Here is a 144,179-nt window from a genome sequence, read left to right on the forward strand (position 1 = left end):
ACCTCACAATGATCCTACCCTTTTCACTATTGTTACTTTTGCTGGGGAATAAGGAGCCCTTCTCAGTTTAATGGTGGGTTTTAATTTGGGAGTGGAGGTGCCCACAGGCACTTGATATTCTTATCTTCTTAGCCTTTGATATAGATCTGGATCTTGTAGATATTCGAAGGCACTGGGCTCCTTGAAATCTTCAAAAGGGGATTTGGTACCATTTTAGTACAGATAAGAGGGTTTCTAGATAGGTATTTAACATAATCATTACCAAGTGAGAAAGACTCCACCTTTTATACTCCAGACCTTGCTTCAGGTCTCACCCCAAGCTGCAGTTATTAACCACCCTGTGCCTCATGAAGGGATACAGCACACCTCGGGTTCTCTCTCCAAAGTCATTAGTTTCTTGAAATACAATAATTTGCTTTAAATTCGGATGCATATCAACTCAGTATGATTCCTCAGCAAGTAAAACATTGTTAACAAAGGGTTTCATGCTTTTAATTATACTTTCTGTGGAACAATAGCTTTCCTCAAGGAATATAGTTCTGAAGCGGATATAACTGTGTTTTTAACATAAAACTGGAAGCTTTAAATATTAATAAAATGGAGCCATTTTCCTTTGATTTGTGGAATGCAGTGATCCTTGACACTCCCATTAATGTGCGATCACTAATTCCAGTTTAAAGGGGACTGCATCATGGTAGCTAGAAAAATATTTGCAGATCAAAGCAGTCAGTTCTTTGCAACATGAACAATCAGGGCCCAGCTCATGCCCTGGGCTCTACTGCAAGGTGCAGAAACCATAAAAAATACAACATATAAATAAGTATTTACAGTGAAAACAGGTTCTCTTATCAGATTTCTTCTTCCTCCATATGAAGACAATGGGGAAGAGGTTTGTATTAACAATTCATCAGTTAATAGATGCTCAGCTCTCTAGTGCTGTGCCAGGATAATGCAATGCAAGTGTAATGCGATGCGCATGCTAATCTTAAAAGAATTACATCTAGTGCAGAACAAGCCTGGTATCTGGTAAATTACAGCCCCATTCATTGAGTATCTTCCTTATCTCAGACACGTGGCAGGCACCTGACTAACTTAACAGTAATTCTTAGGTACAAATCTTGGCTCTTTCTTGTAAGTAGTTATTACCTTTTAATTAAATCACCTCTTTTTCCTGGGATCAATTTTTCCTTATGTTAAAATAATGAAATATAATATATGAAATGTCATCTAGTTCTGATGAGTCTATAATTTAACACAATTTCAAAAATAGTTTAGAAGTTCCAAAAACATTGGGGATGATTAGAATGTTCCAGAAAGCTTTCACAGCACAGGACAACTTCAAGTTTGTGTTGAAGGTTGAATCTAAGCTATTTTTAAAGATAACGTAAAAGAGAAAGAGCATTATCTCCCAGCTTTATTGGGGTATGGTTGAGAAATAAAAAAATACTTTATAGAATTAGGTTCAACTAAGCTTTAAATTTGTCAGAGGAGAATTTGAAGGATTTTCCATTTAGGAAGTGCACAGGGAATTTAAAAGGGCTTTGGAGGTTCATAAATTCCCTCCCTAGATTGTAGTCTCCTGAGGGTGGCTTATTATCCTTTGGCACAGCATCTAGCTTATAGAAGGTACTAGAAATATTTGTGGAAGAAAAGAGGAGAAAGAATACTGACTGGGGAAGTGAGTTTGTTATCCCACAAATACATGAAGTAAAAGGATGACTACAATCTAGGCAGAGTTTATATTTTATAAAATAATAGCAAATGGTTTGCCCATAAGTATGATAGAACAAAGCTCAGGCATCTCTGTATTGTAATGTAGTCAGTCCTAACAGCTTCTTCCAGATCAGATGTAAGATTACCTGCACAATGTCACCAACACTGCCTGTGCCCGCTTTGCTAACTCCGCTTCAAAACCACCTCCTGTGCAGACCCCTGCCTGTGACACCTTTTTGGTTTGAAACCAAGAATTCCCTTTAAATCAGAACTGTCCTGTGTTTCTGCTTTGATTGGATAGCTCTGATCTCAGCTTCCCCCTCAGTGCTCACAAGAACCACAAATGCTCAGTCAATTGGCCCCACAGCCCACAGTGGAGCCTGGATGTGCTCATCTTCCTGGCCCAGGCCCCAGTGCCAGCATCATGTAACAAGTCCTGCTGTGTGGGTATACACGGGCCCATGTGGTCAAAAGTCACCATTCCTTGGACCGTGTCTATACCCTTCACTGAGAACCTTCTGCTCAGGATGTCTTGGGCATCTTACTAATTCAGAGCCACAAATATAGTTTGTTTCTTCTACTCTCACATTTACTCAAAATACAACAATCTTTCCTAGTTTCATCAATCACAATGATCTCTGCATTTTGTAAATCCATGTATTACCTATATTTAGGGACATACAGCTGCATCTCTAAGTCTTTAGTGCGCTCCTAGTATATTTATAATGTGCTGGGAACAGATGACTCTGGGTTTGTTTCCTCAGAGAACTTGGAACAAAGCCACAGGAAATGCACCTGGAAAGTGCTTGCTGACTATGGACAAACACAGTGCACTCAGTTAATGTAATAAAAACTTGCCTGATAAATCCCAAGTAGCAAAGACCTTTAGTTTTACCTAGATGAGGCAGAATAAATGGAAGTGCCAAGAAAATAAATCAAAGTATAATTAATATAATTGCAAATTATCATTATAAAATTAATTTCCATGTTTTTCATTAACTATATAATAAGAATACAGAAATCCAAGTCCAAAGTAAAAAATAGAAATTAAAATTTAAACTTTCTATATTTCATATGAGCGTATGAGAATTTTTTCCTAAAACTTTAAAGGAAATTTAGAACTTTAGAGAAGACTAAAATTAAAACTATAGAGAAGACTAAAAACAATAACTAAAAAATATTTCAAAAAAAAAAATCAGCCCCTAGGCTAGGAGTAATATCTTCCACAAAATTAGAAAAAGATAACATATCAACTACAGAAAATAAGTCCACATTTCTTTGCCCCTGCCCTCTTTCAGCCAATGAAATTTAACTCCTTTTTTCAACCCTGGTCCCCAAAACTTATAGAACCTCATTTCCTATCTTACTAGAAGAGATACATTTGAGCTTATCGCCTGCTTCCTTGCTATGCAATGTGCAAATACACCTGATGTCTCACCTCAAACACGTGAAGTAATCATCTGATTTAGCACATCAAGTAGGGACCCCCACTACTTGGTAATAAAATGAGGTCATATACGACAAAAACAATAAACCAGAGAAAAGTGCGTGTGTTATGACAAGTCTTATAGTTGAGATCCTTACATAGAAAAAAAATTGGTTTATTTACTTCCTTAAGATATATGAAATATGATCATGATATGGAAGCAGATTTTTTTTGTCTCAGGGAATTTGAAGAAAGGATGTTTAAACAGTGTTATAAAATTCAGACAAACTAAGACAAAACTTATTGACAAGAGTTATTTCATAATTGATTTGGCTATCTGGAGCAGTCTTAAAATCTTTCTCCCTACAAAGCATCTTCAAAAGATTGACAATTTTACCTTTGCTATTTAGCATAACATCCATCTTGGGGTCTAAGGTCCAGGTATTTTATCATTGCATTGCATTTTACTCACCTTATCTCTGCTCAAATAACAAAGCTCCTTAAACTTTTCATTTTAGAAAGTTTTTGAGTTTTAACAGTTTCTCCTGAGGAGTCCTTATTCCCAGTACAGTCAGAAAGCACATGTGGGGCCTCCCTGGTGGCACAAGGGATTAAGATGCAATCTATGAAGCTATCCGCAGCTGTTGCAGCACCAGTTCGATCCCCGGCCAGGAAGCTACCCACATGGCGCAAGAGACCTCTCCTGACTCGCTCACTGCCTCCCTCAGCAGTGTATTTCAGTAAATCTGCCTATTCTGCTCCCCACTATGTCTCTGTTGAATCCTCTCACTTCCCCCACCCACACCCCTCTGGCCTGTACCCCAGTTCTTGCATGCATAAATAAATAAATCTTAAAAAAAAAAAAAGCACATGTGACTTAGTGAGACAGACTGAAGGCTAGTCAAGGACCCATTCTTAGGCCGAGTGCGCTTCCTTTGAATGGCATGTAACTCCAAGTGTTATGATTCAGATAAGGAGAAAGGGAAAGCTGGTAGGTTTTCCGCAAGGGAAGCACTGTTCATTCCACAGACATAGATTGAACCTGGCACCCTAAATAAACCCTGAATTATATGATGCCACCTTAATTCTTATCTAGGAAAAAAAAAGTTGAACTTGGAGATTACAGGAAGAATCACAGCTTTGCTGAAGGGCCTGGTGTAATCAAGCAGTCACTTAACTCTCTATGCTACCTTTTGTGTATGAAAGTCTCATCTCATTCACAGTGAAGATGAGATGCCTGTTTTGGCCATCAGAGAAATGAGCAGCATAAAATATAAACTTTCAGAAAGCGATAATCCCTCTGGTATTATGTATTATGTTTAAGTAAATATTTTTTTTTTCAACAAAAGAGATCATGTTTTGGCCACGGCATTGGAACAGTCCAGAAAAGGGAAAACTAATTTCACATTTCCCTCCTTGGGGAAATAGCAACTACACCCTCTCTACAGGCACCACACCTCCACTACTAGGGCAAAACAGCCATGATCTCAAGCTCAAAACAAAGGTGTTTTGATGTCAAAGATGAATTGTTCAGAAAATAATTTAAGTACCGGATGTGAGGGCGATCTGGCTGCGACATCTGTCACCCCATTGATCGCCAGGGTTGATTCGGCTGATCTGGCTGGCTAGGCGGGTGTCCCCTTCCTCCCTCACCGCTCCATGTGCGTCCCTCCCGAAGCTGCGCGCTCGGTCGAAGAGGACGGCCTTCCCCGAATAGAGACTGACCGGTCTTCAGTCGAGGGTATACGAGTAGCTGCGCTCCTCTGCTAGAACCTCCAAACAAGCTCTCAAGAAAATAATTTAAGTACCAAGTAAGGGATAAAGTTTGGAGGTCCCAAATTACAACTTAACTGTAGTATCAGCAGTCTCATTTATATAGGGCAATTCGTAACACAATAGATGTCAACTCCCTGCAAGCATTATGAAACAGTTGCCTGAAATTTGTTGCTGGAATTTCGTTCACACTGAACAAGTCTCTACAAGCCCTCTCCCCTCAAAAAGACAAATCCAAATCCATGCAAAGATATTTTGTCATTCTAAAATGATGTCGTATACGTATAAACAGTATTTGTTTCTTCCCATTGAATATTTTCACTGACATTCACTCTGATGAAGCTAAGTAGTTAGAGGAGTAAGATCTTTTTATTGCTTTATTATTTACCTTTTGGTCTGAGGTTGATGTGAACTGTGAATAGGTGTACCTTTAAACATGGGCAGCTTACTATGGCTTAAGAAGAAGTGCCTGCTTTGCCTCCTGCTGATCTCTCTATCTTCTGTCTCCTCCTCCCTTACTATGCAGCAACCACCCTAATATCCTCCCTGAGAACAATCACACCAAGGCTTTTCTCCCTGAGGTGCTTTGTACTTCCTGTTCTCTCTCTGAGATGCTCAGATCTTGTCTCCTCCAAGAGCGCACCTAACACAGTGTCAACAACAGTTCCTCCATCACACGTCCCTACTGATTTTCTGTTAGCACATATCCCAGTCCATATGCTCACTTTCCTGATTGTTGATTAATTATCACTCTCCCTATTCTAATATTGGCTCCACAAGCACATACACCTTTCAAGTGTTCTCACCAGTCTGCCCTCATGCTTGGAACAATCCTTGACAAAAGACAAAACAATACCTAAATACTGTTAAGCTCCATAAAGTCCATTTTTACCCCAACAGCCAATTGAGGCCCACATGAGGCCCAGGTCCACAGAGGGACCAGCTGCACAGCTCGTCTTTCTCTTCTTTGACACTTTGTCCTTCCCACATAGCAACAACATGTGGAAAAAGTTTACAACACAACTCCCAAACATGAAGACTTAAGACACCTCAAAATTGCTTAATAAGCACCCAGGCTTTCAAACTTTCTAATTTAGAGGCTGTTCATCAAAGAAAGAAACATAAAATAAAATGTTTTGCCCTTCAGTTGTGCCATCATGAACTTGAATTTGTGGGAATAAGCCTTTTCATTTCCTTCCATTCCTTCCTCAGAAGTTTAAAATAATGTCAGTAATGTATCCTTTCATGAAAACCCAAGGCACTTTATCAGCATAGGTAAGTACAAACATTTCAGAGACAAGGGAAACTCTTTCCATTCTATCAGGTGACAAAAGTAAATAGAAAGCTATTTGAATTGCCAAAGTAGTTCAAATCAAATACAGTCAGTTCTCATTATTTGTGAGTTTTGTTTTTGCAAATTTACCTACTCACTTAAATTTACTTTTAACCACGAAATCAATGCTTGCTTCACTTGACAGTCATTCACTAATGCGCAGAACAGTTGCCAGTTACTCACTTTCTCAGCTGAGGTCTAGCAAGACAACACTACCTGCCAGAGTCACCTCTCAACAGTAAGTAAATGCCCTTTGCATTTATTCTGTGCCAAATTTTTTGCATTGTTGTCTTTCTGTTGCTAATTATGTTACTTAAAATGGTGGTCTCAAGCATAATGCTGAAGGTCTAAGTGCCAGAAGGTTTGAATGTGTTTTGCAGAGAAAATGCATGTTAGATAAACTTGTCAGGCATGAGTACTAGTGCTGTTGATCGTGAGTCCAATGTTAGTGAATCAGCATTATACATTAACACAGAAAACAAGGTTATGTATTGAAAGTTGATGAAAATGTCAGACTCCAAGGTTCACAAGAACCTAACTGTTTTCCCCAGGAGAAGTGATTCAATATTTACTAATTCAGTACTCACAGCAAGTTTACAGGGGATAACTACTATGAATAATGAGAATGAGCTATAGATACTTTCAGGAAGAAGTATTAAACTCTTCCAAAGAGTTATATGAGACTAGCAATCCCACAACTACCTCTATACTCAGAATGCATATCATAAATAGATACTTGGCTTAAATTTGGCTTTAGAGAGGACTCATAGCTAGTTTTTAAGACAAACTGAGGATGAAACTATATATTAGTTAATAAAACCATGCATATCTATCTAAATTAATTTACCATTATTGCATATGAATTGTAGTTGTTAGTTTTAATATACTATTTGTGAACACATATGGATTGCTACACTAAATTATCTTCAAATTGGAGTCACAATCATAACCCACTACTTAAACTTTGATACAGGTTAAGAAATGTACAAAGCTAGAAGTCCATTTAAGGGATATTAGTGCTTGACGCAAGCCAAGAAACATGACAAAATCCTTTATTTATCCCTCTGGGCTCAGTTAATGTTCAAAATCTGACATCCTCTTTTATTGACCTGAGACCCAGTGACACAAATGCACAATTTGTAAGAACAGCACTGTTCAGAAAGCAAGTGTCTTGCCTAACTTTACATTCCTTTGCCTATTATAGAGACTTGATTTTGTTTAGTTCATTTTCTGGTAAATCTCCTTGTTTTTAACTCCCTAAGGGATCGTTTACTCAAAAAGAGAATTTAACAGCATTTCAAATCAATGATGAAGAAAATGAATTTTTTAATATATTTTGGATATACTGGATAACCTTACAAAGAAAAATGTAAAACTGGATCCCCTACTTCAGTATTTATACCAAATAAATCCAGATGAATCAAGGATTTACTTGGGTTTCTTTTAGTTGAGATAATTTTGGTATGTAAGACTGTATAGGAGCATAAAGACTCATTCTGAATCCTGAATCAAAAAAATGTGATGGATATTAGGGGAAAGAACAGGAAAAATTCTCAAATCTTCAAGATCTTTCCAACAGAATGGAAATGGGCAGTGTCTCCCTTATTTATCCTGAGGAAGGCACTTGTAAGGAAGATGACAATGGGCCAGCTAACCAGCATAAGACGCAGAGAGCTGAGCCACAGGCAAGACCACACAGCCTTGAACCATGTTTAATGTCACCTGTTCATAGGCATTATCTACCATCATTTTTATTTTCTGAAGTATATTAATGGTGAACTGGTAAATGGAAAGTGTCAGATATCCACATGTAAAGTTAACCAGAATCTACATTTTTTTAAACTTAGGAATAACATCCACTGTTTACTGTTTATGCATTGAGTTTGGGGAAGCAGATTTGTGAATGAGACAAAAATTACAGTCCCATTTTAAAATTCCTGCAATTGAGCATATCCACCAGTTTTCTGAAACTGATTTAAAAAATCCTACTCTCTGGTATTTAGCTTGAATGCTTGCATTAAAGAAGCTTATTAATTTGAAAATTACATAGAGTTATGTTAGCCCTCCTTAACTACATTTTCTTCCATCCTTCTGAATGCATGGAGCTAAGTATAAGTGACTAATATGCTCGCAGGGGAATTGAAATCACTGATATTTGCAACATTAATCACTATTATCATTTAAATCTGGCAATTACCTTATGAGGTAGGTATTATAATGACCCCCATTTACAGAGGAAGAAACAAGATTAGTGAGTTGAACTGATTCAGACAAAGTCACATGACTAGTAAATGCTGGAGCCATAATTTTAGACTCTGTTATTGTACTATAGCAGCTCCAAAGCCAACAGACTGGGAAAAGCTCTGGTCAGAGGGCAGCAGACTGGTTTTCTCAAGGAGAGTTCCTCCACAAACTATAGCAGCTTAGAACAACTCACTTAAGCAACTCTCATAAACTAACATATGCATTTATTTTCACATTTAAACTCTCACTTGTACTAGCAGGCGTGATGAGGTAACAGCTTCTTCCTCCAAACAGTATGAAACACGTTTTGTGTCATAAAATGACTTGAGACAATACAACGCTTTGTCTAACTGTGCACTCTATAGAATGCAAATGTTACAGTTAACCTTATTAAATTTTATTTATTTAAATTAAAAACAGTCAAGAGAACACAGGTTTGGAAATCAAGCGAGCAGGGATAAAAGAGCTCCAAATTGTTTGGCATCCTAAATGTAAGGCAAGATAAAGGGAAAAATGTAGTAGCACTTGAATTTCAGCATATCAGCTTTCAAGAATCATTCACTAAACGTATCTTTAAGTGGCTGATGTGATTTACTTTGTTGGTCTCTTCTTAGTCACCAAATAGCATGTGTCCTGGTCTATAAATGGTAGAAAGAAATTTCAAGAAACCAGAAGTGCATTTTTCTTTGTGTTCTGCCTCTTTCGTAGCAAGTACTTGTCAAGAGTCTCTAAGATCCTAATACAGGAAATAATAAAAGGCAACTAATTTGTATTCACATAAATGTGTCCACCACAATATAGTGTTGTGTGCCTACTGTGTATCTCCAAAACAATCCTATCATGTACGATTCCTTTTATAAAGGTGGGGAGTGAAATTTAAATACAACAAACAATTTTTCCAATTTAACACGTCTACTAGTAGGACTAGAATTTGGTTCTAACTTCAGACTCTTAACCAATTCTATTTTGTCTCCCAACATATCAGGGCTACAAACTGCCAAGAATCAGTTTTGTTTGTTTTTATTAATTTTCATAGACCAAGACTAGTTTATCATTGAAATGACAACCCTTGATTTTTCTGTGTTCTGGGATATAAAGATAAGGATTTATGGTAATTCCCATCAAAGAACTAAAACTATAAAGCTCCTAGTAAAAACTGGGGGGAAAAGCTATATATTGTGAAATTACTTGGGAATTATAAATCTCAATGTTTTGACTCCATACATAAAGTAAAAACAAGACTAAAGATTTTCAATAACTCACAAACATAAACTAAAACAAGAATAAGAAATCAAAACATAAAATGATACGTATCTTTCAAGAAAAGCAAAACACATATCTTTCTTACAACCCCTAGAAATTTACACTTTCAGAACATTCTTTACCAATGGCATGCAATGTGGAAAGATGCTTTTTTGCTTAAAGCTTTAGGAAGTCCCCTATTCTAGATTGTAGGAGTTTATTTTCATAACAGCTGGACCACTGAAAACAGACAAGTTCCTTAAATACCTGTAATTGAAAATAAGTAACATATAAAGCCCTTGAGGAATATTTTTAAAATGTTCCAAATTAACATCACTGAAATGTATATGAAAATATTTTCAAACATATTAACCAAACTAATTACCATGAACCTTATAATCTTTATTCTTCAGATTAAAAGTACTCATTGAGCTTTGCACTTCAAATAGTCTCTTAATAATTTTGAACAATAAATGACAAAAAACTATATATTGCTTAAGACTTATCATGAATTTTGCTAGTCTTCAAAAACAGGCTTATTTCAAATATATCTCAGGTTGTCTAAATATTATATGTGTGTGTGTGTGCATGTGTTAAAGAAATAGACTAGACTATACTACCATGGAATAACATAAACTAAAAGAAAATTTTGTCTGTGTTCTACTGGTGAACCCCATCAGTATTTATCAAGCTATGACATCATGGACCCAAGCAGCAAAGTTTACTATAAATTGCATGCCCCTGGTGAAATTCAAAGTCTAGTAATATAATCCACATTATACATTGTCATCTATAATGTTTTCTAAAACTTTTCAGTCAATATTACCTAGGTTGAATTTTCTTTACCAACCCAGAATGATAAAATCATGACCTTGTTAGTTTTGCCTAAGATGCAAAATTCTCTTTTTTTCTTCTTATCTCCTGGAAGCAATTAGTAGTTCACATTGACAAAAGTAATACAAAAATCCACTGTTATAGCCAATGCTTCCGTAGAATTGTCATAGATGTGCAAACTAAACAAACACCAACTCAAAAAGATCAGACAAAAAGTAAAAGAACAGAATCAGAAAAAAGAAAAAGAAAAAATTATCCCTATTCCAAACGCCTCCTGTCGAGTATAGAACACCAATTATAAGGCCTGTCAGAGTTTTCCCTGCTTCCCCTGGACCCCTTCCCACAGTTCAAAACATCTGGCAATTCCACTATGCAATAAAGGGATATAAATATCCTTTTGGCCCAAAAATATTTATTTCAAAACACCCATTCTATTCTTCTATTCATGCATAAGAAATAAAAATATGCAGTCAAATGCTGACATAGTGTTACTGCAATGGACTGAACACTAATGCTAGAGAAATTGTAAAATAAATGACAACTCTGAAACAGCATAGTAGTGCAAACCTGGATATCAGCTGGAAAAGGTTTATGGATGTAGAAAACCCTCTCTTATGTTAAATTATGAAACCTGAGTTTGAATTAAATGTATGTTGAAGTTAGAAATGATTGACTGAGGCCATAATCTATTATAGGAATGAAGAATGGGGTAATACTTCACTATATCATAATAATAAGCATAGATTATACTCCACTTATATAAACACATTTCTATCTTTCCATCAGTATGATTGAATATATAGAAAGATTAGATGAAAAATCTTTGCATTTAAGGGGTGGTTCAATGAGATTTTATCCAATGGAAGGTTTCAGAGGACTGTAAAACAAGTGAATACCATAGTATTTTAGTATGAAATTAATTTTACATGAAGGGTAAATAAGCTTTATAGAAATATGTCCTCTTCAAAGCATTTTAGATAAACTAAATTGTAGACATTTTTAATTCAATCCAATTTGTGTGCATAATTTAAGTGCTGAAAAATCAGGAAACAATGTAGGTATTAACATAATATGCCCATAAATAAACTCTATTAAAAAGATAAAGAACATTCTGAGAACAATCCCAAGAATAAACCCATGAAGGGGGTATATATCATTTGCTTGGGAAATGCTAACAGATATGAAAATAAATATGATCTAAGATACATAGTTTATTCATAAATTACCTTCCAATAATGGACTTCAGGTCACCCAAACCTTTATTTTCTGGTGAGGACACTTAAAAATGGTATGACTAAATTTTAAGTCTTTAACCTTAAGGAACAAACTAGTAACACATATTTTGAACGACTGTGTTAACAGTAAGTTAACTAATATATAAAAAGCAGTACACTTTAACAATTTACTTTTGTTTTACTTTTGCTGAAGTTAATTATCAATAGACTGAAAATAGGAGAAATATAAAATTATTGGAAAAGAAATCATACAGATAAGACTACCAGTGTAAAAGACAAAAAAAGCATGCATACAAAAAAAATCACACACACACACACACACACATTAGTACAAATATTATAATAATTGGTCCACAAGAAGAAAATACGTTTATAAATTCCTCATTCACAGATATCCCTAAGGAAAATATTTTTTTTTTTTATGATTTGGTATTTTAAAAATTTTTTTCACTAAAAGAATTAACACACAGTTATTGTATGTAATATACTGGGTGGGAGAAGGGGCGACTAAGATAAATCTCTGGCCATTCTAAGGATATGCTTAGTCACATTTTGTTACTAAAATCCAAAACTAAAATGGAAGCTGAGCACACCCATAACTGTCAGGGCCCTTATAATGGAATCTTGTTTCCTAACCACTTGCAATATGGTTTTTGCATTATCCTCACAGTCAGTTGGCATTTATAAATCTTCTTTAAAATGTGTCTTGTACATGGCCTCCCCTGGTGGCGCAGGCGGTTGAGCGCCATGCTGTGAAGCTGTCTGCAGCCTCTGCAGTGCTGGTTCCATACCGGCCAGCCAGGGAGATACCCACATGGCGCAGCAGACCTCTCCTGTTTCGCCCGCTGCTCCCCTCAGCAGTGTATTTCGTCAGTCTGCCTGTTCTGTTCCCAGCTCTGTCTCTGGTGAATCCTCTCACCCTCTTGCACATTTGGCCTGTATTCCAGTTGTTGTATAAATAAATCTTTTTAAAAAATGTGTCTTGTACATACCATTATCAAATCATTTTAATATAGTTCAGGGTAGCACTAGGGATAAAGATAATCATGTTGAACATATCTAATTTTTAGATGAAAATGAAAACATATCACACCACTAATTTAGATATGAGACACATATGTGTGTTTTGAAATCCAAACAGACAGCAAAATCAACAATCTGACTATGAAAAGTATCTTTCAATGACAAGAAGTCTGCTATAAAAGTAAATGCTTTCAATAGATTAAAAATCATTAAGTGCCTCAACATACTGGGGCCAGAACTAAACTTTTATAATTTAAAATGATAAAAATGTTAAAATAGCCTAAACTGAATAGTACTCTCCTAATCAACACCACTCTAAGAACTACATTCTTTTTTTTTCAAATTATCAAAATCTGCTTTGAAAAACATTTTGCTGTTTGGAAATTTTTAAATCATGATGATTTTGAAAAAGATTTCTTTAAAGATTTATTTATTTATACAAGCACTGGGTACAGTCAGAAGCACGGGAGGGTGAGAGAATTCACCAGAGCCAGAGCAGGGAGCAGAACAGGCGGAAGGACCGAAGAACACTGCTGAGGGGAGCAGCAGGCAGCAGGAGAGGTCTGCGATTCATGTGGGACCCTCGCCCTGGGGCCGGGGATTGAACCGGCGCTGCAGAGGCTGCGGGCAGCTTCGCAACCCAGCGCTCAAGTGCTGCACCACGGGGGAGGCCCTGATTTTGAAATTTTAACTTTGAATTCAACAACTAATTTTCCTATTGAATATTTAAGTCATGTAAGAGATTGGTCAATTTGTTATTGCTATCATGAGAGAAAACCTCAAAATTTTGACAGAAAATTGCCATAATAAGATTAATATTTTAATAGTATATGGGGAAGCTTCAATGGAATCCAGCTTAAAAAAGGAAAGAAATATAATTTATATTAACAACCTAATTAATGTCTACAGCTATTAATAATATAAGATTTTAGTTCTGTGTAATGTATCTTCCACTCTCTTAAAAGAAAAGATAATTCTCTATTTCAATTTAGATTTTATCTCCTGTAATAGCATTTGTTCCTCAGATTATTGACTTATTTTAAAAGCACAGAGGAGGAAGGAGAAAGGAAATGGCATCTTTGAAAACTCAATTATACCACAAAACATGCCAGAATAATTAAGAAATAACTGATCTATTCAAGTCTTTTTAAAAAAAATTTCCAACTCTAGGAAGTTTGTAAAGTGTTGTTGGAAGAGATAATGAGAGATCTGAGATTTGGCGTGAATCAGCATTCTACTGCTGTGATGTCACCATGAAATGACCCTACCACTTTAAAGCCTGGGGAATGAAAGGAAAATACCCTACACCTATTGAGTCAGCCGAATGAAGCTTGCGAAATCCCCAAAATGAAGAGTATGAGGCAAAATTCCTATTAATATGAAGCTTCTACACTTTCAAAGTGTAATTTTTATTTAAATACTTAATTTCTCTAGCCCTAAAATGGAGTATTTCAGCCAAAGTCATGCTGTGAGTTGTTTAGTACAATAAACCATTTTCTTAAGATTCTCTTGTGTAAGATGAAAGATAGAAGTTTAATTAGAAATAATTTCAATGACAATTTAGTTATTTTTATATATAAAGAGCCTTTTCCTCCTTTGTAACCTTTGGCTGAGTGTAACTGAATAAATACACCACAAGGTTGTAGGGATTGTGTTCTAGTACTTGCATTCATGATTTTCTTTATGCCACAAATACTTATCATCAATTAATAGCATCCAAGTTGATAAGGGTTTTATGAAATATTTGCATATATTAAAGTTGGTAACTCCAGATTTTAGTAATTACTTCAAAGAAAGGCAAAACATGATTATCCATCTATAATTATTTAAAATCTATAATTATAAATGTAAATATATATACACACATATACATGTACTGAGAGCTGCATTAATGCAAAGTGTAAGGAAGGTTTAGCAAACATCAAGTAATTTGATGAACACAGATCTACAGTCTCAATAATTCATGACAAAAATTCAATAGGAAATCTGGAGAATCAAGTTAAAAAATGAAAAAAATGTAATTTTAGAATTTCTCTTTTCAAGAGCATTTATAAGCAATCTTTATGGTTCAAATTTACCAGGATACTTAAGATAATCTATTTTTAAAAAATCAAATGCGCTTTTCTTAAAAGACATTGGGAATCACTTTTCAAACACTGCATTTTGAGAGAATTTTTAAAAAGGTGACAATAATGTATTTTTTCAATTTCTCTAAATAAATTTGTTTACCATGTTTCAAAAGGTATTCAGTGTGCGCAACAGTTTTACATAGAACAATATTTTCTCCAACATCTCCATCTGCTGGCTTAGAGAAAAAGTAGATTTTTATCTGCTGTCTCTTTAAATTTAATTTTTATAATTTTATGGAATTGAAATATAAACTATTTTTAAATAGAATAATAACTATTTTTCAAAGTCATTCATGAAAAAGAAATTGGAAGATTATGAAGAATAAATTTAATATTTAATATTTTATAGTCCAAACCTTATAGGATCAAATACCCTTGTTTATATCCTTTTTCAGACAGGCTTTTTAAAAAAAAAAGTTTTAGTAATGAACAAATTAAAGTATATTAAGTTTTTAGAATGTAAAGTATTTAGTATTGACTAAAAATCTGTCATTGATTTTGTTAACCTCTATACAAACCTATATATATATATATATATATATATGTCAATGATGAGTTTTATTATTTTGACAATAATTTTGAGTAATTGCAATAAATTGTTTTTGCATAAGAATCCTGGAATACCTTCAAATCAACATGCTGAAGTCCATGGACAAGACCACAAGGATCAGAGCACACTGAAGGCATCAAAGCCCATAAGGTTTTGAAAACTATTGGGAAGGGCATGGAGGAGGCAGGTTAGGATAAAAGTAGTTGCTATGAGAAAAGCATTCATTTATTCTCTGACAACTAGAAGGCACTTAAATGAAGGAGGAAGGAAAAGAGAGGTGTAGGGAGAGAGGGCTGGTTCAAGAAAGGAAGGAAGAAATTCTTGAAGCCCATTACTGGTTTCAACTGTTGAACGCATCAGAGGCTAGCCTTTTTAATTTTTCTGGCGTATGCTTTGTGCCTTCTCATAATGAAGGCTTATAGCTATATATCTTTAGGGGGAACAAAAAACCCCTTAGTGCTATATCTAAGAAAGGGAAAAGCGGAAAAGAAAGGGTGGAGAAAAAAGAGGAACGCAGAGAAAGAAAGGAATTGGAAGTCTGTCTTTTATTTCCTCAGGTACCCATGGAAACAAATGGGAACAAATAGGTACTTTCATTACCCCACTGTGGCTGTGAAAGAGGAGGATGTGGGAGTTCTGCTAAGCACAGTCCTTTTTTACCTGGTACAGAATATAATGACTTCATTTCATTTGCATAACCTTAACCCTTTCAGTGGATCTCCTTGGAGCCTTAAATCAATGTCAGTGGCAGCATTTCAAATTAAATTCCATCTTAGGGGAGGTGGGAGTTAAATTAGTAAACTAATATCTTTTCTATCAAAATTACATCGTTAAGATATATAATTCAACTTTTTTAATATACAAATTTAACCCTTTGGGATTTTTTTAATGGCTTAAGTATGAGGGAGAGCAGCGCAGTTTATGAAGTCTGATGATACATATTTTAATAAGGGAGGTAAGGAGTAGAAGTCTTTAAATTTCTGGAAGAAAGGAAAGGAAGTTGTTTGGGTTGAGCTATCAACATAATTGATACAGCTGCTTCCACTTCATATCGGAAAGAACACTGGACTCCCCTGATGGAAAAATCAGAAAACAAAGACTAAGCATTGGAGGAAACCTTGAGCAGGATTTAAATGATCAAGGCTCAACTTGAAGAATTTGGTCTTAGAAATTTCCATTCATTTTTTGACTGTTGACTTTGTGATAACAGTTTACATAAGCAACTCTCTCTCTGAAAAGAGTTAAACTAATTTTACATTTTCTGTTGTCCTTGGCAAAAAAAAAAAAAAAGAGGGGGGGGCTGTGTCATTTACAATGCCTAGATTGTGAAATTCCTACAGAAATGAAGAAACTAAACCACAAAAATAAGTGACTGGTCCTGTCAAGGAGTCAACATGGACTCCAGAAAATTCTATCCAATAAGTCTCTCTAGTTCTCACTAGTTCTCTTGAGCAGTCAGTAAGATGACTTAGAAATTGGAGTAGCAAATGATTATGAACTGCCAATGCTGGCAATGAGAAAGTATATTTAGTTCTTAGGCATAATTTGTCTTAGTGCCCTAGAATAATAATTCAAGAAGAGAAATTTTGGTATTTGGAGACATGTAAATTTTTATCTCCGCTTCATGTTCTGAGAAAAACAAACAAAAAAAAAATCTGCAAAGTGAAGATTTGACTTTCCCATTTTCTTAGAATGGTGGTCAAACAAATTCAATGACGGATTTTTAAAAATGAAATCTTATTACACAGATGGAGCTATATATGTGCTTATATTTACATGCATTCTATTATTACATAGAGCCATGTGTGTTTCACACATACATAAATTTTCTCCCTGGATATCTTATTTCAATAAAACTTATACTAAAAATAGATCTATTAAAATATTGAGACTAAGAACCTAAACTAGTCACCAAATCTAAATTAACCATAATCTTTGATTTCTAGAAAACCCCAACATAGTCACTCAACATTTGTTGGAATCAAGGGATATACATACTGCTCAGTGGATATATCTGTTATTTTTTTCAGTCACACCCTCTTATTATTTTTGCCAATGACTGAACATCTCAATTAGTGACCATTTTCAAAATACAGTTGTCAATTACTTTTACCTTATTTGAAAAATCTGCATACTTACAATAATGATAGTCTTGCCTCAGGTTCAGTTTTAGAGCATTTTCACATTATACAATTATACACAATTAGACACTTAGCTCAGTTATATGTCAAACTCAAATAAAATAAAACACCCAGAAACTTGATACAGATCCAATGATGAATCTAAATCTGATAAGTAAATAGGTCAAGGATAGGAGCCTTCAAAAATTAAACGACAGCAATTTATTTGTATGTATGTATTCATTCAAAGTTTCAGACATTCTTAAATGCTTTGAGTAGATTTTGTAAAGCTGCAAATCCACTTTCAGAATTCTCTCTCTCTCTCTTTCTCTCTCTCCCTCTCCTCTTGCCTCCTCACCCCTGCCGCCTCGTTTTCATTCGCACGTATTAACATTTGAAGAACACACAGACCATTGAAAACTTAAGTAGGTTCTTTATAAACAATTGGGTTCTACATATCTGATATGACCTAATAATGCGCCTGTTCTATCCATCAAAGAAAAATAACTTCATTTCTTCATTCATCTGACAAGAGTTACAAAATGAATCGATGACACTCCTGCTGTTATAAGCAAGCTAGATCATCGAATATATGATTAAAGCTTAATATGGCAAGTGGGATGGCAATCAGTTGTTTGTCTAATGTGGAAGGCTGCGGTTGGGCTTTTTCCGTGGTAATTTTCCAATAGTTCTTTTACAGAGTAGCCAAAGTAGGAGGTGAGCCATCTGCAAATCTCCCCCAACAGCCAAATTGTTCACTATGAAATAAAAAGTGAGATCCATCAAGGCAGGAAAGAATCACCCCAAGCCAGTCGGCAGGAAATGATGGCAGCTGCTGGGGCGAGGGCAGGAAGGTCCAGTGGCTGCTGCTGCTGCACTGCCCACGCCGGCGCGGGGGTGGGAGCGCCTGGGCAGGGGCCTGGCAGCCTTTCCGTGGATGAACCTTTGAGATAGTTCCTTGGATTCTCTTACTTTGTTTAAAACCCTTGCTTGAGTTACCTCGTCTGCCTGGCAACACTGCGCAGAATGATGGGGCTAATATAAATCAATGCAAAGACTAAAATGGCTGATCAGTGACTTCTTCAGATTTTTAAACCCGGGTCCATCCAACCGTTTTCAGGTCTGTTCTTCTCCCACCTTTGCTGAAGCCCTGCGACCTGAGAACACAGCGCGCGGGACCCGCGAGCTGCCCACGGCGCCCAGGGCACAACCATAGCTTTCAACTTAGGCTGGAGCCCCACTGAGCTGCAATAAATTGACAGCGCTCCCCCTTGCAACCCCAGCCTGCGCGCGGGCGCTGGGCCTGCGTCACCCCAGCTCCGAGCCGCGCTGCGCCCCTCGGGTGGGCGTTATGTAACAGGCCCGACCCAACTCCACAATAATTTTAACAACTTGTTAAACAACAACCGTCGAGGTTGAGGATATAGGGGTGGCGGGGTGCATTACAAATGAGCTCGATCTAGGGTTGCGGATCTAAATCAGGGGCCACGAGCAAAGGCTGCAGCTGCTTGGGGCAGACCGCTGGACTCCGGCAGTCCCCGGTGGGATCTGTCCAAAAGGCAGACAGCGCGCTCTAGGGAACGGCGTGTTCTGTGTGGGCAGGATGCTGTCAGGCGCGCAAGGTAGGGGGAGGAAGCAAGGAGAAGCTCTCTGCAAGCTCTAAATTGAATTGCCAACCCCCTGGACCTAAGGCAGCTACCCCCTAGCTTCAACTCCTACCCCCACCTCCCTAGTGTGCACACTCTTCAATGCCTTTCGCTCCCTCTTAAGCTTCCCACAACCAGCGGGGTCCCTGAGAGAGCAACCACTTTCTTCCTACGCCGTCACACGCACGCGCGTGTGCAGTCACTCACACCCACACACTGCCACACAGAAACACAGCACAGAAATACAGCACCCCGCACTCACACTCCCTGACTTTCCGCGTGCGGCACCGGAAAGGCATGAATATTTATTACTTACAAGCATTGGTGACTGCGAAGCTGTTTGCTACCTCCAAATTGTCGATGTGGGGTGTGAGTCTGAACTCCGAAGTGGAAAACTGAACCATCCCTACCCGAAATGCACTGTATTCCTGATCGGCGCCCCTGGGAAATAGCCCCCCTGCAAAGAACAAACATCAAGCAGGAGAACAGTGTCAGTGCCTGGCAGGGAAGGAAGGGTAGCCCGCTAGCTATCGCACATCCCAGGAGCCTTTTATTCACGCTAATAGGCTGAATAAACCATCAACAGATTCGGACAGCGGGGGTCGAACGTCCAAACGGTAGCCAAGGGGTCAAGGCACAGATGTGAGTCTGAGGGCAAAGTAGGTGGTCAGAAACGTTAAGCTTTCCTCCTAACACAAGCTTTACATTCGGATCCCTAGAGCATCTGAGCAAATGGGAAGAAAATGTTAAGGCAGAATTAATAAAATCTGGGGGTCAGCTAGAAGAAGACCTTCCTTCTATTGTATCAAAGGTAGAGTCCTTTTCTTTTGCTTTATCCTAAGAAATACAAGTATATTCTAGACAGTTTAAATCTGGAATGCAGTCAATGTATGACATAAGTCTACATGACAAGAATTAATTTGTCCACTGTGAACAAAGATTACCACCAAATTATGCACAATTCAAAAGCAGAGCACAAAGGGTACCTACCTATCTGTATGCTGTTAGAAGAGACACCAAAAATCAGTCCCCATAAAACAGGAGAAAGGAGGGCAGATATATGCATAATCTTTTGCATTTCCAAGAAAAGTAGAGCATCCACAAAATACCCTTTTTGGTTTTCCTTTTCCTCCTCTTCCTTCTTTGGCCGCTTTTCTCGGCAAATTAGATCCTCTGCATTTTGAGAAAGCAATTTAGCACCACGCTGCTAAAAACCTCAAGTGGAGGCAGAAGACTTCCTATTTCCCAGGTCCTGCTGGTGGCTGCTGATGCCTCGCGACCAGTCCCTTCTGAAGTCCGGAGCACAGGCTGGATGCAGTTTCAGCGGAGCTGCCGCTGTGGTCCCCGTGTCTTGGAATATTCAGCACCCTCCCATGCATTCACACACACTCACCCTCTCTCGCGCTTTCCTCTCCCTCTCTCCCCCTCACTCACACGGGCGCGCGCGCACACACACACATACACACACACAGAACACACACACGCAAGTCCCAGAGCGCGGCAGGCAGTCCTAGGCGCGCGTGCGCGACTCGCGGCAGGCGCGCGCGTCCACCCCTCCCCCACTCCGCACCCCGCACCCCGCACCCCGCACCCCGCACCGCCCTGACAGCGTCGCGTGCGCGGAGGCGCCGAGAAAGAACAGCTCGGAGCTCGGCAGCAGCTCTCCGGTGGGGAGACCTCGGGTCTCGCGAGCTGTCTCGACCCCCCAACCCTTCTGCCTTTCAGCACCGAGGACAGCGCCCCGCTCCCCGGCCGGCGCTACCTTTGTGCGGCTTTGCTGCAGCGGCCGCGATGCTCCAGCCTGAATGTACCAAATGCAGCAAAGTCGATTTCCGGCTGCTGTGCAGAAGCCGAATTGCTAATTGTTGGTGGCGGCGAGGCGTTCTCTTGCCAGGCCTTGCTGTTTGGCGTTAAAAGTAATTTTGGTTTTTAATGTCGGTAGCTGTGAAGAGCCACCCAACAGGATAGAAACGCTGGCATCCGGCTCCTCCGAACCAGTCAAGAAACAAGCATAATGTCCATCAAAGCATGCTCCAAAATTGGGAACTTTATCTAAATGTGAGGTGGCCAGGATCGAGGGGAAAACCAAAATTCTGTCTTTCATAGCTAAGGCTGTAGAGAGGATCAGGATTGAATCTTTGAAATACTTTAGTTGGAAATCTTTTTACAGTGTGTTGCATTGGACTGTGAGGTGAGCCTGCTGAGCCAGACACATGCAGATCTCTCTGGCAGGCTTCACTAAAGACTCCTTCGGAGAGACAGATTCACTTGGCTCCTTCGAAGCCGGTGCCCCTCCCCCCACATCCACCCCACCCCCACCCCTAGTGAGAAGTCCCGGAGAAAGAAATTAGAAAATGAAAAAAGCCTCGTCTAGAAAGGGCAATGAGTTGCAAAATCTTTCCCAGAAATTCACTGCCCTTAAGAAAATAAGCTAACACCTCATCACACTTAACGCAAGAGATCAAGACTATAGGGAAAGAAAAAAAGTGAGGTTGAGGATTAAAAGTTTGTGGAGAGGATGAAAGTCTGGACTTCCCTGTGAAATGCATGCATTTTACCCTACTTGCCAAACCTATACGTTGGAAATACCCTGGCAATTCCCTCTGTTGCCCCAGAAATCCCTCACTAAGTTTTATGAGTTTTGTGTTTAGACAACAAAAAGTAATAAGATTGTGTTCAAGCTGCTGTTTCCAGAGGACAGGAGATTGGAGCTGGCAATATTGAAGGAATGACCTGTTAATCTTTCAGAATGCTATGGCACGTAGTCTAGCTTGCTGTTTTGCTGTGCAATGGTTACATTAATGCTATCCCCACAGCCTTCATTTTGACTGAGTTATCTCACACTTGTCCTTATCACTCTGGACCTCATTCCAACCATTTTAAAAGTGAGAAAGGTATAAAATTAGAAAGAGCAAAGTGACTTTTCTATCACTCTCAAATCTTGTACTTTTTCCAAGTTTTCAGCTTTCCCTGGTTTTGCTTTTCAATATGTGTTCCTAAATCAGGAAATAAAAATACCCATAAGCTATTACTAACCTTATTTGCTACAGGTAAAAGTTGCTCCTAATTTTATCACCAATACTTTATTTTAGTCTTTTAATGAACTTTCCACATTATATATAAAAGTAGATCCTGTGAATCAGGTTTTTAAAATTAAATAAGAATAAAAATGAGAGAGTGATAAATAAGTATCTGTACAAATGTTGCAAAGTAAAGAATATTAAATCAATGTATTTGATCACTATTTATGATCTAAGGCACAAAGACAATTTTAAATTGCTCCTTATTTGAAATTTTAAATTGTACATGTACCCGAATGGTAACAGTTAAGAGAAAAAACTTCTTTTCTTTAATTTTCTTTGCTTTCTATTCCATTTTTCCTATCAAAAAAGAAAAACTTCAATGTCATACAAAATGGCTTGGAGTGGAAGAAGAAAGCAAAGAGAGAGAGGAAAAAAAAGAGATACGTTTAAATATGAAGAAACCATGGTTTTAAAATGTGGGTCAATGTAAATTGAATTTTTTTTCAAAGAACATTCAAAAAACTGTTTCTCTTTATATTTCAAAGTCAAGGGGAAAGATGAACTCAAAATGGACTGAATTACGTTTTATAGAAACAAATGATAGAAAATAAGAATTTGCTGATTCATGGAGCATGTTTGTAGTAAATGTGTAAGATCTCTGGGCAAATATTATTGCCTAATAACCAACTGTAATTCATATATAAACTGGAAATCAAAAATTTTGTAGGCATCACGTGTAATTCAACAGTTATTCCATTAATGTGTGTTTCATAAGGTTATATATGTACTTTTCACCATATAACTGCATACATTTCCTGCAATATTAGCATCATTGTATTAAAATTATCATTCATGGAGCTTTTCCAAATTCATATTAATATGTGCCTCAGATTACCTTAGATCACATACTATTTTTTTAGCATTGAACACTGGCTACATATATGTAGTAAATTTTAATTAAATTAAATGCAAGTGAAAATATTGGATTTTACTTTTTGTACTTAAAAATTTCTTGGTTTGAGAATTTATCTCAAATTGATCAGCAGTCAATGTTGAAATTTTCAAAACTACTAGGATTATGTTGAAATAAAATAGTGTGTTGAAAGAGATTTTGTAATTTTCTGCCCTCTGCTGTTCAACATTGGTAATTATCTAGAACTTAAGTATTGTTTCTAAAGTGAGGCTAAGATACAGCAAAAATGGAAGAAAAGCAAATACTAGCCACTCTATCATTTGGGTTTCTATTTTGTGTTGTTGTTTGTTACTGCTGTTTTATTTATATTTAAGTATAATTTTCAAGATTGACAAGAATATATGTAACATATAGAATATATGTAAAATTTCAATTCTGTCTTACTCCATCTTTGTTTCAATGTAGAAATAACTTCCTTTTTATTAAAGATTTTTTTTAAGATTTATTTATTTATTTATACAAGCACTGGGTATGGTCAGTAGCGCGGGAGGGTGAGAGAATTCACCAGAGCCAGAGCGGGGAACAGAACAGGCAGACCAATGAAATACACTGCTGAGGGGAGCAGTGGGCATAGCAGGAGAGCTCTGCACGTCATGTGGGACCCTCACCCAGCAGCCGGGGATCGAACCAGCGCTGCAGAGGCTGCGGGCAGCTTCGCAGCCCAGTGCTCAACCGCTGCACCACCAGAAATAACTTCCTTGGAAATATGCTTCAAATTGCTCAAGGAGTTCATATATATAGCAAACCCACTCTGCACAGTTTTAATTTGTATTTCATAGTGCAAATTATTCCTGTAGTGTGGTGGTTATCACATTATAAAAAGCTTTGCATAAATGAAAAGTGTGTGTTGGATGAGGGCATTGGGGGTGAAAAATTTCAAATGACTATCAGAATAAACTTTAGATGATTTCATCATCAAACTTGAATTGCAAATGTCAGTGCCATATTTCCTAGTGATGGAGTCTAACCACAGCAGAGATCATTGCCTCTTTTCCTTTTGATCCTTGGGAACTGTGAAAATAATGGCTATCTGACAGAACTGGGTGCAACGCAACATTAGAAAGAAAGGGAAATCCAAGCAAAGATAGCAACTTTCCTGCAGAAAAAAACTCAGATTCCAAACCTTGTTGGCTGAGCTGAAGCAAATTAACAACTAGAAAACATGAAGTAATTAAAGTATTTAGTAACTCAACACTGAGTAACACCCTTGCCAACATTGTCAATTCTTGCTCGTTTTTTTGAAAATAGCTATTCTAATAGGGGTGAAGTATTATCTCATTGCAGTTTTGATTTGCATTTCCCTGACTGTTGGTGATGCTGAGTATTTCATGTACCCACTGAGGATCTTGCTTCTGTGTTTGCTATAGTTTTGAGTCTTATGGACATAAGTCTTCTCTGCTTTCAGAGCTAGATATTTTGGACTTTGTATTTTAGGTGAGAATCTGAAAAATTAGGAAATTAAATGTAAGTTCCAAACCCTTTTATGCCTCAGGGAGAAGCTAGTAGTTAGGATTTCCCCTCCCAAAAGCATGGCGCTGTGCTAAGAGTGTCTCAGCATTTCCTACCCCTATTGATGTGGAAATTTATTTCCTGATTTGTTCTATGTGTGGGAGACAGGAAACAGTTTTTTTTTTTTAATTTCTTTGAAAGGTATCTGTCCCACATATAGCTGTACATTCAATGCGTCCGTGGGAGAAAGAGTTCAGCAGCTTCTTATATTGCTATCTTGGTTGACTCCCAAAAACACTTCATTTAGATGCAACAATAGCAGTAAAGATTTAGGTGTATGCTCCAGGAATCACAAACAGTAAGGTGTTTCTAGAATGAGTAATCTGAATCAGAGTCTTTTAAAAGTAAATTTCACTCACTCAATGAGTGACAGCAGAAATAAGAGAATAAAGCATTCAACCGGTCTCCACTTGTGTTTTTAATATAATGCAAGGGGGGAGGGGTGGTAAAAGAGCGACAAAAAGAAATAAATATCCCAAAACATAGCCACAACACTTTCCAAATCTGCAGATGTTTATAGACTTCAATAGGTAATCACAGCTACTTTTTTTCAAACAACCTCTTCCTTATCCATATTCCTTTTGTCATCACCTCGGCCAGACAATTATTTACTTGTTGTATGTGACCCAAACCCTCATTTCCACAGGATTTGCATCCTTGATATTCTCCTCTTTTAAAGTTTCTATAACTTTCTATTGACCCATTACTAGTCTAGAGAATAACAGGAGGCGGAGTAGTGAGTAGTGAAGCTGATTACTGGTGATGCTGAGGATTTCATGTACCCACTGAGAATCTTGCCTCTGTGTTTGCTATAGGTTTGAGTCTTATGGACATAAGTCTTCTCTGCTTTCAGAGCTAGATATTTTGGACTTTGTCTTTTAGGTGAGAATCTGAAAAATTCCGTTACATAGTACCTTTCCCCTCCTCCAGGCCAATATTTATAATTTTTATTTTATAATGACATGCTGCTGTGCATATACAATTTTATGGTTCAATGGACCAGATAATGCCATTTCTTCAGGATGGGACTATCAGGTGATGGGCAGATCACAGTGCCATGTGATAACTCTGGAAGGAAGCTTAGCATATACCAAAGCCCAGTAGCAAGTGAAACGTTACTTTTAAAATGGAGAAGAGTTGCCAGGAATGGAAAGCTAGTTCTTATTTCAAACTCTATACATCTGGGCTGAGAGTTCTTTAGAGGATCTTGCCATGGTCTCTATGTCAGCATCTTCGTCACCCCTCAATACCTTTAATACCATGGGGTCTACAGGGTCTCGAGACTCACATGTAACTTGGCATTGCAGTCAGAAATTGTCATTACAGTTTATTTCTCTGGATTCAACTGGCAGCCTAATAGATTAATGCTAATTAATGTGTCAGAGCAGCATGTCCACACGTGATACATACATTATCTCTAAAATCCATAGGATCGCTTTTTTTTTTTTTTGTGGTAGGTGGCAAAATATACAGCTGGACTCAAATCACTGGATGCTTAAAATTTCACTTATTAGGCAGACCTTGTAATTTTAAGGGTTTATGTTCCACATTTACCAAGAGACCTAAGAAGTTTTCTACTTCTTTCTTCCTCAAAAGCTTCCATTATCAGGAAACTGTCTATAAAATACACCAGTTTAGTTTTCTTCTACAGAAGTCATCCAGACCAGCCCCATACCTCACTTGAGAATATGATGATATATAATTTACTTACCTAGAGAAAATGAGAGATGTTGGTGTGAGCAACAATTGTCTTCATCTTGGGGGGCAAATATGTGATCCACTGATATTAGAAATAATTTTTGCCTCTTAAGAGATGATCCCCTTGCAGACTTGAAAGGTTACCTTCTATTTTCACAGGAATTCCAAGAAATTTGAACTTTCTAGCTGTTAGCCTTGTCCAAGTCTGTAGAAATGTCTTTATTCTGTGCTTAAGACTTCCACTCCTTTTTTACTGGAACCATTATATTAGAGATTGCTGTAGAGTGTTTAATTGGCATTGGAAAATCTGTTTATTTAAAAGTAGAACTTATGTTTCCCTAAATCATAAATTTGCTGCTACTACAGGAGAGGTAGGACTCATTCAAAATTTCAAGAATATTTTCTGATCTCTATGCATATTCTAAATTGTATGCTCACAGGTTTGAATTTCTCATATTCCCTGTGTTTCTTCTCTGGGGTCAGAGAAAAGATAGTTCTAACATCACTACACAGACTTATGGTCAAAGTAAGAAAGACTTCCATCTCAAAGCCTCTGTCAGTTTTGAGCAGCAAAAGGGTGGATCTTGGCTTGGTTAATGTTTTATCAATTAGAGTAGTTTTGTAAGTCCTTGGATATGCAAAAGTTGATCCACAGGAAAGTAAAGGCAGAGAGAGCTTAATTATAGTTAGGTTTTAAAAGGGGAGAGAGCTGAATTTCCCAAAGACACCCAATATAAGTGTTCTAAACAGAAAAATAAAGAAATCTAGTACCAACCAGGACCCTACAAAGTAAGTGGTCAGCAATTTCTGGACATGATACTTATTTAACTATGTAGATCCATATATTATAAGTTGTATTTCTAGATGCAGCCTTCTCCTTTGCCCTAACTTTCAGTGAAATCTTGCTGTGGGAGTAAGTTTCATTGTTATATTACATTACAAGGATTTAGGATATTTAAAGGAATATATATATAACTGTTATACATTTTATATTTGTTTTATGAAGTGAGAAAAACATATATAACAATTGGATACCAATGACTAAAGAAAAATAGAATCAATTATAATATAATGGTAATATTTTTAAGTCATTATATCTGAATGAGGCAAGAAGGAACAAAAGTTTTCCTTTCTAGACTGATCACAAAAATCTGCAAAGAGCTGATGAGACTCAACAACAACAAAGAAAATAATCCAGTCAAAAAATGGGCAGAAGAGCTTAAAAGAAACTTCTCTGAAGAGGAAATGCAAATGGCCAACAGGCATATGAAAAAATGTTCAACATCACTTGTCATCAGGGAAATGCAAATCAAAACTACCATGAGATACCATCTTACACCAGTGAGAATGGCACATATTAAAAAAACTAGCAACAACAAATGTTGGCGAGGGTGTGGAGAAAAAGGAACTCTTCTGCACTGTTGGTGGGAGTGCAAACTGGTCCAACCACTGTGGAAAGCTGTGTGGAGATTTCTGGACCTACTAAACATAGAGCTTCCATATGATCCAGCAATTCCACTCCTAGGTATTTACCCAAAGGACACAGAAACATCAATTCCAAAGAGCACCTGCACCCCTATGTTTATAGCAGCACTGTTTACAATAGCTAAGCTTTGGAAACAACCCAAATGCCCAAAAATAGATGACTGGATCAAGAAGATGTGGTACATATATACCATGGAATATTACTCAGCATTCAAAAAAGATAAACACATGCAATTTGCTGCAACATGGATGGCGCTGGAAGGGATCATGCTCAGCGAAATAAGCCAAAAAGAAAAAGAAAAATACCGGATGGTCTCACTCATAGCAGGAATCTAGAAAACTTAAATAAGGGACCAGGAAAATGAATAACTATAAGAAAGTGAAAATCAAAATCAACAAAAAACTATGAACCAGAGAGACTTTTAGGGGGGCGGGGGCGGGAGGGGAGGGATTGGGGTCAGAATGGGGGGCTGCAATTGTATGGGGAATATAACAATAAAATTTATAAAAAAAAAAAAAAGTTTTCCTTTCTAAAATGAGTAAATTGGTTGCTAAGTCCATGAAGTTTTATACAAATAATAACAACAAAAAATACTGATTTTGACTGCTTTAAAATTGAGGTTGTTTTATTGACACATAGAACTATCTTTCCAGAGTTATTGCAGAATTTGGTTGATGCAGTCACTGATTTTTCTTTCACCTACATTTAAAGTTGAGGTGGGGGCCTCCCCGGTGGCGCAGCGGTTGAGCGCTGGGTTGAGAAGCTGCCTGCAGCCTCTGCAGTGCCGGTTCGATCCCTGGCTGCTCCCCGGCCACCGGAGGAGGGTCCCATATGGAGTGCAGACCTCTCCTGCCGCCTGCTGCTCCCCTCAGCAGTGTACTTTGATCCTTCTGCCTGTTCTGCTTCCTGCTCTGGCTCTGGTGAATTCTCTCACCTTCCTGCGCCTCTGACTGTACCCAGTGCTTGTATAAATATATAAATCTTAAAAAAAAAAAATAGCTACACCCATTATAAAAAAATAAAATAAAATAAAGTTGAGATGGATTCTTAAGGTTAAAGCAATTGCTGTATTCTCCCGCTGGAAAGAAAGCACTTTTTGAGTGCAGCATTCCAGCAATAAGTCCTAAAGTTTATATGAACTGGCTAACTTGGGTCAAATGGCCAATTGCACATGTCCAGGGAGAAGAAAGACAGAGTTTGGATCTGAGTCCTACCACGAAGGAGCTAACTGAATGTGTGGATACTGTAAATAATTGGGAGGAAGGAAGCAGGGAGACAAGCACATCCACTAGAGTAGATATATATGGGGGGAAATAAGACTAATTCTAATAAGGGAGAAATTCTATGACTTTATGCCCAAAAACATGTTTTCTCTAATCTTAAACTGACTTGATCGTTAGATATAATTAGCTATGAGTATCACGTCCTACTCATTTCAAAGATTGTCCATTGAACATTGTATAAACTCTGGGAACACTACAAACTCATTTGGAAAAACATGTTTTGCTACTGCATATGCAACTTACGAGAAGTACATGGCCGTGAGAGTAGTTTGAGGCCTAAATAACCCTTAACTGTACTGAACACTCCCTCTCTTGTCAGCAGTTTTATAACATCATAAATATTTTTGTGTCTGATACTGCTAATGAGTTCCATAAAGGAATTTTAGCCCCAAAACAACCTTGTTCAGCATTCTCCTTTTGGCAACAGTAATTAGGTATTTTTTTTATATAACTGCACTAAAATATATCACGGTTGGGTAGCTATTTTAAAATAAAAAAAATTTTATTATCACAACAAAAAAGACAAGATTTTTGTTTTCTCCTGTTGTGGTTTTTGTGTGAGGGCTTGCTTTTTCTACCTCAGTATTACTGACCTACTAGAAAAGACAGATTTTTACCATTCTATATCATATATGGGTGACTATATTAAAGTTTCAACCAAAAAATGTTTTTCACATGGTGATATTAAAGCAAAGATTCTGGTTAGAGTACACTGTATTTCACCCAGGAATCAAAGCTACTATTGAAATATGAAAAAAAAAAAACTACAATAAATCTCACCAACCACCTAAAGTTTTGAAAAGTTCATTATAAATTTATACCATTTTACAATTCATTAATTTTAGAAAAATACTTCTGTCAGGTTATACACAAAAACCTAATTCAGAGGTGCCATTAACATTCCTTTCCACTGGAATGTATTTCAGAGTGTATCTTAGTGACAAGAAGTCCTGGTACCATTAGTGGCAAGATAATTTATAGTGATAAATAATTTATGGCTTTTTCTTCCTCTTATAGAAGAATCCTAAAGAATGAAAACTATTTTCTTTCTTGCACTCGCCCCTTTTGAAATGTCCTGTTGGGCTCTGAATTGTACAGACAGAAGGATTCATTTGCCTGGGGGTCAGATATAATGGGTTTTGGATTAAATTGTCAAAATGAAGCGTGTGGGTCTGAGTCAGTAGAAAATTAATACTGAAAAATGTCTGTGGGATGAAGGATAGCGCTGCTATACTTTGGTTTTCATTATTTTTCATGAGAGTTTTGGGGGTTGTGTTGGTCTTCATATGATGTGGGGAAATTTGGAAGAACTGAGAGCTGCAGAAGTCAAACTGGGTGGCTTGTGATGTGAAGAGTTGGAGAACCCTAAGAACTATGCATGATCTTGACGTTTGAGCACAGGATTCTGTACTCCATCTTGCATGAAAGAAGAGCTTTCCATGCTTGAATAATTACAGGGCTCAGAATATGATTTGATGCACTGCAGACTGCAGTCCTTTCTTCTATTTTGTAGGCATTACTTCATTTTCCCCTTTGTCCTGTTACCCTGGGAAATGAAGGGTCCCTCCAGCTATGACAAAGTTGTGTTTCTCACCACCCTGGTGAAGTGAGGGCATTTAGTCGTATTCATCTAATTTACCACAACATGGATACTGAGAATCTTCCTTATGTTTTCCTTATAATTGTAAGGGAAAAATCATATCCTCAACTTGTTATTATACCTTTGGTCAATGCTCAATCCAACTGGCACCAATTATCCAAATTACTTTCAGTTGCCATATTTCCAAATGTTCAGAAGCCTTCCTTCTTCAAATTTCAAATTGGGGACAGAAAACAAATTACTACACTAAAATGCTTTCATAAACATTAAAATTCCTTTTATTATAGAACCAAAATAAAATGATAGTAGGATTTATTATGTTAGTATGGAAAGAATCACAGAATGCAATGTTTGTGAACCACCTTCTAAAGAAATCTCAGATCTTTTAGAGGAAAATATATCAAAAATTAAGGATGGTCACAAGAAACTGGCAAAATATCTGAAAGGAAATCCACAAATCACATTTTTGAAGCCATTTAGTGAATTCTTTGATAAATATTAAGTGACCAGGAACCCAATATATGGGAATAAAGAAATGAGTTAAAAATGAAGTCAAGTTTCTGGACTAAGCTGTCTGAGTACATGCTGAAGCTTCCCTGCCTGGGGTTCAATGTGCAGTCACTCCATGGGAGTCACGTAGGACTCTGTGGGGGGTGAGACAGTGCTATTAAAGCCCCAAGTTGAACCTGGGAGTGAATCAAGATTCCAAGGAAACCAACGCAGGGATGAATCTACACTGGAAATTATGGCTGGATAGATTATTCAGTGCCCTGATTGCCTTATCTACATTCATGACTAGGGTAGATATCATATGTGAGTAAGATGCAAGAATGATCATCACAAGGGAGAAAAATTGTCTGCCTTTGACCCAATTAAAATTGGCAACAGGAAACAGGAACTTCAGAGTTGCCTGATTTCTACTCGATAGTAAATATCAAGCAAGATAAAATCCATAGGGTAACAAGTTACCAAGGCTCTGATCAAGAAACTGGATGAAATGAGAGTTTTGAGGTAACCCGGGGATCTATTACTTGTGATTGGCATCTGCAGTACTGGGCAGTCTTGTGGGACAGCCCTTAACTCATGGGATCTGATGCTTAGAGTATCTTACAGGCAGATACTGTAAGAACTGAGTTGAATTGCTTGCTGGTTTGTAAAGTCACCCACAAGCCCCCATAACACATGTTGGAACTGGGCCCAGGAACTCAACTCAATTTATGAAACTGGTATAATATTGATGCACTAATAGTATATGAAGAGCAAAAGAAAATTATATTACTGATGAATCTCATTTATAAATATAGATATAGCAATTTTACCTAATTCTTAAAAGACTATATTACATATAAAAGAATGTGCTAAAATCAACACAAAAGAAAACATTTATCCCAGGAAACAGATATCATTTCAAGTTAGAAAAGCTAACACAATAACAACATAGCAAGTTTATTGGAGAAAAACAATATAATCACTTCAATAGTTGCAAATTGTTAACAATGTATAGTCATCATTTTAACTTGGAAAAAATTGGAAATGTTAATTCTGACCATATCACTTGAATGGAAATGGGAATTAAGTTCTCTAGTACAGACTTTGGAGGGAATGTAAATTGAAACAATTACTATAGAAAAAAAAATTTTTTTTAATTAGTATTTTATTTCCTCAGAGGTTCTACCTCTATTTAAATACTAACCAGAATTATTCTCACATAACTTTTAGGATATACACACAAAAATATTTCTTTCAGTATTGTCTGAAATAATGAAAAATTTGCAACAACCTAATATTCTTAAATAAAATATGATTAATACAGACAATGGAATAATCTCAGTGTCTGTGTGAGCAGCACTCAAAGAAACCTAAGTCTGTAAGCCATGCATATAGTTTGATATAATTTATGAAAATTTAAAACATATATTATAAAATAATTAAAATATTTTTGAAAAATAAAATTATAAACCAACTGATAATCATGGTTATCTCCAGGTATAACTGCAGAGGATCAAGGTACAGAATTGGAGGAAATGATTATTTCTAGTTTATATCTAAATTTCTATTTTTTTAAATAAGAAAAAGCATTCATATATTCATAATGAACAACTGATAAAAAACAAAATTCAAATCAAATATGCCAGAAAGTTAATTGAATTCTCAGTGTTAGGATATAGCTAATTATCATATTTTCTTAATATTTTTTCCACTCCCACTCATATCTGTCTCTCACAATCTCTTTGTCTCACTTTCACACACATACATTTAAATGCATAATATAGGACGATAATTCAGTCTTCAAAAGGAAAGAGTTTTTCATGGTGCATGTTGAGAATATTTTTCTTCCCCAAATTTGTATGTTGAAACCATAAACCCAACATGATAGTATTTGGAAGTGGAGTCTGTGTGACATAATGTTCATAATTCTTTATGAATGGGATTAATGCTTTTATAAAGAGAGGTCAGAGAACTAACTAGCTCTCCTTTAGCCACACGAAGGTATTTAAAGAAGATGGCCTTTTGCAGATTAGGAAGAGTGCACCCACCAAGAACCCAACCATGCTGGCACCCTGATCTCTGACCACTAGCTTCTAGAATTGTGAATAAATGTTGACCCAGTCTCTGGTCATTTGCTATAGCAGTTGGAACAAAGACACATAGATAATCTGGGAGCATTATCAGGGAGCAAAGAAAATGCTAATTCAAATCTCATGTCCAATACATAGTGAGAAAAAAATAAATAGGGGCCACTAAGGGTGGATTCTCATGTGAGAGGGAGAAGGAGTAGACAAGAGAAGTCAGGATTTGGACGATGATCAAGGATGAAGGTTCTTGAACAGATACCGAGACAGGCTCTCCTGACAAGACAGGGCATTCTGCAAGTGTCAGACTCCCTGGAAATATTCAACCTAGTGAGAATTCAACCTAGTGAGGAGGGAGGCAACTGGGTGTTTCCTTCCATATCCATTTGGCCTGTAGAAAGTAGTAGTTCTTGACATACAGAATGATGGGTTGGGGGGGGTGAGGTAGTTCATTTTATGAGGTGGGGCAGAATGAATCTGGGGTAGACACAAAAATGAGTGTTTTTCAATGACTAAGCATACAATTAAGTAAATGGAACAATCTGTTGATACTAATTTTTCTCTGTGGGCCATCTGGTTCATATCAATTAGCACATACTTATTTTATTTGATCTTTAAATAGGCATTCTTTCAAAGAGCTCCTAATGTAACCTTAATGTGAAACTGTTCCATACATAAATAAGTACTCTGTAGGATTTCCAAAATGGCAAAAATATAGTATGTCCTAGTTGCAAATTAAATACCAATTAATATACTATATATATGTGTGTGTGTGCATCTTACATGTATAAGTGTGGATGAAGATGTATGTGTATATGAATATATGTATGTGTATATATATTCAACTACATCTAAACACACAAATATTCATATATATATGTGTATACATATTTGTATTAGTTTTATTATCTTGCCAGCATTATATTTGTGGTATGTCAAGAATTAAAAAAAAAAGTTTCTTTAATAAGTGAGTAAATACAAGGGCTATCCTATATGATACATAGCCTTTTAAAGAGACTTAAATATTTTATTGCTTATTGGTTGACCTCATATATTTTTAATATGAGTTCAGAATGCAACACATTGCTATTTATACAGAATTAGATTAATTGGTACTTTGATTAATTAGGAATAAATATGTTCAGTAGCTGGGTTACCAATATTCAAAGAATTAGAATACAATAAAACACATAGCACTCCAATTCTACTAAACATAATTTAACATTCTATGTTTCAGAAAGAATTTCAAAATCATGAAATTTTCCAAGATAATTATTATAAGCATTAATTATCTTTTAATAGTACCATAATACATGAGTTATAAGAGATTGACGTCAATTTGCATAGCATGTTTAATATATCCAGAGAATTCTTCTCTTTATTCTTAAAAAACTCTGTATTCTCAGTTATTCATTCTTTTTATAGGATAAATGCAGACTATAACACTGTAAATCTGTGGAGTCCGAATTTTGGCATTATATTGTATTACCCATGACCTAATTTTAAAATAATGGACCTTCTAATAAATATTCCAAAGATTTATTTGCTCATTCCAATAATATTTTAATATGCAATTTATTGCATATTTGCAATTTCTTGCTTTATTCCCATCTTCATTTTATATTCTAAATTTATCTCTATGATTAGGGATGCTAAGATATCTGAAAAACAGAAATAATAGGCATCTATTATCAAAATAACTATCCCATTTTTAGCCTAACACCTATTATTTTAGTAAAATAATTTTGAAAAACTGAAACATTACTAGAAGTAGCTTTAGAGCAAGAAATAGTAGAGCAGTAGCAATAGGAAGAGGTAAAATGAGATAATAACCAAAATTTATTTCACCCTTGCTCTGTATCAGGAACTTTACATATAACAACACATTAAATCCTCATAACAATGTTAGGAGGCTGCCATAACCCACATTTTATAAATGAGAAAACTGAGGCTCAGTGATGCAAATTTAATTTGCCAAGATTCACACTAATAAGTGGGATGCTTGTCTAGACTGTTGCCCAGTTCTTGCTTACAACCACTTGGAAAGACACTTGCATTGGAATAAGTAATTCTTAACATTATTTTTATTCTCTTTAACAATAAGACAACTGAGAAAAAGATTATTTAACAAGGTTTGCAGGTTTATAAATGACAAACCCAGAGCCATCACCAGCTACTATTCCTTCATATCCCATTCTTTCCACAACCTTCTCCTGCATCCCTACATCTGATACCTCCCTATATCTGGTTTAGTTGAGACTCTAAAATTATTTTAATACAATGCATAGTCCACATATATTCATTAGGAAATTTCACATTTTATTTGTGTCTAAATTCTTTTAGAAATCTGCAAGTTTCAAAGATGCTGTTGGACTGATTAGAAACTAGTGATTTTTGAATGAAAGGCCTTTTGAGTACACAACTTGAATGAACCAGAAGAGTGCAGCTGTGTTTAGAAAGAGGCTTTATAATAGTCCCAGGCAGAATTTATTAGGTATTCCCTCTTAATGATTTCCATATAGTATTCTCTCAGTTAATATGTTAAAGATATCTCTGTTGTTGACAAACCTGAGCATTCTTAGATTTATAAAAAATGCTTGTTTGTTAATAAAGCCAACATATCTGACTCTGCCATTGTGTGCCAATCAGATCCTAAGAAGTTTCCTTAAAGCTTACAGCATGAGGTTGTAGTCCTCAGAGAAGCAAACGGGTGTTTACTGTATTAAATGCCTTTCTCCTCCTGCTACATATCCCAATCTAATAAACACTTAAAAGAACATCCCATGGGAACATACTATAAACTGAGCTGAGCTTTTCAAAAGCTAAAATCGTTTGCCTCTTCATCTTGTTTACCATTTCACAAAATGGGGTTTCTGTTATGTGTCATCCGTGGCATAGGGAGAGGCAATGTTAATTGGCTAATAAAATTCCTATTTGATGAGGTAATTGGTGAAGGACCTGTGGAGGGACTGCTTGCTATTCCCGCTTGCCCTTGGAGGCTTCTGCCTCTTTTTTGGTCCCCAAACAGTGAATTGATATTAATTGAACTGCAATTGCCTGAGGCTGCACATTGGGATTTACTGAAAATTGTTTCAAGTTCAAGGATTAAGATCAGATGGGAGTTTTTGTTAAAAAACAAACATTAGGGAAAGTGCATTACATCATCAGTTAAGAAAAATTTGCTTTATTGCTCATTATTTCCTCAGCACTGTTAACTAGGAAATAAATTCAAATAGCACTTTAACATTTTTATTGCAATGTTCTGCACTTTACAATTCACTATTTTTCTTTTAGTTAATGTTTAGCTTCAAAATTCTACGATCTCTAGTAAAATGGGCTTTAGTTAGCTGTATTAATTTATTTATTTTGAAGACATCTGTTCTTTTAGACAAATGATTGATTTTGTTATTTCTTCTTAAGCTTTTTAATAATATGTGTGATTTGTATATTTAGCATATCTTTCCTTCTCACACTATTGATAATCATTTAAGAGTGGAACCCATGTTTTATTAATCTTTACAGTTTTTGGCTAACACAAGACCATTAACATGTTAAGTATCCAACAAGTGTGTACTGAATTACAATTTTTTTATTAGTATTCTACTCTGAGAGGTTAGAAAGAACTGTTTTGGGTATGATATATGGGATTAGAGAAATTTAAAAATACTTGTGGGAGTTAACATGCTCTTATTATTTGGAGTACAGAAATTCTAACTAGAACAAAACTCAGGAATTTTCCCTTTTTTCTTGCTGATTAAGAACAAAATAAAATTTATATGCATGAGTGCACGCATCTAAGACACATATATATTGTGTAATTGTACGCATATGGTATATACGTAGAGAGAATAAAAATGTATTAAAATATGAAATATGAAGTGTATCCATGTATGTATATGTATACAAAAAGTATCACCAAACTTGAGTGTGACATTCATCCTATGCATTAATTTTAATCAATAGGAAAGTCTATAAAGTATTTTTACTCCATTTGTGTGTGATGCTTTCAAGGAACTTGACCCTAACCTCTTTAAAGTTTGACTAGCTTCATTTCAAACAAGAGGGGGTTGTTAGTAAATGCTAAATTATTGATATATTTGTAAACACAGCAGTTATTTGAAAATATAATTAGAATAAATTGTGGTTCTATAACGAGATTAGAATAGTCTATCATGAAAACCTTGATTAAAGGTTATAAAAATAATTCTGAACTATTCCTCATCTTAGACTTACTTGGTACCTAAGATTTTTTCACGCAACTATTGATGTAAATAAAAATTTTCAGTAATACAGATGATGAGAAATTGAATTGTTTTTAGAGCAGCTTAATGCAAACATTGCATATCTAATGGAAAAAATTTTAACCCATGTAATTCAGTAGAGATAAAACCAGTGACTAAAACACATTTAATATTGAATTAGAACATACTAGTTAAAAATGTGTATTTGAAGGTACAACCTCTAAGGCTGGTCCACTTAAAACAAGTGAGACATGAAATTAATCACTTACCTAAAAGGAAAGGGACATGGCTGAATTTAGTGCTCCAATCAGTGCTAAATGTGATAAATAAAGTTCAAAATCAATTTGGTTGGTGTGTAGGACATGAGCAGAGGTGATAGTGTAACTCCTGCAAAGATAAGTTAAAGATAAATGTTAAAGTGAAAGAAAATTTTATGTAAGTAAAGGATTTTTTTTTACTTAGTTCATTGGACAATATAAGGTACTAATAATCTTTAAACAGAATGCCATGGGCACAGCTTTATTTTGAAAGAAACTAATGTCATGATAATTAAATGAAAAATGTGAGACTGGACAGATATGAACCACCTACCACTCCAATGAACCACCCCAATGAAGTTATATATACTATTTATTATATATGTATCATTTATAAATATACGTGTTTATGATTTATATTATTATACATATATACATATATACGTTTATACATGGTGTTAGTGGGAAAATTGACAAATTAGAATAAGGCCTCTAAATTATATTTTATCAATGCTAACTCCTTATATGGGTACTTTGTCCTACTAGGGTTTTTTTTTTTCTTGTTGTTTGTTTTTTGTGGGACCCTCGCTGGCGGGCGGGGAACAAACCGGCGCTGCAGAGGCTGCGGGCAACCTCGCAACCCAGTGTTCAACCGCTGCGCCAACAGGGGAGGCCCCGTTCTACTAGGGTTTTGGATGCCTTTGTTTGGAAATCTTGGATGAATGGTACACAGAAAATTTTTGTAATATTCTTGCAACTTTTTTAAAAGTCTGGATCAAATTAAAAAAAAAATAAGTTAGTGTCACAAAATAGGTTAAGCGAGAACTAGCTTGTCGACATGAAAATCTGTATTAGCAGCTTTTTAAGAGAAAACCTACTAGGTTTTAAAATTCAATTTTGCAACTCCTTTTCTGGTACTTTCCTCTTGGAAATATACACATATGTTCACAGAGATACTTATTGCAATGCTATTTTGTATTAGAAAATAAAAATAACTAAAATTTCTGTTTTAACACACCTAACTGAAGGTAGTGTCAGCAGATATAGAAAGGAAGGGGTAAGTGTAAAAAAGCAGACTCTATTGGACTTAGGACATTAAAGGATACAGAATTTTAGAAAGGAAGATTTAATATGAGTGACTAGAATAATGACTTTAGCAGAAATAGAAAATAAGAGAACCTATTGATTTGTGAGAAGATAGTTTTTATTTTGGAGACACTGAATTTGAGATACTGATATTTAGGTAGATATATTGCAAGTCCCCTAGCAATACATAATATTTAAGTACACAGATCAAAACTACCATGGAGTTATGTGACTAAATCTTTGAGATAACAATTTTAAAGCAACTGTTAATGAACACTGATTGTAGTTTTTTGTTATGATTATCTGATGTTCCATTTGTTGCTATATACATCTATATACTTAACCCTGCAATAGCTATTTATATATATTTGGGTATTAAAATTGAAGAGGCTACAATATTATAGAAGTAACTCATTCACATTATTGTCAACAGATAAATTCCTATATGATGAAACCTGTCTTCCACTTGGTACATTTCACACTTAAACCTCTGTATCTAAATCAAAATTCTCAAGGTGAATGAAATTTACAAGAATAAAGAAACAGATTATAAACAAATAAAATTACTATAAATAAAAAAATTAAATGATTTAAGTCCTGTTCAAAACATCTTAGTCCTACTCTATTCCATTAAAATCTCCTGGCTTGGGGTCCTACCAGGATGTTGAAGTTCATGAATATCATTTTAAGGCCATTCAGATGGCTAAGCTTTTTTAACTAGAGGGTGCAGAAGGACATGGAGGATCAGATCACATCTCGTTTGTTTAAATTTAGTAATGTGTGAAAATATTTTAACAAGCTTCAAAAATAGCATTGGATTATACATGGCCACTTGCATAAATAATATTTAAATACATTGATTATTTAACTTGACCATACAAATTCTCAGTTGCAATAAAACTCTGTATGAACAGAAATATACTTATTCGGTCTTGTGTTTATAAAATGTGAATTATTGATAGGTCTAATTTCCGCTATGGCTGAAATAAAAAGGTACATTGGCTGTGATATTATTAGGAAAATGGCATCTAATACACCAGTAAGTGCCTATTTTCTGGTTGGAACAAAATCAAAATATGTAAATGTACGTAGTCTAGACTTTTAGTAAAATACATGTAAATATGAGGCCTAACATTAAAAAAAGGTATTTTTTACTTAGTCTCAGAATGTTTTGTAACAAATTCAAGAAATATTGAAATGAGAAAAAAAATTTAAATTTACCTAAAAACAGGTAAACATAAGAAAACAAGGAACTGAGAATCCTTTAATGATTACAGATTTTTTTTCCAACTCATTGCTTATAGTAATAGTGTACTTTCCTCTGGGTTTCTTGAAAAAATGATAGAAATCACATCTATTCTTTTTTCAATTTTAAATATTTATGATTCTTTTTAAGGCACAATGATGTTGTATACTCTTAAAACAAAATCAAATTATATTTAAGCTTTAAGTGAATTAAATAGAATTTCTTTTATTAGAAATATTTAGTTAATATATCTATTCTTTATTTTTTCATCTGAATCTAGATTCCAGAATGAACTTATGTAAATCCGGTTTCCCTTTGTTTCAAAAATGCTTACTATGTTTTATTACCTGGCATCCTCGCTACTGGGGCACACTTCAAAATAAGCTGATTTTACAAATTTGTAATTTTTTGAACTTTATTTCTCCATAGAGTCCACAGATTTATAACTGATATATTTCTACTTACAAAGATTAAATAATATGTAATATAATTTTGCTTAATCTGTGATAATACCATCTAAAATCATACAAGAATATGATGGCTTTCTCTGAAAATTACCAGGAAGGAAATTTGAAATACTACATACATTAGAATGGTGATCAAAACAGGTTTCAGCGTGCACATAATCACCAGAGTTATCCAAAGTATTTACAATTTACACTAACTGAAGAGAACGGATTGGGTTTATATTATGCATATATTATCTGTCATTTAACCCTAAAGCAACATGTTGGCTATACATATATACATCATTATTAGAGCACAGGGTCATGCTGCCATTCAAAATTAAGGTGCCACAATTTTATTACAATAGAACAGCATTCAAGATGCAATAGAATGCTATGAAAGTGCAAAAATTTTTCACAGATTGCATTTATGAATGAGTTTGGTCACAATGAAATGGGATTTTATTTTATACAAATGGAAAAGATTTATCATAAATATATAGACCAGTATATAACATTGAAGAACAAGAAGCAAAAGGGAAACAAGGCTCTTGCATAAAGATCAATTCGCTTTGCTGCAGTTGGAATAACGGGTTTGGCAGGGGGTGGCTTCTTGTTGTTCTTTGCCTGGGATTTCCCAAGTCCATTGTTGACTTCAATAGGTTTTCCATAGCAATCATAATTTGATAATTCAAAATCTCTTGGTAAACTTCCAACAATGCTGAAGTCATTAGATCTCAGATCAGACTTAGAAGTACAAACCTTTTTGCATCTGGTCTCACCAACCTGAGAATAAAAATTAAAGGCAGAGTGTATTTAGAATTTTTGTTTTTATCTGAGATTTAATTTGATCAGTTGACTATTACCAATGATAATTAAACCTTTAGTTTGCCTGGACATTTAGACTCTAAAATGTTGCTTATATTCATGAAAAAAACTTTTAATAGGTTATTCTATGTTAAGGCATCAAAGTGAAAACCTACACTTTAGTGCTCCCGGGCTTGCTAGTTCTCAGTTCAAAGCCCAATAAATATAAGTTCAATATTTAACCATGGAACAGACCATATTACTACAATATATGGAGTAAGGAAATCTTCTGGTATTTCTAACCTTCAACTGACGCTATATCCTATTTTCAAATAGGATGATTTGTAAATGACTGAGGGATCTGTCACTCCAAAGAAACAGACTTTCTCTAAACCACACTCACCTATAAGAACTAAAAGATGGCTATAAAAATGTTGGCTAAAGTTGAATTAACCAGCACACACAGAGAATCCAAAAAAAATGTGTACATTCAGCCAGATCATATGCTACAGATATTACTCAGTTGATAATTACTGAAATACTCTTAGAAAGAATAGAAGTATAGGCTAATCCTAATGGCTTAAGATAGCACTTGATGTTATGTATGGTCAAAGAAGGGTGAATTCTTTACTCTGCTGTGTAATTTTCCACTGTGATTCAACTTTGGAATCGTCACTACTGACATAGTTATTAAGTTTTTTGATGAAATAGAACACCCTATCAATGTATGCTGTTAGCATACTATAGTTACTCTAGTTTTTGCTTAATTAATATAATACATTGACTAGTTATGCAGATTTCATTTACATTTAGTAGATTTTTGGCTGGGAGCAAACTATGCTTAATATAACAAAATATTCTCCAGAAGCAGGATACTATCATTTATTTGAACAAAGACTTAAGCATCTTTCCTGAAGAACCAAACAGCTGTGTTCAAAGGCGGATAGCAAAGATAACCAAGATACAGTGAGTGGGGGGAAAAAAGTTAAAATGTACTTGTGGTTTTTTTTAGCTGATATTCTTTGTTGACTTTATTATAAAATTGATCTCACATAGATATTTGCACTTCTTACCAATTAGGTAAGAAGTTTTTAAAAAGATGTTTATGCAAATAAAATTATACAAAATGCACCAAAATATGTTGACAGTAGGAATGAAGAGTGAGGAGTAAGAAGTTCACCCTTCTGAATATTTCACACTCTTAAAAAAAAGATGTGACTTAACAATATATTAGCCTATATAGAGAATGTTTGTTATAATAGAGCATAATGGAAACATAATTGTATCCTGGTTCAGTGGGACATTGTTTTAGCTGATGGAGACCAATCTGAAGAAAGAGATTCTCCATCTCCATTTTCAAAAATGTACCGTTATAATTTATCAATTGGGAGAGCTCATTTGAATTAAAAAGAATGATTATATCTTGATGAGGTGACTATTGATAGAGTCTGCATAGGTCTAGGGTCTAGTCCACATCAATTCATACTCTTTGTCTAGGAAAATGTCTGGAAAAATTAAAACCAGGGACTCATCAAAATAATGAGAGCAAGAACAAAGGTAGTAACTAAAAATAAATTATCTTGGGAAATCATTCGTATATATGAATCATTCGTGTACATCTAAAATTTATTTCCAGTCCTTCCACTTAGATTTCCCAATTTGAAATTTTAAAAAGCCATTTGCAGCAATCAGTCTGTCTCCAAGCTCCACCACCACACACAAAAATACTTGCACATTCGCATTCACACACCTTCCCTATGAGTGTTCCAGACAGATCACATTTAAAGTTCTATTTTTCCAGTGCTGTTTGAGGAATGTGTAAGTCTCAACATCTATCAGTGAACTTTTGCAAAAAAGTAAAGCACTGCCTTGACTGGAACAAAAATTAAGAAAGATCCTACACGTTAAATCTCTGCATTATCCTCAGACTTATAGTACAATCTTCTAAATCTGGACTCTGGGTATTCTAGTGACTCTTTCTCCTTTAAGAATCATCCACTCCAAATATTTAAAATATACAAATTGTGCTTTGGAATTCACTTTGCTGAACAAAGAAATACTCTGACTTCTTTTTTTTTTTTTTAGAAGTACTCTGACTTCTACAATAAACTTAGGAAGTATGATTTCTTACTTATATATGCATTTATAACACATCATATTTTATGTATGACTAGGTATGGCTTTAGTATCTGTAAATAGCTGAATAACTGAATAAGTAGCCAAAGTTACATGATATTATAAATCTAAATCACACACAAATACTTCAAAATTCCTAATCTATTTTATTTATATTTTCTTAAATTCTGCCAGAAATATTGATAATTTTAGAAATTTATCCACACAGTGTATTCAAAATTAGACTGTTATATTTATTTCTATAAATTATTTAAATATATCAACATGTGAGTAAAAGAATACTTTTTCTATGTTAAAGTAATAACATGAAAGGTCACTAATAGTAAAATCTTCAATTCGGTTATACTAAACTTTTAATCATTTAAAATTACAACCTCTTCCAGAGATGTATTTGAAGATCCTTATATTTTAAATGATTAGAGAAGTGTGTGTATGTGTGTGTTGGTTGAAAGAACCTCTATGAAAGAAGTAATTTTTAATGATGTGACACAAATGAAAGAGAGATAAGATTAGATTGGTTGGTTCCAACTTCTCCCATTCATCAGAGATTTTATACAAACATAACTTCTCTTTTAATACTCCTTGCACATAATTATCATATCTGTGCATTAAAGTAGAAAAGAGTTTATAATATAAATACTATTTTAAACAATCATAATATCACAAGAAGAGGGATTAAAATTGCTTATAAATAAAACACATACTTAACACATTCTTAAAGTGATTGTGGTTATACTAATCTCTAATTTATAATTTTTTTAAATATTCCTCATATAAATGTGTCTCATTTTCTTTCATCATAAAAACTTGTCACTTCTGAAAATTACTGGGAGCAAAAATGAGGTAGTATGATAATGAAATTGTCAAAATTAAAAATGATGCATATAAAAACTTCCTAATGCTTCTATTTTTGACTCTAAATTTTTTTGTGATTTTTTTTTTTTTGCTTGAGTCTGCACATATTTAAAACAAAATCAACTCATATAATATTTCCTGATTTAAAAAGCTAGGTGTGATTTCATGGTGAACATAATTTCTTCTATAGATGATAAAGATAACTGCAGATGATAAAAATATGCACAGAAGCAAAAAAAATCTGTATATTTCACCAAATTTAAAGCAATTTCTATTTTTGAAAACATATTTCCATAAATAAGCAACCTCATTTATGGACCAACAACACATTTTATTTTTTAATGTATTCAAATCGGCAGGCATGAATACTATTTGCATTTCATTCCCACACCTTTGTTGTTTACAGTGCACGGTGCATATAAGGATGATAGATGGACAGGCAGCAGTCAGGGAAAAAACAAGGTAAATCAAGCAGCTCTCTCCTGACATGGTAGAAAGAATAGGGGAAATCATTTTGTTGGAAATGTCATTCTTACCTGCAAAGTACTAATGTGAACAGGAGTCCCTGTGCCGTTTACAGTATTCTTTTTAGCTGCATTGCCACCTTTGCCATCTGCTTGCTCAGCCTTAGCAATTCTGGCCTTTTCTGCTTCAACTCGTTTTGGATTATTCAGCATCACCTGGACAACAGCATACTCCACCAGCGAAGCAAACCCAAACAGAAGACAAGCAATAAGCCAGACATCCAGGGCCTTCACATAAGACACTTTGGGAAGTTCAGCAGCAAGGGTTGTGCACTCCGAGGCCAAGCTGAGTACAGAGAAGATACCTGCAGAAACAGAAATTATAATTAAAGTTTTGTATCCCCCCCTTTTTTCCCCTATGGAAATGTTCTACCACCATTACCCTTGGCCTAAATCCCTTCCCAGTTCCTTCCAATTTTAACAGTGTGATGTCATAGAAAGGGGAGGTTCCAGGTTCCCTGCCTCACCCAAAAAAGGGTGGAACTGAAGAGAGATGAAAAACTGAAGCAGCAGGAAGAGACAGAAGAAGTTCTGGAGGAGACACACGAAGCAGAGAGACATGAGAAGAAGATGTGCTTGCTTCTAGGCCTTGTTTTTGTACCAGTGACTTGACGTCATGGAAGGAAACACTTGAAAGAGACAGAGACATGTGTAAGAGACTCCATGGGGGGACTGATGAGCAGCCTTTATCTTGATTTTGCTCTTTTCTTTTCAGACTTGCCTGGCCCCTTCTGCTCCTGTGCTGTGGGTTCCCACCAGAAGGTGCCTTAGGCTTTTGGCAGCCTTTCTGGTTTCAGTGGCCCTGCTATGGCCAACCCAGTCTGGCTGAGCACTTACCCTGTAGGGGATGGGTAACTTTGGGTGCTTAATTGGAAACTATTTTGAACTATATACTTTATTTTCTCTCTATTGCACTCTAATTGTATTAAAGTTCTTTTCCATTGAAGGTCTCATGCACTAATGTAAGTTTTGTTTTTAGACACATTTTAGAACGTGCAGGTTTGGGGGTCTGAGGTACCCCTCACCCTGATCTGTAACACATTTGTCCATGATCAATTCATTAGGTCCCCTGAAAGCCCCAAGAGTAGAACAAAATATTGTATGCATACTTTTTATGTCAGGATTCTTGATTGTGGTTGGGGATGATTGCAAATATTTAGCTTTAAAAAAAATAACCAACATAAGCATCATCTCTCTCTCAGCACTGGTTTTTTGCTCCATATTAGTGATGGGTTGTCAGCATGGATGAGATGACAATAGCATGATGGGCAGTGTCTGGTTCATTTCTGCATCTCCCCTCTTCTGACAAACACCCTCCACCCTCATTCCTTACTCAATAAACATTTGACACCATACACACACACACACACACACATACACCAACCCCCCCCCCAAAACTAGGGTGTAATAACACGATGTGGATATTTGGATTTGGTTTAGCTACTAGAGATGCCTAAAACTATTCTATAATCTCTCTAAGGAAGCCATAAAGGTTTCTGATTAGACAAGTTTATTTCAATTTTAGCTTTACTTTATAAAGATTGCAGCTACAGAGCTTAATTTTACACCAATAAAACAACTACATCAGAATAAAAATATACATAACTTTCTGATAAGGCTGAAAATTTTTAAAATCTAATATAAAAGACAAAGTAGAAAATGTTTCTTCTTATTTCAGGGGAAATATTATTCCAACCTTTAAAGGAAAGAATAAAATTCTGCATTAAGTAATATTAACTATATAACTAGTTATATATCAGTTTAAGTGAAATAACTGTAAAATCCCAACGGACAATGTCATAATTTATCTCTTCCCCTTTCCACTTGTCACACTCCCATTTTCCTTCCTTTGTCTCTTACTCCCTTTCTTCATATTACAGAAGAGTGGTGGGCAGTAAGACCTATTGGCACAGATCACCCACAATGAACTAGCTCAGAAAGAAGCTCACAGGGTGACAAGGCAGTTTCACTTCAAATCAAGGAGGAAACTGTTTTGCCTCAGCTCTGCCAGTCTGTTTCACTTCTGGGGCCAAGTGCATGTTTTCAACTTAGATTTCACCACCTCTGAGAATTAATGTTATGCTAGCCTAATGATTAAATATGTACTTGGCTTTCTTTTCCCTTCCCTTGAAAGGAAATATTGTCAGATTATAGAAGGTCTTGGAGGTCCAGTGGATTTTTTTAATTTATTTGATAGATAATATTAAGAAACTTTAAATTGGTAGAAGAGAAACTATATTCTTTTTTTTTTTTTTTTTTTTTTTTATAAATTTTATTGTTATATTCCCCATACAATTGCAGCCCCCCATACTGACCCCAATCCCTCCCCTCCCGCCCCCGCCCCCCTAAAAGTGTCTCTGGTTCATAGTTTTTTGTTGATTTTGATTTTCACTTTCTTATAGTTATTCATTTTCCTGGTCCCTTATTTAAGTTTTCTAGATTCCTGCTATGAGTGAGACCATCCGGTATTTTTCTTTTTCTTTTTGGCTTATTTCGCTGAGCATGATCCCTTCCAGCGCCATCCATGTTGCAGCAAATTGCATGTGTTTATCTTTTTTGAATGCTGAGTAATATTCCATGGTATATATGTACCACATCTTCTTGATCCAGTCATCTATTTTTGGGCATTTGGGTTGTTTCCAAAGCTTAGCTATTGTAAACAGTGCTGCTATAAACATAGGGGTGCAGGTGCTCTTTGGAATTGATGTTTCTGTGTCCTTTGGGTAAATACCTAGGAGTGGAATTGCTGGGTCATATGGAAGCTCTATGTTTAGTAGGTCCAGAAATCTCCACACAGCTTTCCACAGTGGTTGGACCAGTTTGCACTCCCACCAACAGTGCAGAAGAGTTCCTTTTTCTCCACACCCTCGCCAACATTTGTTGTTGCTAGTTTTTTTAATATGTGCCATTCTCACTGGTGTAAGATGGTATCTCATGGTAGTTTTGATTTGCATTTCCCTGATGACAAGTGATGTTGAACATTTTTTCATATGCCTGTTGGCCATTTGCATTTCCTCTTCAGAGAGGTTTCTTTTAAGCTCTTCTGCCCATTTTTTGACTGGATTATTTTCTTTGTTGTTGTTGAGACTCATCAGCTCTTTGCAGATTTTTGTGATCAGTCCTTTATCATTAGTGTTGGGTGCAAAAATGTTCTCCCAGTTGGTGGGGTTTCTCTTTGTTTTTGTTATTGTCTCTTTTGCTGTGCAAAAGCTCTTTAATTTGATATAGTCCCAGCTGTTTATCTTTGCCTTCACTATCACAGCTTTGGGTGATGTGTCTGTAAAGATGTCTTTGATGTGCAAATCACGTAGTGTTTCGCCTATATTTCCTTCTATATATTTTATGGTTTCAGGTCTTACGTCTAGTTCTTTAATCCATTTTGAGTTGATTTTTGTGTATGGTGTGAGGTGGTGGTCAAGCTTCATTCTTTTGCATGTAGCGACCCAGTTTTCCCAGCACCATTTATTGAACAAACTTTCTTTGCTCCAATGCATAGTCTTTGCTCCTTTGTCAAAGATTAGTTGACCATAAACCTGTGGGTTTATTTCTGGATTTTCTATTCGATTCCATTGGTCTGTATGTCTGTTCTTGTTCCAATACCATGCGGTTTTGATGATTATGGCTTTGTAGTATAGTTTGAAGTCTGGGAGTCTGATGCCTCCATTCCCTTCTTTTTTTTTCAGGAGAGCTTTGGCTATTCGGGGTTTTTTGTGATTCCATATGAATTTCATCAATAATTGTTCTATTTCTTTGAAGAATGACATTGAAATTTTGATTGGAATAGCATTGAATCTGTATATTGCTTTTGGAAGGATGGCCATTTTAATAATGTTTATTCTTCCAATCCATGAGCAGGGGATGTCTCTCCATTTCTTTGTGTCTTCTTCTATTTCTTTTAACAGTGTTTTATAGTTTTCTTTGTATAGGTCCTTTACCTCTTTTGTTAGATTTATTCCCAAATATCTGATTTTTTTTGGAGAAACTATATTCTTAAAAGAATCTTTAAGTAGTGCCTCCCTGGTGTCACAAGGGGTTAAGCACCGCACTATGAAGCAATCCGCAGCCTCTGCAGCACGAGTTCAATCCCTGTCCCGCAGGGAGCAACCCACATGGCGCAGCAGACCTCTCCTGTCTTGCCCGCTGCTCCCCTCAGCAGTGTATTTCAGTCAGTCTGCTTGTTCTGATCCCCACTCTGTCTCTGGTGAATCCTCTCACCCCTGGCAACTCTGGCCTGTACCCCAGCTCTTGTATGCATAAATAAATAAATCTTTAAAAAAAAAAAAAAGAATCTTTAAGTAACATCACTCTGGTAGGGATATACAAAACAGACTGAGAAAGGGAAAAAATAGTAGTTGCATAAACAAAGTATATAGAAATGAAGAATAGGATCCATGCAAAAGGATTTTGGAGAAAACATTTAAAAGACTTGGTTACCAACTGAAGGAAGAAGGAAAAGATTGAGACAAAGTTCTTAACAGACTAACTCAAAAAATATCCATTAAAAATGGGAAGAGAGGATTGCAGAATAGATGATGATTTTGGAATGAAAATACTGAGGAAGGCTAAAGGTCAAAAAAACAGAACCAATATGGGCCTCCCTGGTGGCGCAGCAGTTGAGCGCTGGGTTGTGAAGCTGCCCGCAGCCTCTGCAGCGCCGGTTCAATCCCCGGCTGCTCCCCGGCCACCGGAGGAGGGTCCCACATGGCGTGCAGACCTCTCCTGCCGCCCGCTGCTCCCCTCAGCAGTGTACCTCGGTCTTTCTGCCTGCTCTGCTCCCCGCTCTGGCTCTGGTGAATTCTCTCACCCTCCCGCGCTTCTGACTGTACCCAGTGCTTGTATAAATAAATCTTTAAAAAAACAAAAAACAGAACCGATAACCAGGACATAGCATAGCACACTTGAGAACTATTTGAAAAGGAAAGATTAGCCAATATTCAGACAGAGATCATGTTGAAAAGGCAGAAGACTTCATGAAGCCAAAATGCTCTGGTGTCTGAGAAAAGGAGCAGAGCAAGGGGGAGGGATAGGACATTAGTACATCTGGGGAGGGAAAGGAGAGATAATTATAATTCTACTCATTAGGTTAGAAACAATGGTGCTCAGTTCTATTAATATTTTCATTATTTCAAAGAAACAGAGATAAGTTAAGGAAGAAGATAATATGAACATGACTACATACATACTATTAAGTCAGGAAATCATTTTCAAACAGAAGATATCAATTTGTTTATTTTATCCTAAAATAAGAAGACAATTATATTTCTGGACAAATATTATCTCATATTTCCATAAAAGCATCATCTTAATATAGATTTCAAGTGGAATTAGTTCATTGTTAAATAATGTGTTGTAAAATTGTCTGAACTTTTATTATTCAGCTCATTAATATGCAGTGAGAATTTTATAGTGATACGTTTTATAACAGCCACTACATGTCATAGTCTGTTACATCTTCACCTAGCAGACATTTCAGAAATGTTCCACACCCAGCTCCTGCTCTGCCTGTCTTTTCAAACCTTTACGTGAAGCTTTTCCATCTCAGTTAATGGCAATTTCTTCTTTCTGGTTGTTCAGCCAAAAATACTTGGAAATCAGCCTTGATTCTACTTTCTTAAATCCTGCATATAACACATCTATACATCTTTTTTTTATCTGTGCCCTATCCATTCTCCATTTTTGAGAATCACTACTACTATCTCCTGGCCCACACTATGATTCCTTCATCTGGCTAGTTCAAGCATCTGGGTAATCCAAATGCATTCCTTGCTTCCAGCCTGACCTCCTTGCAGTTTTATTCTAAAAACAAGTAGCTAAAGACAACCTGTTAAAATGTAAATCAAATCATTCCCAAAATGCCCCAGGGGCATTGCCTTTCACTCTGAATAAAGGTCAGAATCTTCAAAATGGTTTAAGAGGAGTTTCAAGACCCACCCTCCCATCATTATATTTCTGATCTTATCTTTTAATCCTTTCTCATTCTGATCCAGCCATGAAGCTTTCCTGTTGCTTCTAAAATGCTCAAAGTTTGTTCCTACCTCCCAAATACTTCAAATATGCTACTGCCTTGGTATTGCTGCCCTTGATGATCACTACCCAGCCCACTCTCTCCTAGGTACCCAGAAAGATTCATTCCTTTACCCCCTGTAATTCCTTATCCAACATCACTTCTCCTTGGCACTATTTTTTTTTTAAAGATTTTATTTTATTTATGCTGACAAGAACTGGGGTACAGGCGGGAGGGGGTGAGTGTGTGTGTGTGAGAGGATTCACCAGAAACAGAGTAGGGAGCAGAACAGACAGATCTACTGAAATACACTGCTGAGGGGAGCAGCGGTTGAGACGGGAGAGGTCTGCTGCGCCATGTGGGTCACCTCCCTGGCCGGGGAATCAAGCTTGTGCTACAATGGCTGCAGATTGCTTCATAGTGCTGCATCTTAACTCCTGCGCCATCAGGGAGGCCCCAGCACTATTCTTGACTGTCAGGCTGCCGCTCCTGAGCTCATGTATTTCTGTATCTAGTGTTATACAGTATATATTAAATTTGCTAGGAGTATGAGAATATAAACTCATTGAGGCTAAAAGATTTTCTTTTATATTAAATCTATTTTATGAATTAGTTATTACTTTGTTACCTATGGACTTCGTTGTCTATATTCCCTTCTTTCTGAACAATACTTTGTGCATAGTACACAATAAACATTGTTGAATGAATCAAAATGCATAAAAATGCTTCATAATCTATAAAGTAACACATAACTGGGCATAGGATTAAATTCTGAGTGTAAATATGGATTTGACATTCATTTTTTTCCCCTGTTCTCCAAGTGTTCCATTGAATATTCTTTCATCCCAGTTGACATTTCAACAGAATGTGGGCCTGTTGTCCAAGTTGTCAGAACTAGTAATCACAGAGCTGGAATTCAAGCCCAGAATTGACTCTAGAGATTACTTTCAACCATCAAGCACTTCTGCTCCCTACAACAGGTCTACAGGATGCTAAGTGACAGCTCAGGGACCTCAGAAGTCCTAGGTGGACAGGAATTTGCAGAGAAAAATCTTTCAAGGATATGTCAGGAATTGGGATGTCTCCAAAGTACCCCTGGAAGCCTGGCATTTCAATTCTTATCACTGCATGAAAGCTAGATATTTCTACTAAACAAACAAAAGACTACTTGGGGAAAACACATGGGATTTTTAAAAAATCTAAGTATTAAATCTAGTTTGGTGAGGGGTTTATTTTTAGTACATTATACTACACAATTAGCATCCTTTAAAGGAATCTATCAGTCGAGACAAATAACACTAATGGTAATTCTCACATTTCTGATTATAAGGATACATATAGTCTTTGTGGTTTTTATCAGAGGTAAACCATCAGATTTATTATTCAGATAAAATTGTCATCTTCACTGCTTCTTTCCTGGTTTCCTACTCTTTAAAATCTGCATTTCATTTAATCCCTCCAATATGTCAGGAAGGAGATTTGAACAAGGCCTTCCCAATGAAAGAAAACACTGCTGTAACCAATCACTCACAAAGAGGTCAGATATATCACAGCCTTACCTACTATATAAGTTCCAGGTGATATTCAGAACACGCAAGTGCACACACACATAGGTACACACACACATACCACAGAGTAATGAAAGATTTTAGAACACTCCAATCAAAATTTGTTGACACAAAGTTCTTACTTTGAAAATATTTTATCCACAAAGAAAAGTTCTTTCTTTTTATTTCTAAATCTATTTATTTATTTATTTTCTCACATATTTGTTAATTTTGGGACAGTATTTGATTTCTCCCCTCAGGTGTAGCCCCTTAATTCTCCCACCACCATAGCACCCGTGGCCCATCACCACAGTCCCTTATCTCCCTCCCCTGTTTTGACCTCTCCTCTTGGATGCCACAATTTCATGGTCATTTTGCAAGTTTTGTCGTTTTTCCTGGACTTGTTTGCCTTCTCTGCGTTCCACATGTAAGTGAAACCATCCAATATTTACCCTCTGAAAGGAAATCTATTGTAGCACTATTACAATATTCAAGTATGAAAACAGCCTTAATGTCCCAAAACAGATGAATGGATCAAGAATATGTGTCACATGTACACAATGGAATACTACACAGCGATCAAAATAAAAAAATTCAGGCCATTTGCAACAACATGAATGGAGCTGGAAGGGATTACGCTAAACAAGAAAAGTTCTTGATTATTTTCCTGCGCATTTCCCTTTGTGAGTCTGGCTAACAGTGTTTCAATGTCACAGAGAATTAAAAATAAAATCTTGGAGAACCTGGCCTACAAGTCCTTACTTCTAGCTGCTACTGCTGATACAGCACACAATAACTGATGTTTAGGAAAATGATGTTGTCATTTTTAACAAGATAAATTATATTACACATTCCCTGCTTAATAGTATTAGATAGTATATAGTATTTTCAAGAAAGATTTCTACCAAAATAGTTATTTAAGTTTGGCATTACTGGTGATTTTAGACTCTAGTTCTCTGAGAAAAATCACTTGTTAATAATTATTTCATAACAAAACAGGACAGGTTAACATTTAAAAGGCAGGAAAAGAAATGTTCAGTTTAATTATAAGGTGCATAAATTATAAAGTACATAAATCTTGAGATAATCTAGTTCAAAACTTCAAGTTTTGAAGTAAATCTAAAAATAAGAGAAAGGTTGTCATCAATTTCAAAACTCATTATTTCTAAATAGTTGATTGAATATTAGTAAATAACAGGTATAGAAAGCAGCACATCCCTGGCATCAGAAAGAGAGAGGCAAGGAACAGATTACCTAGGGGCACTCTGGCGGCGCTAGCATCCGGGTTGATCCAGAAGGACAGCCAGGAGAGAACCACAATCAGCAGGGTGGGGGCATAGACGCCCATCATGTAAAACCCCACCTGTCTCCTCAGGGTGAAGATCACCTCCACGCATGTATAGTAGCCTTTCAGAAACAGACACATTAAAGGTGTGAAGTTCTTCCCCACATACAACTGCAGAAATCAATAATGCATCTCCTGTAAAGTATGTCACTTCTATCTGAAGCAATTTCACAAAGTAAACTCCCTGCAAAAAAGTTTTTCTTCAAATATCTATAATTGATGGTCTCTAAGAGGATGACATTATGGGACCTGCTTCATCTGACCTTTCACAACTTCATTATGACATTGAGAAATAGATCCCACATGCTGCTCCACTATGTCAGTGTCTCAGCTTTTAAGTCTTTGTTCAGAGAATTTGCAATGGACTTCAACTTTTCATTACCCACGGGTACTCTCAGAGCGAGTGATCTGAAGGAGTCATACAGAGAGCAATAAATCAAAGCAGAACAAGTATAAAAAGAAACATTCTATACTATGCATTGTCAGGAAAGTTTTCAGCCACACCTACTATTTCTTGCCTAGAAAGGACAGAAATTTACAAAAGCTCAGATGGATATTTAAACCTTACGCGGTAAAACAGTATTGGAAGTAAATATTAACAAGGATAAGAAATAAGTGTTTTAATCTAGGTGGATAAGATTGCAAACTGCCAATAGCTGACATTCCTCTCCGTTCTCTCCTACCCTCCACTCCTGGCCCTGAAATGTACTCTACTTCAGGGACAGACCCTTCATTTTCACAAGCTGAGACACTTGCAAAAATTGCCTTCCAACAAAATCCTAGAGCCGCCATGACATCAACTACTTTTCCAAATTAATCTACAAATTATGGGCAGTCTATAACAGGCTTTATTAATGTGAAAAATAAATTAAGTGACACAAATACTTTCCTATCACGGGAACAGAAGAGATATTTCTAGATATTTGAGATGATACTTTGTTAGCAATTTAAATACATTTCTTTAATGCTTAAAGCGCATAACTTAGATACAAATATAATTTATCCAATAAAAGTAAGGTTATAAAGCTATGCATCAGTGCTAAAAAGTTCAAATATTGATAACTTCAATTGTGTTCAGCTTAAACTGTACCGAATTACTTGAAAATGTTGAAATAAATGAATAAATGGTAAATAAGTAAAACAATCCTGGAAAAAAGGGTAAAAAGTGTTTTTATAATTTTTAGTTTAAAAGTAGCATTTATTTTCCCTCATTGGAAACACTATATGTATTGTTGATACTAGAATAACCTTCATATTTACTCATTATTAGTATTTCGGGCAGTGTTTGAACAAAATAGGGCTTCAACGAACACTGAATAAAAGAATGGCTATTCTCAATCTTTCTCAAATAAATTAGAAATCTGTTCTTTCTTCCAATGTGAATGATTATCATTATTACCTGAGTGAGTACAAAGATAGTGCTAATACACAAGAAAAACAAATAGTATATTTGATCTGACAAGTAAATTCTAATTATGCTAAATTTTCTATATAATATATACAAATGCAGTGTCTTCATAAAGTTTTCATTTCATTAAAACTAGGCAATTTATTTAAATCATGCATAGGATTTAAAACAACGCAAAAAATAAAACAATGAAAAATGTCCTTCCCTCTTCTCTTGCTCACCACTTACCTTAATTTCCTACTTCAACAAACAAGAACTTTGTGTTTCTAATAATTACATGCAAAAATTCCAATATATAATATTTCATGAATCTAATTTGCTGCAATTAAGGGGCTTACCATATTTCTTAAAATTAGTTCTGAAGTTGCTTGCTTTGCCATAGCATCACTAAGTTAATTTGACATTCACTTAGTGCATGTAAAATGGAGAACAATTTATATGTGGTTAGCATGTTTTTTCAGATTATAAATTATCACAAATATTATAGTGATTTATTATAAAGTTGCTCACTTTAAAGGGAATTCTTGTAGTCCATTACACCATGTGACAGCCTAAAAACCTTGAGTCTTATATTTTGAAGCCTTTTACCGCCATGTCCCTATATGCAGACCCCACTAGGGGAGTGTCACAAGACTTGGATGCATGCAGCAGTAAAATACATGCTTGGATATTATAGTGATTTACTCCATAAACTCTTACGAGTAACATTTCTTGATCTTTTCCTGGTACTGTTACATTTATGAGAAGCAGGTGGGCAGCTAATTGATATAAATGTTCATTGGCAAATTCAATTTAGCTTTCTATTCCCTGTGAAGTTTTTTTTAATTTATTTATTTATGCATACAAGAACTGGGGTACAGGCCAGCGGTGTAGGGGGTGAGAGGATTCGCCAGAGACAGAGTGGGGAACAGAACAGGCAGACTGAAATACACTGCTGAGGGGAGCAGCAGGCAAGGCGAGAGGTCTGCTGTGCCATGTGCGTTGCTCCGTGGCAGGGGATGGAACTCGTGCTACAATGGCTGCTGACAACTTCATAGATTGCGTCTTAACCCTTTGTGCCACCAGGGAGGACCCTATTTCCTGTGAAGCTTTATCTTAGTTTTATCTTCTTATTCACTCAGGTTTACAATTTAAGTATTTTTGTATACCTGCTTTCCCATATATTTTGCCCAGCTATAGCCCATTAGTTTATATGCACTATGCTCTCTATCTTCTACTATTTTACATTGTTAAGCATTTACTTTATTTTGAATATTTCAGATATATTTTAAAATGTCCAATAATGAAAACATGTTTTGCTTGTATTCATTTGTTGATTCTTCTGAATGCTGAAAAGCATGTTTGCTAAACATAGTAAGTATTAATAATTGTTAGCCAGTTTTTTGGTTGTTATTTTCTGAAATCTTCACTGAATACTTGGGTGGTCATAGTATTTAGAACTCTTAGTTGTTCCTTTGAAAAAATATTGGTAATTCTTTTAGTAGTGTATCTGCTTACTATCTCTCTTATACTAATATACTATGTGCTTTGTAATAGAAGAGACCATTTATATGCATGCTATATAATCTTCCAATTAATTTGAAGGTCAACAACAGATGCTTAAATTATTTCTCCAAGTTGCATAGTATTGCATTTACTGTAACATTATAAATATGAAATTATTCACTCTGCCCTTTATTTCAATATCAATAGGACTGTTTTAAATTATATTTGACCTCAATGATGTCATGATGACACCATTTTAGTTCAAACATCTAATCTCTCTAAATACTGTACCATTACACTATACATTCTTATTCAGCATCTGCTTTAACTAAATGAATTCCTGAATCTTTGTTATGCTTTACTTCCTGACACAGGATTACAGTTTTGTGATAATTCATAAGCTGACCTGATGATTAGTGTTAGTGTAATGATGAAAATTTAATCATCTTTTTGCTTACATTGCTAAGTGAAATAACACTGTGTTGATTCTAAAGCCCTCAAAAACCCAGAGCTACCAGTGGAGGTGCAAAGGTTGACTATTAACCATATTATTAAAGTATTGAGCAGTGAGTACTGACTGTATTTTCATTTCTGCAAAATACTTGATGTAATTTGACTAATGAAACCAATTATGTGCATTTATAATGGTCGGTTCTATAACTTAGGTCAAAAATATTATACAAGGAATATTTGCTGATGACCATTTTTTCTCATATTCATTTCTTCCTACACAGCATAAAGCTTAACACTTTTTAATATTGAGGATATGGGTCAACCACATCTAAAAACTATCCAAAAAGCAACACACAAGTATATACAGATTATACTGTCTCTATTCTCATTGGTTCCAAGTGGAATTTTGCTGGAAGTAGAATTTCTTGACAATATTCAAGAAAACCACTGCTTGGCAAAGTTCGTGTTACCAAAAGACAAAAGTGAAAATTTTATTTTACCCAGAGTTACACAGAGAAAAGCAAAACTATCTAGTAATTTAAAAAAATTACAAGAACGTTGGCAAATGTAAACTTATGAAATATTTACATACATGAATGTAAAGATAAAAAAATGCTTACTAGTTTTGTTGCAGTCTGCATTTAGCATATATTAATATTAAAATGAAACTTTAAAATAGGACAGTTTTGTTTATTTTAAAGAATATTACTTACCAGTGCCTTTATAGTATTTTGTACAGTTACCATATTCAATATCCTCCTTTTTAATATCAAACTGAGGCAAGGCAATTTTTTCTAACTGAACAGGATCCCCTGACTGCCAGATAAATCTTAAATCATCAGTTGTGTAACCAACTACAAACAAAATAAACAAATAAAAATGTTAGTTTGAAATATAATTACTAATGCCTTTAAAATTTTAATAACCCAAATATATAATGTAGAAAGTATAAGGAAATAGGGTCTCCTTATATGAATTGTTAAAAACATAAAGAGGTAAAATCTATGGCCACTAATGAAATTAGTAAAACAAAAATTACAGATCATTGGCTTCCAGAAAGAACAAGTTAAAATAGTCAGCATACTGCAAGTAGTTAAAATCGTATGGTGTCATGTACAGTAGTTCATTCTGCTATATCAGAATTCTGAACTGTCATCATTGAGAAAATAATAGTTTTCTAATGTGTGCATTTACACTCATGCAATACACTATCTGAAAATTATTAAGGAAATTCATGAACCAAAAGTCATTTAATTGAAGAAATAACTATAAATTTCTCTAAAGGAACTTCATAACTAATAAAAATCCCTCAAATGGACATCATTGCAAAATCCTGAAACACCCATGTTGGGCTTCAGTAAAATGGCTACAATTCCAGAATTCTATGGGGTTGTAAGCATGGAGTAGTCTATCATGGAACTCTAAAGTGCACGTATATTTTAAAGCAGTACTGAAGTGTATTTGGTAGTAGAATTAAATGTAAATGCATGGTTGGGATTACTCCCACATGTCTACAATATATACACAACATGTATACTTATAAGCTTACTGCCACAAAATTTCATGTTGTAATTAAAAGCAATAAATATCATTCACATTTAGGATCCAGTTTTAGTAAATTAAAATTAAAAAAGCAAATAACTACTACGTAACTTTAAACTGTAACATTTCACAGACATATGTAAGACATTTGAAAGGTTTATTATTCTTTACTCTGCAGAAGTAAGTCACAGTATATAGGTATGTAGGTTAATGATTCCTTATCTCAGTGACAATATTTCAGGTTTTATTTCCAACTTTTATTTTTTAAATATAAATATGGTAGTAAATTAAGTAACATGTTTTATAATCATTTCTAGTGTATATCTAGACTGAAAAATTATGATTATAGAAATATAGAAATGTTATTATATGAAAAATACATTTTATACATCATTAGATAATGAATGCACAGTAGGATTTAGAGACCATTTTTCAATGTCTTTGAAATTTTCTGCTATGAAAATGTAGTTTTAACATCAGAAAAGTTTTATAAGTTAGGACATTTCTCTTATTCCTTGCCTGTATTATAAATTCAAATGTGGTTGACAAGTGGAATAACTTAGACATATACACCTACATGAATTGAACTGAAATTAGGAACTAGTACAAAAAAAGGATTCATCTATACTACAAATTAATATAACAGAAGAACTATAATTTACCTAAATCATATATTCTAATGGTTACTTTTAATCAAATAGCTAATGTTAAAAATGTTATCTAAGATATTAGACAAATGTATGCCTGTATATTTGAAGCATTTTTATTCACTTAAGTCACTTAGGGGCACATTTACATACAGCTCTCCAGTTGCATCTTGCAACGTTGTGTGTCCATTGGAAACAAGGTCAAGTCCAAAGGGCATGAAAGAGTAATAGATAACCTGAAAGTAGAGACAAGAGTCTTAGAAATCACTGAATACATTTATCTGTGTTCTACAGATTTTGAAAGGAAAATATAAATGTACAAATGTTGAAGCAAAGAGTACCTCATGCTGACAAGGACATCTCCATCCCGAAAAATAAACAGAAGAATATTTTCCTGGGTTACATCATGAAAATTGGCACTTTTTTCATTTGCAAAAAATAAGTCAGGTTTCCATAGACACTTGTACATTGTAGGATCCACGGTCAATGCATCTGAGCCCCGAAAATCACTAGGAAGTTTCAGTCTGGGATCATTCCATTTCTGTCTCAGGAAGATGTTAACCCTGTAGTCCTGGAAAAGATGTGTGTAGAGGTATGATTTTTGTCATTTTTAAGAATATATTCAGCACTAGAATAAAGAGGGTTTCAATGATCATCAGCAGATATTTTTGTTCTTCTAATATCAACCAGGACCACAGCAGATCAGTCTCTAAGTTAGAGCTCCATCAACAGTAATGCACGCATACACAAGATCCTTGTGGTTATCCATTTACTTTCTAAGGCTATTTCTACTTTACCAATAATTGCCTTATATTTATAGAAACACCAATTGTAACAGTTGGTCAGGTACTGTTATCAAAAAGCCTGAGAACTGGTAAAATATTACCATTACTCTTCCCAGAAAAGTAGAATACAATTTAGTTTGAAAAGATTAAGAGATAAAATAGGTAAGAAGCAAAGGAGAAATATTTCTATTTGTCCCTTACTAAGTAGCAAACTACAAAAATAATATATAGTTACATATATATGTGTGTATGTATAACACACATATTTTTAAAATAATATCTATTCTTAAAATGGAAAAAGAAAAGTTATCCAAGTTATCCTTGGCTATTCATATCTGTGAATGATTATGAGTTTGCGATAATTCAATTTTAGAGCGAACTGAATGAGTCAATCCAATGAGATTTGGACTATGCAAAACAGATAAAAGTAGATGAAAATTTATAAATGCTATGTTTAACTATAGTTCATTTTATTTTATTTTTTTAAGGATTTACTCATTTATTTATACAAGCACTGGGTACAGTCAGAAGCGCGGGAGGGTGAGAGAATTCACCAGAGCCAGAGCGGGGAACAGAACAGGCAGACAGACGAAGTACACTGCTGAGGGGAGCAGCGGGCGGCAGGAGAGGTCTGGGCGCCATGTGGGACCCTCACCCGGTGGCCAGGGATCGAACCGGCGCTGCAGAGGCTGTGGGCAGCTTCGCAACCCAGCGCTCAACCGCTGCACCGCTGGGGAGGCTCTATAGTTCATTTTAAACTACAGTAAAAAATGTCTGAAATATGCCCTTTAGCAAATTTTGCATTTTACCTATTTCTAAAAATTATTTTAAACTTTGTAAAAATTAAATTATATCAAAACAGATTTTAAGAAATACATGAAGTTGAGGACATATTTAATATCTTAATACATTATGTATTTGCCAGTGAAATGAGGTTCTCAATTGGGATTTTATTACATTCAGTCAAACTCAGCATTGAGCTCAGGTCTTTTGATTTTCATTTTCTATAGTGAATTCAGAAGATGCACAAAAGTGCTCAGATTATATTGGTATTCAACATCTTTATTTTCAATAATTAAAAATTCACAAAACACTGTAGCCTTTCACAAGATCAAACTGAATTAGACCACAAACTTCAAATTAAAATCCAAATAAATAAAAAGAAAGACCTTTAGTAAAGGTGTTTACTAAAGACCTTTCTCATTTTTAATATAAATGTACTATAATATAACATAAATGCACATGCTATATAGATGTATAAAATTAAAATAATGCTTAAGGAATAAGCACTGACACTAGAAAAACTTGGGGGGATTTATTTTCTCTATCATGTGATTTTGTTTGTATATACAGACTCTTCATAGTAATTGGAGAAAGGAAAGGCATATAGTAACAATATGCATTTACTGAAGTATGGATGGTGCATTAAGATGAAATCTATCTACATCTTACAGCTTCCCTAAATTTGATGTTTATTAAAAACTTCAACATATAATAGAACTGATTCTTTAAAATCATATACAGATGGTTTTAGCATGTAAAAGTGAAAAAAATTAAAGGTTATATAAGTTGACCTTGAACATATTCTGGACCAGTGGAAAAAGCAGATAACATTTTTTACATCAAATGAACATGATTCAAAGAGAGAGTAAAAGGAATACTATAACCCCAGAAAAATGAAGGGCTGAATTACACGGTTACATGAACTTTTTCAACATATATGTCTATCTTAAAATTAACAACCAGATCAATAAAGTGATTATTTCATATCTGACTGTGATTATGACAATTTTGACACGTCCAAATAAAAGGCCATCTTCTTCAAATGATGAGGCCCCAGCCAATTGTGTGCCAAAACATTGCTTCTTTGCAAAAGTTTTCATCTATTCCATTCAATCATGCATGACCCTCTGTTTATGAAGGAATTCACCTTAAGATCAATCACTTTCAAATAAAACATTATGCTACCTTACTTAAAGCACAGAGTTGAGATCCACGTGACATTACTTGGAGCACAGGACCCAATTTCAAATTATTGTCTAAAAGTCTTCCTTGAAATGATCTGCCCAAATCATCAGTATTTTAAAATTATATACACTAAAAACTATTCCATTCCCTTCTGTCTATACTGTGTATTATCATAGTAAATCATCAAAAACTACATCTTTAAACTGCTTCTTTTAAAATACACATTCATAATATTATGATAAAATACTGTGTGCTTACCTTGTCATCAAAAATCAATGTGAAAAATAACCAGGTAAGATTGCCAATCTATCTTTATAAGCTTGTTATTAAAACCTTGGCTCCTTCTTTTGGGAATGACCATTACATTGAAATACGCAAGATGAATTCTTTATGTATTTAATTTTTTTCATTTACTTACACATATATTACCACAATATTATTATATAGCTCTTTACTATGTTCTAGATCTATTTAATCTAAGTATGTTACAAAAATACATCTATTCCTCAAAGTTTATTCTATGAAAATGCTCTTTCTATGATTTAATATGCTCTTTATTACTGGATAGTAACATTTAAGTGCCCCATCATGCTTTCTATCTGGCAGGTAGGAATGAATCTTGGTATGACTATCATTGCATGGCTGTTGTACATTTAGTCCCACTTCAATTATTTCTTTATATTTTTTGTTATGTTAGTAAAAATCATACAAATTTTGGAGATCAGACTAAAAGGTTATTATTTTCCCTTTAAATATCATGCTAAAACATTCTCTAACAAGTCCACCTAAGGAATGTATAATTGCCTACAAAAATATAACTTTGCCTGAGTTGCCATTTTCTATTAATTCTCAAGCTCTATAAAATTGGGTAATTTAGAAAAGACTAATAAATTACAAATTATTTTCTTATCTGGTAGAGATGCAAATGATTCCTGTCAGGTAGAAAGATATTCCCAAAGATTATGCCTTCACAGCCTTGTGGAACACTGACAAGTTTGTATTTAATTTAGCAATCTAATTCCAGCATTCTTTCTTTCACTTCAGTTTCCTGAATTCTCCATTGAATCAGCTTTACTATCTGGCTGGCTGCAATAATGAGTAAAATAAATCACTGACATGTCCTCACTCTATGCATGTTTTTAACTTTTCAAAAATTGTACTTTGTCCTAAAGCATTAAACAGGATTGCCATATGATCTCACAGTTTCACTGCTAGGAATGGACCCCAAAGAATCAAAAAAAAAGAAACTACTACAGATATTTGCAGACCCATATTCACAGCAGCATAATTCACAATAGCCAAAAGATGGAAACAATCCATGTGTCCATCAACAGAAGAAAGAATAACCAGATGTGGTATTTTCAAGTACACGATGTGGAATATTAGTCAGCTATGAAAAAGAATGAAATTCTGATATATGTTATAATATAAATGAATCTTGGAAACATTACATAAAATAATCAAGGCTGAGGAAGAATTTGTTCAATTACTACTTGGAATAAGAAAATGCAAGCAAAAAATAACCCTGGGGAAGATAAGTATCTAAACAGCTGGATTACATAAAGTGCCCAACATATTTATATTAAATACAGAACTGAAGAAATGTTTTTTGGGACACATTGACAGTTAGGACATTTGCCTAGCATTATTCATTGAATTAACTTAGATTTTTTTTTTAAATAAGTTGATAAAAATGACAAATTACAGGAAGAAAAAAATAAAACATGGACATTTCCCATCCTATCTATTGCTTAATACAATACTCTCATGATGCTTAATTACCAATAATTCTGAATAAAATACCTAGAAGGAAAGAAGATAAAGAGGAAAATATTCATGATAAATTATTCTTCATTTTAAGGTAGATACAAAAAAGTGACTTCAGCAAAGAGACAAAGATAGCATATTTTAACTACTAAAAACAGATTTTCCTTCAAATCTTTGTCTTAGTATTTCATTATGAAAGAGTTTCAAAGATGTTTCTCTATTAGTTATGTAGCTACTTATTATGATGATTCAAGTCAAGTCACAGCAAGCCTCTATATCTTTTAAGAATGTTTTAAAACTTTACAATTTAAATTAATAGTTTGAATTCAACAGTCATTATCAGATAAAAGCTCATTAGTAAGTATGCTTTGTTTAATGTTTTATGAGCATTTCTAAGTAATTGCTAGTTATTGGCATTTCAAATGCTCTATATTAAGATAGCTATCTTTGAAACCTATTTATTTTCATTTTCAATTATTCAATCACAATAATTATAGCTCTATCGTTTATTTTGCAATGAACAAATTCCCATCAGAAACAGACTTCTTTTATCAGTGGGAAATTACTTAATTGTTTTTAAAGAACATGGTGACAAATTCTATTCATTGTTCATTCCAAATAGCACACTATTAGTCATTATCTGGAAAATGAATGTTCGCCAAAATTTTCAGTACCAATTAACATCCAAATTAAACTATTTCTTCAAGGCAATAAAACATTTCACAACAATACATTAAAACTGGTTAAGTTTCATTAATGATATTTTAATATTAAAAACTGTTTATTTATATTTGACATTGTTGTTAGGATAGTTCTTCTAGTGACTTGTCATTTGTACCTCATTCCCAATATGCAAAATGTAACTCATTTGATAAAAAAGAATAGCATTGAAGGTAATAAGGGAGATCAGCTCTCATAGCATCTGGCAGCAGTGTAATTAAAGTTCTGTCAACAGAGCTATTATAAGTCTGTTTTAAAAGGATTTGAAATCAGCATTAGTGAAGTTAGAAGTTTCATGTAAGAACTGCTAGTTAATAACATGCCAATAAAAATTCTTAGTTTGCATTTTAGCTATTTTTCTCAGTTAGTCTTTTTTTCTAAGTTTTTAGTTAAATATTGTTTAATAACACCTTATTAAAGCTTTTCTAAGCCTATGCCAATATTCCATTTTTATTAGGGTGCCTGCTAGGGGGTGCAGTGGTACTACATTAATCTATAAAATCCCTAAGATTAGCAGTCTGCTGGACTGGACATATAGAAAGTGCCCAATACACTTCTATTAAATATAACAGTGAAGAAATGACTCCTGGGACATTTGATAGGGTTAGGATATTTGCTTAGCATTATTCATGCCATTAACTTAAATTTATCCTAATCAATTGATTAAAAATGACAAATTATGAGAAGTAGAAAATAAAACCTGGACATTTCTCATCCTATCCATTGCTTAATACAATACTCTATGATGCTTCATCACCAATGCTTCTGAATAAAATAATCTAGAAGGAAAAAGGTAAAGAGAAAAGTATTCATGCTAAATGATTCATTTTAAGATAGATTCAAAAAAGTGATTTTAACAAAGCAGAGATATAGATAGTATATACTAAAAGCAGCTTCTTTTTTAAATAATGTCCTTATTATGCTTAAATTTGGTGAGAATTTTTAGCTATCACTAAATAAAAAACAACTAATTATTCTGGTATTTCCAAATACATACAAGGGTATACATAGAATCAGACAATCTTCCAGTAGAATTTGGGAAAAAGCTATATGTAATCAGATAATCCTTCAATAGATTATAAACACATACATCATTTCCTATTGCTGTTGCCACAAAATTACCAAAAACTCAGTGGCTTAACAGACCATCAATTATTATCTCACAGTTTTGAAATTGAGAACATCAAAATTGGTTTCACTGGGCTGAAGACCTGGTCTGCAGGCTTCCTCCTTCTGGGGGCTCTGAGGAGCTGTGGAAACCACGAGCATTCCTTGGCTGGTGGCTTCTTCCTTCCATCATCCAACTTCATTGCAATGCTGCCAACTCTATCCTCTTCCCTCCCTTTCAAAGGACCCTTGTGATGATCTAGGGCCCAGGATAAACATCCCCATCTCTAGATCCTTAATTCCATAACACACATGGTCTCTTTTACTTTATGAAACAATAGAATTACAGGCTTCAGATATTAGGGCACGGATATCTTTGGGGGATCATAATTTATCCTACCACAGGGCACAAACCCTAAAGATGAATAATATGAGGGCAAAAAATGAATATAAAACCATTTTAAGGTTTGTTTAAGATGTAAAACACTAGAGCATGTATGTCTAGTGTTACTTGTTCTATAATAAATTAAATCATGTTCTGAAGTATACAACAAAAGCAACAAATACAAAGATAGGAAAGTAAAATAAGGTTTAAGGGAAGGATTTAAATCTATGAAGGGAGATATACAAAATTGTTTTTAAAACAACAAAGGTTAGCAATTGTTAAGAACTAGGACTAAACACCTTGAGCTGACCCCAAATGTGTTATTTTTTTCTCGACAGGAACAATTTTGTTGCTGAGTTGAAGACTATTATTAAACAAGAAATCAAAAATGCAGAAAGGCAAAGAATGTCAGGCAGGATCATGAATTGTAGTGCAATAATATTTCAATAAATTACAAAGCATGCCTAAACCAAGGAAAGTAAATGGATTGTATTAACAGGCTTTTATTTCTCTAAAGGAACTCTTAGGTGTTCTGATGAGGCAAAGGGCCTCTGCTCAGATTATTACAGTAAACCATGATATCAAATGTTTCCATCACAAATGCAATAGTTCACATTTTCAATTAAGAAAATCCCAGTGCTCTAAGTTGAAGGTAAGTCCGGAATGGAAAAAACAACAAGTATTATAAGCATAACTGTATAGCAGATGCTGTCTAGACTCTAACAAACCACTCTTCTTATTGGTTTGCATGTCTCATTTTAGTTGTAAAAAGCAGCAGCATCTAAACTGATAAAATTAGAAGTGACTGCTCTAGCAACTTCAAATTAGGATGATTCAATTTACTTGATAATTTTGGTGATGCTACTATTAATGTCAGTAAATACCACTTATAGTATTAAAATGATACCCTCCCAAAAATGTAAGGAAGCAGAAAGCAAATGAACACACAGATTTGAGAAATAGGAATTAGAAAGCTATAAAATGAGACCATAAAACAAGCTGAAGGAACATATAACTGTGGAGGTGTGGAAGGGCTTAAGGAATATTTATATGGCTGTAATTTTTCCTCTACCACATAATTATGGTTTGCAAATAAATGTGAGATTACTTTTAGGTTAGTCAGAAATATTTAGCATCTGAATTAAAAATCAGACATGAATAAGCAGGAAAGAATGTTTTTCAAATAGAGTTGGTTAAAACTCCCTAAGAACAACAATGTTAAAATCTATCACCTTGATTGCGCCTTTGTTTGATAATCAACTTTATACACTCAAGAGTGGGTTGCCCTCTCTCCGCAGAAGTTGCCCTACATCTGTCTGCCACCTGACTTGCAGCTATTTATAGTACATCCTCCCCCAAGCTCTGTGTTCTGCCTTGTGCTTTCTGGAATAAGTAACTGCCGGTAGAGGAAGAAAGGTTTGACTGAGGAGTAAAGTACAAGACAGTATTGAAGCTTCTCCAATTTTAGGACTTCTTTTTTTCAGCTGGTCTTTGTCAGAGAAAGTTTCTAGGGGATTATCAGTAAATAAAACACTGCTGTACAAAGGAGCTACTAATAAACATATAAATGTTTTGGATTCTTTAGGGTGAGATTCTACTGTGAAATGTTATATTAATTTGTATATGCATGGTAATCAGTCACCATCAGTCAGAGCTGTTATGCCAGGAGATATACTGTTGCTTTATTTTTGTAATTTTTCACTCTTTTAGATAACACCTCAAATATACCATAAGCCCAAGTTTGAGTGATGCCACAACATACTGTCCATGGCTATGTTTCTATGAACATGTATTCCAGCTTCTAGACAATTCTAATACTCTCTGCTTTGCCAGCTCCCCACTTCTAGTTTTATTTTTTAAGAAACAACCTCTCTGGCTATTATCAAAAAGAGAAGAGATAACAAATGTTGGCAAGGATGTGGAAAAAAGTGAAGCCTTGCCAGCTATTGTTGGGAATGTAAATTGGTGTAACTGCTATGAAAAACAGTATGAGAAAGTTTTCTGAGGAAATTAAAATAGAATGGCCATATGATCCAGCAATCTTACTTTTGGGTATTTATCTCCAAGGGATACCTATACTCCATGTTCACTGAAAAATTATTTACAGTAGCTAAGGAAAAGAAAGAACCAAAGTGTCTGTCAATGAATGAAGGGTTTGGGAAATCAACGGATTTCTATTTAGCCTTAAAAAAAAAAGACAATCTTGTCATCTGCAACAACGTGGATGAAACTGAAGGGCATTTTAATGCATAAAATAAACCAGATAGAAAAAGACAAATACTTCATGGTATCATTTATATGTGAATTCTTAAAAAAAAACAAAACAATACGTGGAAACTGAGTAGAAAAATAGCTGTCAGGGACTTGGGAAGTAGGGTAAATTAAAAAAGGTTGGTAAAAGGGTACAAACTTTCAGTTATAATAAATTTTGTGGATCTAATTTATAAAATGGTGGCTATGCTGCTAACAGTATATTGTATAATTGAAACTTGTTAAGAGAGTAGTACTTAAATGTTCTCAAAAATAAAACAAGTAAAGAAGGTAAAGAAGCGAGATGATGGTGGAAGTGGCAGTTAATTTTACTAGGAGGATTTTTTTCACAATATGTATGTACATCAAATTATCATATACACTTTAAATATCTTATAATTTTATTTCTCAATTATACCTCAGTAAAACTGAAAAAATTAAAGTACATCTATGCCAGGTGATTGGAAGAAATGAAAAAAGAAATAGCCCCTATTAATGTGACTCCCATCCACAATTGTATATTCTTCTAATTTCTCTCCTGAGTTATCACTATCATTTCTGAACAGTGTTTGTAACAGGTATTTAAGCAGTTTTGTCTAGATCATTGATTTTCTTTAGATGAGTTCTTAAAGTTATCTATAAATCTTAATAGCTTGTGCCTTTCCTAACTATTAAGCAATAAGGTATTAGGGCATGTGTTTTTGAAAAAAAAAAAAAAAAACTAAACCAATCTATAAAATATGACAAACTCAATTGACACATCTATAAAACTTTTTATAGGGATTATGAAAGAAACATTGCTGAAAGCAAAAATAATAATAAGGATTAAGAAGAATATTTAAGTCTATTTGATGAGTTTGGTTCTGATTCTGAATATTTAGGTTGTGTTTGCACAACACAAAGTGAAAGACAGATTGGTTTTTATCCAGCTTAATTTAATAAAATAAATAGCAAATATAAATAATTTGGTTTCCCTGGATAAAGTCTCTAAAATTTTCAAAATTACTACTTGACTTTAACTCACTTTGTCAGATAAATAGCAGATTTCAGTCTCTTAATCAATATTAACTAATGTAAGAAATTATATGTTCACTATTTGTTGAGTGCATATTCTGTATTTCATAGAAAATGAAGTAGAATACATTATTCCTGAAGTAAGAAAATTACAGTACATCAGAAAACTAAAGGAATCTCACAAAAATAGCTGAATTTCAGTAAAGTTACAAGATTTAAAAAACTAATGAAGGAGATGAAAGACCTGGATTGAAAAGAGGGTATAAAGTGAGTCAGCCTAGTTATAAAAGGCTCTGAACAGAACACAAGAGATTAAGATCAGAAATAAATAGTAGGGCAGAGAACCCAGGATGAGAACTGGTTGATTCTGTTCCCAGAAATACTTTGGGCTAGCTACTGTGATGAATCTGTGCAGGAGAACCATAGGAGATATGTTAGAAAATATGAAATATTTTACTATGATTCTCAAACATTCTACAAGAGTTCTCCCTTTTCTAACACCTCTTTCTCCCGGGTATCTTCAAATAGATAGAATCAATACTGATGGGACCTAAAAAAGTGTAGGTAATCGGTATTTGGAAGACACCCAATACTCTCTGGAGAACAGATACATTAATGATACCTACCCAGCTATGACACATTGCAGCTTTATGCAAATAAGAAAAAAAATATCCTTGCTTAGCTGCCCCAAAAGAGAAGATGTTTCCAACAGGTTGTAACATCTTGACAGTGTAGTTTTAGGATTAGTTACAGTGGTATCATGAAAGATAAAACAGGGTACAGAGATGAGAATAGGGACCAAATAAATCTCCCTTAATGTTTCTCTTACTTTGGCAAATTGAAATGATTTCTTGATTAGATGAACCCCATTCTCAATGTTTTCTGCACTTGTCTGTTAATTGATACATGGAGGTATATACCTTATTTCAGAGCTGTGGTCACCAAGGATGTGAGCCAGGGTCACTGGAAGTGTATTTTGAACTTGATTCCCAAATCCTCTTTTTAATAATTCTCTAAACATGTATATATCTACACACTGTCTACGAAACTCAATTATTCAGGGGTTAAATACATGCTTCTATAAACAATAAACAGATGGTAACATTTTCATCACAATTGATCTAAAAATCGGTGTCATCAACTTAACACACTTTACAACTGCCTTTATAACAGACTATCTTGCTACAGGAATAAATAAATATGTAAATCATTTTTTCTCTAGTCTGAGATAGTCTCTAAAAAGTTATATTGTGCTCTTTGTATTACAAAGTATATCAAAAGAATTGAAAAATCTGGGACCTTCTTTCTCCCATAGGAAGTATTACTTTAGCATGTGTTTTTTTTTTTTTTAAAGAGCACATTTTCTAATCAACTAATATTCTAAAACACCAAAAAGAAAGAAGTCTTTATTGAATATATTTTGAGGAGCTAACAGGCAACACCATCACTCAGGAAATCCCCACTGAAACTCTGTACATGTATTTATCCCTGATATGCAGTTCATCCTGGGGAGCAGCCATGGCCTATACCGCTTGCTTTTCTGTTAAAGATAAGAGCCTGCCTGTCACCCCCTCCTACTCTTCATTAGTCTTTTTCCTCATTATATAATCTTTTCAAGGAACTCCCCTGCTGTCTTTATGAAAATCAATTTTCTTCTTTGCTTTCTTACAATTCTCTATCCCTAAGATCACAAAATCAGCACAATGGAGAAAAAAAAAAAGATTCTTGTCAAAAAATGGAAAAAAAACCTGTGAACACTTTAATGTTTTTGAATTCCATACATATCACCATATTAGAGAAAAAAAAATTGTTCCAGAATATAAATTGCATTAGTCCTTTTTCCAAGTGATATCCCACTAGTTGCTGAGAATGATTTTATTAATTCTTCCAAGTTTTTAAGTTTTAATGAAGTATTATTAGAATTTAATTTGATTTGCTAAATTACATAGATATTGAAATCACTGATTTCGTGAAATCTTGAAATTTGTATATTTTCTACTAGGAGAAAACATGCACTTTTTTCCTCAAAGTTTTTCCTTACTTTTTAATTATAATGTTAATTTTACTAACCTCTAGTTAATATTTTGATAATTAAAAATATTAATTGTAATCTTACCATTGTTGTCTCTTGAATGGATCCAAAACTGTTGATAAAAATGTTGACTACTACATCAACAGGAATGCCTATGAATAAAACATTAAAGATATATTTAGTAGTTGTAAAAAACTTGGTCAGACTTTTCATATTTTTATGACTTATGCATTTGAATTTTATGTTTTTTCCAATCCACATGGGATGTAAAATTATAAAAGTGTGGTCTCAATATAACAGGTTCACAAGTGATATTAACTTACTTTTCTAAATAGGGATCATAATGCAAATAAAAATGAGTTAAAATATATATAAATATATAAATATTATTTATTCAAAAATAATTATGTCTTAAATTTAGATAATCTGAGAAAACCCTTGTCTAAAAATTTTAAATTAAATTGATATTTTTATCTTAACAAAATAAAAATTTTTCTTAAAACATAGTAAAATATGGTCTAATTTTTTACATTTTTATAATTATATAAAATACCTATTTTAATTTGTAAAGCAGTATTCAATACATTTTGCTTATAATTACCACATTTTGATTTTTGATTCATGAAAATGCTAAGTTAATCAGACCTATAACAGAGCCATTATAAATATTTTTGCCTGACCTTTTGGGGTAATTTGAAGGTTCATAGAGTGAGACTAAGGTATAATATTCCAAATTTCTTTCTTTCTTTCTCTTTATTTTTTTTTCTTTTTGTGGGCTGCCGGTGGGGCTAACAAAGGGAAAATGTGAACTTAGCCTTTTAGCCACAAAACCACTGACTGATGAAAAACAGGTGGTGAATCAATATATGGTAGACACGTGACGACCCAGACCAGGGCTGCTGTTGAAAGTAACTGAATAGGTTCTGGTAATGAATAAACCCCCCTGTTTTTACAACATAGTTGTATAACTTCAGTGACTAGAAGCAGCTGCAGACTTGGTTTTTGTCTGTAAAGAGAAAAAACATCAAGCTTTATAATATTAATCTGATCTACATTAATACCTGTCCATAACTAGCAAAAGGGTTACAGTTTTGCAGAGGAGATTTATTTCCCCTATGACTTTTCCAACTTATCAAGAGGACAACATAAAGGGAAAGAAAAAACAAAAAAGCACAACTATATAATCTTCTCATGACTTTTATTGCAAGTATTGTTCTTTTATTGCAAGTATGGTATTATTTTGTTGGGTTAAAATCAATTTATGCTGTAGAAGACATAGTCTCTTTTATTCACAAAGTTAACATGTTTTTAAAAAACTATATGGGCATCTTTTTTAGCAAAAGAGTAGCGGGTAGTTTTGTTACCAATGTGAAATGCTAACAAAAAGTAAAACAAAACTAAACATCCACCAGAACCATTGACTTTCCCTAAATGAGTGTATGGGCATTTTCTTACAAATTATAATTTACAATATGTAAACCAGGTCTGCATCCAGAACCTAAATTTTAAATCACTAAGATTAAGAAAGCTATAGTTACAGAGATGTGTCTGTTGATTCACAATATACCTTTTTTTGGTAATATTTTAAACCAGGGACCACATAATTCTGCTAGAATTTATATTTGCCTTGACTATTTTTGGCATTAAATTGCTCTGACTCTAAGCACAATACAAGATAGTTACATGTCTATCTGAACTCTTGCTTTGAATAGTACAAATAAATGAATGCATACAGATAAAATTAATTTTTAAAATGCAGAGACTGTAGTATCTCTTAGAGAAGAACTAACCTTTGAAATTTGGTCTTATTCTGGGATCATAACTGACCAATAACCTATTCAATATATTACTGGTTGAGTTGGCAGGTACTCGGGCAAGGTCCTCTGCTGACTGCTGGCTAAAGAGGAAAAAAAAAAAAGACAAACTTCAATAAGTATTTAAAAATAGGAAGAAAGAAAATGGGTCATTTTCAGTTGAGAAAAACTGCTTTTTTGAGACAAGTGCATAACAAAACATGGCTCTACCAACCAGGAGGGAATAAAAAGTAGTACACATTGTCAGAAGTTCAAGAGAGTTGTCATTGAAAATAAGAAAAAAAAAATTAGCACTCAATTTTACCAGATGCATAAAACATTTTATTTCATTTAAATAAAATTAAGCAGGAATTTCACTTGTCTATCATAATCTAGACAAGCATGTAGAGAGTGAAAACGATTTAACAGCAAAATAAATCAGCAAAAAATAGTTTTTGAATAATATATAACATTAATCTTCCGCCTAAGTACAGAAAGTATGTGAATACTGTAGGATGATTTAACTAAGGATGATAGACTAAGTATTCATAACATTACACTGATATTTATAAAACAATATTGTCCAAGAATACACAATGAATGTTCTCCTTATTAAGTGAAATATTATCCCAGGGAGGAAATGATAAAAGAATTTTCTCTATTACAATATCAACTAAATAAGGAAGATACTCTTCAGTTATAAGATGTAACTATCTCTTTCATATAGATAAACATATATCCATTTATATAAGTATATAACATATATTAATTAATTCAAAAAATATATTTAAAAGTATATATATATATTCTTGATTCAAAACTGGGAATCACACAATCCTACTAGAATTAATATTTTGTTTTGAATATTTTTAATATTAAATTGTTCTGAATACCTATTTATAATTTATCTACCTATATTTGTTGTCGTTATTGTTGTTGAATCTTGACCAAATTGGTAGTTGTTTAAGATCACTTAAAAAAGATGCATTTCCTTGGAAATACATGAAAATTTTTTTAATTTATATATCTATATATAGAGAGAGCACATCATTGTTCATTTTTGTACATGTATGCTTGTTTGCTTTCTCCTTACAAATGAAAAATGTTTTGTTACTTATTTGTTTCATTTAATTTGTTTTACTACCCATGATCTTCCTACATAATCATATTCCCAAGCTTAAAAAAGTCCAGGCCAATCACAAGGAAAGGAAACAAAAATTAGAACTATACATGGAGCATCCAACACTGTGGTAAAAGTGCCAATTTCGTAAATCATAGTAATTTATGTGAATCACTCTTATATTAATGGACTAGGCTTTGTTTTGAAATCTCAACTCTTACCTGTCGGGAAATTCTGTTTCAAGTTAATTATATAATCTGCTGAGAAGAGACAACAACTACTTTTGGATTTGACAAAAAAGAGAAATCTAAAAATACTATGAATTGATACAAATACTACTTTCAAGTTGATGTCTGATATTAAAAAAATGAGAATATCAATTAAATATCATAAATGTGTTAGGAGAATATATAGATTTTTAAAATTGCTTCTTATGGCCTTAGTGGCTCTAATATCACAGTTGACTGGTAATGAGATTTTTCAAAGCCTTGCAGGTGAAATTGTAACCTCGGTAGAATCAATTGTTATCCCTTATCAAAAGACAGAAGAGTCTAAAGAGAATGAGGTTATGTGGGGAAATTGTATATTAGGATGCAAATTAGTGTTCAAACCCATATGCACATTTTCTCATTCACAGGAGGGAAATAGAATTGATTGATTACAAAATACACTTGTATTGGATCAATTAAGTGCTGTTATTATTGTGACTCTTAATTTAAAATCCTTTACAAGTACATTCCTTCTAAGCAATAAAATGACCAGACAACTTAAGACAATTAGCACTAAATTTCGTAGTCGAGAACATTCCAGCCTGATTTTTTCCTTCTTCCAGCTGTGTAAGGTGACTGAATGTGACAGTCTACAATATGACTTCTTGGCATGCAGGGAGAGGCTTTCTCTTAACTCCTCTAATCTGCGTAGAAGAAAGATCTTAAACAAGCAATTCTATTGTTAAAAATCCCCTCCCTGAGAGTTTCCTTGACCAGAGAAGAGGGGAACTTTCTCAGAAATGGACCTCACACCCCAACAAACTTGTCACAAATGATCACCTCCCACTTTTTCTTCTAAGGACCTACCGATCTTCCCTTAAAATCACTGATTCTCCCATTACTGGTCTCTGTTATTCTTCTCCTTCCCCTGTTAAGATAGTATGAGTGTATATAAGATCTTAAATATCACTCTTTTGAATACTGTTTTCTATTTCTGCTTTGACCTCGCCCCATGCATGTCAAATTAAACATTAATAAACTTACATAATTTTCTCCTATTAATACCTATTGCCAATTTATTTCATAGATCAGTTATTAAGTATAAGGCAAAAAAACTCCCTTAATGTCAAACTCATTTTCTACATAAATGCATGACTTCCAGAATGCTCAAAACAATTTATATATAGCATATTTTCCTATGTCTGTGTTTACTACATGCAATCTTATAATTTGGAATTTGAGTACTATTATTTATACAAAATAAGGAGTAAGAAGAATGAAATGGCTTTAATTAGGTCACACACTTAATGCCTGTTTCATTAAGTCTTCATACTCTAAATCTCAGTCCAATATTTTATCCATCTGAATATGCCATTTTCTCGCATTTCAACAAATCAATCAATAATTCTGATATATTATAAAACAGGATTTATTTCATGGAAATATGATATTAATTTAAGAAAACAATTACTGTACACAGTGATCAAATGACTGCAGAAAAATAATGTTTTATATCAAAAATCTTTTTTACAACTAGTTCTCTATTGTTCACATGCCTAACCTTAAACCAATGTCATGACTAATAAGTAAGTCATGCAAGGAATGTATCAGGCTGTATGGCTTAATGATGTAATGTTTTCCAGTGCTAAAGGAAAAATCCAGAACTTTCTTTCCAAAGGGGAGGATCAGTTTTCCATCAACTGTTGAAAGTTCTTATTTCACATAACTCTTTAGTGACCACACTGCACAGTTCCATTTTAAAATGTGTGTAAAAGAGAAATGTCTAAACCAGGATGCTGAGTCCAAAGAAAATGGTTTTGTTTTTCTACAGAGTTATAAATGCAGCAATGATGGTCAAAGATCTTCTCAGACTTGAATGTAGTGTTGTATTGGGAGCGCAAGCAATATATGAGTATGTGAGCTACAGAGTTTGCTGGACATGAACAGAAGAAGCACACAGCAGCAAGGAAATGCAAGGTGTGTGAAATGTGTAGGTTGTATTATTTCTCCCATTTACCGTAGCACAGTGATTTTTAACATTTTTTTAGGTTACAGATACCACTGAGAATGTAAAAAAAGCTATGTTCTTCCCTAAAAAAGGGAAGGCGGAGAATTCCTGGAGCTTTGGACCTCGGGTTAAGAACCCTCCTTCATGAATCAAATGATATTCTCCTCCTCTAAAGGGAGATAAGAAGGGGGGAAAAAAGAGTGAGTAAGTACCGTGTAGTGACAGAAAGTTAAAAAAAAAAAAAAAGCGGGGATGTGTCAAAGGGACACAGGTACCAACTGTGAGAGTTTCCAGTGCTGAATTCCAGAATAATTTGAACAAAAAATAAAGTGAAAGTGGGTTAAAATCCAAAGTATAAAGTCATACTGCACTGTAATCTAAAGTGTAAAATAAAAATCCATGGGTTCAGACATCTGGATATATAAATAGATGATTGATTGCATAAATATATATGTGACAGACAATAGACAAATCTTCCACACAAAACTGCAAGTAATTAGTTTAGAGTCTCTGTTCTCAATCGATGCAGCATAATTCACCATTCCTAGTGTGAGCTAGGACAGTGAATTCATTCTAAATAGCACAGTAGGGAAAGAGTAAAAAAAGCAATTTTCATAGTGGGAAGCCTGACAATGATCACCTCAGCCAGGTAGTTAACATTAACCTCTATAGTGATAAATCATGTTGCTTCTATATTGCTTTAGTATAATATGATGAGAAAAGCATTTTTATACCTGTGGTCTTTCTCCCCCAAATATACAGCCTCAGTCTATTCATGAAAAGGAGTATCAGACAGACCCCAATGGAGTGCACTTGAAAAGTACCTGACCTGCACCCCTCAACACGTACAATCATGAAAAGCAGAAGTATGAGAAATCATCACAGTGAAGAGGAGCCTAAGGAGACACAACAACTCTGGGTAATGTACCATGTTGATTACGCTCTTGTAACAGAGAAAGAACATTAAGTAAAAGCAAAGGAAACTTTAATAAAGTAGGGACTTCAATTAATAATAATGTATCAATATTAAATCTTTAATTATAAAAATATGTACCATATTAGATGTTAATAATAGAGGAAACTAGGTGCAGATTATTGGGAACGTTGTAGTTTTTTGGCAACTTTTCAATAAACCTACAACTTCTAAAATAAAACATTTATTTGAGGAAAAAATTGAGGCCCAAAGACTGTAATAGTTATATGGATGGGAAATAAAAAATATGAACAGATATTGTATATAGATATATCATCAGGGAAATGTAAATTAAAATAAATGAGATACTACTGCAGACCTATTTGAAGGGCCAAAATGCAGAAAACTGACACCATAAATGCCAAGACGATTTGGAATAAAAGGAACATTCATTTGTTGTTGATGAGAATTCAAAATGGCACAGTCACTTGAGAAAACAGTTTGGTGATTCCTTACCAAATGAAACACATTCTTATTATATAATCCAGCAATTGTGCTTCTGGATTTTTAGCCAAAAGAAACAATGTTTATAGTAGCTTTATTCATAACTGCCAAATACTGGAAGCAACCAAGTTGTCCTTCAGTAGATGAATGGATAAATAAATTGAGGTACATCTAGACAATGGAGTGTTGCTCATTGCTAAAAACAAATAAGCTGCCAAGCCATGAAAAATCATGGAGAAAACTGAAATGCATATTTGTGAGTGCAAGAAGCCAATCTGAAAAGTCTATATACTATACAGTTCCAACTAAATGACCTTCTGGGAAAGGCAAAACTATGGAGACAGAAACAATAAGACCAGTGGTTGCCAGGGATTAGAGGTGGAGGGAAGAGATTAATAGTTGGAGCACAAAGAAATATTAGGGCAGTAAAAATAATCTGTGTGATATGATAATGATGGATACATATCATTTTTCATTTGTCTAACTAAATCTGTAGTGCTCAAAATCAGGAAGAATCCTAAAGCAAATTATGGATTTTTGATGAATAAGATGTTTCACTGTAGACCTATCAGTTGTATCAAGTGTACCACATGGTGGGGAGTGTTGATAATGAGAAAGATTGTGCCATTGTGGAGGTTGAGAATATACGGGTAATCTCTGTTCCTTTCCCTTAGAATTTTGAGAATCTAAAACTTCTCTAAAAATTTTTAGTAATACAAAAAGAAGAAAAAAGAGGACTAGAAAGAAGCCGAAAGATTCAGAAGAAAGATTCTTCTATTTAAAAGTCCACAACCTTACCAGAGGCAAACTCATATAAAAGATCATAATAAATGATCGTACAGAACTATCATCTTGATCATATGCTTGGGTTTACGAAAAACACAGCTCTACAAGTCTACACATGTCAGTTTACAATAAGATCAGTGTTCCATTTTCATCTATATGGAAGAATCTTTAGTTCAAGAGATAATCCAACAGATAGAGATAAAGTACAAATATCTCCCACTAATTATTAATCTAGATAATTGTAAAGTAATTATAGTGTACTCTTGTTTTGTATTTGCCTAACTATGACTTATTATTACCTCTCTTGACAGCTGTTGTATTTATTTTCCATTCTGTTTTCACAGATTAATCTGTGAAAATAAGGTTTATGAATACAAGTGACTGATACTTTTATGTGATTAGTTGAGTTTAATTAGTTTATATTTATTTGAAAAGATGTGTTTATGGGTGTACATGAATGTGTGTGGTCAAGTTTGCTTTGTTATAATGGGCCAAGAAACATAATTAAGAATAATGTTCCACATTTATTTATCTCTTCAACTGAGCTTTTGGAACCCTTGGAAACATTTTCAAATTTTGTCTATCTTTAATTATGCAATTACATCACCCATGGCTCAAAGAAAAATATTTTTCAGAAAGTGGAAACATCTCTTTGAAGAAATCTAGGATTTAAACACCAAGAATTTTCAAAACAGATCAAGTTATGGTCTCTTTTCACTTGGTATCACATGCAAGATTATTTATTCTATAAATACTGTAAATTTTTTCTATTTATATGGTGTATTTCTCAAATAGTGTAAAACATTATATATCTCTCTACTTCTAATGGGCTTACTAATTTATTAAAATCTCATAACATTAGGAATTAAACTGAAACCTCAATCCAAGCAAAATGATTAGTGTGCAATTACTTTCCATACTATGTAGAAATAATATTATACACTGCCCTAGAGAATAAGAATCCACAGCAACCACTCTTCTACCAATTGCAACTGCAATAGTACTTACCTTTTCCCAATTCTCCATTCATAGCAAAAATGTTTCCCTTCTGACATAACAGAAATAACAATACGATAAACTACACAATTACATATAATAAAATTGAGCAAAGTGTGGGCATAATTGAAGAAGCACTTGTCTAAGAGTTAAGAGACTTGTGTTCTAGCCCCAAAGAGACCCACATGGCCAAGTCATGTACCTCTTTCAGCCTTAATATACTCACCTTTAAATGAAAGGTTTATGTGGGGTGATGCCAAAGATCCCACTCAGTCGATAATTGGTTCTATAAGTAGTGGGTGCCTGGAGCTACATCCCTGGGATGGCAAGTTTAGAACAGAGGCTGGCAGTTAAGACTCTAAGCTGGGTCTCTTCTGGAGTAGCCTTCAGCTAAGGAAGGAGTTTTGCCCTGGAGGCAAGCCATGTCCAAAGACTTTGATATGGTGATACTAAAGTACAGGCATCCCTTTCTGATAATTGTGACAACACTAAAGTGCCATGCAGTCTCAGCATGTTACAGCAATGGCTGCACCAGCTGCAACAGCATTGTTCCAAGTTTGAACCCTCCTTCCTCACCCCCCAAACCTGTAGTTTAAAGCAATCCCTTTCTGGGCCTCCCTGGTGGCGCAAGGGGTTAAGATGCAACCTATGAAGCAATCCGCAGCCTCTGCAATAAGAGTTCAATCCTCAGCCCAGCCGGCCAGGGAGCTACCCACATGGTGCAGCAGACCCCTCCTGTCTCGCCCGCTGCTCCCCTCAGCAGTGTATTTCAGTAGATTCGCCTGTTCTGCTCCCCACTCTGTCTCTGGTGAATCCTTTCACTCTCCCCCCAACACCTCTGGCCTGTACCCCAGTTCTTATATGCATAAATGAATAAATCTTTTTAAAAAAATTAAAAAAAAAAGCAATCCCTTTCTGCCTGTAAACCTTTATCTTGGAATCTGTCTGGAAGAGTTACCTACAATATGAACTAAATAATAAGATTCCACAAGGAACATCAAAGTTTAACCAATCACACAAGTACCAACATGGTAAATTTCTCTTTAGTCATTCTCGAATTCATTTAACAACGTTCTTTAGGATTGTTTACTGTGTATCACATGTAATGGCATGTGTTGGTTATAGATTTAAGAATCAAACTCAAATATTGAACATTCTGATATAAAAGTGGTTAAAGCTAGAGGTTCATATGGATCTGTCTAGTGATTCTGAGCATTGGTGTGTAGTAGATTCACCTAAGGAGCTTTGCAAACTACTGATGCCTATCTCACCACCTCTGCCTTGAGATTTAATTAGTTTGGGATGAGGTCCAAGCATCAGGATTTTAAACGTTCCTCAGATGATTCTAATGACCAGATGAATCACTTGTTAGAAAAGAGCATTAACAGTAGAAAGGGACATGGAATTGAAACATGAGGAACTCCAACATCTAATGAGCAGATGGAAGAAGATAAGTCGGCAATTAAGACAAAGAATAAACCGCCCAAGAGGAAGGAGGAAACCCAGAAGTGTGTGGTGTCAACACAACTCAAGGAAAAGGAATATTTCATGGAAGGGGGGTTGGTTAACAGGACCAAATGTTCCTAAGAGGTTGAGATGAAGACTGAAAACTCTGTATGGGATTTAGCAAAGGAGAAAGGTGGTTTTCAGCTAAGATACAGAATCCAAACATACAGGAATAGGAAAGGAAATGGAATGAAGGAAAACACCTGAAAAGTTTGACTGAGAGTGACTTCAACAAGATGGAATAGTAAGTTCTGGGGCCTCCTTACCCCACATGGACATTCAGACTCTATAGCAATATATGGATCAATTACCATTGTGAAAAAGCCAGAACCAGACACTAGCTGAGAGACTTCCATACCCAATGCAGCTACAATGAAACCAGCAGGAAAGCAGAAATATGCTCCCCCCACAACCCCACCTCTGGCACAGCACATTGAGACACCTCCTCAGGAGACTCTGAGGAGGAACAGAATAGATCATGAATATAACATCTGGCTTTTCCCTACTTCCCTACTGACTGGCTTTTATCTCACCTGTTTCAAAGAATGATGGACCTGGCATATGCCCATCCCCTTAGTTCCACCAGAAAAAGAAGCTGCTAGAACTCACACCACAGCTCCTCTCCACCCCCTCAGCACACAGTGACTGGGCTATCAAACCTGCTCCTCCCTGCACCTGCACTCCCCTGGTCAATGCAGCACTATTCTCAATGGCCACGATGTGGAAGCAATCTAAGTGCACATTCACAGGTGAATGGATAAAAGTCTGTGGTGTACATATACCAGAGAATACTATTCAGCCTTAAAAAAAGAGAGAGAATACTATTTAGCCTTAAAAAAAAAGAAGGAAATCAGCCACATGCAAAATGTATGAACCTGGAGGGCTATATTAAGTGAAGTATACCTGTCAGAAGAGGACAAATACTGCATGATGCCACTTACATGAGGTACCTAAAACAAATAAAATGGAATAAATAAAACAAATAAAACAAATAAAAGGGAATAAAATGGTGGCTGGCTAAAGTGAGGGAGAAATGAGGAGCTGCTGTACAGTAAGTATAAAGTTCTAGGGGTCTGTTGCATAACATCAACAATATATCAACAATACTTCATTAGACACTTAAGATTTTGTTAAGAGTATAGTTCTCATGCTAGGTGTTCCTACAATAAAATTAAAAAAAAAAAAACAAAAAACAATTTTCAGATTTTCAGTGACAACTACCTCAAAGAAAATCTATACAGTACATTTTAGCTAAGTTATTGCTCTTTAATGTAGAAAGAAAGTCAAAATTAGTTTGTTTTTTTTTTTAACTGAGCCCAATGGTTGATTATCTGAACTGTCTGCATAGCTGTTATTTGGAAACATAGTTTAATTTCTTGACTTTCTTCTAAGAAGACTCCAGCACATGGAGAAATAAAAAGTAAACACCAGCAAAATGGAACCTCTTTGCATATATTTCTTGAATTCTTCCATTTCAAAAATTCTTGAAACAAATCCATTTTTTATCCCCTTCCTCTCAAAAAGAAAATTTTATCATTGAACTCTGGAAAAGGAGACTGTCGAGAAAAATGTGGGATTCAAGGACATATTGGCATTTTCTTTACATTACCTATAATGTAAAACCTGAGTATGTTATAAAGATCCAGTTGAGGGCCTCCCCGGTGGCCCAGCGGTTGAGCACTGGGTTGCGAAGCTGCCTGCAGCCTCTGCAGCGCTGGTTCGATCCCCGGCTGCTCCCCGGCCACCGGAGGAGGGTCCCACATGGCGCGCAGACCTCTCCTGCCGCCCGCTGCTTCCCTCAGCAGTGTACTTCGGTCCTTCTGCCTGCTCTGCTCCCCGCTCTGGCTCTGGTGAATTCTCTCATCCTCCCATGCTTCTGACTGTACCCAGTGCTTGTATAAATAAATAAAAATAAATCTTTAAAAAATAAAAATTAAAAAAAGATCCAGTTGAGTGGAAAATTTTGAGAAAGCTAATCATAATTTTAATCGACACCCCACAGCCTCTCCCCACATCCCCACACCCCTGTAAATGTAAGTCAATGAGATTTTAATCATAGAGGAAGGAAGGAAGCAGCCAAGGATTGGAGAGGAGAGCTCCTTCCTTGAAGAAGGAAAAGGAAGAGAGAAGTTACAGAGTAGGCAAGACTGTGTGCCTGGTAGTAGAAAACTGAGCCAGTCAGACTTAGTGCAAGCCTTAAAAATTTCAAGCTAACAATCCAGAACAATTTTCTTATGTTCCTGCCAAAATAGAGTTCTTACATGAGCACCTTGCAAATAAAAAAAATGAAATGAAATGAAATATACTGCACTGTATTTTAATCAACTCAAAACTTTAAAGGTGACCAAAAATTCATCAGTGTGAGTGATTTTGAAATTTGTTTTATAGGTATTGTGATACAATATCCAGGACTGTTGTCAAATGAGTAATGACACGATTAATATCATCTATTACCTGTAATTTTCTGTTTTGGGGGTGGGTGGGATATGTTCCTTAAGTATAAATTTTCGAGTTCAAACTACTTCTCTCTCACACCTCTCATCCGTAAACAGAAACACATATTCTGAATATTTGACAAATAGTTAGTGAGCGCCAACTCCACCCAGGCATTTTCCTAGGTCCAAAAAATACAGAAACACCTACCCTTTTGAAATCACCCCTGATTTATGACTAATTGGCTATCAGGTTGTTCCCCAATTCCCTTTCTTACAGAATTCTATTTAGATCCATGATTTGTGTTTGATGTGGTTTCAAATAATCATCACTGCGGGTCCAGCCACATTTATGAAAAGGTGGTTATTCCAATGCCAAGGTAAATATCTTCACTCCCAATTAGATTGTTTGCTTTGTCTCTTTTCCCATTTGCAATTTTTTGGGTTACTTTTTTATTTAATGTTTAACCACAAAATAGAATCAAAATTATCCATGCTCAATCAGTGAAAATTCCAGAATTTTGAGTCTATATATATGAAAATGGAAAAAGTGATTCTTAAATTTACATGGAAATGCAAAGGACTTATATTAGCCAAGGAAATACTGAAAAAGAACTCAGCTACAGGACATACAGGAATCCTACAGTAATAAGAAATTCCTGTAAGGAGCACAAGAGTAAGAAGGAATAAACCGATCGGACAGAAAAGAGAAGGAATGGTAACAACTGCATTTTAGCAAAGGATAACCTTTTAAATAAATGTGCTGCATTAACTGATTGTCAATTTTAAAACTGAGTCTTAACATTACCCCACATCATACAGAGAGAATAAATTAACATTAATTACAAGAACTAAATGTGAAACATAAAACAATAACACTTTGGGGAGAAAATAGACTATTTTCATGACCTTGGAGTAGGAAAGATTTCTTAAATAAAGTACAAAAGGATTAAAATAAAAGCTTAATAAATCAGAATTTATTAAGAATATTCTAGTTCATCAAGAGCCATTAATAAGAAAATTAAAATGTGTAACAAAGAGTGGAGAAGTGGTTTGTAGTACATATATCAGACTGTGTCAATTAGCACATTTGTAAACAGGGCGAATAACTGTGGAAAAGCATTTTTTCATAGAAGACCTGTTTCCAGAATTAAATTGAGTCATTTTCGTAAATAATTTGGAACAATACCTAATGTTTTGTCTTATCTACCAATACACAGTAACCTAACACCTGTTTTAGGCAGGAAGAAAATCCATGTTACAAAGGTAGTGAGACAACCAGTGAGAAAACTATCTGTCCAAATCAGTTAAGAGTTATCAATGTGTGGCTTTAGTTAAACAAATACACAGAATAGCCTCATTTCATACATACATACACACATACACACATACACACACACATCTATATGTATATATACTACAAATATGTGCCTTATTTTCCAAACCAAAAGTCAAATTCTACTGGTCTCTGGAAACTTACACTAATTAGCTGGTAAAATGGAATGTTTTCATTAATGCCACAAACCAAAACTTGAAAACAAGATAATAAGTTAATAAAGTCCAAAGCAGAAATTTGGAACTGATACAAGCAATTTAAGTTTCATAATCCTTTGGGATAAATCATATACCTAAGGGCACTGTAGAGACTTTGAATAAAAGGGTCTTCGATAAGGTCCAGGAGCCTAAGGAACTGAGTGAAGATGCCTCAAAGGCAATCACTATAAGAAACCTGCTTTGGTTTTAACCACTTCTTTACAGCTTCCCTCTGCAGTATGTTTTATGTATGTATAACATTATTTGTAATAAAGAGACAAGAAAGCTCTCTCTTTGGAATTACATCTCCATTAAAATATCTACAGGGACACATGAGTTAACTGTGAGACATATATTGGACAAAAATCCCACTGAAAGATTTGGATGCAACAAGAGATGAACTGCTTTCTCGAAAAATGAATATGGTCGCATCTGGGTAAGGAAAGATAAGCCTTTCATGCTCCGATCACTGTTAGGAAACCAGTGTAACTAGTTATTCAATGAGCTAGATTCTAGAGGACTCAATCATGCAATAATTCTGTTCCCCCCAACCCCCTCCCACACACACACCCACACACCATCCAAACCTGCTCTGTGAGCTGGTACCTGCACTGTCTGTAAAGAAATCTCCCGCTGGTTTCATACATTTTCAGTCACTGGCAGATAATTATAAGACGCCCCTTCCCCTCCAGTGCCCCATTACTTTCAGTCCCTCTAACATTGTCACTCCCATAATTATGATCCCCAGTCCTTGGTAGTAATCAAAAGGTTGAGCTTAATTAAAAAAATGAAACCCTCTCCCCAGCCAGGTGCTTCTGGGACAGGGAAGCCATAAAAGGGGGTGCGGGCAAGACTAGCTTTTGCTCTATTCTGCCTCATTAATTTGCAGCTTCTTGGTGGCCTTCTCAAAATCTCTTCTTTGAGAATCTGAGTACCTTGGAATGGCCATGCTTCTTGCCAACTGCCTGCTCCTGATTCCAATGTCAGTCCCAGGCATTCTGCAGCCCCACCTCACAGACACTGTAGGGGCTCTGACACCCCTCTATGCACTTTTGGGCAAAGTTCCTTTGTTTTGAATTCAAGCCAGTTGCGTGTTCTCGCTCCCTCTTGTTCCCAACTGTCCTTTCTCCTGCTCATGCTCCTTCTCCTATGGCCCACATCTGAGTTATAATAAATGCCCAAGCATTCTTTTTCCTGACAAATGGAATATGAATATTCACCTCCAGCCACCCTCTTCTCCAAGTTCTGCTTCCTCTTGACAACAGTTACAGCCAAGACTTCTGGAAAGGGGGTCAGTAGCAGTTCGCTATGCTGGTCCCCACACACAGGGACAATGATTCTGTTTTCTCTGGAGGTTTGAGAATCAGGAAAGGCATTTTCCTCCAGTCTCTGTGGCAGGGAGGAAGGGAAATACCACAGCACCTGCACAACTTCCTTCCAAGTTTCCTCGCTTGGTGTCTTCAGCCTTAACCCTTTCAGGTCATGAGGTAGATGTGAGCTTAAGGTTAGGAAATAAGTTTTCGGTCACATTTTCATACACAACTCGCTTGAGGTATGTTTCCCAACTTTGTTACGTTCTTGGTACCCAATTTTTAGTCTTTGGGGCTTCAGTCAAAATAAGATTGAAAAAATCCTACTTCAGCTTCCTGATATACTAAGCTACCTTTTAACTGCCCTTAGTGATCATTCCTAACAGAAAATATAATTATACATTATTTAAGTAATATAAGTACATGTTAATATTGACTTAAAAATTAAAAATAAGTATTTCAAATATTCCTTAATACCAAATAATCAATAATTTCTATATTGTGAATTCTGGCACATAAATACAAAAACTTTCAAATACAGAAAGTGATTATAAATTAATAGAGATAGGGAGACTCATTAAGAAGAAATTTAAGAATTTTCACAAGAGCTAAGATTGAAGCATTATGGACATTATCAACTAGAATTTTATCAACTAGAATTTTAGTAATTTTTGTTTTAAGTAACTAAGTTACTTGTCTAGGATAATTAGTGACATATATAAAGAACTCAAAAAAAAAACTATCTTAAGAATTATTTTCATTTCATTTCTGATATGAAGAGTTTAGGATAACAAGTAAATGAGAGTAGCTGTTCATGTCTTTTGAATTCTCTATTCCTAACTCTGCTTGTTAGGCCACTGTAAGAACTTTATTTGTTATCCATAAGGAAGCCTTAGTATTCCTGTTGAGGGCTTCTCTGGTGGGGCAGGAGTTAAGGACAACGCTATCAAGCTATCGCCAGCCACTGCAGCACGGGTTAGATCCCCAGGCCTGTCAGGGAGCAACCCACATGGTTCAGCAGACCTTTCCTGCCCACCCCCACTGTTCCCCTTAGCAGTGTGTTTCAGCAGATCTGCCTGTTCTGCTCCCCACTCTCTCTGGTGAATCCTCTCACCGCCCTCCTCCTCTGGCTTACACCCCAGTTCTTGTATGTATAAATAAATAAATCTTTAAAAAAATATATTCCTGTTTAGGAGAATTTTACCTTAAAATTTCACACACCACTGAAAGGTAATTAGTGCAATACAGCTTAATACTTAACATTCCAAAGACAGACAAATACATGGAAAGTAAACGTGCTGGAACTGTGTAAACTAATCTGGAATCCAAGGAGACAAAGGGAAGAAATATGTGACCAGTTACCAGTGTATGGTACAGGGTATCGGTCCATCAAAATCTGCACAGGATTTACAGATCATGTGTGCTTATATAGTATTATGGAGATTTAGGAGAAATACAGTTGAAGTTCTGTTATCGGCTTTGATTCTTAAAACTTTCTAACTAAGGTATTGTACTCTGAATCTGTGCATCTTAGTGCAGAATAAATGGCAAGGTTAGAAGAGCGATAAACTGATACCTGATGATATCCCTCTTTGTGGTTCCCAACTTAATATGATTTTCAAGAAAACTTGTGCTTATCTAATTTTCCTCTATCTATCATTGCCAGCCATAGATAAGCTGGAAATAGAGATGAAAATGTAACTCAAAGTTACTTGTTCCTCCTGTCTGCAAATTTCTGCTATTATGGTATCACTTCAGCCGTTGTTTTGTCTCTGTTGCATCACCAGCTTTCTCTATTATAATCCTTCCACCAGTTTATGCTTCATTATTTCTGTCCTAACCTTGTCCTCTCCAACAATAACCTATTTCTCTGCTGCCTTTTACATCAAAATTCTTCAGGAAGACTCTAAAATTTTCATTTACCATTTCTTCTTTTTAATGTCTTTTAAATCCAATCTAGCAGGATTTCTGTAAATGGCATCTATATAAACAAGTTTTGTAAATATCAACAATGCTGTGAAACTTAATGATAGATCCTCAACTCTCCCTTACCTACCAGAAATAAAATAGTGATCTCTATACTTTCTTAAAATTTGCTTAGCTTCACCTGAGTTCCAAAAGAAATGATTTTCTGTTTGCTTTAAGTTAGAAACCTGCCTGTTTTGTGAAATCCCAGAACATTATATTATAAATACACTCAAAATACTAATGATTATTCCTTTTATTTACAGATAACAATAGGACTATTCCCATTCCATTGATAATCCAGAACTGACTATATACCAGTATTGTGCATCTTCTTGATAAGCAAGAAAATGCACAGTATTTCCAAAAATAACTTAAAGGAATCCATCATTATCGTGGACATTTTAAATACAGATTAAGGTCAAATCTCAATTTCAACTTTTTTCCAAATGATTCTTATTTTAGTCAACTCAAGAAATATTATTACCACCAAACTAAGTTTCCCAGCCCATGGAATGCTAAATGCTATTTCAGGTTTTTAAAAAAATTTGATTCCTCATTAACACTTCATGTTTTCCATCTTTTCTCATTATAGCCATTCTGATAGATATGTAATTATGATTTTAATTTGCATTAATGTGGTGATTACTGAAATTGATCATTTTTATATGCTGATTGGCCTTTTGGCTCTACAAAGTCTTTTGGTCATTATCAATCAGGTTGTCTGCCTTTTTCTTAATGATTTCTAAGTTATTCATAGATTCTTGATAAGAGCTAATAATAGGATGTGTATATGTATGTGTGTGTATTTGGAAACAACCCAAATGTCTATGAACAGTGGAATAGAAAAATAAAGTATAATGACTGCTGTAATGGATCCTATATAGCAATGACAGTGAATGGATTATTGCCCTCGTTAACACTGTAGTTGAATCTTACTGATACAACGGACTAAATAAGCTAGTTATCGAAGACATTTAGAAAATTTCTCCTTATATGGAGTTCAAAAATAAGCAAATTTAATACACCATATGTTAATCTTCAAAAAGGCAGTAATTGGAAGAAGAAATGAAGTGGCTTCTAAGGTGTTGGTAATGTTGTATACCCAGAACTGGGTGCTGATTACTGTTACATGTGAACACTTACTAATCCAGATGCTTAAGACTAGTACAGTTTTTTGTGCATATTATACTTCAAAAATGCTTAAAATGCACACAAAATAACTGTTGTGTTTATATTTATAGGTGTAAATACCCATATAGATAGACACAAGCACCTGCATAAATACATATCTACATTGAGAAAAAGAGACTGTACAAAATGAATAAAAGATGATATTGGAAATATTGACTAGTTGAACCTAAAAGTTTATTTAATATTCTATATGAAAAGTTAAATGAATATGTCCAGATGTGTTTAGTCATCAACAGATAATTTCTACTTTTTTCTCTAAAAAATTTGGCTCTTGTTTATCTCATGAAAGCAGAGCCAAAGGGAACCACATGTTTTATACCTCATTTCCTTTGTGGGATGCCTTTGTAAATCTTATTGTCTGAGGACATGCAGTATGAAGAGGGGATGAATCATACACTGTTTCCCAAAGATAGTATCTCAGAATTGGTTCATACTTAGAAAACTCCATTGGTAACTGACGCACAAACTGAATACCATCCGTCAAATGAATGGCTAGTTTTTATATGATAGAACATACATCTATGAGCAGATAGATTGGAAGACTGTGGCCTCAGAAAGTGATAATCTGTTATCTCCAAAGAACAGCAATGAATTTTAAATCTCAGTAAAAGTCCACAAGCAAATAAAATATGTTGCTTTTAAAAATATGCAAAGGTTAAGTAAGATCAGGATAAAGAAAAAAAGATAAAGAAGTATAAACATAGCAACAGAGAAGCTAATAAAAACACATGGACTAGGATTCAGAATTTCACTGCAGAGCCTAGTCAGTGATGAATCCTTAGAAAAGTCACTTTACCTCTTGGGAACTGTTTTCAAACTTTACCAAATAAGTGGAGTAGGTGATGACCTGCACTGTATGACCAAAAAGTTAGTCTAAAATACCACCTAGATTGGATAACTAAATAATACTGACCTTAAGAAAACTACTTAAATACTCTCCACAACACATTCTCTCCATAGATAATGGTTGGATGATGCCACCTGCTGTATCAGGTCATTGTGAGGATGAAACGGGGCAGCCACATACCCAGCATATGGCACCGACTCCCCTGAACACAAGAGGCTGCCACAGGTATTGTACCCCGTACCCCTATACACACACATAATAGTCCGAGTCTGTGATGAAGCTATGAATAATAAGGTGACTGAAATATACTCCCCATAATTAGACATCCTATTGTAAAAATTATCATAAGTAATGCAGAAGAATTTAAATCTGTAGCCCAGAATTTAAATCTGTAGCCCCTTAAAAGAAACTAATATCACAAACATAGGTAACCTACTTTGCAGAAATTTTAGAGTTCAGTAAACATTATATTATACAATTTCAATTGTACCATTGAAAAACCACTATGAATGATGTAGAGATTATAGTTTCCACTTTATGGATCAAAAACAGGATTAGACAGGCAAAAATGATTCCTCATTTAATGTCACAAAGCAGTAAGTGTTCTGTTCCAGAAAAGTTTCTGACAAAGACAATACTGTCTCCATGTATTATAATTCCAGAATAAGAAATTTCCCCCAATTTAATGAGAAATCCATTATTCATATTGCAATTCTTTCACTTCATAGATCAGAATATGAAAGTTCCAAGTGACTTATCAAATTACAAACAACGCTCAGTAACAGAGTAAACTAAAACCAACTTTTCTCCAGAACTTTCAATCTGTTTCTCCTCTGTATTCAGTTAACTTCATGTTAAAGTTATCCAGTGAGTTTTAATGCAACAGAAAACACAATGTTCACTAATCTAATTTTAGAATTTTAACATCACAAATCACCTTTAAAGAACTATGATTTGTTAAATATTCACAATTATGAAAACTATATTAAAATGCTCTTTCAAATATATGTATGCACAAAGTCATTCTCCACATACTTCAATCAAAATAATATATCACAATAAACTGAATGCAGAAAAAGATGCCAGAATTCAACTACTTTCCATTAAACCAGTCATTAAGGTAATATGAACAATGTAAAACAATGCAGTTAATTTTCACAAAAATAAGTTATTCATGTTAACATGCAATAACAGTGATTTTTAAAATATTTTTGTTTCCATTTGAATAAGACAGTATCAACAGATATAATCAAAAAAGCTGAAAGTTCTTTGTATCCTAAAAAATGTTTCAGATTGTAAAGGGACTTTCTGAGAGCAACAATTTTAGTTTCACTCCCCTAGAATATGTAGTAAAGTGGGCAAGACAGGATAAAGTTCAGGAGTCTAGATAATAACAGGGTCAAGGTGAAACAACTAGAGCCTGACAAATAGTTGAGATGAGGAAAAACAGATGCAAGAGTCATTTCAGAGCAAGATCAACAGCAGCACCTTATGAGATTATCAAGGTGGAAAGATGAAAAATCATTAAAGCTGTTTCTCCAGTTTCTCATGAAAGGCTGGGTACAGAGTGGGAGGATGCACTTATTTTTGCAATAAGTACATCTGATGTGTTAACTTTGAGGTCTTATAGAAATTTTAAAATAATGCAGATCCCAAAAGAGCAGTTGCATTCAGAGATAAAGATGTGTGAACAAACACAGACACAAACAGACATGACTCAGGGCAAAACTGATGAGTACGAAGCTCAGAGAACCAAGGATGGATTATCTGGTAAAACCTAACATTTGAATATATGGTAAAATGCAGTATTTTAGGAATAGCTGTGAAAGGTGGTTAATCAGTTACAGCCAGGAGCAAAGGGAAAGAGAAAGGATGAGGTTCAAGCAGCTTTGGAGTTCAGACAGAGAGATGTTGGGAGGTGGGTTCCTGATCAAAGACTTTTATTTTCCTTTAAGGAAAAGCTAGGATTGGATGCTAAGATGTAGAATGGAATAGGATTAAGGACTGAAACCATTACTAGAGAGAGAGAAGCAGAGGCACTAAGAGGGCCTTGAAATTTGTTCTGTGGAACCAGACGAAGGCCCAGTCAATACCAGGTCCATACACAAAATAATTTGATTATTGATTTCAATGGATATATGAAATAACTGGAGATATTTACAATTGCAGAATTTTTTTTTTAAAAATCATAGATGTTCCACTCAAATGAATATATAACTCATAGATGACATTGAAGAGATTTTCAGTAAGACCTTTGGATTAGCTTTTCAGCTATGTCCATGGGGTAACTGAGAGCTACACACTGTTGTAAAAATAGTCCACACTCACTTATCAGTAGGTGCGGCATTCCTACAAGGTTATTCTCAGGATGCTGAGAGTGGTAAATTTCCCTGAATAATCATGAATTCCTACTATTGTTTTCTCACATGAGACTAATACAGGTCAGATGTTTCAAGTTATCCAACACATTCTTAGAGTGATTTAATCAGTGTTTTGCTGTTATTACAATGAGAGCTCTAGAAGTTCTATTTCATATATACATCATTTCTCAGAGGAGCTATTTGTATGTACATAAATTTGAATAATTTGCTTCACGAATTCTAAGTGTAAATTTCCATATAATGTCTATGGAAAGGAATTCATTTGTAAAGGCTGGGCTCTGGAACACTGAAGGGATATGCCTCTTTGTAAACAAGGAGAATATACAAGATTTCTGCAAATATACTCTATTTTATACAGTATTGCATAAATTATAGACCTAAAAGAGAAAAAATAAACAGGATACATTTGGAAGTCAAATTCCTTAATTTTTGAAAAAATGGCAGGCTAAAAATACATCATTCTAGTTTGGAATACAGGTGAATACCTACCTTTTTCTAAGTTCTGATATTTAATCCCTTATTAAAATTAACTTGGTTAAAAATAATTTTTTCCATTGATAAGGTGTAAGTGGTTCTAAATTTGTTCTAAAACCAAAACTGATGACAAAACAATAAAAAGTATGAAAACAATCAAATAAAACTTGACCAAATCAAGTAAAGATATAGCTGTCATGAATGAATGGGTGAAATGAGACAAACTTTTCATTTTAAAAGTGAGAGAAGGGCCTCCCCGGTGGCGCAGCGGTTGAGCGCTGGGTTGCGAAGCTGCCTGCAGCCTCTGCAGCCGGTTCGATCCCCGGCTGCTCCCCGGCCACCGGAGGAGGGTCCCACATGGCGCGCAGACCTCTCCTGCCGCCCGCTGCTCCCCTCAGCAGTGTACTTCGGTCCTTCTGCCTGCTCTGCTCCCCGCTCTGGCTCTGGTGAATTCTCTCACCCTCCCGCGCTTCTGACTGTACCCAGTGCATGTATAAACCAAACAAACAAACAAATAATAAATAAATAAATAAGACATAAAAAAAAAATAAAAAAATAAAAAATAAATAAAAGTGAGAGAAGACCCACATAAAGTGACTTATTCAAAGTCATGAAACCAGTCAAGAACAGTTCTAATTGAGATAGAGCAGTGTTCTAGAAAGAAACAATATTATAATATCTGGTCCATCATGATTTAGCAGACACACAGAGGGAACTTTAAATGTTTAGAGGGAAGACCTTTAAATATGGTACTAGTGAACCACTGACACATAAAAAGATTAATGTATGATTTCTCTTATATAATCACTCCCATATGATCCCATTTCATTTAGTAAGCAAAAATGACATTCCTATGCAAAGAGTTTCAAGTAGGCAGAATATGAATGTATGTGTAGATATATGTACATGTGTATACATGTACATATTCTTTAATATATATGAAGGTATATGTGTACGTGTGTGTGCATAATTTTATATTCTGGCTCCCTCAAAATTCTTTGTATGAAAGCTTTATTCAAACTTATTAAATGAAAGTACATATATATTTAATGTATATGTACACTTTCATCTCATCTAAAGTATTTTACAATTTAGTTATAGAGTTGACAGTATTGATGGTTGAATTTGAAAATAAAAGACACTATATAAAGAGTGTTAGAATTAAATCTAATGAAGTGTCAAAACATACTGTATAGACACAGAATATTCTAAGAGATCAAATGAGGGAATTTAACATTACTTCTAATCATAGGCTCATGAAACCTTAGCTATGAAAAGAACTTTCAAACTGTAGTTTCCCAGTGATGCAGTTCAGACAGTGTCCCTACCAAAGCTACGCTTAATCACTCTGGAGACCTCACATTCCTTAAAATTGAACTTGTCTTCCTCTATGTTCCGCTCATTTGTCTTGGTTCTATAACTTGGGGTCATACAAAAGAAATCTAGCTCATCTTAAATGATATCCCTTCAGATGATTATTTTTCTGTTCTTTGAAGAAAAACCACCCACAGCACAGTTGTTCAAACAAGAGATTTCCCTGCAAATCCTAACCATGAGTTTCTGAACAAAGGGCCATGTAATTCTAATCCTCATAAATAATGGCGACCAGAATTTAACACAATGCTCCAGGTATGATATACTATCATAAAATGAACACATTTTTTCTAACCTCTGTTATTTCTATCAATGTTCAAGACTTCAAAGTATTAAACAGCCATACCATACTATTCATTCATATTAATTTTACTCTCAACCAAAACTTCTAATCACTTAAAAATTTTCATAAAGTAGAATCTGAGATGAATCTTGAAAGACTAGTAAAATTACCACAGATGTAGTAGGAAGTTCCCATTCTAAACATAAACATACTTTACAAGTTTATACATATGTTATATATTTATAAGCATATAAACATGTTTATATGTTACATAATCCAAGACCAAAATATACTATTTAATGTAGTAAAACTTTCCAAGACAATGCACCAATAATAAAGGCAAATCTGTTTAAATCTGGATCAATATAAAAAAAATTTAAATGATTCTATCATTCTGTTATTGAATAATCATTAGGCTGTAATCAAAAATAGTATACTAGATTCCAAGAATCTTATAAACCTCACAAATCGAAATGAAAAATATCACCATCTTCCCTAACCACCTATTCAATGCTTAAGTGTTTTATAATATATGTCTTGACAAGCAATTTTCTCTTCTGCCTAAGCACTGCTAGTTGCAATAAAACTCCATTGCCTCCCTTCCCAGTCAATTATATCTAGACAGAACTCTATTAGAACATTCTTCCTAATTTGAAGCCAAAAATATCCTCCTTGTAGTGTCTACTCATTAGTCCTGGTTTTAACTATTGGTGCCAAGCAGCAAAGTCTACTCTCATCCACATTACAGTTGCCTGAAAAGCTGAAGAAACTTTTCAAATACTTCAGCAATTCCTACTATGACATTTTTCTAATTGTTTTAACTCTTCTTATTTCTTTCAATGAAAATAATGACTAGTACAGTGTGAAAACTACCACGCCTGCCTTGAATAATATTCTAATAAATGAAAAAAATACACAATTAGTTAAATAAAACACTATTCCTTTCATAACTACATAGGTACTCATTTGTGAGCTACAGATGTACACACATACATATATATTCATGTATATGATGATTACAATACTATCTAATATTTTTTCTAAAGATGCTTCTACCAAGCTATGTTTTCTTCATTGTATATTTGAACAATCCACAGATAAATTCTAGAGCAAAGTATAATTTGTACTTTGATCTTTTTTGGATTCAGCCCATTACTTTAGCTCTTAAAGATCATAGCGGGTACTATTGCTAAGTTCAAAGTCACATATTCATTATATTTCTCAATCTCGATTATCCTAAGTGTGGATGACTGTTTCCTCTGCATCATCCTACTCTACTCATTGATAAAATTCTGTCCAGAAAGTCAGTATTTGACCAGGAATCATTATCCAGCCTGAAAATATCCACTATTTGCCTAGTTGACTCACCCAGTTTTCTCTAAATTAGAGATCATATTTCTAGATATTATTTGTAGAGGTAATAAAAAGTTAAAGTATCTTAGTAAAATCCAGATATAATGATTTCCAAGAGCCAGTGATCTTTAGAGCTTTATTCACTCTTTATTGTGTGTAGCGCTTGTGTCTAGGCACTATTTTGATCTCTGGTGACTGAGTAAGAGAGTACTGTCAAGACACTACTGATCCAGTGGGGTAAGAGAACACTGATGAGTACCACACATGACAAGCTATAGGGAACGACTGACTGCAGAATATCTTGCCAGAAATAATGAAGGTGAGTAAGTATGTATGAGATGATCCACGTGTGGCTGGGAAGGGGTAGAAGCTGGTATGGAAACACCCTAGAGCTATCAAAGGGCAGTTCACAGTGGACTACAGTGGAGGACTATGGTGTTGGGTAGGAAACAGCTGTAAAGGTGAGGTCCTGCATTTGTGAATTATATACAATGTTGTAAACCAATGTTACCTTTATTTAAAAAATGTATTAAAAATGAATAAAAAATAAAACTCTTCCAAACAACAGCAAAATAACAAAGACCAGCTCAGCAACAGCTTTGCTGTGTGGAGCCAAAAAATCAGAGTCGTCTTCTTCAGAAAGCTATGAAGTACCTAAAAAGACTGTAAGCACCGGAATGCTGAATTGATTAGATTGAAGATTTAGAAAACATACCCTACTATTAGTATGGAATTGGTGGAGGAAGAAGCAGGGAGACTAATGAAGAGTTTACAAAAACTCTGGAGTAAAGCAGTGTCCTCATGGGAATGAGAGGACACTGGAAGAACATAATCCAGAGATAGCAAAAACTCTGAACCAAGAAGTCCTGGTGACTACTAAACGAGAAGCTAAGGTAGAGGGAGGACATCTATTTTTTAAAAAATATTTACTTATTTATGCATATAAGAGCTGGGGTATAGGCCAGAGGTGTGGGGGGATGAGAGGATTCACCAGAGACAGAGTGGGGAATAGAACAAGCAGACTAATAGAAATACAGTGCTGAGGAGAGCAGCGGGCAAGACAGGAAAGGTCTGCTTCGCCATGTGGGTTGCTCCCTGGCCAGCCACAGATGGAACTCTTGCTGCAGAGGCCTCAGATTGCCTCACAGTGCCGTGCTTAACCCCCTGCGCCACCAGGGAGACCGGAGGGAGGACATAAAAAGTGAACCCCTGGATTTCAATTTGGATGAGAAAGGAAGTAGTGGCATCATTTTGTGGCAAAAGGATATACTGTTAGGTGTGGTAGGAATGGGATTATTTTTCCAAGTTTGATCATTTTAAACTAAGTGTGAGGTCAAGATGGGCTAGCCAGGCCAAAATGCTGGATGTATAGAAGTTGCATTCTTCAGAGAGGGCTAGGCTCCACGTAGGCACTTGGGAGCTGATAGTGGCACTGAAGTCACAGGCATTGATTTGAATAAAATCACTCAGCCAGAACATATACAAAATCAGAGGAATTAATTTAGGTTTAGGAAATAGATTTAGATCAATGTCAAATTCAGGCTGTAAAATAAAAAGCTGTATCTAAGGGTTTCATCTGAAATATGGTTTACTAATTTAAAGCTTATTTCTTATTTATAAATATTGATGCTATATTAAATTTCTACAAGTGTTGAAAGCAAATCTATCAAGCAGTTTGTCCATGTGGTACTGCTACTTCACTTATAAATCAAAAACCAATGAAAATAACCACATGGATGTGATTTTAGAGCATCTCAAAACAATGTGAATTAAAAAAAAAGTAGCAAAGATAGGAAAAGTCTATGCATTGCAAACACAACATCAAGATTATACCTTCGAAGGCTAAGAGTCACATCCTTTATTTCTTCTACAGTTTCAAACTTTTTTTCCTCTTATGTACACTATTTTGGAGGGAAATGTCATTGTAACAGTGAAATGGGAGGTTTTTGCTCATATTTGCTACATTATACAACACATTAACTGCCTGTGTTTAACAACTCCACTGCCTCATTAACTACTCAATAAAAAATAAGTACAAATAAATCAAGGTATCACTGGGCAAAAATTTCACTATTGTGATAGTTGTAACTTCTGGATTTTGTAATCTCAAATATTACTCTTACTCAAAATGTTTTATATTTAATCAGCTTATACAGAATGTTCAAAGTGGATCATCCCAAAGATACAAATTTGCTTATTCATTCGCAGCACATTACTATAGCTGGGACTCTTACCATGATGTTCAAATAAATTTAATATAATGGGTTCATTCAAAGTCAGAGAAAACTCTAGTTTTCTGAAGGTCACAATTCAGTGATTAAAAGAATAAAAATTCTTAATAAAATAAGCAAACAAATAATATACACATCTAATTCTCCAATGGACTTCTAGTAAGTCAGATTTTAGCACCATCACTGTGGTAGCTGTTCGCAAAGCTTTATCTAATCTCATAATTATAAAATATAAGCAAAATAATTTAAAAAATAGTAGAAAATGTCAAGGATAAAGCTTCGACTACTTCAAGTACTCATCATATATAAAACACTGTGATCCAGGCTTACAGATAGACACGTTGTATTTCTAGCGGAAGATTTTAATATTCTCCAAAAGAAAACCTTTATTGCCTCATTCTTTATCAACTAAACTTAACTTTGCAAATCTGTCTTAAACAACTGTTTACACTATTAGTACATCCATAGTTTGAATTTAAGATTTAATAGTGTAGTTTCAAAAAGAGATAAAATGTCCTCAAAAGGACACTTATAAGGTACAGGGCAGTTGGAAAGCTTCCTGAATCCACCTTCAGAACTCTCTGATTCATGATATTTAATGGGGGAATGGGAATAGAGGACAAGAGCCCTATAAGTGTCCTCATATAGCTCATCCAAAATGATCTCATGCCACATTTAAAATTACCATGACAAGTCACACCCAATATCTGTGTCAATTGTTGACATTCAGCCAATTTGACAATACATTCTTTCATGGGTAGAATAAGACCTAATAATATCCCTAAAATTCTAATCTCCTGGTTGTGGCACAAAAACTCTAACAGTGAAGGTGGCGGCTAGTCTGTATCTGCCCCCATCACATACTTCAGATCAAGTGGACAGAGAGCCCAGGGGGTGACATGAATAGCTCAGGGCCATCCAATCACAGACTCAAAATTCTGGTGCCAACATCAGATGACTGTGCAGCACTGGACTATTGAAGCAGGACTATTGAAACTCAAATTCAGGAGATATTTCTTAATAAGGCACTTTATTTAATGCTAGACTTGATTGGAGCACTATACTATCTCCAGACTTCTAGTCTCACATACAAGTATCCAAGACACCAATCTTTTCTTTACAAAGTATTCTTTCCAAGATGTGCCTTAATGCCTTTTATAGAACACCTGTAAAACTATAATCTACTTTTAAAGATGATGCTGGAATAATGCTATTCATAATCAATATGGCATTTAATAAATCTTAATAAAAAATGACCTATAATGGGAAATTAATCTTCATTCCAGATCACTGCATGAGTTCCATTATTATCTAAAATTGCTTTATATTTTGTGAAAGTTATTCATTTCTATGCTGTTCAATTGTTCTACATATTGGATATTATTTATTGTGCATCAATATAAACTAGATACTTTAAAACTGTAGCTTAGCTATTTTTTTAATGAATTTTCATTATTTAGGAGTGTTTTATATGTCAACTTTTTGAAATTATATTTGCACAAAACGTGGAATTTCAGTGATCAATTAAAGTTGCACATTTAGGATAGGAAAGAAATAGTAACTTCCTTTTCCTCACTTATAAAAAGTTATAAAAATATATATAAGCCCAGTGCAAAAACAAAACTTTGTAAATTTAACTTTAAACTGAGAATTGGTTTTCACAATCTAAGTTTCTTTTCACCCTGTCACTTTCTACCTATGACACAAGCCATTGCACATTCTGATATGAAACATTTTGCTGATATATTTCAATAAATAACCTTAATTTGATTTTTTAAAAATGCAACAATATTTCTCCATATAAAAATATAAGACATTTGGGACGTACGATGGACATAGATATTGCTTCTTTTTCCCCTTCCCTTTCTTTGAAGACTTCTCTTTAGAATAGGCTTCTTCAATACACAAAGAAATTAAAATAAAAAAGGCAATGGCCAGTAGAAACTTCATCTTGAAAAGTTAAATGTCAGGAGATGGATCTACAAGAAAGAACAAGAAAATATTTACATTTATGAAGCAAATGACTATATGACTTTTAGGAGTATGACCATTACTGCTCAATCCTATGTGGTTACATTTCACTATATACTTTGTGATGGTTTAGTAGTAAAAGTTATTTTAAATAATCATTTACAGAAAATAAGACCCCAATGAGGTATAAAAAGTAAGTATACAAAATTTCTGATTCTATGATTGCATAAAATTGCAAATTGAGTTGCATATTGAATTGTGCAATATGTTAAATACTTAGAAAGCTAGTTGGATGGATGTAAAGAGGGTTAAAATGGTTGTCTTGTGCTAGTACATTTGAATTTTTTGTTTACTTTCATCATTTCTATATTGCTGGATTTTGCCTATATTTTCAAAAATACCAAAACTGTTGCATAGGAAAAGAGAAATTTAAGAATTGACATATAAAAGAAAAAAAATTAGTTTCAAAGAGTTTCACACTCTAAATTCATTGTTTTTATTGATACACACTGTGTGTTCATTTAAGTTCATTTATCGGGCCTTTTCCCCTCCGTGCTCCATGTATCACCAAGAGATGGTTTCTGACTCTGGACATTCTAAGTGTCATTTTATATGAAATGAAAAAGCGAGTGTGGCCAGACTTTTTCAAAATAATCCTCTTAGTCATATTTTAATAACATTTTGCAAACAATTCAGAATTAAATTCTTGCCTGTCTGCTGCATCAAAAATAAATAACAAAATAAGCCAAAAACTTAAGGCTCTTATACCAAAAAATAGTTATTCCTGTCCTGCGTCCTTCGTTTCCAAATCATAAATCTTTCTCCTTTACTGTTTTCTGCAGAGTAAAAGCCCTGTCACATTCCTCAACATTAAATTAATTCCCATCTCATCCCTACACACAGGCTTCTCCTAGGTGATGTGTCCATCTCCCTCTCTCCCAGGAATTCCCATTTCCTCACATTCATCCTCCGCAGTCCCTAAAGCAAGACGCAGGGTCTTTGCCATGGTCCTTTCGTACTGAAGGCAACAGAGGGGCTTGTCAAAACCCAAAAAGCAAGGCCAGAAGGCTCTCGTCCACTGGCAGCACTGGGAGCGCCCTCCCCCTGCCTACTGTGGCATCTGCTTGCAGACACCTCTGCCCGCAGCAGCAGGTACTTCTCCCACCTTCACACCCTGCCCTGGACAACCGGAGGCCGTGCGCCCGGCGCGCAGGGGCGCGAGGCTTTCGACTCTCTGCTCCCTCGCCCAGCTCCCACCTGTCCAAGGGCAGGGAGGCCAAGACCCCCCTCACGCCCGACACCCGCCAGGAGCCCCGGATCGCCTGATCCTCCCCGTCCCTCTGCCCGCCTCCCTCCGGATGGCCGCAGCGGCGACCCGGCTGCAGCAGCGCGCGCCCCGCGCCGGCCAGCGCTCCCCCTGCACGCCGCAGTGCCCCGCGCCCCCGCCGGCCGGGGCTCCCCGCTTTCCGCAGAGGCATTTATTTCTCCGCGGCCGCAGCCCCCCCAGCGCCCCTAGCCCGTCCGCCCGCGCCCCTCCCGGCCCAGCGCAGCCCCCCGCACTTACCCCAGGCGCCCCGCCCGCCGCCGCCCGACCAGGACGCCGCGGCTCGGGGCCCAGACGGCCGGGACTGCGGGGCGCGCGGCGGGCGCAGAGCGGGGGCCGCTGCGTCCCCGCCGCCCGCGCCACCGCCGAGCTGGGCTGACGCGCCTGCTCCGGCCGCGGAGCCTGCGCCGTGGCGCGCCGCCGGCCCCGACGCTGCGGGGACCCCCGGAGGCGCGGCGGGGACCCCGGGCGGCGGGACCCCGTAGGGGGATGCCCCGACCCCGCGTGGAGGGACATCATGGCACCTTCCTCTCCAGGCCATGGAGAGGTTTCCTAGTAAAAATGCACTCCCCCCTTTTGGGGGACCAAGAAGAATAGGGGGGCTGAGGGTCACTAAGGACAGTGTGGGGGGGGATTGCAAGGAGCTGGAACTGCTTAGGGTCAACTTTTGGCCACTGGTAACAGCCACCACAAATGACCTTCTTGGACCAAAACAGAACACGGTTTTTGTGCTTTCATCATTTGCATAGAATCCTGGCATCTAACTTCATTAGAATCTTACTTCCATATTTTAAAATGCCCGACTTTTCTAAGCAAATTTAAGTTGGGCAGAACCACGAAGGCCATGCTAACATGCCAGAAATAGCCAGTTAGCATCTGCGACATAATGAGCTTTTGTGCTGAACTTGACCATTTCTAAACCTTCTGCTCGGTGATCGCATGTGGTCCTCACGGCTTTCATCTGTGGGTAATATTTGTGTCTTCTTTCCTATTTTGCAGATAAGGAAAGTGAAGCTCAACTATCTTAAGGAATTTATTGAGTGTTTCGTGTCCTAAGTGGAATTTACTAAAGCCTCAAAGTTGAATGTCTGCATTTCCAAGTCAGGTTGGAGTTCATGCCACCTTTTCTAGCAAGAGTGTTGGTTGTCTTTATTTATAAAGCAGCTCTTCATTTGGCTCTGCAGGGCTTGGATAAGAGACAAAACTTTCCTATTACCTCCAGACTCTATGCCTAGTTGAGTTTTTATTAAGAAAACATTGTCTTAAGTGAATATCATTAGCATTGGACTGTGGTAATGGATTTCTCAACCCAGGTAGTATTGGGCGATGGCCGGGTGAAAACATTTCTATTAAGGGACCATGTTCTATGAGTTCACAAGATTTTCTGCTACCTAAGATTAGCATTTGATCATCATGTAAAGAACTGTCCTTTTTGAAGTCTCTAAATTAGGTCAGGCTATAACTTTGGGCTCTAAAAAGTATATAAAAGAAAGCTGTGTTGATCTTATAAATGTTATAAGATGTAAGTTTTGGGGAATAAGTCATAAAAAAGAAGGCTAAAAGGCAACCAAGGGAGTTTAGATGTTAAAGAAAACCTTAAACCTTATTTTCATATACTCTAGGTATTATTAAGAATTTTGAATAACGGGATGTTCAGATTCTTATAATGACATAGATTTAACTTTCACTTAAACCTTAGGGACACATTTGGAAGAACTAAAATTGATTTGTTTACTTTTCCTAGTATTATCTCTATGCCACCTAGGGATATTCTATTAGAAAACTGAGTTTATTCCTAAGAGAATCATATTCAGTTGTTACGATGTGTTTGTATTTGTTTTTGTTATTTACCCAGAGGTTAGAGAATACACTTGATGACCTACACACACCTCTTTCTGGCCTGGGAAGTTGTGAGGTTTTGAATTTGGAATATTTTCTATGAAGGTGATCTGCTCACCCTTACATAGGTGTTATATTGTCAAAGGGGGAGCATCCAGGGGGCCTCCCTGGTGGTCTACGGGCTAAGTCTCAGTGCTATCCCCCTACAGCTTGCATTCCATCCCAGGCCAGGGAGTTAACCTAACCCACAAATGGTGCAGTGACCTCTCCTGTCTCGTCCGCTGCTCTCCTTGGCAGTGTACTTCAGTAAATCCACCTGTTTTTGTTCTCTACTCTGGCTCTGGTCAAACCTCTCGCACACTCCTTCACACACACCCCCCACACACACACACACCTCTGTCCTACAACCCAGTCGTTCCACGCCAAAAAAAAAAAAAAAATTACAAAGGGAAGTTTCAAAAAACCCAAAAACATGGTTGAATAGTCAATTTACCAAATCTTATCAAGTGTTAGTCCACTTTCTCTGTTTTTCTTCCGTCTCCATTTATGCCCTTAGTAATTTCTTGTAGTCACATGGTCTTATTATTGATGACACCCAAATTAATTTTTGCAAACTACATCTCTCTCCGAAACTCTAGACTCTCTAGACTCGTAAATCCACTCCCTTCTCAGCATCTCAGCTTGCATGTTTAATGAACATTTCAAGTCAACATGTCCAAAACTGAACTTCCCCAATTCAGCTCCATACTCACTCTTCTCAGTTGGTGGCAGCCCTTCCTCCTAGTTGTTCAGTGCAAATATCTTTCAGTTGCTCTTCATCCTCTCTTTTTCCCTCCACTGCAAATGTGTGAAGAGACCCTGTTGATGCTCAAATTAGATCCATGACCCAGTCACTTCTCAATATTTTTACTGCAACCAGATTGGAGTGAGCCACCATATCTCTAAGTTGGGTCATTGTAGTGGCTTCTCAGCACTCTCTTGCTTCTATCAGTGCCCTTCCCCACTCTTAGGTGGTCTCAACACAGCAGCCAGAAACTTTCAGCCTGGCACATGACTGATTGTACCACTCCACAGTCTCCCACCCAGTCATGACTCCTCATTACACTCAGATTCTTTTTTTTTCAAAGATTTATTTATTTATTCATACAAGAACTGGGGTACAGGCCAGAGGTGTGGGGGGTGAGAGAATTCACCGGAGACAGAGTGGAGAGCAGAATAGGCAGATTGAGGGAAATACACTACTGAGGGGAGCAGTGGGCAGGCCAGGAGAGGTCTTCTGCACCATGTGGGCTGCTCCTTGGCCAGGGATTGAACTCATGCTCCAGTGGCTGTGGACAGCCTCATAGGTTGCGTCTTTAACCCTTGTGCCACCAGATTCTAAGCTACACAGCCCATGATGGTGTAGAAGGTCCACGTTGTTTGTGCCCTCCAACATAACTGTATTTTCCTCACACGCTTCCCTTCACCCTCTGATCTTGCTGTTTCTCCAACATGGCACCGCCAGGCAAGGACTCTGTAGGTTATTGATTCTATCTCTTGCCTCTGCCTAGCTTGCCTTCCCCACAGAGAACTGTGTGTCTAACTCCCTAATTTCTTCAAGTTTATTTTTTAGATGTTACAGATCTCAAAGATTTTCTTGAATATTAAAGGTGCAACCTCCCTCTTCCACCCAATGATTTCAGATCTCCTTTTACCAGCTTTCTTTCTCTTTATTATAGTCCATATTAACTTCTAGTGTACTTTACCGCTTATTTTTTAATATATTTGTTGCCTCTCTTTCCTTGAGGGAAGAATTTTTGTTTATTTTTGCCCATTGATGTTGCTAGCACTGAGAATAGTGTTAAATAAATAAGTAAATCTTGGACTAATTAAGTCTATAAATTTCATGTATCTTTATCCAAAAAAAAAGGAAAATGAAAAGGAAGGATTGTCACCACATATTCAAGTAGCCTTGATAATACTAAATAATCAAATGGATTATCATTTGTTCTAAGAAATGGAAGATTGTTCTAAGAACTGAACAGACTAAAACCTGGTAATTTGAAAATGTGCCATAAACAATTATCTCTCTTCTTTTTGCTTTCTTTTTCCTACTTGTTTAATGGGATGATACAATTTTAATTAATATGTCTAGTTTTTACTGATTTTTTGTTCCTTTACTCATTCCAGCTAAAATGTTTTTGAGACCAATCACCAAACACTCAATAGAAACCCATTTCATATGCATCCAGCTTCACATGGTCTATAACATATAAATTTCATTTTACTTGTTCATGAAACTTAAATACTGTCCTAAATATCTTGTGTTAGATTAAAAAATCAAGTGTTAGAAAAAAGATTATTCTCACCAGATGATTTGTTAATATAAGCACTGACCTAGATAGCCACAAAACATTAGTTGTTAATATATACATTTATTTCCTTATTTTTCTATATATGAATCATATTTATTCTTTAATGATAGCTTGAATTATAAGTTATTCATGGTATTTTTCATCAAAACTTCAGTCCATGTGCCTCCCTGGTGGTGCAAGGGGTTAAGACGCAACCTCTGAATCTATCTGCAGCCACTGCAGCACGATTTCCATCCCCACCAGGGAGCTACCCACATGGCGCAGCAGACCTCTCCTGACTCGCCCGCTGCTCCCCTCAGCAGTGTATTTCAATCAGTCTGCCTGTTCTGTTCCCCACTCTGTCTCTGGTGAATCCTCTCACCCCCACACCTCTGGCCTATACCTCAGTTCTTGTATCCATAAATAAATCTTTAAAAAAATTAAAAAATAAATATATCTTTAAAAAAAAAAAACTTCAGTCCATGTGCCATTATAGCCATCAGGTATTTTCAAGAAAAGCAAGCATGTCCAACTTTAAAATGCATTTTCTCAAATTATCATCTTTAAAACTTTCTCAAAATGAATAATGGAAGTATAAATATAAATAGCGATTACAACAGAAGTTGATTAGAATCATGTGTCAGTTATTTAGCATCTGTTCAGTACTATTTATGAATCTTAAAAGGCAGCAAAACTTGTACTAAAAAATGCTGATGAGTAGTCAGTCTTAATATATTAGCATAATGCAAATAATATTTGATAACCCAAGATATCTTTCGTATGCTTTTCTGACACAGCATATAATCCTTAAAAGAGTCCCCAATCTCCTACTTTTCAAACTGACTTTTCAACAATAAAAGTCACAGCTTTTATTGATTACTAATTGCAAGAAATATCATTCATGTTATACTTTTAGAACTTCAGGCTATCTTAGCAAATTATTTTATACCCAAAATTTTGATGAGAAACCAGAGGCTCAGAAAGAGAAAATGACTTATCCAGGATAAGAGAGTTGGGAGGGGAAAAAGTGGGATTATTTCATCTTCAGTGTCCTATCACAACATTAAGACTCTGAGTCTGGTTACACAGAAGTGAGTGTAAGCAGCTTTGTTTTAGACACAGACATGACTCATGCACAATTCTGGCTGGAGATATGGAAACTGAAGTCAAATAGGCTGTTCTGGTACTAGGTACAGGCTTTTACTTCGAACTCCAGTTTAGCCCTAAAGGATTAATTAATTTGTAAATAATTTTCACTTAAATTTTGTCTGTTCAAAATAATATTAGTAACAGTGATTATCATTATTGATGAAGGGTACACTATTTGCCAGATACTATGCAAAGTATGCAAAGTATGTTAAACTTTGTTAACATACTTTGTGGGGTCAGTACTATTCTTATTACAATTTATAGATGAAGATCCAGAGCCATCATCTAACTTTTCCAAACTCAGTTTGTTAATAATTAATTGAGAGAGTTATGTACCTAAATAAGTCTCATTCTGGAAATTCACCCCATAAAATAGTTTGTGTGTGAGTTTAAATTTTATATTCAATTATATCTCACGACACCAGAACAATGTTAATATCCAACCTGAACACCTTCTTAACCATAATATAATTTTGAGACAGTAAAAAAGAAACCTGAATAAGACCTGCCTATTAATGAACTTGAGCACCAACCTCTGTTTCATCTAACTGGGGGGATAGTTCAGAAGAATCAAGGACCAGCTATTACATCCGCCAGTTCAGCATTGGTCACTCACATGAACTTAAAATAGATGTCAACAAGTTAAGATTTTGTCACAGTATCCACTGAAAAAGCTCCTAGGATACAGCTTTCAGAGAAATTAGATATATGTCCTAATTCCTTAGCAAAATTAAAGAAAAAAATACTCATCCTCTATGTAAATCATTTGATGCTATTACTGTGCTTCAAGAATGAGCTTTAGGGAAAAAGCAAATAAACCTGTTGATTATTTAGGGTTGTCAAGGCTAGTCCAACATCAGTTATATAAAAGTTAGTAATTTTAGCCAAAATTTTCACATCAGGATAGATATTACTAAGCCAGTGCCATCCACAGATCAGTTACATAAGTTATTTATTCATTTATTTTATAGCTATCATGTGATCGCTGGCTCAGTCAGGACTTCAAAGCCACGTATTTCTCTGAAGTAATAATAACAGTTCCTGTGGCAGAAGCAGATGACTAATTACAGAGGCCCACGGATCTTCCAAAAGCATTTGCAACTTTTACCAAGTCAGAGCAAAGTCAGTCGCCTCTTTTAACAAGCTTTGAACCTGCCCATAGGTGTTGCTGCAACCTGGGAGGTGCTTTCTCTTCTCTACCAGCCAGGTTAAGAAGACCTAAATGTCCCTGACAAGGTGCTCTCTTCCTTGCTATCCTAGGCAGATTCTCGACCCCCCTTTGAAGAGCAATCCCAGAATCTGTCTTCTCAAAACCTGTCAACAATGTCAGTCTTTATTTTATTATCTACCCTTTATTTTTTTATAATCTTTCTTTTAAGACTACATAAACACTGTTTGGGATGTGTCTATGGACAATATTAAGAATTTATTCCTCTAGGTTTTCTAATGATGTAAATCAACTGAAAATTCCCAACCTGAAGATTAAGGGTTTGAAATCTCTGTCTCTGTGGGAAATGTTTTATTTATCACATTAGTAAAACTTTGTTTATAATTTATGTGTAGGGCATGAAAGATAATAAGAAACAGCATTCTACTTTTGCAGCTTTTATTTTAGAATAAGCAAGTGGGTGGATAATGGGCCTATCAATATTAAAAGTTATAAAAAAACATGGTATTTATCAAATTATTATGGTTTTAAAATTAGACTTTCAAATCAGACGCAACAAACAAATTAGGTTCATTATGTGATCATTAAGAAACTATGCAACTTGCTGTGGATGTTAAAGTTTGTATTTTTCTCATTTACTTTTTAAAGCTGACTTTATCAGTAGAATGTATGTATTTTATTGGTGCCACCGGGGAAGAACATCTGTTCTAAGGTAGTATCATCAAGATCAACGAGGTTGATGGGGACAGCAGAGAGGGGGATGAGGTCAGACAGATGTGGATACTAGCTCTGAGGTGGCTGGGCTGGGGAAGAACAGCCAAGAAAAAAGTCAATGAAACATTGGATTGAGAAAAAAAAAAAAAAATGGAACCAAAATAAAATGTTTGAATGAAATTTTCTAGGTTAACGTTTCTTAAAGCATGTTCAATGTAACACTAGCTGTCAGTAGGCTTTATGGGGAAAAAAGAGTCAAAGACTGAAAAAAACTTGAACAATTTTGTCTATAATATCTTTCTAAGATTCATAAAGTGTTTTAACATACAGTGCCTTCCAGTACCCAAGGGGGATGCCTGAGCATAGTGCCAAACCTCCTATAGTCATCCTATACATACATACCTATGATCAAGTTTAATTTATCAAATAAATATGCAAGAGCTTAACAACAATAGTACTAATAAAATAGGATGATTATAATAATAGGCTGTAGTTAAAGTTATGTGAATGTGGTTTCTCTCTTTCTCTCCAAATATTTTATTGGGCATAATATTTTCAGACTGTGGTTGACCACAGGTAACTGAAGCCACAGAAAGGGAAACCACAGATAGAAGGAACTACTGTATTAAATGTTTTGTTATGATATAAATGAAGAAAGAAGTCAACAATATTTAACCCAGTATCTCCAAAACATATTTGACCAGGAAATTATTTTGTGCAGCATTCCAATAGTCCATAGACTGGGGGTCCCAAGAAATATAATTCAGCAGAAGCTGTTGTGAGTAAAAACATAACATAACATAAGGTAAGGACTCCATTAACAAAGACCCTGGAAGTAAGTAGAAATCACCAAGTCTTATAGAAATTCTGATGAGATGACTGACAACTCTTCAATTACAAGTATCTATTCAATTACAATAGATAGAACAAGAAAGCATAAAAAGTGATAATTTTCCTTAATGAGCTTGAAGTTGATAGAGATAGCAAACAATAGAGAAATAGCAAACAATAGATATGAAAAACTGCATACTAGGAGAGGGTTTAAAGTTTAGTATTATATCTTGAGAGTACTACTAGTAAAGTGAGTGAAAAGCAATTGGAATTAGCAAGAAAAACTTTGGCCAAGTATGGGTCTTTTGCCTTAAATAATTTTCCAAGAGGGCCTCCTCTGGTGGCACAATGGTTGAGCACTTGGCTGTGAAGCTGCCCACAGCCTCTGCAGTGCCGGTTCCATCCCTGGCGGCCGGCGAGGGTCCCACATGGCAGGACAGACCTCTCCTGCTGTGCCCGCTGCTCCCCTCAGCAGTGTATTTCATCAGTCTGCCTGTTCTGTTCCCTACTCTGGCTCTGGTGAATTCTCTCACCCTCCCGCCTTCTGACTGTACCTCGTGCTTGTATAAATAAATAAATAAATAAATAAATAAATAAATAAATATTTAAATAATAATAATTTTCCAAGAATAAGAGTAGAGGGCAGCAGCTAGCAAAGAGAAAAACGAGGGCTTAGGGAGAGAGAGAGGGGAAGGAAAATGTCATAATTATTCCAAGACTTGACCCTTAAAGACAGAAAATTAGTGATTTCACTAACAAGGAACAGGAAGGGATAATGGTCCCTGGGGGGCTTACAGGTCAGTGTCATAACCGTCATTCATCCTAATGTGAGTCAAACAAGATACCACCCCCTCTTTTAAGCACTTCATTCTCTACTAGGGTACATTAAAGTATTATGATTACAATAAAAAAGGATCATGAGGGGCCTCCCTGGTGGCGCAGAGGTTGAGTGCTGGGTTGTGAAGCTGCCCGCGGCCTCTGCGGCGCCGGTTCGATCCCCGGCTGCTCCCCGGCCACCAGAGGAGGGTCCCACATGGCGCGCAGACCTCTCCTGCCGCCCGCTGCTCCCCTAGCAGTGTACTTCAGTCCTTCTGCCTGCTCTGCTCCCCACTCTGGCTCTGGTGAATTCTCTCACCCTCCCGCGCTTCTGACTGTACCCAGTGCATGTATAAACAAACAAACAAACAAACAAATAAACATGCCTCTATTAAAAAAAAATTTTAAAAAAAAAAGGATCATGACTTTCTGAAGACTGAGTTATAAACTGACTTGGAGCAGAGTTTATGGTCGGGGGAGAGAAGAGATTGGGGAAGAATTGCCATTTGTCATTAAAATGATACCTAATTTGTGCTTTATAAAAATAATATGCCAGATTGACCAAAAGGAAAGAGGAATTCTTGACAGTTGACCAAACCTGAGTAGAAACATATAGAATACATGGTATGTTCATATTTTTGTAAAGTGATAGTATGAAATGGCCAACACCACAGGAATAACAAGGGTGGCTATAGGGGGCTTATTTTATTTATTTCAATTCAATGACTAAGAAGGGGATATACATTGTGCTTAGGAAGTCTCACCAATAACAGTCTTACAAATATCTAGAATGACCTGCCTCATAGTCCTGCTACTTACACTCTTTAACAAAACTCCAATCTGTGTGCTTTCTCTGCTTTCTCCAAAATTGTCAATGGATTAATTACTTAGTAGAATAGCTTGATGATATTTACAATAGATGAGACCCATATATGCTCAGTAATCTTATTTTGCTTACTCTTGTTTTCTGTGATTATTTTATACATTCTGCATTCTCCTCAAACTCCAGACACCCTTCTTCCTACTCCCCCTCAACAGATGAGGAAATGGAAACCATCAGAATGGAAATTTTTAGAAGTTCATTCAACAAGCCTACTTGTGATAAAGTTTGTTTTCTCCTTCTATTCGGTTAAAATAAAATATTTCTTTCCTTCTTCTCTTGTCCAAGATTAATTCCTTCACCTATGCTTTGAGTCTTATTCCCCACTCATGTACTCAACAACTGCAAAATATCAATTATCCTCTCCCTTTCCTTTATTAACTTTATCTTCACCCTTCCTATTGACTCCCTCATTGAATATATCAGTTTCCCAACATTTCAAATTAAAAAGCTTCTGCTCCAACCTAATATTTAGCTTCCACTCCTGTTCCTCACAGTCAAGTGTTTTGACTCTGTCTTCATTTTATTCAAAATGCTTTTTTACTAGTTCTTCCCACAGATGGAATATTCTTACTCTTCACCAGGAACGGTATCTCAGCATTTCCTGATCCCCTAACTAAATTAGCATCATATTTCATTTTCTATTTTATTTATATGCTCAGTCTCTTCATAACTCTTATTACCACCTACAATTATCTTGCTTGTTTATTTTCTTGTTTGTCTCCATCACCAAAATGAAAGCTTTCTCAGGGTAGAGACTATGCCTCTTCTATTATTATGTTCTTTCTCTGTATTTAATTCTGTTCCTGCCATAAGAAAGAAACTTAAGCAATATTAATTAATAAGATGTTTGGATATTCTCCTAGGCTACATTTCAGAAGGCTGAGAAGGTAACCCAGGAAAGGGTAATCAAAAACTACAAATGGATGTATCTAGAGAGTTGATAATCTTGAATGATGAATAAGTCACTGGAATATTGTACAGTGAATCCTTTACTAATATATATATTTTTAATGAAGATTTATTTATTTATTTTATACAAGAACCGGTGTACAGGCCAGATGCGTGGGAGGGTGAGAGGATTCACCAGAGATAGAGCAGGGAACAGAATAGGCAGACTGACGAAATACACTGCTGAGGGGAGCAGTGGGCATGATCTGAGAGGTCTGCTGCGCCATGTGGGACCCTCGCCGGCGGCCAGGGATCGAACCAGTGCTGCAGAGGCTATGGACAGCTTCACAGCACTGTGTTCAACCACCTGCACCACCAGGGGAGGCCCAAATAGTATATTTGTAAAAATAAATGAATAGAAGAATATCAAGAGAGAATACATGTCCAGATTTAATTTTAGAAGTATTATTGGCAAAAGAAAACAATTGATTTTCATTGTTTCAAAAAATGAAAGTGTTCTATTAAAATACTTTAAACAAACAATGTAATAAATTTACATGAGAATAAATCACTTTCCAAGTAACCTATTGTGATTTCAAAAGAACACACCATTGTTACATCAATTTTGTGCTATATGAATTCCTTTTTGGTATTTTTATTAAAGTAACTGTAAAAATGATTCAAAGGTTTGTGGAATTAAAAAAATAATTCTCTCCATTAATGAATTCTATATAGAATTTGAGTGTCAATTGATCTATATCCTCAATTGACAACTGGCTCTATGCAGTGTTGTTTATTAAATAATTTTGTGCCTTAAATAAATAATAAAAAATGATATTGACAAAAATGGATACTTTAACACAAATCATTGTCATTCAAGAGCCTTCTACCTCTGCTGCCATAACTATGATTGGGATCGTTGAGCCACTGAAAGCTTGATCCCAAAATAAGAGGCAAGTACATACATGGAATAGGCTGACCTTTATTGGGAACATTTAAAGAGGAGAAGAGAGATATTTATATTTCAGACTGAGGATTTGGAACATCCTTAAGGAATTTTCCACTAGATTTATGAATTCAGTATTTCATCTACCTCATTTTTCAAGATATCTATATCACAATAAGGTTAGAATTATCTGCCCAGCAATTTTAGAAAATTTCCAGATCAATCATGTATTTGAATGTCTTAATAATATAAAATTTAATGATACATAGTTAGGAAAGTAAATGCCTAAAAATAAATATAATATTTGAGATGTGTCTATGCCTCCTAAAAAATTAAGTTTTTTTGTTTGTGTTTATGTTTTAGTGTATTGTCAGAGAAAATAAGAATTTGCAGGAATCATTTATCTCCATTTCACTTAAGTTAGGATAATTTTTATGGAAAATATGTGATTTTGATTGAGTTAATTGTTTCCATTTGAAAACCAAGACAGCAGACATCTCTTCCAGATGCCAAGTCAGGTACAGTGTCACTGATGGAAAAACTAAAAGCAGTAAGAGGTTGTATTATGTTAGTAAAAGAATACATTTTAAAATTTATTTTAAAAAAATGACATAGTTCATTTTTCACTGATTTCATTATGAACACTTAAATGCTGCCTTTAACAAATTTGCAGCTCCAAATGGGAATTGATCTGGAATAAGATGAGAAGAGCCAAGAAGGAGGATATATGCCAGAATTCAAGTTTAAAAAAGCTGAACTGCTAACATGTGAACAAAACTCAGTAAATCTAATATCCCCCTTTTCTCTGAAGCAGTGCATTGTATTATCTCCAAATTGACAAGTAGATGAAAATGCATTTCAATAAACAGGCCTCTTAATTTCCACACTTTATCAGGATAATATTATTTTGAATAAATGTGGCATTAATAACTAGAGAGCTTAGTTTTACCAGATGCAAAAAATGGTTAAAGAGTTTACCATATACATTAATAAAGATATATTTCTTTAGCTAATTCAAATGTGACGATTTCTTTGCAAAGGACAAAATATATTAAATAAAAAACTTCCGTCTTCTTCAGGATGACATTGTTATCTTAAAAAAAAAGTCTCATTATAAAACTTACTTTTTTGGGGGTGGGGAAGCTCGCTGGTGGCACAGGGGGTTGGGACACAACCTATGAAGCAACCCGCAGCCTCTGCAGCATGAGTTCGATCCCCGGCCGGCCAGGGAGCAACCCACATGGCGCAGCAGACCTCTCCTGACTCAACCGCTGCTCCCCTCGGCAGTGTATTTCAGTCAATCTGCCTGTTCTATTCCCCACTCTGTCACTGGTGAGTCCTCTCACCACCCCCCTCCATGCCTCTGGCTTGTACCCCACCTCTTGTATGCATAAATAAAATACACCTTTAAAAAAAAACTTACTTTTTTTTTCTAATTTTTGTTTGGGAATGTGCAAAAACTAATAATCGCCAATGGGAGATTCTATCAAGATGGTTTTCAATACTAAAGAATCCTTTTTTGTATTAATTACTCTGTGTGTGTGTGTTTATGTGCTTTTTGAGGATTTGGGTTGAGGGGTTGAGACCAAGATAAAAGGATTAGGGAGAAGCAGGGGCCTCCCACAATATTATAAGAAGTTCTCTTTTATAAAGGAATTTGGCAACAAGCAGCCTCTATCATGTAAGACCAGGCAGTCTGAAAAGAGAACCTATATAAGGAAATTGGGGTGATAACACTCAGGCCGTGGCTTTTGTGGAAGAGATGTCGTTATTTGCTTTGTGGTCACAGTGCAGGGAAAAGCTTGGTCTCTTCTCTATTGAGTCCAGAAAAGACAGCACTTCTCCCAGGGAATGGAAAGCAGAAGAAAGAATCTTGCAGCTCCCGTCATGAGGAGCTTACCAAGCTGGAGGTCACTAAATCTGTGGTCACAGTCTGGCAGGCCATTGACTCCCAGCCAACTGGTGACAGAATTCGTTTTCATCCTGTCACCTCCTGGTAAGAGATTCACCAGATATGAACAAGGACATAAGAAAATGAATCTTTAAGGTTATATAAGAAGACATTTCAAAGAAATTAGCAGAGAACAAAAGATATGCTTGAAATTTTAAAAACAGTATAATTTTGCACAAATAGTAGGCTGGTAAAGGAAATTAAAAAAACAGATTGCTAAAACAAATCATCAGTTTGGAAAATCAAATGGCAGAATCATCACAAAACAATGACAGTAATGAGTTGAATGATAAATGCCAGGATGGATTAATAAACAAATCCAACATTGTGCTTTCTACAAGGAACTAAAGAAAAATAAAATTACATAGAAAAGCTACCAATAATAAAATGACTCAGGGTATTTTAAGAAATGGTAATTTAAAAACTAAAAGTGTTGCAATCCAATGAATTTGAAATTAACAGTGAAAGATGAGCAGACACACAGACATACCCTCTTCTTTTACAAGATGGAAAAAACACAGTTCCAAATAAAGCTTAAGTGAAAAAGGAAATGAATACTGAAGTATAAAACTAAAACATAAATCTCTAGGTTTCAAAAGAAATGAATTTAGGCAAAGAAGAAAATTTGTAACTATAAATGCAGTATTCGAACACATGAATATTTTACTTCATTTTTAGGAATATTTTAAATAAAATAGTAATCATGAAAATAATAAAAGAACAGGGTAATTTTCTTTTGACAACAGAAGAAACCAATTAAATACAAAGCAAAAATATGAATTAAAATAAATAACAAATAAAGTATGCCAGTGTAGGCATACTTTTTCCCGGCTTTATTTTGTACAATTTAAAAAAAAGAAAAAGCATACAGAAACAAATTATTAGTTCTGATAATAGAGGTGTGAAAGAACAAAACAATAAGATGTACATTTAGATTCAATAGATGTCATTTTAAGAGAAAAAGAAATGACCAAAATTAAGTCAAGAAGACACAGAAACCATAGATAGTCTGATGCCCATAGAATATATTGAAAGACATATTGGATTCTCTATCATAGAGCTGACAAACCTTTTTTTAATCTGAAACCAGTGATGGATATTTGAGTCTTTGCTAACAATACTCTCAGTCACAAATACTCAACTTTGTCACTGAAGCTTGAAACATCCCTAATACAATTCCTGCGTGTGGCGGTGTTCCAGAAAAGCAGGTGGCCAAATGGAATTGTACCACGGGCCCCTGATAGCCCACCCTGCCTAATGTCAATTCAGATCATTGTCACTCTTTTCTGAGGTCTCCGCTGGACTGCAGAGGAGAAGCCTGGAATTACATTTTCCAGAATGCAGCGACCAGCATCGTTCAGGACAGAGTCTGCCAATGAGAGAAACTCCCATGAGATAAAAGGCAGTAGCAGCATAGGAGAAAGCCAACAATTGTAGGTGGTCTCTCAGTGCTGTAACTAGGTGGGCTAGAGTCCCTTGTCTTTTCACACAAAGTTGGTAACTGGGTAACCTTTCCAAGGCTATGCTCAATGGAAAGATTTGCCCTCGCATACCCAAACTGATATATCATAGTATCAAGCTTGACTTTTTCTGAAACTCACACAAGAATCCTTCCTTTTTAGTGGTACAAAATGCAATGATTTATCCTTTAGTTGGAGAATAAAGGATCCCTGGGCCCTTAAAATTAGATTAATGTGATGGGAGCCTAAATCTTTCTGATTTTATTTTCCACCCTTGGCTGGTCATAGGGATCTGCTATTTGACCATAAATGTGAGCAGAGAAGACGTACTTGCACTAACTCCTCACTGCCTCTCCTTACTGATGAAAAAGACACCATTGGGTCTGTCAAGTTTATTACCATAATCTGCTTAAAAACTACATATCTGGAGCCTCCCTGGTGGCACAAAAGGTTGAATCTCATCACTATGAAGCTATCTCCAGCCACTGCAGCACAAGTTCGATCCCTGGCCCCGGAGATAACCCACATGGCACATCAGACCTCTCCTGTCTCCCCCACTGCTCCCCTCAGTAGTGTATTTCAGTAGATTTGCCTGATCTGCTCCCCAATATGTCTCTGGTAAATCCACTCACCCCTCCCACATCTCTGCCCTGTACCCCAGTTCTTGTATGCTCAAATAAATAAAATAAATCTTTTTAAAAAAAAAAAAGAAAGAAATTACATATCTGCTGCAGAGCCTTGTTCTTCACCTGACCCTACTCTAAGTCAGCAAATTCTTGTGTAATTTGGTATCAAAGTTCAGAGCACTGTTCCCAGATATGGCACATGATGCTTCCGTCCACACATTGTCCTTTCTTAGAGGTACAAAATGCAACAAGCTATCCTTTCCTTTAGAGGGTAAAGGACCACTGGACCCCTAAACATTTCTGATATGATGGGTACCTGATCTTTGTAGGTTTTCTATTCCATCCCTTGGAGCACAGAGAATTACCAAGCCTCCAATCCACTAACCATTTCTGATTCACCCAATCCCATCAGCACAGTGACATCACTGGGACATCCAGCAGGTGCAGATCTCCTTGGGCGTTCTCATGACACAGTGCAAGAGAGTAAACACTGTCCCGGCACAAATGTCTTCTCTATTCCAAGTAAATGTGAACAATTTATGATCCTCTTTTCTGATGAGTAGAAAAAGAAAACATAGACTAATGGCTATATACCATGCCCCTGTTATTCTATTTGAGCAAAGATAATCACATCTGGCCCAGCAGCTGTAACTGGGACTACTACTCGGTTGACTTAGCAGTAGCCCGCTGTCATCCTCAGCCAGGCAGCAGATGATCCAGCTCTGAAATTGCATATTAGCATCTGCTTTTTTGAACATTCCTGGCACTAACTGCTGCAATTTGGCTCCCCTGTGAAGCAGACTCTGAAATGAAGATTAACTTGCCAGACATTTGTTAAGGAGCCCTCTTGGGAACTCACCAGTGTAAAAGGGATGGAAAGGAAACAGCATTGGACAGAGAGAGAGAAGTTGATCTGTGTCACCAGCTCAACAAAAGCCTCTGAACATTCCATGGAGAGGTCTGGAGCTGGGATGGCCTTTTACAGTTGTCCAGATCTGGGGCGAAGAGGCAGGCTTCCATACCCCTGTGTTAATGGCTCACTGGATGGATACAAGCTAACCCTAGAGCTACCTATGACCTTGAGCAAGCCCGTTTTCTTCAGCCAAACCTCATAAAGGGCTGACAGTTGGAAACCATCTTGCTGCATTCCCAGCAGCTGAGAGAATAAGTTCTTCATTTATTAAGGGAAATATGAACTTCACATCAGAGCTTCCACCACAGTCAGATGACAGTGTGAAAGCCACTTCTAGGCCTTTTATTCTATTCTATTGTTCAGATTCTCTATCCTTGCACAATATCACATTGCTTTAATTACTGTAGCTTTTTAATGTGTTGATATTTGGTAATATCTACCATTGCTTATTTTTTTCCTTCAATATTGTTATTGTTGGTCCTTTTCATACATATTTTAAAACAGCATATCAATTTTGAGTTACAAAAAGATCTGCTGGGATTTTGGTGGCAATTATTTTGAATCTAACACATTAGAATTATTTTGAATGGAAAAGTGACATTTTTATGATATGGTGCTTTCCAGTACTTTCCAGTGAGCATAACTTATTCAGCTATTTATCTGGTCTTCTTCCATAATTATAAGGATGTTAGCTTCTACTTTGAAGTCTTTGAACATCTTGATAAATTTATTCCTAGATGTTTGTTGTTTGCTATTATTGAATATCATTTTTTCCATTTTTTTTGCTTAAATGTCGACAGTTTCCATACTTGAAAACATATCTCATAACCTTGCTAAAGTCATGTATTAATTCTAATTGTTTTCAAGTTCTCTATATTTTCTAGGCTCATGATTATTATGTTTGTGACAAATGATCTTTTTATTTCCTTTTTTCCCAATTATTACATATTTTCATTGCTTTATTTTATTAGCTAAATTTACAGTATAATATCATATGAAATGTTCATAATTTCAAAGAAAATATTTTCAATATTTCTCTATTGCATAAGAAGTTTGTCCTAGGTATTTTGTAGTTATCCTTATAGATTAAAATATTTCCCTTCTATTCCTACCATTGGAGTTTTTTGTCAGGATTAAGTATTAAAATATGTCAAAAGACTTTTCTGAGTATATCAAATAATCATGTGAATTTTCTTACTGCCCTGCTTTTTTCTTAGTGTGGTAATTTCACTGACTGATTTTTCAGTGACAAGATAACTTCCTCATGGAAAAAAACTCACCAGGTGTTGTCATATGTATATGTATTAAAATTGCTAATGTTTGGGGACTCCCTGGTGGTGCAGGTGGTTGAGGGCAGCACTGTGAATCTGTCTGCAGCCTCCGCAGTGCCGGTTTGATCCCTGCTGGCCTTGGAGCAACCCACATGGCCAGCAGACCTCTCCTGTCTCACCCGCTGCTCCCCTCAGCAGTGCCTTTGGTCAGTCTGCCTGTTCTGTTCCCCACTCTGTCTCTGGTGAATCCTCTCACCCTCTCGCACATCTGGCCTGTACCCCGTTCTTGTATAAATAATTTTTTTAATTGCTAATGTTTGATTGAGGATACTTGCATCTATGTTCATGATTGCTTGCTCTGAAATTTTCCATGAAATTTACTTGCTAGAGTTTGTAATCAAGGGTTAGATGCTATTCTTATATATATATATATTAAAAAAAAAAACAAAACAAAGAACAAACTAGTAACTACTCTTTTTTTCCCCCCATTTCACGGAAGAAATGATGTTTGATGATTCTTATTTCTTGTTTATATTTCTTAGTGAATAGTTTGAAAGACACCAGTGAACTTTGGGGACCTAGGATTGTTAATGTTTTTTTAAATAAACTATTTTTTAAACTACTATTAGTTAAATTCTTAAAGATTGATAGACAACACCTATGTACCAAGTGCATGCGATCTGCCAATGTATGTGTCTAATGTGTTATGAACCATTGTATCGAGGTGATGATATAAGGACAGTCCTATGAACCTAACATGAAGATATGAAGGAATGCCGCAGGGGCCTGCTCTTGTGTTTTGCATATTCTAGGGGGGGACAGAAAGATTTTTATCAACAACATAGTCATAAATACAAAATTTCATGGAGTCACAAGAGTTGATCATGAGAAGATTTGACCCCATCTAGTCATCCTGAAAACAGCTTTCCTGGAAAGTATATTTATGAATTATTAAATGTTTTCCATTTATTTTTACTTATACCTTTTAATTATTCCTTTTTACTCAAAAATATTTGATGACCATAGCTGCTTCTCTATATAGCTATCTCTCCTAGATGAGTTTCCAATGTACACATCTGTATTGCAGTCTGAAATACCCACATTTCAGGAGGAAAGCCCAGTTCTTGCTAAGCTTCCACCGCGTCCTAGTGGGAAAACCAGGAAAACCATTGTTCTTCTGCTGCCATTGCTTGTCCCTGCCACTTGGTGTCTCTGTTGACAACTGGTCCTCCACAGTCAGCTAGGTGATGGAGTCCATGAAATCTCCAAAGGATTCTGCTCTATGAGATTTATATGGATCAAGGATCTTCAGTGCTGAGATTTGCATAGTCCACTACAGGTGCCCATCTCTCTCAGCCATATTCAGCCATGACAGACGCTGTACACGTCCAAATGTTTTCAGTAAATTTCTTTGTAGTTCTGAATATGCCCATAGACTTCCCTCTCAAAACCCCCTCCACCTCCATACCCTGCAACTCCCACCCATAGTCCCCTTCTTTCTAGTTCACCCACCTACCTTCTTATGGATTGTTTAGACTAAATGCCCTGAGCCAGCAGCATCCAAACACAGAAGGACCCACATAGTTCCATTCCCAGACCAAGGAAGCAAATCTGCTTGCCTAGAAAGGGATCTATTTTCACATCTCAAGGATGATTTATCCTCCTTAAGATTACTAAGTAACTCTCTATATCTTTTCTCATTAGATCAAGGAAAAGGAAGTACAAAAAACACAAGTTTAATCTGGGGTATATATCTACTATAAAATGTTGTTTAATTGAATACCTTCTATTCTTGGTGATATTCGTGTAGAGAAAAAATAATAATTATTTATAATCTTATGAAAATACCTCATGTGTTTAATTACAGTTATCAGACTATCTTGTGCTTTTCTCTACTATAAGCAACATAAATTTTTATTTTTTTAAAGATTTATTTATTCATGCATACAAGAACCGGGGTACAAGCCAGATATGCAGGAGGGTGGGAGGACTCACCAGAGACAGAGCAGGGAACAGAACAGGCAGACTGACCGAAGGCACTGCTGAGGGGAGCAGTGGGTGAGGCAAGAGAGGTCTGCCATGCCATGTGGGATTCTCGTCAGCTGGCCGGGATCAAACCCACACTGCAGAGGCTGTGGACAGCTTCACAGTGCTGTGCTCAACCGCCTGCGCCACCAGGGGAGGCCCAACATAAATTTTTAAAACTCTCCTTAGGTCACAATTTTTTTTTAAGATTTATTTATTTATACATACAAGAGCTGGAGTACAGGCCAGAGATGCAGGGGGTGAGAGGATTCACCAGAGACAGAGTGGGGAACAGAACAGGCAGACTGACTGAAATACACTGCTGAGGGGAGCAGCGGACGGGACAGAAGAGGTCTGCCTCACCATGTGGTTGCTCCCTGGCTGGCCGGGGATTGAACTTGTGCTGCCATGGCTGTGGATTGCTTCATAGTGCAGTGCTTTAACCCCTTGCGCCACCAGGGAGGCCCTGGTTACAACTTTTTATCCCTTTCTTCATTTTCTTCATTCTTCCCTGATTTTTTCCAGTTAAAAAGTGTAGTGACCAAAAGTAGCCACAGTATCCTAATAAAGAGCTCATGAATGCATAATATAGCAGAAAGATTGATTCCAAATGCGCATGAATTATTCTTTTTAATAAATTCCAGAATCATAATGGCTTAGGTTCAGCATCAAGATGCTAGGTTTTTCTTTTGTATTAGTGTCTAGTCCTTTCCTTTTTTTAAATTTCTACTGAATTTTATTCTGATTTACAAACCACTATTTTATTGCTAATGTCACTTTGATTCTTATTTTAACATTTCAGAAAAAAGGCAAGAATTCCAAATGCTAAATTATTCCACATCTCAACCTCTTTCTATATATTAGATTGATTTAGATTGATTATTCAGTAGTTTCAATTTATTGACTTTTAAGATAACTACTTTGTATTCTTTCTCCAATTGCATAACCTCTATGAAAAAAGCACAGTTCAGACAATAACTCACAATGACCTTCAGATTCTGGGCAAATTTAATTGCATTGTCTCCAACTTTAGCAATGATGCAATAATTTGTGCACACCAAAGACCATTTCCATTATACTCCTTTCAACAAAGTTCTATTACCAAAGAGAATCTTTTCTTTCAGTTTTATATGCCAAGACAATGAATATATCATAAAGCATATAAGTAGATTAAATAATTTCTTCACATTCTTTATCATACTATTATTTTTGAAAGGTCCCATGTATAAATTATAGAGCATGTCCTCAAACTATCCAGAAAACAACAAAATTCAGTTTATTGTTCCCCTACAATTCACTGAAACAAATACCCTCCAAACTATAAATATTGAAATTACATTAAAAGTTGCCAAATAAAGCTCAACAATGAGAATATGAGTTCAGGCAATGAGTTTGTGCAAAATCAATTAGTGATCAAAACTGGGTTAAAAACCAGTTTTTGTGACACAAAATGTAAGTTTCTTTCTTCTACATAATACCATCTCCTAAATTTGCAATTTCAATAACTTTCAATGAAATGTAGAATTAGACATGGATAATATATACAAGTTTGAAGCTTATGAACTTAAGTACCATTTTTGCTATCTAGTAGAAAACAAATTTGATTGGTACTATTATAAAATTATTTATAATTAAAGCTAAAATAACTCTGATGTGTATAGCCAAAGAATAAATAAAACTTGTCAATTATTAGTTGTGATGGTGTTAGTTGTGATGGTGTTAACCTATGGCATCTCAGCTCTGAATCTATGGTACAGTCTGTTGATTACACTTCACAGACGTTTTACCAGCAGTTTCCCATTAGTTTCTGGAAAAAACCGAGGAAGTGGAAGATGATCAGGAGGTAGGGGAGAGGAAGAAGGATTTCTTTATTGCTGTCTGCTTGCTGTGCCTGTCACCATGTCCCCAGCAGTAGCAGCTGGTTTTAGCATTCTGCTTTTCCGCTTTGTTGTTCCTGCTGAGAGATATCAGCCAAGCCAGGCAGTGCCCTTGACCTGGAGGTCTGCTCTAGCTTCTGGTGACCCTAGTCCCTTCCCTTTGCTCCCCAGCCATTGGCTACTTCCTGCTCTTAGTCCACTTGGTTTGCTTTTGCTCTGCTCTTAAATCCTCCAACAAGTAAGGAGTAAATTTCATATATCAGATCTCCACTATTTAAAAGATTCTAACTCATGACAGATAAGGTTACTCACATAAAGAAGACTTGACCCTTGTTTCTCTTTATGGTTCAGTGTGCTGTACTCTACAAAATTCTCTACCATTAGAGAGAATGAGAAAGAGAGAAAATTGGAAGACTTGGTGTCTTAATGTCTACCTTTCTTGAATAAAGCTCTCTGTGAATAACTTGTCATGAAATACAACACATCTTATGCCAGAATTAGATTTTAAAGTCAGTGTGTAAGACAAAAATAGGCTGCGATCAAATAATCTTAGAAAATCCCTTTCTAATCCATTAATAAGCACATGTAGTTTTATAAAAAGTACTATATTTAAAATACACAACATGTATATAAAATGTACAGTACGTATAGATATATATGTATATATGCCTGTGCAAAATATAACTTAAATAATTTTTTTGGGTTTTAAACATTTATGGTTGAAATTTCAGTTTAAATTTAAATATGATACAACTAAGTCAGCTATTTGTAGATTTGTGGGAGGATGTACTATTAAAATTTATTATGCTCCTTAAGATACAGTTATGGAATCCAAGAAACATCACATTAGCTAGCCAAGTATTCAGTTGTATATAGATAAGACACTTTAATAATGCTTATATAAGCATGTAAGTGCTTGTGCTAATTAGAAATGACTTAATGTACTTCTTAAAGCACATCTATTTTATAAGAATTCCTAGGAGGATTTAATAACTAGTGAGTAAAATAAATGCTTATAATTTTCTATTAATTTACAAATTGTACTCAATATTCCTTTGAAAACATCTATTAAAGCCTTTCTTTTTTCAAAAGTTGTTTTGGCTTTGCAGAAGGTAGTTCTCATCATAATGATATAGTTTATCATAAAAATACAACTAAAGAGTTGGATATTTTGATTACAAGTTTTCACAGATCGGGCCTCCCTGGTGGCGCAGGCGTTTGAGTGTTGCACTGTGAAGCTGTCTGCAGCCTCTGCAGCGCGGGTTTAATCCCTGCCAGCCAGCGAGAATCCCACATGGCGAAGCAGACCTCTCCTGTCTCGCATGCTGCTCCTCTCCCCAGTGTACTTCTTCAGTCTGCTTGTTCTGTTCCTGCTCTGTCTCCGATGAATCCTCTCACCCTCCCACGCATCTGGCCTCTATGTACCCCGGTTCTTGTATAAAAATAAATAAATCTTTAAAAAAAAAGATTTGGGGAAACCTTAAAAAAAACTTTTCACAGATAAGAACCTGTCTGTGTAGTTTTAAATATGGTATAAATATATATATATACCTATATACACATTTTATATATATATCAGTCTACATTGCAGATAGTTAATTTTGTCTAGGAATTATTGTGATTGCTGCAAATGACGTTTTATTAATAAATTTTGTTTTACAGACCATTTTATTTTCTCTTAAAATTTCTATCACTCTCAGTTCTGCTTTCTATGTGTTTATTTGATTTTGTTATTTTCTTTGCTTTTGCTTTCTCAAATATTTTAGAAAACCTAGTTTCCTGAATTACAGAAAGTGATTAATTTGTTTAAATTACATGAAACAACTTGAAAAATTATAAACAACATAAATTTATAATTTTCAGCTACTAAGATACATTCTCCTTGATTTATTTTTGTCATTAAAGTAGTTGCTGTAACAAGTTCCATGGTGAGACAGCAGTAACTATTCTATTTTATTCTGGAAGTATGTGAATTATAATCCATTATCGTGGACAATGAACTGTGACCATGGAGTGGATATTTGAGAGAATTATCAGTAGACAATTCAGACCAAAACCTATTTTCTCACAAAAAGATAAAATAGAAAGAAATGGAGTGAGTGATTGATTAATATTTTGTTATATAATTTCACATAAGGGTATATGGAAATGCTTTATCTCTGTATACTTTGCTTAGCATTACTTTAATAATGGAGCGCCATCTTGCTTAATTTAAAAGGTTAGTCCTTAAGATTCAAAAAGCTTCAGATTTTATTTTTTTTAAAGATTTATTTATTTATGCATATAAGAGGTAGGATACAGGCCAGAGATGCCGGGGGTGAGAGGAGTCACCAGAGACAGAGTAGGGAACAGAACAGGCAGACTGACTGAAACACATTGCTGAGGGGAGCAGCGGGCGAGACAGGAGTGGTCTGCTGCCCCATGTAGATTTCTCCCTGGCCGGCTGGGGATCGAACTCGTGCTGCAGAGGCTGCGGATTGCTTCATAGTGTGGTGCTTAACCCCTTGAGCCACCAGGGAGGCCCAAACTTCAGATTTTAAATGCAGGGCTCCTGATTGAATTAGGAAGTTCTGTTGGAATGAACAGCCCTCAAATTTACAGTCCAAGGCAAAATGACACAATAATCAAATTTGAGCCTGTGGCCCTATCTTCCATCTCTCCCTCCAGGGAACCAGTCAGCTCAGGCTGTCCTCTCAGTGCCCAGCCAAGCCTGTCATCCGCAGGTAGTGTTCAGGCTCGAAGTCATACTTCTGTTACATTTATTCCCAGTCACATCACTTCAAACTCAAGCAGCCTGTCACAGGCAGAGGTAAGTAATCTGATAAAAGAATTCATGCAGTAGAATGTAAATGAAAACTCAACCAGCTCTTGTAATATCAAAACTGATTTTGGGAGATGATATGATTTACGATAAAACAATAAATTCCTAATGTGAAATTTTAGTTAGTGCAACATGCCATTTCAGAACCTATTGGGATGTTTGAGTTCTTATCATATATACACATGCTTTTTAAATTTCAGCTTTGAAAAATGATATCAAATAGAGTAAGAGGGAAAGATCTCCATGCTTGTCTATAAACATAGAAGTTTAAAATTTTTATTTCACTTTGAACAATTTATTCAACAATTCAGGTACCCAAATTGTAATCTTTGAACTGCGGAAGCTGAGCCAGAAGAAAAATAATTTTAATCTCACTTCAGAGAAAGGCATGGATCACAGTCTTCATCATAAAATAATGTGATTATTTTTTGTTTGGCCACCACAAAGTATATTGTATTTTTAACCAGTTAAAGATGGAATTTTGGCATGATTTTATACAACTTGAGCCAGATTAGCTTATTTTACTTGGATCCCTGGTTTATCTCAAGCGTTGGAATTCAGGGCCAGCCCATTTGTGAAACTTTCTAATTATCTTCAGAGTCTGAACTTAACCCTATATGTCTGTATGAGAACTATTTATCTTCCAATCTTGGCTTTTTGTAAAGAAATGAATATTCATCTTCAAGAACAACTATGTAGAGCACATTTATATTAACATGATCTACCTAAGAAAGCACAGTAATGATTCTGATGTTGGACATGTTAATGCTTTTCATTGTCATAAAGCAATTTACTTTTAGTATAATGAGTGGTGAGATAGCATTCAGTATATGTAAAGCAAGAGGTTCTAGGTTTCAAAAGAGTACAGAGTGAATGTGCATCTTTGAGAACAGAATTGTATTTTATGGTTTATGGTTTTATATGGTAGTAAATACCTTCGGGTTGGTTTATGTGAAGGTGGTAAGTTGCCAGGTGCTTCCTCACCCCATCCAGCTTGTTTTCCCCTTTGCTCTTTTACAGATCAATTTTATCTTTGTTTTGAGAATTGGGTTACCCCATTACATTTTGCAGGGACAGTGTGATTATCTAGCTCCACTCCCAGAGCTGCCTTTTTAGGTTCTGGACTCCCGTGTAGAGCAGATGGTATTTTCATGACATAGTGATAGACAGCACCTTGCTGGGGATTTCCTTTGTCTGCTTTACTTTTCTGTGAGGGTCCCAATAAAATAAGTATGGTCTCAGAGTTTAAAAGATGTGTGTGCATTTAATTATAGCAAACAATGAAGTTCATTACACAAGATTACTTGGAACATTAGAAACATAATAATCATCCTTATTAAAATAAGCATAAAAGACTTGATTGTTGAAGTGGCATTGGACAAAAACCAAAAATAGGGGTTCCCTAGTGGCGAAAGAGGTTAAGTCTCAGCAGAATGAACCTATCAGCAGCCACTGCAGCAAGAGTTTGATCCCCAGCCAGGGAGCAGCAGACCTCTCCTGTCTCGCCTACTGCTTCCCTCAGCAGTGCTTTTCAGTCGGTCTGCCTGTTCTGTTCCCCATTCGGTCTCTGGTGAATCCTCTCACCTCTCTGCATCTCTGGTCAACACCCCAGTTCTTGTATGCATAAATGAATAAATTTTTTTTAAAAAAGCCAAAAAATGTCAAATAGAGTCCTAATCTCTACAGATCAAATGTTTTAAAATTATGGATCTGCATGGAAGTTAATAGTAAAGGCAAGCTTGAAACTGGCACAGAATCTTTGTGGCACTGATGTGTCCTCCTATGGAGTATCTTGTGAAAGTGCAGATTATAATGCAGTAGGTCTGGAGCGGAGCCAGTGAATCTGCTGTTCTTATAAACTCCCATCAGAGACTTGTCCAGACAACACCCTTTGAGCAGAAGGCTCTAGAAGAGTGTTACCAATAGAACTCTCTTCAATGATGAAAATGACTTATATGTGCATTTTCTAATATGATAGACACAAGACATCGTTGACAAAGGGAACACTCAAAATATGGCAAGTCAGACCCAAATTTTAAGTTTATTTAATTTAAACATAAATTGTCAGATATGTTGAATTTTGCTCTTCTGGGCTGTCTGACAGTTAATCCAATATCCTGAGACATTTAAAGTAGAGTCTGAAAACAGAAGAAACTAATTCAGCAAGTACTTTATAGAATCATTTCCTTCCTAGTAAAAGACATATCTTTTAAACTAGAGAAACAAACTGACATTTTGAAGTAAATTCGGAACGAAATACAAGTGCGTTCTCATTACCTCCTGTGTCTCCAACCCGATAAAAATAGATTGTTGCAGCCAAGGTAACATTTAGATATCACAAAGGTTTAAAATAGCCATAAATCAAAAAAATCAGATAATAGTGAAATGTATTGAAATAATTTCAAAAATGTTTACAGGGCGGGGAAAGGTTTACAGGTCAGGGAAAGGTTTATTGTCTGATTTTTTTCTATGTGGGCTTCCTCATTCCTGCCCCCTGCATCGATATTTCATACCAGCCTTTTGTTGATAGCAAAAGGGGCGATGGCTCTTTCTTTGGCTACTTCCAGCAGGAAGGAGGCGAAGACCTGCGAGCGGGGGTGCTCAGGCCTGGTTAGGAGGGTCTTCTGCAGGGATGCGAGAATACAGGTGAAGAAGGAGTTGGTTGAAGGTGGTCTGGGACATTTCCTGAATGCAGGCCTGTATGAATTTTAGGAGGCAAGGAGTAAAAAGAAAAAAATAAGGTTATCATTAATATTGGCCCCAAGAGTGGGAGGAGCCATGAGACTATAAGATTTTGAAACCATATTAGCAGAGAGTTGGAGCCTCCTCTTTCCCTTTCCATGTCTTTGCATAGTTTCATTAAGGCTTCCACATTTTGTTCTACAATCCCTGACTCATTGATATAGTAACAACATTCTTCCCTGAGAAAGAGGCAGGTACCCCCTTATTAGTCGTTAACAAGTCCAGAGCCCGCCAGTTTTGGAGAGTGACCTTACCTGACAGTCTATAAGACTTGGTTTAATTTATGGAAAAGGTCAACTATGAGAGGCACAGAGTAGTAGCTTTATGGATCAACAAATTTACTAGATTGACTTTATAAGCTTCACCAAGCTTCTTTGTTGTTTTATTCACTCCAGCAGAAAATAAAATATGTTGATATAACTGCTTACCATGTATCTTAGATTATTTTCATTCTATCACTTCTCAGCCTTTTGGCTAAGTTCAAGTGTAGATTATTTTCTTTCTGTATTTGTTTCTTTTTTCCTCAAAATGATTTTATAGAAAAGAGGCTCTGTTTTCTAGATCATCAAATCTATTATCGGCAATAGTTACATCCAAAGTAGAAGATAGACTGAAGCATACAGCAGGCCAGGGGGAGGGGAAGGGTCAAAATAGGGAAGGAAAGAGCACAAGGGACTAGGGTGGTGGATAATGGGTGCTATGGTGGTGGGAGAACTGTAGGACTACACGTGAGGGGAGAAATCAAAAATTGTCCCAAAATTAACAATGGTGTAAGGGGGGGGGGAAACTATTTCATCTAAAAATAAACTTAAAAAAAATTCAAAACTAGGTAGAAGATCTTGTTTGCATAATAAATAGAAAGCAGACATAAAATCACAATAATACATGAGATCTTCTTCCATTTTTATAATTTTTAAATGTATAACTGATTGGTATACCATACCTATTTCATTCAGATGCATTTTAATTTAAACACAAATTTGATTTCCAATCTTAGCATTTTTGTCTCATAGTGTGAAATTTATTTCAATACATATTTATACAAAGTTTACCATGTGTAAGGAAATGCATTATATTTGATTAAAAAGAGAAACAATTATTTTGTCATTTTAAGCAGATAGGAAAACAAGAAATATAGCTTGGTTTGATCTATCTTTAAAAAGTCTTAAGAACTAAAAACGCTAAGCCTGGAAATTTTTACTTATATATCAAGGCAAAAAAGAAAAGAATAAGTATACAGTCTGTCTGTATATCACACACCAACCACCACTGGTAGTATAATAATGATATTTATTTGTACCTTCTGACTGGCAGACATTAATGTGGAAAATCAAAGGAAAACAATTTAGGAAGTATTACCTTGATTTACATAATAGAAATTACCAGAAGTAAAAAGAAAAATAATACAATATAGAATGGCCAGAGGAAGGTTTGGAAGATTGAAAGTTTGGGTATTGTTCAGTAAAACTCCATATTACTCTACTTTTTTTTTAAATAATAGATTTAGTTTTGTTTGCATGTGTCACCTCCCACTTGGTCTTTGAAGGAAAAGTCAGAAAAGGCAGATATCAACAGCATGAGCATCGCACCATAATTTCCCTGATTCTCTATCATCCGTATCCAACTATTTAGATATTTGCATTTTGCTAAGTTATTGATTTAAATAATTATCATTAAGAAGGACAACTTTATTACATTGTGTTATAAATAGGACACCTTAAAATAGTTCCATTCTCATGACTTGCATTCTTAATATTTTTTAAATCTTCAAATGGCTCAAACTTCTGACCTCTCTCCTTTTATTCTCCATATAGCAATAGATTCAGAGTCAGCTGGGAAAAGTAGTGGCTAAACTGCTGACGGAATCACACTACATTTTAAAGCACACTTCAGCAGTTTTACTTTGTCTTTTGACCTAGACATCTCTTTATAACTTTTCTGTTCTGATAATCTATTCCAAATTTCCTGCCTACCTGCAAGAGATTTCTGCAACATATTTTGCAGTACTTTCCATTCATTTGTTGAACTCACAAAATCCCTGCTTAAAATATGACACTGGTGAAAGCTATGAAGAAAACAGCTATTGTTCAAACTGGAAATGTCTGTGGCCAAGAATAGCAATGATTTCTCTGGTGCCATTTCTATCATCGGTATTCTTATTCCTGGCAATTCAGCATCAGCAGTTGGGATTTTATTGAACAAAGGAAAATTGAATTAATGAGCCAACAAAAATGATCAGCATCAAAGACTGGATGTAGTTGGAAACAATAGCAAAAGAATGAATGTCTTCAGTGATGTTAATGCCTTGCAAGGCTGTTCTAAAGGCAGCCACCTAATGACCTTTTGAATAAACAAGACACTGGTTAAGAGCTGGTACTACAACCTCCTGTTCAGAGGATTGATTTGGAAATGATCCAGGTGAATATATTGCCAAGGCAAAATGGAGGATTTTCCCTAATCTCTGACACTTTTAACTCAAAGCCATTACATAGAATCTTTTAATACCTATTTAATTAATTCATTTATAAGAGAAGTTACAATTCTGCATACAAACTACACAATGGTTCTAACTACCACTAGCTAAAAGGAGAATGTCGGAAAATGTATACTGTAACTATACATTATTTAAGTGTTTGAACTATAACTCTAGTTTTTTTTAAAGATTTATTTATTTATGCATACAAGAACTAGGGTACAGGCCAGAGATGCGGGGAGTGAGAAGATTCACCAGAGACAGAATGGGGAACAGAACAGGTGGATTGACTGAAATACGCTGATGAGGGGAGCAGCGGACAAGTCAGGAGAGGTCTGCTGCGCCATGTGGGTAGCTTCCTGGCTGGCCGGGAATCAAACTCGTGCTGCAGTGGCTGTGGATAATTTCATTCGTTGCATCTTAACCCCTTGTGCCACCAGGGAGGCCCCTATAACTCTAATATTAATTATGTTTGGCAGTGAGATAAGGAGCTGAAAAAGCATTTTTCTCAAGAATTTACCGATAAGACAAATAGGATTCAACACCAGGAAACAGGTATCCCCAGCTGGTACAAAGAGCATGGCAAATGACAAACCTGTTAAAAAAGTTCTAATTTCTATGCATGATCAACCAAAAACCAAGTTATCCTAAAGTGTGTTAGTGAGTCTGAAGGACAGTCATTCTGGTGACTATTCATTTCCTGTTGAAATGCTACAAGTAGTTTAGTTGTCATAGTCAAATTCAACAGAGCATCAGACACTTTGAGGTCGTGGCCTAAATGGGTCTGATAAATAGTTGCTCCAATTCTGTGCCTCACTGTGGAAGCTTGACATAATGGTGTTTCAGAAAAACAAAACACAGAAAAGTTTAAGGAACCGAAAAAGCATGGAATTAAACTGTGTGCAACTGGAATTTTAGAAGCATTACCTTCTAAGCCTATTGTTGAAATTTCTCCTGTTTGGAAACCTTTGAAACAGTTTACATTTGCCTTAGTTTGCTCTCTGTTGAGTGAGAAGAATGCTGTCCTCAATGTAGCATATGAAATGATACATTGAAAAAGTGTAACAGTTGCAACCTAAAACTTCCAATATGCTAAATATGATGCAAAGCATTGGAAGGGAATACGGATTCCTCTATTTTCACTTTAAGATGCTTTCCTTGAGAAGAAATTTATACTTAACCCTCGAAATTTCGTTATCAGATCTTAAAATCAGCCAGAGTGCATATTAAAAAGGAAAACCCCTGTGTTCCACTTCCTGGAGACCCTGACTTAGTAGGTCTAAGATGTGCACCCTGGGGGTTCAACAGGAAATGGAGCACTGGCTGCTCTGCCAACACCACATGCTGACCAGCCTTGGGGTACAATGCATAAAACTCATTTTCTGCTCATCTGCCTTCTTTCTTTTCCCTAAAGTTAGGAATTATTCGTAATGAGTATATGTGTGTTAAAGGAATAACTCGGTAATTTATCTTAAATTTACCTGGTCTAATTTTTGACAAAGCTAGGAAGCATTATGAGAAAACGATTTACATATTGACTTCACTGTATAAGAAACTGTTTTTCTCCCCATTATTAAATACCATGCCTAGTAACCTGAAAAGGAAATGAAGTGAGTTTAGGGCCTCCCTGGTGGCCTAGGGGTTAAATCTCAGTGCTCTCACCTCTATGGCCTGAGTTTGATCCCTGACTTAGCCAGGGGGCTAGTCTACCCCAAAACAGCCCTCTGTAGAATAATACTCATTACCTTACCACTTAAAGTTATTTCATGAGTAAGAAAGTTGTTTTTCAGAAAGGCACTGATACTGTAATCTAATGTTATGAGATTTGGTGCTTGAAGTTGGTGCCATGATGTGGAGAAAAGGAGGTGCTAACATGGCAGTGCAGAAGAAGAAGAACCCCATAATCTTTAATGATTCCTGGTTTTTTCACTGTGGCTGACATTTCTTATTGATCCGTTCTGCTACCTGGCAGAGTCTAAAAAACTTACTGGTTCAGAACTTTTCTCACCCATTCTGGCGTCCAGACACCCACTGCCACAGATGCAAACAAAAGGACAGCAAAAGAGGAAGAAAAACATTATTTTAACCAATAGGAGAAAGGACAAGGGAGAAGGTCCATTTGCCAAGAGAACGGTGGTTCCTCAGGATGTCTAGGGCCTGCAGACCTCAGCACTCAGGCTGAGTGCTGTCTGGCTTGGGCAGTGTCCAGACATGGGGCTGGGGTGGTGGGCAGAGTTTGGCAGCACACCTGCACCAGTCTGCTCCAATAATTTTATTTATTCTGCACTTTGTCTGATTATATTGAGACTCTAGATATTTTTTTCTGGAAATAAAAAAATAGAAACTGATCATTTGACAATATCTTAATCATGGATGATTTCTAGATATTGCTTTAAGAGATAATTATACAATATTAATCCTGTAAAACTTCCAGTATCATATGACTACAGAATGTACAATGTTTTATCTGCTTAATATTTTTAATATTATATCATTGTCTGAATTAGGTGGTATTGTAGCAGTAAGGGGCCAATTCCACTAACACTCTGGGTTCTTCTAAGTCTAGTCAAGCAAGTAAGCTCAGGCAGATTAGGAGAAGACCAAATTTCATACATATTGAGCATTTACATTGCTATAAATTCTAGAGCAAATGGACAAATGTTTTATATCCTGAGTGGAGGAAGGCAGAGGGTCTTGGAATAATGGAGGGAGAAGAGGTTCTCTTACAACGCGGAGTGGATAAATTCATGTGTCAAACCAGATGCTCGAGATGCTTGCCCTGGCTTAAGACAGTTTCTCTGGAGATGACCCTCAATCTGGGTCATCTGTATTCTTTCAGGTGATGGTAACAGTTTCTCCTGAGGCCTCGGTGCCTCCACTGACCTTAGCTCCACAAGCCATGGTGACATGTACTGGAAAACACCTATCTGAACATTGATTTTTAGCGAGACCAATTCTAAATTTAAATTTAAATTTCTGCTTCTTTCCTTTTAGAACTCTAGAAGCTAAGGGACAATATTGAAGTTCTCCCTAAATCACTGCATTTACCACTCCACAAATATTGATTCTGATAGACCGAGAACATCACCTGCAATAAGCACTTAAGAAATAGAAAAGCATTAAACACCAGAACACTCTGCCTGCAAAAATTATGTCTGCATACTTCCCTCCCACCACTGTTAATCTTCTTACATATGCCATATAATCCAGGACACTTAAATTTCTGCAATCCTACCTAACTCCCCTTCCTTGGGCCTCATTTTCTCATTCTTTCTAGGCATGGTGATTATTGTTTTAATTATGTATTTTTAATTTTAAATATGATTTTCCTCAAATTAAACACAATTGATCAAAGTTACCAGCTTTATAATCAGCTTCTTTAGGACATTTAAATAGGGTTTATGTTTACAGTTTCAAAAACAGATTGATCTTTTATAAAACTAGATTTGGCTTGATAATTAGCTAGCTTCCAGAAGAAAATATTATAATTCATTAATGGCTTATATGAAGAGGTAATTATATGAAGGATAGAATTAGAATTTTAGTGGTGAAATTATATATATACAGATGTTATTTTTTAATGGTGTATACCTGAAATCTGTATGTTATAATGCAATGTTACTTCAATAAATAGATGGGTAGATTACTAATTTGAAAATTATATAAATAAAAAGATAACCTACATTTAAATTAAGATTGTACTTTCATTTTGAAAGTCTGTTTTCACTACAGCTCAACAGGAAAGTTGAGCTCCCTCTAATTTAATAAATTTACATAATTTAAAAATTTATAACAAGTAAACGGTGATTTTCTTGCAGGTTGGTAAGATTTTGATCTCTAATTTAAATTTAAGTTGAATTATTCAAGTAAATAAATTAGAAGAGGGGAAACTCCATAATATAGAACTTTTAGTAGAATAAGAGAGAAATGCTTAATGATTTTCCTTAAAAAAAAAAACAACTGGTGAAACTAGTGCATGTGAAGCCAGAAATTTAATAATAAAATTCATGCATAGCAATGGTTAGATGTTGAAGTTTGTGTTGAAAAGACCATTGTGTCTGCTCTTACAAATGGTATTTAAAAACTTTTCCATTATTTCAATTTTTTTTCTGTTTTGCTACTTAAGCATCTTTCTAGCAGATTTTTTCACTTCTGGATAAAACTCTAAAAGCTATTTGGATTTTAATGTCTTCAGGCTCTTGAAAGACTGCATTTAGAATGAAGCATCAAACTAAAATATGTAGTTTGTACAAAGAAAAGAAATTTCAAATATGACTCAAAACTTTAGAAGCCTTAAGATCTTTCTGCACATTCTGTAGCCGCTTCTGTCCTGGTGGCAGGACCAGCAGAGAAGCAGCTCAAGTTTTTTCTAGTCCTGTTACATATTATATGACGCAAGCCTCATTTGGTTTGCATGAATATGCAGACAAAAAATTGGCGATTCTATTTCACGTTCTCCGTTTTGAACTGATGCAAACTCAGAAAAAAAAGCCAATATACTCACAAAATATGTAAACTTCGGGGGGGGGGTGTCCTAAATTCTCACTAATACTAATCAAAATCCTTGGTCCGAGAATAGAGATTTTCTCCTTTACTTCTTTATTTTTGGCTACACACACACACAAAATACTAGACCATCTTCATTTTAGACTATCTCCCCTAAGGGTTGTGCTATGTGATACTGCCTATCCTTTGTCAGAAATCCTATTGACTCAAGTCAATATGCATTTTGGTCAAAAGAGTATAATTATTACTCTATATATTTATATGAATAAATACAGGTGAAAGATGACCCCTCATGAAAGCCCTTTTTTCTCATTATTTCTTTCCTTATATCTTTCTTTTTATTTTTTTAAGTTACCTTTATTGAGGTAATGTTGATTTATATGTTTGAGGGATATAGGTGTACACCTCTACAGATATGTTATTTCACCACACCCACTACCAAAGCCCCAGTAATGCTCCATTGGACCCTCTCTTCCCTTTGCTCAACCCCACCACACTTCCCTTCTGAGAGGTTCAGTCATAGTCCAATATGCAATTTCCCCTCCTGTTTTCTTTTTCTTTTCTTTTTTTTAATATTTTATTTTATATAATTCTTACATCATCTTTGCTCATCTCTTAGGAGGATTGGAGTTTGTGACATTTGAGTGGCTGCTTCTCAGCCTGATTTCAAACTATAAAATTGGCAGCTTCAAGTGTCAGTTTATGATTAATATAGTCATATGCTTTTTAATCCAGGCTTCCATACAATTCATAATACAATGTTTTCAGACACTTTGCTGATGTGCATTTTTATCCTAAAGCTATAGCCATATCAAAATTCCTTTGGAGTCAATCTTCTCTTGCTAGATTTAATTACAAGTGCTTATGCTTATCAGTCCTACCTGGGCCAAAGTCTTTTGTCACTTTTCCTCAATCACTATATACTAAAAGGAGTTATTGGAGGCCACATGAATGTAATCAGAAATCTTTAAAAAATGTGTGATTGTCACAACCTTGATTTGCTTCTGCCCTGAGATGTGTCATGAGTACTAATCAGCAGGTGTGGCTCATGGGATTTCTCAACTTTATCTTTGATGAACTTGAAATTAAAAACCATTTCATTTTTGAGTCCTTCAGCTTTGTTTAGACCCTTAATTCCCCTGCAAACAATATAGCTGCTTTCTGAGTTTGTTCAGTCTTGTATTTGCTTTATAAAAATATCAAATGACAACTAACCACATACCAAGCATTAATACTTTCTCTTCCCAAGCATTCATTTCAAACATTCAGCCAAATATTTTCTTTTGCATAACATAGGTTGCCCTTTCTCCAGACAGGAAAAGTATCTGTACTACACACTAAACAACCCAAGTCAATGCCAGAACTTTCCAATGATGTGTTGTAATTGTGAAAAGCATCTCACTTGTAGGTATCGATATCTTCCTTTGTCAGCTTTAAGCATATTATGCTCCATAACAAAAAAGCAAATGATCAGAACATGAACAACATTGATGGAGTGGGAAGTACACTTCTCTCACTGACAAGGGAGAAGATGGATTCTTTGTTGAAGATTCATGCAACGTATCACCACAACTACATTTTTATTGATCCTCCTAAGACATGAATCAGTGAAAGGGAAGGATGACATATAGGCCTTCATACCAAATTACAAAAGATCAGATGCTGAAATACTTTGTTTCTGCCACATGCAGAGTAGTATTACTATATTACTGGTTATTTTGACATCAGATTGAAATGCATCTATTCATTGCTGTCTCTACAAATATATTTATTAAAATAATGAGTTAATTTTCTACTGAACGTACCCTGAATAAATGAGCATATAGTATGGCATTTAGATCTGGTGCCACACAAGTTATGTGAGACTCATATTTAAAGTATCAGTGAGAAATGATAGTAATTTCTTTATAGGTAATGCCAAAACATATAAAAGTGGATCTATCACCCATTTTGACAAATTTCAACACCATTAAATCACTGAACTGCTATACTAAAGTCTATTTAGCAAATAAGTTGACTTTTAGTATCACCATAATATTGTCAGTCAGGCTGTCAGCCAGATTTACACTGGCTTTCCATTTGAAAATACTTTTCTACAACATGACCAGGCGTAGAGTAAAATCTTTTCCAGCACTTACCTTTCATCCTCTCCCCCCAGTATCAGTAGTGGGGAGTTTGGAATGCTTTTGAGTTATATGAATTTTTAGCTTATGGACTTCAAATATTGTTTATATATAAAGAGTAGGCCTAGAACAGTCACACTGAAGCTTATTGCCAAAGGGAAGTGTGAACTAAGGCAGAATGTGCTTTTCTGAAAAGAAATGTGGCTTGTCCGTTCTCAGCGCCTTTAAAAGCCTCACTCAGCACCTGATAGCCATTTTAGAATGCTAACAGAAGCAACAGTATCTATGTCGTTAGTTTTGTACATGTGTCTGAATATTCAGAGATTCTATGACCATTATGCTATCCATCTGTCAGATTTCATAACTTCGGAGATAAGAGTAAAAGATTCAGGGCTTCTAAAGGAATTTTATACCAGCTGCTGATGTCAGTTTCCCACCTGTTCATTTTATAACAAGCACAGATTTAGAAGGAGGGGTGTGTATAAATACTTTCAAAGCAAAGAGTGGAGCCATTAGTTCCAGACTTGGGACTGTCTCTTCTGTTCTTCAGGGATATGGTGTCATCTCATTCACTCATCACAGCGATGTGATCACTTGGATGCGAACCAGAATATACTGCAGTGAGTGAAGGATAAAGTAAATTGCACAGAATTTTAATTCTTAAAGGCATGCTTTTCTCTTGAAGTCTCCTCTTGTCATAAATCAAAGTTGAGTTTAAGACCCAATGGTGATCTAAGACCCAAGTAAATTAAGCCTGGGTTCTCAGATGTAAAACCTAATCTCTACTATTTTCTTTAACATTTGGTGTGTAATAAAGACTTTAGTCTGAAAACAAATGGGGACTTTTGTATGAGAACAAATGACAGAATTAAGTACCATAAAATAAAAATTTAAGAAAAATCACTATATACCAGTGAGAATAGCTAAATTCCAAAGCACTGACGACACCAATATCACAAGGATGTGGAATAGCAGGAACACTCATTCATTCAGTGTGTGGTTTTAAAAATTGCCATAAAAGGGGAAAAGAGGATAGAATAGAGAAGTCTGTGTAGGAGGCTGTATAACCACGTCTACTGATTGTGTGCATCCCATGGCTCCAACCTAGCTATTTTAGGAGAAATTGGGACCAAGAATCTATTTGGCCAGGAAGAAATAAAATTGGTTGGTAAAGAGCATAGAGTTTTCTCTGTCACATAGAAATATAAGGAAATATTTATAATACAATGCGGTAAGTGATAAAATAAGATATGTGCAGGCAACCATGGTTTATTGAAATGCAGCGTTTCCAAAGACTTTAAATTAAAACACACCATTAAAGAAATTTTCCCGTAAAAATAGGTGTGAGTTAGAGGAGTTGTGTTTTCAGATGTTATAACTCTATTTTAGTATCTTTTTCCTAAGAAAGATCCTTTTCATATTCTCAACCAGTGCACAGTATTTTAAAGCTTTCCTTTTAAATGAGCTAGCGATGTATCGCATGCAGTATTTGGTCTGCCTGGCATTTCCTCACATGTTTAGCTTGGGTAGCATTTTTCAGCAAATCCTGTAATGCCACCACCATAAAGACCTCCCAGATGACATGGTTAAATGATTAAAAAAAAAAATCCTCTAATAATACTGTAGGATAAAACACAGCTCCGTATCCTCAAATCACCCAAGGCCCATAAACCAATTCACATAATGTGCAGTGTGGGGGGGAGACTTGTCTGTTTACCATCCGGGGTGGGGTCACCATGTAGCAGTGATGTTAACCCAGCTACCATTTCCTCTGCCTGCTGCTAGCTTTATGTTTTGTTCTGTCATTTAAATCCAAATCTGTTTATGTTTAATTTTTTTTCACTTAATAGAGGATTCTTGGAGAAATGACTGATTCTTATTTTTGACTTCTCAAGTTTTTAATTTAGTCTTTTTTTTTTTTTTTAATTTAAAGCTACACTGGTTTACAGTGCTATATATGATTTAGGGGGGATAAGCTCACAACTTCTTCCCTTATCACACCCACAGCAAGGCACTGGCAGTCCTTTACCCTAGGCCATTTGTAACAAGGGGGGTCCTCAGGGAAGGGGAGGTTCCAGTTTCCCTGCCTCACGCAAGGAGGAGTGGAGCTGAGCAGGGGAAAGGAAAGACTGGGAGAGAGAAGGAAAGATATCAAGAAGACTTGGAGGGGGCACATGGGTCATGGAGATATGTGAAGAAGCTGCACTTGCTTCTGGGCCTTGGACGGCTACCAAGGACTTAGGGGACATGGAAGGAAGCACTTGAAGCAGACGTGGGTGAGAGACCTGTGGAGAGGTTGACAATGTAAACTTTTATCTTGCTTTTGATTTTGCTCTTTTCCTTCCAGACTCGCCTGGCCCCTTCTGCCCCTTTCCTATGGGTCCCCACCAGGAGGTACCTCAGACTTGTAACAAGCTTTTGGGCCCCAATGCTATTTGGCTGGGCATTTACCCAAGGGGGCATGGGTGACTTTGGGTGTTTCTTGTGGAAACTTTTTTATTTATTCTTTCCCTGCTCTTCTTTTTATTGCACATTAGTTGTATTAAAATTCCTTTCTATTGAAGGTCTTGTGCACTAGATTGGTTTGTCTTTATGTGGGGGATGTCAGAACTCATTTAGAGCAGCTGGCTAGGGGGTTCCAGGGTACCCCTCACCCTGCCTTGTAACACGTTGGGCCACCTATCCCCTTTGTTCCCACACCTCTTTCCCTCAAGCAACCTCAGGTATGTGGTCACATTTCTAGAATCTGTTTTGGTTCAGTTTTGTCAGTTCCTTTGTTTCGTTTCTCCGTATTCCATATATGAACAAAAGCATTTTGTATTTGTCTTTTGTCCTTCTGACTTATTTCATTTAGCATAATAGCTTTAAAAGTATGTGATCTTAATGGATATTTTTAAATACTTTCAGATTCTCAATTTCTCGAAGTGTGATATTATTCATATACTAACTGCTTAAAATCACACTAAAAATTTACAGAAAATGTGACCAGATGTGAAAATTGTTGTTTCAAAAGTTTCATAAATTACAGACCAATCTGTGATAGTTTCTCTATCCTTAGCCATTTCCAACTCCTCCCCTGTGTTATCCAGAGAAGTGTAAGTGCAAAGCACAGATCTTTTGTAATCCCCTTAGGTAAAGCTTTTAATAGTTCTTTACTCCTCTAACTCTACCACAAAGGCCAGATTCTAGAGATTTAAAATATAATTTCATACAACAAGCATCTAATGAAGAGCCACTAGATGCCAAACATTTGGAAGACAAAGACTAAAAACTCTTCACAAGTTTTGCAAAACCTCTTCTTCCATCTGCAATTTCTTCCACTCTAAATCTTGGGCTCCAACACACCCAGAGCTAATAAGATTTGACCACAAGAGTTGTTTCTTCACATCCCCTTGCCACTGAACCGACTGTATCAACCAGAGTTTAGTGTAGTAAACAGGTAATTCAAGCAGAACAGTATTTAACACAGGAAATTAAATGCTTATAAAATGATTAGAAAGGGAGGAGTCAGATGCTGATCTGTTCTGATGAGTTCCAGACACACTTGACTCTGATGAGGAGGCCCCTGTGTGCTGATTCTGGCTCCTGCAATTACACTGGCTGTCTTAGGATACACTAGACATTGAAATAGTATGCATAGCTGTTACACTACCTTTAAACTCTACCATCTCTGGGCCTCCCTGGTGGCGCAAGGGGTTAAGCACTGTGCTATGAAGCAATCTGCAGCCTCTGCAACATGAGTTGGATCCCGGCCGGCCAGGGAGCAACCCACGTGGCTCAGCTGACCTCTCCTGTCTCGCCTGCTACTCCCCTCAGCAGTGTATTTCAGTCAGTCTGCCTCTTCTGTTCCCCACTCTGTCTCTGATGAATCCTCTCACAACCGCCCCCTGCACGCCCTCCCCCACTCGCATCTCTAGCCTGTACTCCAGTTCTTGTATGCATAAATAAATCTTTAAAAAAAAAAAAACAAAACTCTACCATCTCCCATGCCATTATTTGCTAGTTAAAATAACAGTAAGAAATGGCTCCCATCTCATAGCCACATTCAAAATTTCACCTAAGCATATCTAATTAGCATGACCAAATATGCATTCAGATTTTTGCTATCAGGAAACCCTGGAAATAGCATTTAACAATCTGTACCCCACCCCCAGAGTTCAGGAATGTACATAGAAGGACGTAGGAAAGAATGCTGAGTCATGTCCAGAACAAAGAACGTCGAAATGCTTAGATTGCATTCCACCCTTATCCTTGGCCTACACCATACTCACTCCAGCATTCAAATCCAGTATTTCCTTCTATGTGATGATTTCTCCAGCTATAGGTCAGGGTGATAGCATCACTCAATTCCTGAGGGAAGCTTTTTTGTAGAAGGTATTGAATACAAATAATGCATAGGATGTGTTGGGTTCTGAGCCAATTGTGCTTCTTGAAATTATTCACCACAGCAGCCACAAATGAAAATCTGTCTCTTCTCTGCTTCCACAACATAATTGCATTGTGTGTGTCTCTGATAACCCCCACGGGGCGGTACTTTCAGAAAGCAAACCCTGTGTATAAAAATACCTGAAAAAATGCCTGTTGGAGAAGTGATTAAGCAATCTTTTAAAACACAGATTTTATGTCATTTTTATTTGATGACACCAGATCAATATGGAAATGTTTTTATGTATGTGGAGACCATGTTTTATGAAAAGTTGAAATATACAGAAGATTCTTTTTAATCATTTATTTTATTATTTTTTTAAGATTTATTTATTTATGCATACAAGAACAAGGGTACAGACCAGAGGTTTGGGAGGGTGAGAGGAATCACCAGAGACAGAGTGGGGAGCAGAATAGGCAGATCTACTGAAAGACACTGCTGAGGGGAGCAGAGGTGAGGCAGGAGAGGTCTGCTGCACCGTGTGGGTTAGCTCTCTGCCGGATGTGCTTCACAGTGCTGAAGCTTAACTCCTTATACCACCAGGGAGGCCCTTAATCATTTATTTTAAATGAAGTTGACATGATTATCCAGGAAAATGCAGAGGCAGATGATTTGTGTTTGAGAGTTGCTGTAACAATGTGGCCCCCAGTGAAATGGGAGGTTCCCTGCCCCACTCAGGGGAGGGGTACGCTGAACAGGAAGGAGGAGAAGCTGGAGAAAGGAAGGGTATGGAGAGCAAGAAGGAGACCTGGAGGAGGCACATGGAGCAGAGAGACATGTGAAGAAGCTGTGCTTGCTTCTTGGCCTTGGATTTTGGTACCAGGGAATTGGGGGACATGGAAGTAGACACTTGAGAGACCCATGGGGAGGCTGAAATGGCAGCCTTTATCTTAATTGTGATTTTGCTCTATTCTTTCTAGACTTGTCTTGCCCCTTCTGCCCCTCTCCTGTGGGTCCCTGCAAGAAGGTGCCTTGGACTTGTGACAGGCTGTTGGGCATCAGTGGCCCTGCTTTGGGCCAATGCTGTTTGACTGGACATTAACCCACGAGGAGATGGGTGACTTTGGATGTTTGATTTGAAAACTATTTTATCTTTCTTTCCTTGCTCTTTTCTTCATTGCACACAAACTATATTACAGTTCCTTTTCATTAAAGGTCTTATGCCCTAGGGTATGTTTTGTCTTGATGTGATGGATGGCAGAGCCTATTTAGAGCAAGTAAGTTTGGGGGTTCAAGGTGTCTCTCCCCCTGCCCCCTAATATTACCAACTGTGAGTCATATACTTGATTTCTAGAATATATGTGTGATCTTCTAAGAGCTACCCAGGGTTTTTCCTTTTCTACTAAGGTTTCAGAATTATGCTGGAAACAAAGGGGAATATGTTCCCTTACAGTATTGTTGCAAGGAACAGAAAGTCATTG

The 144,179-nt window shown here is 35.8% G+C and overlaps 2 protein-coding genes across 5 annotated transcripts in view; both read right to left on the minus strand.

The window, feature by feature from the left end:
- The window catches only part of GRIA2 (glutamate ionotropic receptor AMPA type subunit 2), a gene marked incomplete at both ends in the record, with an annotated part of 97,841 nt that extends 77,495 nt beyond the window's left edge, over nucleotides 1-20,346 (minus strand). For both annotated transcript variants that reach the window (XM_084244474.1, XM_084244475.1), the window contains 2 exons: nucleotides 19,585-19,725; nucleotides 20,259-20,346. In XM_084244474.1, the coding sequence (XP_084100600.1) occupies nucleotides 19,585-19,725; nucleotides 20,259-20,346 (229 nt within the window). The remainder of the gene's footprint in view (nucleotides 1-19,584; nucleotides 19,726-20,258) is intronic.
- Nucleotides 20,347-41,178: 20,832 nt separating this feature from the next.
- On the minus strand, nucleotides 41,179-100,632 carry GLRB (glycine receptor beta; the record flags this gene model as incomplete). Of its 3 annotated transcripts, XM_084244747.1 has the most annotated exons (9): nucleotides 41,179-41,475; nucleotides 45,024-45,316; nucleotides 53,817-53,969; nucleotides 57,967-58,107; nucleotides 59,596-59,678; nucleotides 59,784-60,013; nucleotides 71,555-71,622; nucleotides 73,261-73,367; nucleotides 100,511-100,632. In XM_084244747.1, 9 exons carry the CDS (start codon nucleotides 100,630-100,632, stop codon nucleotides 41,179-41,181), a joined length of 1,494 nt encoding a protein of 497 aa, XP_084100873.1. The 3 variants fall into 3 exon arrangements, with proteins under 3 accessions (XP_084100873.1, XP_084100874.1, XP_084100875.1); XM_084244748.1 differs by lacking the exon at nucleotides 53,817-53,969; XM_084244749.1 differs by lacking the exons at nucleotides 45,024-45,316; nucleotides 53,817-53,969; nucleotides 57,967-58,107; nucleotides 59,596-59,678; nucleotides 59,784-60,013.
- Between the last annotated feature and the right edge of the window lie 43,547 nt (nucleotides 100,633-144,179).

Source organism: Talpa europaea (assembly GCF_964194135.1).
Source record: "Talpa europaea genome assembly, chromosome: 10".
In the NCBI taxonomy this organism is placed as follows: domain Eukaryota; kingdom Metazoa; phylum Chordata; class Mammalia; order Eulipotyphla; family Talpidae; genus Talpa; species Talpa europaea.